The 144179-nt window shown below is 39.9% G+C and overlaps 3 protein-coding genes across 3 annotated transcripts in view; 2 read left to right on the top strand and 1 right to left on the bottom strand.

Annotated features, from left to right (window-relative positions):
• Positions 1–3732: 3732 nt before the first annotated feature.
• On the bottom strand, positions 3733–64289 carry bmp7b (bone morphogenetic protein 7b). Its single transcript, XM_079849578.1, has 7 exons — positions 63417–64289; positions 19743–19935; positions 14785–14933; positions 11693–11896; positions 10085–10161; positions 5323–5433; positions 3733–4302 (listed from the first exon to the last, which is right to left on the bottom strand). The coding sequence occupies exons 1-7, from the start codon at positions 63814–63816 to the stop codon at positions 4153–4155; spliced, it is 1284 nt and encodes a 427-aa protein (XP_079705704.1). The 5' UTR covers positions 63817–64289; the 3' UTR covers positions 3733–4152.
• Positions 64290–75712: 11423 nt separating this feature from the next.
• Positions 75713–98504, top strand: spo11 (SPO11 initiator of meiotic double stranded breaks). The gene is made up of 13 exons (XM_079849579.1): positions 75713–76159; positions 76257–76370; positions 77226–77314; positions 78266–78332; positions 78794–78902; positions 79064–79150; positions 79438–79474; positions 81592–81701; positions 81773–81872; positions 88659–88696; positions 89814–89890; positions 97848–97959; positions 98125–98504. Exons 1-13 carry the CDS (start codon positions 76068–76070, stop codon positions 98242–98244), a joined length of 1152 nt encoding a protein of 383 aa, XP_079705705.1. The 5' UTR covers positions 75713–76067; the 3' UTR covers positions 98245–98504.
• Positions 98505–123595: 25091 nt separating this feature from the next.
• Positions 123596–144179, top strand: part of rbm38 (RNA binding motif protein 38) — a 21963-nt gene continuing 1379 nt past the window's right edge. Inside the window, exons 1-4 of the mRNA XM_079849580.1 lie at positions 123596–124274; positions 130039–130162; positions 134491–134545; positions 142749–144179. The exon at positions 142749–144179 is cut by the window's right edge and continues 1379 nt beyond it. Of these exons, the coding sequence (XP_079705706.1) occupies positions 124065–124274; positions 130039–130162; positions 134491–134545; positions 142749–143064 (705 nt within the window). The 5' untranslated portion in view covers positions 123596–124064 and the 3' untranslated portion in view covers positions 143065–144179. The remainder of the gene's footprint in view (positions 124275–130038; positions 130163–134490; positions 134546–142748) is intronic.

Below are 144179 nucleotides of genomic sequence, written 5' to 3' on the forward strand. Positions count from 1 at the left end.
AATATTAAAAATATTTTATTCTAAATGTATAACATAGATTTTCACCACATATAAACCAATTAGCATGGTTTACCGTAGATTTACTTTTTTCAGTTAACATTACAAACTTTTTCCCCCTCACATGCTTATGAATAGTTATCTTTCACGCACAGCACACGTGTGCACAATCTGTTGTCGGCACGACAGCTAAAGCAACACTAAAGCACTGCTGGAGCAAGATTATGCTAATGCTTCACAAACAGACATTTGTGATTAGCACACAAAACATCCTGCATGCAAATGCCACACTTTAGCTCTCACTTCCCCCATATTTAATTCTGTTGTGTTCAAAACGTGTTTACAGATTAAGCATTACTATTAGGCCGGATTTATGCATAGGCATTTAGGCACGTGCCTATACTCGTTGTATACGTGCCCCCCGTTGTAACCAGGGGGACTAATTACAATGGCTGCGTCCGAAATCACATACTCTCTTGAGTAGGTACTCATTTTGAACAAATAATTACTTCAAGACCACTAAAAAAAGTATGTTCTATATAGTATGCATGTGTGTAGTATGAATGTAATCTGGATGTACTACATTCGCCATGTTGTCATGATCATGTGACCTACCAGCGTCAGTTGCCTCACTTCACGGCCATTCACAAATCCTCTCCCGTGGCCTCATGGGATAGTAAAGTATCCATCGTATACACACTTCAGGATCTCTCCGGAAGTAGTAGGACATCCGGGTACTTTTTGCCAATACTTTTATGAGTACTGTGAATTCGGACATACTTATTTTGTCACATACTATTTTTCACCTACTATATAGTAGGGAAGTATGCGATTTCGGATGCAGCCAATGTATTACAAAAAATAATTACTATTATTTTACAAATATTTATTATTATTATTATTAGTAGTATTTCACGCTAATGCTAAAACTCTGTAAGAAAATTACTTTATTAATTAATTAAAAAAAAAAAATTTCATAAATCATTATTGGTCAGCCTTCACATCTGTCTGTGGGTTTTGCAAAAACGTAACCAATGAAAAGTATTAAAATAAGCTTGTGACTAAACCTCGTGACTCCATTGGATCCTCAAACTGTCAGTCAAACCTCATAACTCCGCCCGCCTCATTTGTGAATGTAGTGCTGCACGCAATTTTGGACTGTTTTTGTCTTTGTATATACGTGAATATATAGGCTACTGTATATAAAGCTAATGTTTTATGTATTTGAGGAGTGGAGAGGTGTGCCTTAATCTTGAATTGCCTGTTGAGTCATAGCCAATCCTGTCATTTTATAACATGAGATTTTGGCCAAATAACCCTGAGCGCCCACATAGTTGCAGCTACAATAAACTTTATAACCTGTAATTTGATGAAAACATTATTTTGCCTGTCACAATATGAAGTAAACCCAGCCCTGTTAGTAATGATTGTTAGTGTTTCACTTTTCTTTAGCATTTGTACACCACCTGTTGACCAACTAGACTATAGAGAGTGAGAAGAAAATGTAAAAAAAAGATAATCCTGGATAAAACTGGATTTCCTAATTTCAGTTTATCCAACAGGATCTTATTTGATTCTAAAATATTTTTAAAGGATTCTTGTTTATCCTATAAGGGTCAGTGCAAATTATATATGGATAGAAATGCCATTAGCATTCCTTTGGGATTTTTTTGTCAGAGAAAGGAGAGTAAACTGAGAGATGTTGTGTGTGTGTGTGTCCTCGTGGGTCTCAGGGTCACTGCTGGGGTATGAGGTGCTCGCTGTACTCAGAGGACGGCCTGTGTTTATTCAAACTTATTTATTGGGCCAAGCCTGTAGTAAAACACTATCAGAGTCTGGAATGATATCCTCACCTCACATGCTCCTTATAAATGCCCATCTGTGGGGGAATGTTCTGTGCCTTCAACAACAGGCAAAATTAAATGACAGGAACCAGGTGAGCCTTGAAAGGCAGTGGAGGAGTCAACCAATAAAATGATTCCTCTTATTATAACTAAGTAATTATGGCCAGTACATTTTCTTATTTCACTTGTTGTTGGCCTGGCAAAAAGTTCATTTTGGACCTGTCTAACAAATGCCCCTAACAAACTGTTTATCGTTCAAAAAATTGTCCTTGTGAAAAAGAAGTAAAAAAAAAAAGAAGTAGCAGCATTATTTTAAAAAAAGTATTTATTACGGAAAAAATATATACTTACTTAGGTGAACTGAATGTTATGGAAGATTGTTTCCGCCACTGAATAATAAATAAATAATAATAATTGCGACTTTTTATCTCACAATTCTGACTTTTTCTCTCACAATTGCGATATATCAAGTCAGAATTGTGACTTTTTTTCTCAGAATTGAGAGATATAAAGTCAGAATTGCGAGATATGAAGTCAGAATTGGGAGATATAAAGTCGCAATTGCGAGATATAAAGTCAGAATTGCATGATATAAAGTCGCAATCGCGACTTTATTTCTCACAATTCTGACTTCATATCTCGCAATTCTGAGAAAAAAAGTCACAATTCTCACAATATCTCACATGTGAGTTTATATCTCACAATTCTGAGAAAAGATGTCAGAATTGCGAGATATAAACTCACAATTATGTGTTATAAAGTCAGAATTGCGTGATCTAAAGAATTCTGACTTTATAACACGCAATTCTGACTTTATAACACGCAATTGCGAGTTTATATCTCGCAATTCTGACTTTATAACACGCAATTGCGACTTTATTTCACGCAATTCTGACTTTATATCTCGCAATTCTGACTTTATATCTCGCAATTCTGACTTTATAACACGCAATTGCGACTTTATTTCACGCAATTCTGACTTTATATCTCACAATTCTGACTTTATATCTCGCAATTCTGACTTTATAACACGCAATTGCGACTTTATTTCACGCAATTCTGACTTTATATCTCGCAATTCTGACTTTATAACACGCAATTGCGACTTTATTTCACGCAATTCTGACTTTATATCTCGCAATTCTGAGAAATAAAGTCAGAATTGCGAGATGTAAACTCGCAATTGTGAGATAAAAAGTCGCAATTATCTTTTAAAATGTTTTATTTTGTGGCGGAAACAAGCTTCCATAGAATGTAATGATTTCGGGGCACTTAATTTAAGTTATATGAAATGCAGTTAGCAAATTTAGAGTTTCCACTTAAGTAGGACTTTATATGTAATTTCATAATTACTTCTATTTTCTTTGAAATATGGTTAAAGTTACCGCTGAATGTACTGACAAGCATTTATGGTAAACTAAAATATACTTAAATGTCACTTCTAACTTGAGTCATATATTTAAATAGATTTGTAATTTGGCAAAAAGTGTTGCTCAACGTAATTCATGATTAAGCTGCAATTTAATACATTTAAAATACATTAACTTTAAATGTAATATCTAACAACACACTATGGTTACTTTTTTTAGTCAACAAATAAGTGTACTTTATGTACACTTCAAGTGCACACTTCTTTTTCACAAGGGTGAAGAAACTACACTAGCATAGTTTGGCAAATCCATTAATAAAATCCTAAAAATCCTTAAAAAATGAAAATGAATGCTATTTGTTGTATACATTACACTGATGTATTATTGTATCAGTGGTATATAACTTTATATGGCAGCTGGTAATCCCATATGTTGGAATTTTATGACACGTCTGAATCAATCAACATTGTAAAAAAAAAAAAAAAAGTATGGTCAAAAACAATTCTTTTTAAAAAAAAAAAAAGTGTGGAGGACACATTAAAAACAGACCAGAAGACAAGGATGTTTAGACTCCATGTTGGAAGACCAGGAAAATAAATACACTTTTGTTTCTTTTGTTGAAAAACTATTTACACAGTAGAAAGCACAAGTATCATATAAAAGTGTGTACATGTGAGCATGTATATGTGTGCATACAAATGTTGGTGTTTGTGTCTGGTAATTTCCTTTCTATTTCCTTTTTTTATAGCATATTTAAAACATTAATTGTTGTACATATAAGAAAACTTTGCACATTGTCCATGGTAAAAGAAATCCTGGAATTGGCCTGAGATCTTCTTATGGTTGCTCCTTTTTTATAACAAATGAGGAGCAGTCAGTTGTGTGACTGTGTGTGTATTGTCTATACTGTGTGTGTGAGTGTGTGTGTGTATGATAGGACTCTAGTGGCAGCCACACGCTCTGACCACCATGTTGCGGTATTTCTTCAGGATGACATTGGAGCTGTCGTCAAAATACAGGACGGAGATGGCGTGGAGTTGTGTGGGGGCGCAACATGGTTTTGGAACCGTTTCGGGGTTGATGAAGTGAACCTGAGAAAAAAAAAAGTACAAAGGTCAAAACAAAAGTACTTGCACAGATAGAAGATAACGCATCTTACTATCTGTACTTTACAGAGTTATTGTATTGCTAGATGCAAGGTTAAAAATTGACACTTTTTTGTTTTTATTGAGTCGTTAATTGGTAGTTTTAGGAATGGCAACTTTAAGGGACGTTTATGCGTTTTGGCCGTTCATGTTCACAACAATGGCGTTTTGGGGGTCTAAAAACACAAACTTTTGAAAACGGGTTTCACAGTGCAAGGTCTTGAAAAAAAATACTGTTATCGTCTCTGTGTAATCTAAAAAAATGACACGTTTTGGCAACGTTTCATCTGTGCGCAAAAAACACAAAGGAAAAACCTTTCCGTTTTTAGTGCGTCATTGTCGTGTAAACGTACCTTTAACTTGAGCATCTTCTTGTTTGTCACTCATTTACAAGAACAAAATAGCTAAATAATCCAAATGCCATAAAGACAAACATACACTACTGTTCAATTGTTTGGGGTCGGTAAGATTTTATGTTTGTGAAGGAAGTCTCTTCTACTCACCAAGGCTGCATTTAATTGGTCAAAAATACAGTAAAAACAGTAATATTGTGAAATATTATCACAATTTAAAATAACTGTTTTCTATTTGAATACATTTTAAAATGTAATTTATTCAAATAATTCAGAATTTTCAGCATAATTTCTCCAGTCTTCATTGTCACACGATCCTTCAGAAATCATTCTAATATGCTGATCTGATGCTCAAAAAAAAAAAATGTATTACTATCAATGTTGAAAACAGTGATGCTGCATAATATTTTTGTGGGATTGTTTGATGAACATGAAGTTCAAAAGAACAGCATTTATTTTAAACAAATCTTTCATAACATAAATGTCTTTACTGTCACTTTTTATCAATCAATTTAATGCATTCTTGCTGAATAAAATGATTTATTTCTTAAAAAAATAGTATTTATCATTGGCAGCTGTGGCAAAACGTACATTTTGGACCTTAGAGGCTTACCAGTGTCTGTACGATGGCGTGGTTTGTGGCGTTCATGTAGGAATTGAGAGGAAAGGCACATTCTCCCATACAGTAATAAGCAGCGTAACCCTCAGGAGCAATAATCCAATCCTGAGAGATGGACAGAGAATAGATCTGTTAAGACAACATCCACCTTCAGTCATAAAGCCTGAGCTAGACCTTTCCCAACCAGATGCTCTTCATTTTCACCATGCACGTCAGATCGCTCCGATTGTGATCACAATAAAGTCTAATTGTGTTGAGGTATGTGTAAAATGTTATGGTTCAAAAGGGAATTTGGGGGGGGAATGTAAATCCACATAGTAGAGTTGGGGTCTCCGAGTCCTCGCCAGCTGTTCTGAGAGAGTGTTTATGTGCTGTGATCCAGTAGGAGAGACAGATACGCCACAGGTGGCAAGACTATCGTGTGTAAACAGAAACGAGGCTCTCCTATCTCTGCTTGACTGCTGTTGCTCGTACTCTTGAGCCTAATGGAGTGAACGGCCTGAGCTACACAGACTCGTAAAACCGTTTGAGCCATAAACACAGTTAGAGATAAAGTGGAATGTCGAGTGAGATGGAGAAGGAAACCTGCTGGAAAAAAATCAAGTTAAACCCGATTAAGCTGGTTTTTGGAATATTTTAGCTGGTTTGTTGCTGATTGTAAGCTTGTGGTCTATCAGCCCCAACCAGAGGGGCGTTTCACAAAAGCATTGCTAGACAACTATGTTCGCGTGTTCTGTCGTTATCAGCATAGTTCAATGAGTCTGTGTTTCCCAAAAACCACAGTTCCAATGAACATCTGCAAACAGCATCCAAAGTTGTGTGGTCTGACATTTCTGAATGACAGCTCTCGAGCTGTGGTTAGAAGCAGTTTCTTGTTTGCATGACATGTGGACTTAATAAATCCTTATCTTGAGCAAAATAAGCAAGCTGACATTCAGTACAATCTGTATCTTTTATTTCGAATACATACAAATGTAATTTATTTTGTCAAGAGATTTAATGCACTGTTTTTGAAGAGTGCGCATGTGTGTGCTCTAGTAGCCTACGTAAGCATGAGAAAAATGAGAATTAATCCTCAGATGCCAATAACTGACAAAAATCAGATGCTGATAATTTATAGCAAAAAAAAAATCGCAAACAGATTAATTAAAATAAGTCCACATTCGAGAACGGTCACTTCGTATTGCGTAGCTACGCAGTGGGGAAACTCCTTTCCTCGAGAATATTGAGGCCTATATTTAAAAGTACCATCAGAGCAACTAGCTCACCGATTGGCTGTGCTGCAGCAACTGCACATCGTGTGGCGAAGCGGCTCTATCGCGCGTTCCAAAGAGACCCGAGCGCGTCAGAGCCCGCCAGAAGGGGTGTGGCTTATAGCTATAAAAGCCCACCATTTCACCATAAAATCAGATTTAATTTCCTTCAGCGACCTTCACGTCTCTGCCTCTTCAAAGCCTCGCCGTCGAATCAAGCCCTTCAGCTGGAACGAGCATTCTCAGCAGACTAGCGCCTTCTTCTCTCCGGAAGCCGCTTCTCTTCTGTCGCTCTTCTGTTTCAAGCACAGAACACCCAGGTAACCAGTCCCCCTTCTCTAAGCGGCCCATCCCCAGTTCTCACTCTGCCTCTATCCAATCGGGCCGAGGCCTGGCAAGCCAGCCCTGATGTAAATATGTGCACAAAACACAACACACAGGTTTCAGGTCCCCCTATGTTAGGCGGCCCACAACCATTTGTCATTCAACCCCTAGCCACACGGCCCCAGGCCTGGCAGGCCATCCCCGAAGTGTCGAGTTGGGTTTTAAACACTATATTCGCTCGCAGACCCCCGCGCTTTCAGACGGTCATCGAGACTTCGGTGAGAAGCGACGTGGCTCACGTGCTTCACACCGAATTGATAAGCTTGCTAGCAAAAGGGGCCATAGAGAAAGTTCCCCCACCACTGAGCCAGTCAGGGTTTTACAGTCGCTATTTCCTTGTGCCAAAGAAGGACGGCGGCACCAGGCCCATTTTAGATCTCAGACATCTGAACAAAGCCCTCATAAGACGGCCATTCAGAATGCTAACTACCAAACAAATCCTCGCGCAAGTTCGCCCAAGGGATTGGTTTTTCACAGTGGATTGAAAGACGCATATTTTCATATACAAATTACACCTCGCCACAGGCCATTCTTGAGATTCGCCTTCGAGGGGCAGGCGTATCAATACATGGTCCTACCGTTCGGCCTGTCTCTAGCAACCCATACATTTACAAAGTGCATGGACGCATCTCTCTCTCCCCTGAGACAGCGGGAAGTAGCCGTACAGAACTATCTCGACGACTGGCTCATTCTAGCTCAGTCGAAGACCGAGTTCCTGACTCACAGGTCCTGGCTCCTGGGCCATTTGGAATGCCTAGGGCTCAGGATTCAGTGTCTCCAAAAGCAAACTGTCACCCAGCCAGAACGTCACCTTTCTGGGTACAGTTATTGACTCAACGCGGATGAGAGCCCAGCTCATGCCCGAGCGTGCTCTCTCTATCCAGCGGCTGGTAGCGTCTTTCAGGGCGGGTGCTCACTCACCCCTCAGAAAATTTCAGAGAGCTTTGTGCCTCATGGCTGCAGCATCGTCAGTACTCCAACTGGATTTACTACACATGCGCCCCTTACAACATTGGCTCAAATTGGCCATGCATGGCGCTCAGGGCGCCTGCTCATCAAAGTGAACCACGGCTGCATAAGAGCCCTGGCTCCTTGGAAGGCTCCGAACTGGTACCAGTCCGGCGTAACCATGGGTGTGGCCCCCAGGAGGAAGGTGATATTCACGGATGCCTCCAACCTAGATTGGGGGGCACTGTGCGAGAGCAAGCCCGTCTCCAGCCTCTGGTCGGGCCCGGAGAAGGAGTTACGCATCAACTGCCTCAAAATGAGATCGGTCTGTTTAGCTCTCAAAGCGTTTCTGTGAGACCTGAGAGGACACCATATCTTAGTCCAAATGGACAACATGTCGGTGGTGTCCTACATAAATCGCCAGGGCGGCCTCAGGTCAGGCAACCTGTATGGCATGGCCAGAAACCTCCTCCTTTGGGCACGAGCCAACCTGCTCTCTCTGAGGGCTGCCCATGTTCTGGGCATCCAAAATCTGGGTGCGGACATGTTATCCCGAGACAACACTGCCCCCGGGGAATGGTCTCTCAACCCTCAGACGGTCTGTCTGATCTGGAGTGTGTTCGGAAGCGCGGAGGTCGGCCTCTTTGCCTCAGAGAACAACACTCATTGCCCAATGTTCTTCTGGCCCAGGCGCCCGCTTTATGCATTTCCTCCTGTCTCGATGTTGCCGCAGGTCATCGAGCAGATTAGAATGAGCAGATGCTCGGTCCTTCTGGTAGCCCCCCTCTGGAAGACCCAGGTTTGGTTCCCAGAACTGGCACAAATGATGGACTCAGCCCCATGGCCTATACCGATGAGGAAGGATCTCATGCAAGCGAACGGGGCGATTTGGCGCCCTCGCCCAGACTTGTGGGCCCTCCATGTGTGGCCCCTCAACGGGTATCCTGGGACCTCCCAGAGAGAGTCCTAGATAATATTACTGAGGCTAGAGCGCCCTCTACGAGGTGCCTCTATGCCCTGAAATAGTCAGTGTTCTCAAGCCCCATTCATGTGAAGTACCAGTTGTACTCTCTTTCCTTCAAGAGCTGTTGGATGCGGGACGCTCCCCCTCCACGCTCAAAGTGTACATGGCGGCTATAACAGCCTACCACGCCCCTGTGGCTGGCCAATCGCTAGAGAAAAGCATCCTTGTTGTTCGCTTTCTCAAAGGGGCCATGACAATCCTCATCCTCTAAGGATGAACCCCCCTCGGCGCCCTTCTGTGCCAGCTTGGGACCTTACCTCTCTTACTAATTCGTTCACTCGTTTTAGTTAAATCGTGACTAAAAATGTATTAATAATCACCTTATTCCTTTTTTCCCTCATTTTAATATTCTGTGGCCACATTGAACTAATTTGTTCCCTTGTTTTGATTTAACTAAAACAAAGAACATTTATTTATTTATTTATTTATTTATTTATTTATTTATTTATTTATTTATTTATTTATTTATTTATTTATTTATTTATTTATCCCACAGGTCATGTGCAGAGCTCTGTAAGATACACTACCGCCTAAAAGTAGGGTCAGTAAGTTTTTTTGTTTTGTTTTTAAAGGAGTTAATACTTTTATTCACCAAGGATGCATTAAATTGATCAAAAGTGACAGTAAAGACATTTATAAAAGATTCCTATTTTCAAGTAAACGCTTTCTATTTGTCAAAGAATCCTGACAAAATGTATCCACAAAAATATTAACCAGCACAACTGCTTTCAACATTGATAATAATCAGAAATGTTTCTTGAGCATCAAATCATCATATTAGAATGATTTCTGAAGGATCATGTGACACTGAAGACTGGAGTAATGATGCTGGAAATTCAGCTTTGATCACAGGACTAAATTACATTTTAAAATATATTCACATAGAAACTATTAATTCACAATTTAACTGTGTTTACTGTATTATTGATCAAATAAATGCATAAGAGACTTATGCTATAAGAGACTTTCAAAATCCTTATAAATCTTACCAACCCCAAACTTCTGCACGGTAGTGTATATAATTCCCATTTTGAATCACTTTCTGACCCCATGTGTTCTTGAGTAGAGCCAAAAAGAGGATAGATAGAGAAAGCAAGGAAATAACACTAGGAGATGTGGCAAGAACAAAAAAAGAGGAATATCACACCTGCCATCCAAGGTCTCGAAAACTAACGTACAGCTCATGTTTCTTACAGGCCTGCTTCTGATCAGCACTGCTGTTCTCTGAAAAGAAAGAGAAAGACAGATTGCTGTAGAGCTATAGAAACCTTTTACAGAAATGATAATCACTTACGATAAGGGTTTGCACATTTAAGTCTATGTCTGTTATTTTTACAGTCAAATATATGCTAAAGCAGTGGTTTTGTCAGACTTCAAATGTGTGACGGGGTGTTGAAGCTAAGGCTAAACTGTGAGAGACATGGAGAAATATGAGGAATAGGTCTCTGGAGTTTGCCCGAATCCCTAACCCTCATACATATGCAGAACATCGACCCAGATTCATTTAATATCCATTTAACACTGTAATGCTATTACTGAGCAAAATAACCTGCAGAGAATTACACAGTAATAGGAACCATATGAACACTGACACACACTCTCACGCAAATTTTATCTCTGCTTCTCCTTTGCCTTAAGGGGATAGTTTACCTGAAAAAGAAAATGCTGAACAGAAAAGTTATTTATTTGACCCACTTAAGTAGGATTTAAGGATTTTACAATTTCATATTGTATTTATATGGTTAAAGTGTACTGTATTGATATAACACACTACAGTTAAAATTATAAGTTAGTCAACACATCAAAATAAGTGCACTTCTTTAAAGTAAAACTGACATTATTATGAAGTGCACTTGTTAAAAGTGCATAAGTGTGTAAAGACAAATATCATGAAAGTGTGCTCTCTTTAAGTACACTAAAGTGATCTTTTATTTCTTTATCATTATATTATGTGCAAGTACGTTTTTTTTAAATATACTTATACGATTTGAATACTATTAAGCGCACTTCTCTAGGCTGAGTCCGAAATCGCCCCTATACCCTTAAATAGGGCACTATTTGAGGGGACACCCATTTGTAGCGGTGTCCAAAACCATAGTGGACGTTATACAGTGCACTGCAATAACGAGACTACAAGTGATGTACACTCAACGGCTAGAGAATACCCATAATGCACTGTGAGAGTCTGACCAGTGTCTGACCAGAAGATGGCGAATCATCCATCCATCCATTTTCCAAAACCGCTGGTCCAATGTGGCGACAGCGTAATATCATACAGGTATAATTTCTTTTTACTTGATTATTAAATTGTTTAATAAGGTTTATACATGCTAGTTTCCATAACAGAGTTCCAGATAAATCTTTTCATTACTACTGGAGCTGCCAGTTTGCAGAGTTTCAAATGATTATTAAACAGCAAGCACAAAATATGCAAAAGCGGCAGCCCTTCCAGATCACTCAGTGTCCGAATTTACTCACTCGTTTTCATTCTCTCCTTCAATTGGACTATATTAGTGGAGTAATGTAGGGAATAGTGAACGAGGGTACGTTGGGCGATTTCGAACACAGCCCTAGTTTCATCACTAAGAAAAAATTAGCATGTTATTTCCACTTTCATTTGGAACCACAGAAAGTTTCCATAGAATTATTCTTTTAAATACCTTTCTTTCGGTTCTGTTATTGCCATCTTTACATTTGTTTTCCTTTTTCACTTGCCTTCACACTTCTGTATTCAATATTGAAAACACACACACACCTGCAATATTGGCTACACGCAGTGCCTCCTGGCCCTTGGCGGTTTTGGAGCGGTTGGGATTGCGCTGCTTGTTGCCGCCCTGTGCGGAGCGGATGCTTCGGATATGGACCTCCGTAGCTTTGAAGAAGGCCACCATGAAGGGCTGTTTGCTCTGGGGGCCGCTGCGACCCACCAGCCCGGCCACCCATGGGTTCACACTCTGGCCTGCAGGGGGAGACACATACAACACTCATTTACCACTATCGGAAATCAATTACTAATTTGTTTTCCCTCTGAGATCTGAGAGGAAAGAAATACATCTTGGAATTGTTAATAAAAATGTTGACAGGAACAAATCCCAAAAGAGAAGCAGTCACAGCTCTATGAAGTTATACGGGCCCCTTGAAAGATGTATTTGAATGTATTTCTGTGAATCGGTTCTTCAGAGAGACTGTTTAAACACCCCATATATCACTCAACGGCACAGTTTAGCAATCCTTTACTTTGTCAGAGCCATGTGGCCTAATAAATCGCATAAAATGCATTATATAATAATCAGTTTGTCGGTCACAGTCTTATAAATCATGAGACTTGTGTAAGAAAGTGTGTGTGTTCTCCAAGAATATGCAATTTCTGGTGTTTATTTTGTGTAATCTCTCCCGCTCTCAAGAGCGCTTTTAGTTCACTGTTTACTCAGAGAATTCCAGCACTTACATCTGTTTCTGTGCCATCCTGGACTCCTTTTACCTACACAGCGGCTTTAGTGTGTGTGTGTGTGTGTGTATGTGTGTGTGTGTATGTGTGTGTGTGTGTGTGTGTGTGTGTGTGTGTGTGTGTGTGTGTGTGTGTGTGTGTGTGTGTGTGTGTAAGTAAGAGGAAGGAATGCTCTCTCTGTCTGAGCGCCGAGGTAAAGTCGGGTTGCCGGTTGCCTACAGCGACAGGGCAGGCGTCCCGCAAGCATGTCTCGACAAGCTCGCTGATCTACACAAGCCCCATAATACACTGCACCTGTTTTCATGCTAACACTTAAAACCTGTAACATCCTGTACACACACACACACCTTCCTATCACGCAGCTACGGTACAAAACACACTCCCACTGCGGCTGGCTATAAAGCGAGTGAGTGAAAAGCATAGTAGATTCAATTCTGCATGGCTTAGAACTTACACTGTAAAAAATTATATGATTAATAAGTAATATCAAAATAATTTAAGCAATTTTCTAAGTTTTTTTATGTTATACAAGATTCAACAAAAAATTGTAAAGTCAGTTTAATGCAATTTAAGTTGAATTGACTTAAACATCCAACTTGATTGTACTTACAAATTTAAGGCAGCAACTTTTTTTTACAGTGGACATCCAAACCAAGCATTGATATTAGACTAAACTTCACCATTAATATAGCCTAGAAATCTAGACGCACCCTAGCGGCAGCAAAATTTATTTTGCAGCCAGGGTAGTCTAGAAACTCTCCGTTGACTTTTGGAGCTGTAAAAACCTAAATTGGGTCAGGCCAATCACGTCGTGTATAGAGTAGGCGGGGCGGGCTTAACATAATGACGACAGAGTTGCGACGGTTCCCTGCTACTTGAAAACAAAGAAGAGCTGCTGCTGGAGAACAGTCTTTCGAATCGGCTTTGGCCGCGACTCTGGAGGACTTGGAGTTAAGTTTTTCTTTGAGAAAAGAGCAAAGAACGGCACTTAAGTCATTCTTAAAAAAGGAAGATGTGTTCGTTGTTTTGCCGGCCAGATTCAAAAGTTGAATCTATCAACTAACGTAAGCTCCGCTGTTGGGAAAACGCTCTGGTTGGTTGAAGCGCTGTCCTATTGTGTGCAGAGGGAATTTGAAAGACAGCCGTTTATCCCGCCCCTCGGATTGAGCCGTGTCTATGGTGAGTTGCCAGACCCAACATCTTGATGTAGGTCTGGCTTGCCAGGCTACCATTAATAGTGATTTCTGCTGAAACTCTAGACTAAGCATTAGTGATCAACACAGCTACTTAAGAAACATAGTCTTGGAAGTGTACTCTCTTTATTAACACAATTAAGTACACCTTTAAAATGTATTAATGTCAAATTAAAAGTCATTATGAAAGTCATTATGTTTTAATAATCTTTTGTTGTGCTTTAAAGAAGTGCACTTATTTTGATGTGTTGACTAACATACTAAAGCACATGTAAAGTACGTGATCATAATTTTAACTACAATTAAAGTTTAAAAAAGTTAATGTACTAAACTGCAACTTCGTCATTACAATACAATTAAATATATTTAAATTAGTGCTTTTATATATATATATATATATATATATATATATATATATATATATATATATATATATATATATATATATATATATATATATACAGTATATATATATACACATACTTTATTATTATATTTTTTACAAACTTTTATGCTAGATGTGATTAAACGCAATTAATCGATTTGACGGCACTAATTTAAATACATGAAATACAAGTTACAATAGAAATTATATTAAAGTGTATTTTAGTTTACTTTAAATGCTTGTCAGTACATTCAGCAGTAACTTTAACCATATTTCAAAGACAATAATTATGAAATTGCAAGTAAATTCCTATTTAAGTGGGTCAAAAACACTAAAGGTCAACTAATTACATTTAATATGAATTTAAACTATAATACATTTTCATTTAATTGCAAATAATAGGCAATTAAGTGTCCAAAAACATTACATTCAGTTCCATAATAAGTACACTTTTTTAAAAGTCTTTTTAAAGTGTACTTCTTTTTCAAGTCATTCAAATTAGAACAATACAAAATATATAAAAAAAAAAAAAAAAGTGCATTTTTACTAGTGGTCTCAAACGTTTGAACCCCCACTGTAGATGTTTTTCTTTGAATGGCTTTTAAATGCAATGTAATAAATTGCCCTTCAGAGAGACTGTAAACATTTACTGAACTGAACTGCACTGAACCTAAACGGCGCACAAAAGCAAAGGCAAAACAAATCGAGTGCTGTGCAGTGTGGGCTCAGAAACGGTCTCATTTTTGCAATCTGTGATGCAACACAATGTTCATGTATCATATTTTAAACCAGTGAACTGTGGTGTTTGCACTTCCACTTACCATCTAAACTTTCCAGAGCCAGCTGCAGGCCCAGATTCCGGCCCGGGTTCAGCACCCAGTGGTTACTGGTAGCTGTGATGTCGAACACCAGCCAGCCCTCTTCTGCTGCCCAGATCACCCGTGAGTCCAGCAGGAACAAATCTGAATCCCTAATGGAGAGAGTGCATATGACAGCGTATCACACAAAACATAGCATGCACTGAGTGATTAAAGCAAGTAGGGAAATGTGGGGAAAGATGTGCCAGCCCCTTAATACTATGTGCAACTTATGTGTGTATATATATATATATATATATATATATATATATATATATATATATATATATATATATATACACACAAAAGCTTTTACTTCATTCCTGAATGAATCAGCCGTTTGTCATACATATTTGAAACGACATGAGGAAGAGTAAATGAATACAGAATTTTCATTTTTGGGTGAACTATCCCTTTAATACCTTTATAAAACCCATGTATCTCATGGCATTACTTAATGTGTAAATGTTTTCATACTACCTCTGAGCTGCAGTAAACGGTCTGTAAATATATCTAGATATCAATTCAGATGCAGCTTATAAAAAAAAATTATGGCCTAAAAGTTTGTGTAATAAAAGCTGTGTTTGTCACGGGCTGGTCTGCAAAAGATTACGAAAAGGGAGGTTTAGAGTAAATGGTAGCATTAGCTTATAACAGTATAACAGAAAAAAACAAAGCAATAGCGTGTACTAAAACACGTTCACCATTAGACAATGAGTGGAAAGAACTTAAAGACTTAAATACACAGGCAAACAAACTAAATACAAAACAGGTGTGCTCTAATTAGTAACATAATGAGTAACAATGATGGAAGGAACATAGGAACAAAGACAGGCAAACTAAACGTCCATTATGAAAATCACAAACAGGCAAACAAAGGCAAATTAATAAAATATTTCTTTCTAAAGCTACTTTTTGTAATGTCTACTTGATGCTTTCTCAATGACTTTATCTTTTGGGGGTAATTTCTCAGCCAAATTTGATGTGTGATTAATTTGCGATTAATTAGATGAAATATTTAATTGATTGGCAGCCCTATTCTTTTGACTTCACCAAATAGCTTTTTAAGAACATCCAATTCCGGAATACAGAACATACACTATTATACATGTAATGTATTACATTTATATTATTTAACTTAATTCATTCATTTTCATTTTTAATATTTAAATTAATTACATCAATACATTACATACACATTTAATATACAGTATTACATTATTTAACCACATCAAATAATCCTCATCCTCCAAGGGAACCCCCAAATATTTACATTCTCCATAGTAACAGATCCCTAGAATGATATTTGGATCCAATTAAAGATGCGAAGTCCATGTAAACCTCAGTAAGAGGTCCAGAGATGGAGGGCAACTGGAGTGAACCAAAAGAAAAATACGTTCAGTGGTATCCAACTGATTCAAATACTGGTTTATAAATCACCACAGACACGCTTTAAGTCTTGTGTCTACAGAAGAAAAGACCAGTAGACATGTACTGTTGTACACAGGCTGGCAGGACTGACACCCTATTTACTACAGGTGTGACTTTTGAATTTTGCTGTTCACACAACAGCTTGAATAGCAGCTTGAATAGGCTACTATCTGTATGAACAAATAATAAAGTCAAGCCCCATTTCTATTCTCATAATAGCTGTCAATAACATCTGGTAACTTCCATCCAGTAACACGACAAAGTCTTAACCTAACTGAAATTAGTTTTATGTCAAAGCAAATGTAATCAAGTCTAAAAACACATATCATGTATACTATATATATATATATATATATATATATATATATATATATATATATATATATATATATACAGTATACACACACACACACACTCACCAGCCACTTTATTAGGTACACCTGCCCTTTAAATCAAATATCTAATCACCCAATCACATGGCCACAAATCAATACTTTTAGGCATGTAGACGATCTGCTGAAGTTCAAACTGACCATCAGAATGGGGAAGAAAGGTGATTTAAGTGACTTTGAATGTGGCCTGGTTGTTGGTGCCAGACGGGCTTGTCTGAGTATTTCAGAAACTGTTGATCTCCTGGGATTTTCACACACAACCATCTCTAGGGTTTCCAGAGAATGGTCTGAAAAGAGAAAATATCCAGTGAGCGGCAGTTCTGTGGGTGAAAATGCCTAGTTGATGCCAGAGGTCAGAGGAGAATGACCATACAGGTTCAGCTGATGGAAAGACAACAGTAACTCAAATAAACACTCGTTACAACTGAGATCTGCAGAAGAGCATCTCTGAACACGTCAAAGCTTGAAGCAGAAGAGCTACAGCAGCAGAAGACACACCGGTGACACTCCTGTCAGATGAGAACAGCAAACTGAGGCTACAATTCACACAGGCTCACCAAAATCAGACCATAGAAGATTAGAAAAATGTTGCCTGGTCTGATGAGTCTCTATTTCTGCTGCAACATTCAGATAGCAAAGTCAAAATTTGGCGTAAACAACATGAACACGCATGGATCTGTCCTGCCTTGTATCAGTGGTTCAGGCTGGTGTAATGGTGAACGGTATATTTTCTTTGGGCCCCTTTGTACCAATTAAGCATTGTTTAAATGCCACAGCCAACCTGAGTATTGTTGCTGATCATGTCCATCCCTTTATGACCACAGTGCATCATCTTCTGATGGATACTTCCAGCAGGATAACACACACGTCACAAAGCTCAAATCATCTCAAACTGGTTTCTTGAACATGATAGTGAGTTTACTAAACTCAAACGGCCTCCACAGTCACCAGATCTCAATCCAATAGAGCAGCTTTGGGATGTGCTGGAACAGGAGATTCACATCATGGATGAGCAGCCAACAAATCTGCAGAAACTGCCTGATGCTTTCATGACAACATGGACCAAAATCTCTGAGGGATTTTCCAGCATCTTGTTGAATCTCTGCCTCGTAGAATGCAGGGAGTTCTGAAGGTTAAAAGGGTTCTAACGCGGTACTAGCGAGCTGTACCTAATAAAGTGGCCAGTGAGCTTTTAGTGGATAATAGTGTTATATTATAATTAACATAATATTTTAAATAAATATTGTATCCGCAGAATTAAAAACTTAAAACTAACCCGTATTATATTATATGTTATCAGTAGGGGATGTTCGTAACCTGTCAAATCTGTTACCATGATTGTGTACAGTAAACCATTGTTAATTGAAGACTGAATTGTTTTCAAAATGGAAAAGACACTGATTTGAATGACCCTTACAGTGAAAGATGGAGAAGGTGGTGGATAATGGGAAACAGAGGGGGGAAAGTGAAATAAGTGGAGAAATGGGAGAGTGATGAACAGCGCATTCGCTCCAGATGGTAAGGCCCTGGGGAGCACTTCATTTCCTTAATTGACAATAATGGCTTTATAAATGGCTGTTGATCTCACAGTGTTGCTGCCCTGCTCTAAATCAAACAGAGGAATTTAGAGCAAGTCAAGAAGACAGCGTAAGAAAGGGACTGAGAAGCATTATACAACAAAAGACAAGGGGAAACGCTGCAGGGAGAGAAAGACTGGAACTACATGAACACACTTCAGAAGTTTCAAAGCCCCAGAGTAGTTCAGGTGCTCAGTGTGTGTGATCCAAACACCTGTTCTGCTCAACATCTGCTGCCTAAGTCTAATTCAGTGTCCTTTATCACTCCATTTTTGTCTCTTTTCTCTCCCTGATGGGAGCACAATGAGGAGTGTTGTTCCCCACAGACCTGTCGAGGCAACTGAGGCCTTCAGGAGGGGTCGAGCAGCACGTAGGAGGAGCTAGACGTTCTTGAACCCAATTCACAGCGCGGGTCATGCCGATATTCTAGAAGGTCCCGAACGTGCGGTGAAGGGAAGCCCTGTGGCGCACAACTGATTCTTTGAGAGGGGAGCCGCTGAGTCGGAATAGGAAAGATGGTGTGGTCAACAGTAAAGTTTGCATTGGGATGGTTAGATAGACTGAGCACTATGTGTGCGGCAAAAAGAAATAGATGGAAAGGAAACACAAATCAAATGTGTCCAACATTTAATGCACCAGAGGGGTTGAGAGCGTTACAGCCCTCAAGAGGAATGGATTTTCCTTGGAACCAATTCCCAGGCAAGAAACACCCACCATAAAAAATTGTTAACTATATGCAGGCCCACATGGAATCTGCAGACATTTTTCATATTTCTGAGGCTGATTTAAAAATGCAAAATGCCAGAAAAGTTTTCTTGTGGATATGGAGATGCACAATGATCAACCGATTTCGGGGGCACTGTATGATTCAGAGGAAAGACTTTTTTTTCTTTTTTTTTCAGCACTAGAGTTATTAGCAAAAACATTAAAGACTTTCAGTTTTTATAACACGTACTAATTTTCACATGATCCATTTTTGTAGTCGTTATATATAGTCATAATAGAGGATCAGTTGGTATGTCCACCAGAGAAGATGCACACCAATTTTAAACTTCACCGATCATTCGGTAACGGCATTATTAAGGATTTTCAGCTGCAGCAGTTGAGTAATTTTTACATGACTTGGAGTGCGTCCTCAATGTCCTGTGGTTTATGTGTATAAAGTTTCAAAAAGTTGTGTTAAGTTTGCAACACTTCTTCAAATCAAAATTCTTTTTGCCAGCACAGTCCCTTGCTGCTGTGTGCAAAATTTGATGAAGATCAGATGAACGGCCTAAGAGGTGTTCGAATAAGTAGGGTTTTATATGTGGAAGAGAAATTTTATATGTGGAAACAAAACTGACAAGAACATTATTTTTAGATGTTGACCCAAGGATTCAGAGTAATAAAAAGTTAATTCTGGTGTTAGCAGAATGTGTGAAAGACCTTATTATAGCACCACCTAGTGTCCGACGACAGATGTGCGTTTGCTTCTTGCTTGGAGCCCTTAACATGAATGATACGGTATAGAATGTAGATGTACCTGTCTGAGTGTTCTTCCAGCACCTGGTAGACGCTGATGCGGAAGGTTTCGTTGTCAAAGCGTTCTGGAACAAAGTCCTTGTAGATCCGGAACTCAGCCGCAGTCACCGCCTCACCCTCGGGAATCTTGGACAGGTCAAATCGGAATTCTCTGTGATGGCGCCTCACAGGCAAAAACTCCTTATCATGTTCAACTGGACAAGATAAACAGTGAAAGAGATGCATCAGCGCTTCGAAACAGTGTCAAAACATTTCCACCACAGTGAAAGGTTAGCTTGACATTTACACTGTACTCATTTACACTTGAACTCGAATGTCACCTTCGTTTGCACTATTGCTGCCTGCAGGCAAGTCAAGCCACCCCATTCTGGTTTGTCATGCATAAACACAGAGCACATTTCTAGACAGATGTTTGAACTCTCCAGAGCCACTGATTGAGACATAGTCCTGCAGACAGCTTTGTGTGTCTCTTTTTCTCAAGCCCTTTCTCACTTTTTCCTTATTACTCTTTCCTCCATCATCTGGACTCTGTGAGGCAGAAGACATCTCTCCCATTTTGTGAGCATGGGACTTGATTCAAACTTGCTGATCAAATTGTGTTTACATTTTATCATTGTGAAAACTGAATGTTTTTCGTAAAGAGGGCAGAATCTGACACTGAGCCTGGAGTGTTTTGGTAGCCAAGGAACTTGAAATAAAGAGATCGTTCATCCCAAAATGAAAGTTCTGTCATTATTTACTCATGTGTACCTCATGTGTTTACAAACTGGTATGATCTTCCTTCTTTGGTTGAAGATAAAAGAAAATGTTTTGAGGAATGTTCAATCAGGCAATCATATTTTACAGCTCCTATCTAATTAAATGTGGAAATATGGATACATTTCAAATCAGCAATAAAGTCTGACATGAATAGTATCATAAACATTGTTTCTTCATATAGCTAAAACAACTGTAAAACTTAGGTTAGTCCAGCCAATGCAATGTGGAGCGTAGAGCTAAACGCAAGTTTCACCCATAGACTCTAGAAATAGAAATACAGTGAGGAAAATAAGTATTTGAACACCCTGCTATTTTGCAAGTTCTCCCACTTGGAAATCATGGAGGGGTCTGAAATTGTCATCGTAGGTGCATGTCCACTGTGAGAGACATAATCTAAAAAAAAAAATCAGAAATCCCAATATATGATTTTTTAACTATTTATTTGTATGATACAGCTGCAAATAAGTATTTGTAAAGTATTCTTTAAATAAGACTGTCTATCAGCTAGAATTCTGACCCTCAAAGACCTGTTAGTCTGCCTTTAAAATGTCCACCTCCACTCCATTTATTATCCTAAATTAGATGCACCTGTTTGAGGTCGTTAGCTGCATAAAGACACCTGTCCACCCCATACAATCAGTAAGAATCCAACTACTAACATGGCCAAGACCAAAGAGCTGTCCAAAGACACTAGAGACAAAATTGTACACCTTCACAAGGCTGGAAAGAGCTACGGGGAAATTGCCAAGCAGCTTGGTGAAAAAAGGTCCACTGTTGGAGCAATCATTAGAAAATGGAAGAAGCTAAACATGACTGTCAGTCTCCCTCGGACTGGGGCTCCATGCAAGATCTCACCTCGTGGGGTCTCAATGATCCTAAGAAAGGTGAGAAATCAGCCCAGAACTACACGGGAGGAGCTGGTCAATGATGTGAAAAGAGCTGGGACCACCGTTTCCAAGGTTACTGTTGGTAATACACTAAGACGTCATGGTTTGAAATCATGCATGGCACGGAAGGTTCCTCTGCTTAAACCAGCACATGTCAAGGCCCGTCTTAAGTTTGCCAATGACCATTTGGATGATCCAGAGGAGTCATGGGAGAAAGTCATGTGGTCAGATGAGACCAAAATAGAACTTTTTGGTCATAATTTCACTAAATGTGTTTGGAGGAAGAAGAATGATGAGTACCATCCCAAGAACACCATCCCTACTGTGAAGCATGGGGGTGGTAGCATCATGCTTTGGGGGTGTTTTTCTGCACATGGGACAGGGCGACTGCAGTGTATTAAGGAGAGGATGACCGGGGCCATGTATTGCGAGATTTTGGGGAACAACCTCCTTCCCTCAGTTAGAGCATTGAAGATGGGTCGAGGCTGGGTCTTCCAACATGACAATGACCCGAAACGTTTGACCTCTGTAATTGCAAACAAAGGCTACTGTACCAAATATTAACATTGATTTTCTCAGGTGTTCAAATACTTATTTGCAGCTGTATCATACAAATAAATAGTTAAAAAATCATATATTGTGATTTCTGGATTTTTTTTTTAGATTATGTCTCTCACAGTGGACATGCACCTACGATGACTATTTCAGACCCCTCCATGATTTCTAAGTGGGAGAACTTGCAAAATAGCAGGGTGTTCAAATACTTATGTTCCTCACTGTATATGGACGTAGTGTCCATGATGTCACCCGTAGGTTTCTGAAGAGCATTTTTGAAACCCAAAGTGGGCGGAGCCGGCCTTCGCCATCTTGGCAGCGCGTCACTTCCGGATAACCAAAAATGGGCAAAAAGGCGGGATTAGCTGAGGTGACATGATGGCTAACAGACAGCAGACAGACGGCTAGTAGTGACATCAGCGGCAATCCACATGTCACTCAAGTGGCCACGCCCTTAATTATGCAGAACTTTAAGGCTTTATATAATTTAAACGGATGAGTTATTAAAAAAAATCCCCCCCCTCACATTTGTCATTAAGGGCAAAATTAGCTATATTGACCAAAACCACTTTCAGCACCAGGCTGTAAACATATTTTTTTCTGCTGTACAGTTGGGCATATTAATATGTGGGGTCTATGGGATTGACTCTCCTTTGGAGCCTGTCTCTAGCGGCCAGTCGATGAATTGCAGTTTAATTCACTTCCATGTTGGATTCAAGAGAGAGACCGGAAGGTGGTGACTCTTTCATTTGGAAGGCACGGTACTTCTTTTACCAGCACTGCCATATTGGGCGATCCAATTTCTCCCATTCATTGTAAAACCCAGTGGCCCATCTCAGCTAAATACAGTCCCTGGCAGACCACAGACATGTTAAAGCTAACGCAAAACGCAAGCACTGGGGGTCAAAAGGTTAAAAAGATGCACTCTCAAAATAAATGTGCAAAAATGTTACCTTTAGTGGTACAACAGCTTGTCACTGGGGTAGTACCCTTAAAGGGACCTCTGTACATAAAGGTTCACAGTGGTGCCTTAAGGGTAACATTCTGATACTTATTACTACTATATGGCCCTGTCCCAAATGGCACACTTTATGTGCACTTGCAGTCTTGTGGAGTCCAAAAGGACTCATTGTCATTTTAGGTTTCAGAGTGCCTCATTTGCGGCCGATATGCACCCTGGATGCACACTTTTACCAGGCCCGCACTGAAGCGAACTCTACGGCAGAATTCTGCCCATCAGTCAAAGTGGCGTTACAGGGTTTAGGTCCTTTGAACACGCATTTCAACACGCACAGGTTTAGGACCTTTAGGAAGGTACAAAGGTGTACAATTTTTGCACCCTTTTCAGACAGTGTACAATAGGGGTGTAACGGTACGTGTATTCGTACCGAACCGTTTCGGTACAGGGCTTTCGGTTCGGTGCACGTGTGTACCGAATGACTGAATGCAATATTTTGTGTGCGGAACATAGGTACATTTTCGTGTTTCCACACGAACATATTAAGTGGCGGAAGTCTCCGCGTTCAGCGCAAATCCCGCCCTGCAGCTGATTCTAATGTTTTTTCCTATTAGACATTCTCTGGTTTTACCCGTCGTCACTGTAACAATGAAATAGACAGCAGGGCGAAAAAAAGCTTTTCCGCTTCGTGTGCGCCGCCGCACTCTCCGTTCCGTGGCGCGCGCGCGCGCGTGTGTGTGTGTGTGTGTGTCGACGACCCGCTGCGCTCTCTGCTCAATGTTCGAGTCCGTGTTTGCGCTGCGCGTTCTGCTCTGTCGTTAACGGCCCAAACACTCCAATCATGTACCGATCACGCACTGGAAAAGCAAAGTCCGCTCAAATAAGGTGAAATTTCTCAGTAGTAACTTAGATTTCTGTTTGCTGAGCTGGTATAGTCATGCTGGCAACAATGGTAAAATGACCTGCTCTGATCACATGCTCTGGTAATAATAGCTTTGTACTATAGCTTTGGACTATATTTTATTTTGATAATTATTAAAAAAGTGGAAAAAATAAATCTTAAATTGATTATGTTGATTGATTATTGAAATATAATAATAAATTAATATATTTGTTTAATATTATTTTAATATAGGGCTATTTTCTGTTCCTGCACTGTAATCATAGTTATTTATTTATATTTTTCATTATATTTTATTATGTGATATTGGTTTGAGACTGAGAGTGTTTTATTTAGTGGAGAACTTTGCAGCAGTATTTTATTTCTTATTCTTTTTTTATTTTATATCTATTTTATTATATTTTATTAAAAAGTGTTTAAAAAAGTGTAAACAACTTGTTAAAAAAAGTTTATAGTAATAAACAACCTGCAGTTTAATGTTTGCATTTCTTTCCCTTACTGTACCGAAAATAAACCGAACCGTGACTTTAAAACCGAGGTACGTACCGAACCGTGATTTTTGTGTACCGTTACACCCCTAGTGTACAATCATCGTGGCATCTTTGCCAATTATTGGCTTTTCAATAAGAAAAATGCTTTTAGTTGACATTTCTTTCCAAACATTACAATAATGGATATCTTCAAACTGACAATTTGAGCAAACTGTTGCAACTGAGCAAATTGTTTGATAGCTATAGTGTAAGATCTTTATAACTATATAGCAGATTACTTAAATAAAATTCATATAAATAATATCATTTGTCAATTTACAGTAGGCTATATCTCCCAATAGTATGTATGAGTAAGATAATAGTTCAATTATTTTCATAGTTATATGATCAAAACTCTGTAGTTTTTATTGTGGGGGCAAAACATATATTTCAATGCAAAACAATGATGATTGAGAGCTAAACAAAACCGTTCCTCAAAAGCCCGATGGATCATATTTGATTTTTACATTTTAATGTGATTTTTATAAAATACTATTTGTGGATAGTCAAATAAACCTAAGTTGTCTCAGTCCAGTAAGTGTTCATCTTGAAATATTATTCTTATGTTTACTTTATAAGAATTAGTAAATATTTCACAGCTCAAACACACGTGTATAACGACCTGAGGGGGGACATTTTTAGAATTATGTTAAAAGGCCTTTCACTTGTTAAAAAGTATAAACTTTTTTAATCAGACAAAAGAAGGCAGATTTGAGTGAATAGTACATTTGATATTTTGATCATTTAGAGGCCTTATAAAATTGTGTATCAAAAAAAAAAGAAACAGTAGGTTTAATAGTATTAATGATAGTGAAAAATTGCATGTCTGATTTATTTGTAAAGAAAATTAATCTGCTTGTTGCACGTAATGATCTTCACTGTCTGATACAGTAGGTGAGCTTACAGTATTTGGTGTGTAATGTGCTCACAGAAGTTGTCTAATGTGCCGGACTCTCACTTTTCAGTGATTGATAAGCGCTGTCAAGGACTGAAGATAGCTCTCTGTCTTTCTTTGGCTCATCTTCAGTCTTTTATCACTGTGTGAGAGTACTGCACACACACAGACAATAGCAGCCTTGTTGACTCTGCAGTCAGTGCATCAGAGCCAGTGAGAGCAGCTGTCATCCTCATAGCTCTACTGAGAGCAGTGAATCATGTGTCTGAAGAGACTGAACTGTGTGAAAATTAAGTTGTATTTCTCTCTTTACTGATTCCCGGAGTATGTGATCTATTCTGGTTCTCAATGGTTTTACACTGGACATCAAAGGCCAAGCCAACACAGTACAAAATTTATTTGGGTCAATGATATTTATTATGAAAGCTGTTCATAATAATAAAAAAAACCTCTTGTCTACAGTAGGTCTTGGAAATGTCCTTTTTGTGTTCATGTTTCTTGAAAACGTATAAAATTATCAAGAGAGTTCAAATTTAATGACTCCAAAAAATGTCATGTGGTATCCCCAAATAAAAAGTAATAGCAAGTACTAACAAGTTGAATATATGCAAGAAAATGTAAAATATAATAAATAAAAAATAGTAATAAAAATGTACTAAAGGTAAAGTTTTTTTTTTTTTGATATATGAATATATTATTAATTCATAAATATCATTTTATAATTTAAGTTTTTGTGGAGTCATACCACATGCCATTCTCCTTCCTAAAGTAACATTACCTCATTCAATAAAGGTAAAGTTACCTTGTATTTCAAGCATTTTTTTGACCATGACATAGTCATGAGGGTTTGCAGGGGTCCTCAAGATGATGATATATCCTGTTTGATGTTATTTCTTCCCTGTATTTCTCTGCATGTTGGCCAACTTTGAACATGAACATGTTGGCTGCACCACTTGGAAAGTTTTCCATTAATCATCAAATCTGTTAGAATAATACATTTAATAGATAATAAAAATAATAATAATAATAATGCCATTTTAAATAAAAGAAAGGAAAATGTTTTCAAGAAATTAAAGTTCCCTTTCGAGAAAAATGGATGCAGTGTCATAGTGTTGACGCTATGGGAATACATCCAGGCGTGACCAGTGTCCGAAGCATGTGTAAAACACACCAATCTTTATTGGCCGACTACAATACTATGACGTCATATGGAGCGCCCATGCGTATAAAAGGGCGCCTGCATTAAACGTCATCAGTTTTTTTATCGTCAGGAGCTGCTTTTTTTGTGTGCGTTAAAGATGAGAATCTGGAGTGTGTTGCACTCAAGGAGCTGGATGCACTCATTGTGATGCATTTGCAGTAAGAACTTTTATTCTTGCTTGATTCTCTAGGGATAAAATCCAGCGTGTGCATGCAGTGCGTTCAGCTCTCACTGGAGCTGGAGGCTCTTATGGCACTGCATCACTGGAGCGCATTTGCGTTTGCCATATGAATCTCTGTTCTAGCTTGATTCTCTTAGAGCGATGAGAATGAAGGAGTGAAGGAGTGGTCACATTGACATGATGCGACCCCTTCACTCTTCGGCTATCCTTCTTCCAGCACAGCTGGTAAAAAAAGCTGAGGGACAACTGTTTCATAGAAGGGCTGGTCACGGTAAAAAGATCCTCACTTTTCGGTTGCCCTTCCTTTATATATCTGGAGGTGTTAGCAGTAAAATGCTGAGGCAACAGTTTAGTGAAGGAGTGGTCGCGGTGAGATGATGCAACCCCTTCACTTTTGGGTTGCCCTCCCTCCAGTGTGACAGGGGGTGTTAAGCAGTTGACCTGGCTGCAACCATATCATAACAAAGTTCATCAGGGAAGGAGGTAGGAACTGGCGAACATTCAACATAACTTTAATAATAATATAAACAAGCAAAACAAAACGAAAGTAAGTCTGTTACAGACAACTGCCGCATATAAACATATTAAAACAACAACATAAATTTCCCAGGCCTGGTCCTCTCTCATCTTCCATCGTCGTCATTGTTCCTTTTATCCTTCCGGAGCTCTTCCGTGGGACTCGAGAACTCTCATTAACACTCCCGCCACACACCTCGCTCTGTTCCCACAGCTCTTGGCCCCGCCCTGCTCTGCACATATGGCAACCATTGCCGAGAGGACCGCTCTCTCTGTCGCCTGTGTAGTGCGTCTGTAAACGGTACTTGGACAGACGGAAATACATTTTCTGTGGCAGCACGGTCCTTCAAAATGGGTGCTGCTGAGAGCTGGAATATGTTGCATTTTGCTCTCCTCCAGTATTTGGAGTATGAGGCACGCTGGTACGCTTATATACAGAGTAATACAAATATTTTAGTTAAGATTGAGAATGGACAGATACACTTTTTTATCAGTGTCTTCCCTGATGGTCCATGGAGGGTCAATAGTAAGAGGTAGATCACTTCGTGAAAGTATCCCTCACTCTCCAGTCTGTCACCCGAGTCAGTGAATAGAAAAGAAAAACTATTCCTTACGGATCTTCTGAAAGTATCTTTACTCTATTTTTAGGGTATAGAGATGATGAATGAGAATTATTATGGGCTGGTCACATAGCGTCCCAATTTCTCATTCTGTCTCCCTCCCCAATTATTAGTTAAGGCTTAAGTATGGTGTTACACTCGTCTGTGGATGGGTTTGCCTTCTTTGGTGAACAGACGGTCGGTATGAACTTGGCAGGGCTGAGGATGGGCAGTACTGCATTACTAACCATCCTCTTGCATGCTTCCCTGTACAGCAGTTTAAGCTAGACATGCTGAGATGTGCCTTGTGTGCCGCTCCCTAAGGTGAAAGTAAGATGTAGAGCTGGAGGAATGAGAGATATCTGGGCAGGCATTCTAGTTCCCATTCTCTCATTTTGTCTCCCTTCCCAATTATTTATTTGGGTTTTAAGTAGAGTTGTATGCTCCCCTGTGTGAGGGTCACTTTCTGTGGTGAGAAAGTGACACTTGTCTATGGATTGAGCAAACTACTGGAACATAGTGGTGACTATGTTTATGGAATTCCCAGGAAAGCTCTGATCCTGAGCTCTAGGCAGGTGCCTGTGCTGCTTTCGGAAGTCAGGCTACCTGTGCTGGAGTTCCTTTGCTAAAATAGGGATAAGGTAAGTATTGGAGCATGGAGCTCTGGTATTTTTCCCTAGCACCTGTTGTCACTGGCTTTTAGGGAATGAGGCTGTTGTATAAGTCGCATAGGATGCGCCCAGTGAAGTGTTGATGCTCAACTGAGTTGTATGTCTAGCTCACCATGATTGTGCGCAGTTCACAGATTAGCTGCAGCATATATTCTCTCAGCATGGCGTAGTTGGTATTAACATTCCCATAGTGTCAACACCATGAAATGGCATTGAGTTCCCTCGAAATTATTTCTTTCCATGAAAAGGGAATGAGACGGCGCATCACGTTGCCATGCCTTGAGCACGCCTGCACATCTCCTTCAAACAATGAATGACACAAAAATCTAAAACAAACTGAGGAGAGAGAAGGGGAGAGAAGGTTATCCCAGTCCACAAAACTTGTGGCATCCACAACAAAAGATATGGCAAATGGTTTCTCCTTATTTTCAGAAGCTAATAAGTCTGTTTTGCTTTCCTACTTGTGCATTATTTTTATGGTTGCATGTTATTATTTGCATTTAGCATTACCTTACCCTGATGACTGTAACAGAACAGACCCCCATTTTCAGGTCGACACCTAGCAGTCGTGAAGCATTGGTTTATTACCTGCTCACCTCATTTATCCTCAGTTACTCTCTGTCCCTTCATCCCTTTCTCCCCTCATCTCCTCCTTCAGATCCTTTCATCATCTTTTCTACCCATCCTTTGCCCTCTTCATCCACTACCTTTCCTCATCCTCCTTTCATACCGCCTTTAGAATGGCAGCAAACAGCACAAAGGCCCTACTGTGTAGTAAGGTGAAAGCGAGAGAGGGAGAGCGCGCATGGATCCAGTTACCCAGCAGTGACGATTAGCAGGGGGCATTCCGTGTCTCATTGTCCCGCTCTTCTCAGAGGACTGGAATTGTTTACACACCGTTCTAATTCAGAGCTGCCCTTCCATTGAACCCCCAGGGTGCCCCCTCGCAGGGCAGACGTAACACCAGGGCCACCTGTGCCCGCTTGGCACAGAGCAACAGCTCTAACAGAGACACCTAGACCTCTACAGTAGTAAAGCCTCTTTGACAAAGATGGTTCTTTCTTATTATGTAATACTCTCATGGGTTCAAAGCAAGAAATCGAGTTCTTGCACATCTGACAGTTGCACTAACCTGTATCATTCAACACATGCTGATACGGATTCTAAAGGCTCGTTCACACCAAGAACGATAAATGTAAAGATAACTATAATGATAACTATATTAGCATCCACACGAGTGGACAATATCGTATGTAACAGAAATAAATGGATTCAATTTCAAAGATATATGTACATTTCAGCTGATGAATGTTAACGGCCAATCAAACTCCATCTGACATTAAAGCATAAAGTCTGGGCTTCAAGGTCCACTTTCAGGCAGAGTTCAAATGAGAGGGGAGAGGAAATGATGGTGAGAAGAGGGACAAATAACAACAGGAGCGGTTGCTTGCTAGATTCAAACTCACGTTGTCTGTATGAGCACCATGGCCTAATATGATGGGACATATGTTCTATCTCTGTATCTCGCTGACTCTTACACACATCTCTCTTTCTGAGTCTTTCTCTACTTCTGTCTGGGAAGATCAAAAAGTTTGGTCTAAGTGCTTTTCCATTTCTCTGTAGATTTTAATGGATGACGTGTACCAAGCTGTCATTGCTTCACCCTTACACCATTAAAACATACCTACAGGAATGTGCTTGAAAAAACAAACACGCACGCTCCTGATAATGTAGACCAGAGCACAGACACCCATAGAGACATGCTGCACAAATTATCTCTGAGTTTCCCAGTCATAAATATGACTTGAGAGGCTTTTCATATCCGATTTCTGACTAGACCAATACTGTTAAATACTGTTTGGATCCACTGTGTTCATGCATTTCTAGAGAAGATCCTATGAGAACAGGAATCTAGGTGACGGGTAATTTGGCAGTGTCTTCAAAATTACACAGTGTTCTGAATGCTTTCGACCAAACCAGAAACAAATGATTCAAATGGCCACCTGTTAATCAATGGCATCAGCAGAGCAAGACCAGAGGAGTGTCATAGTTGAGCTATTTAATAAGAGTCTCTTCACATTTTTTCCCTAGTTCATTTGGCGTCATTGTCTGAGCACATGTGCGGCCTCACAGTAAGTGAGATCACACACACACAAACAAACACACACACACACACACACACAATGATTTCCATGTTTTATGGGGACTATCCATTGATATCATTATTTTTGTACAAACTGTATATCCTATTCCCTTACACTAACCCTACCCCTAAACCTACCCATCACAGAAAACTTTCTGCATACAATTTTTTATATTTTCAAAACACTTCATTTAGTATGATTTATAAGATGTTTTCCTCATGAGGACAGAAAAAACTGTACTGGTATTACTATCCTTGTGGTGACATTTGGTCCCCATATTGTAGGGAATACCAAGTGCACACACACACCACACACACACACACACACACACACAACATACGGCTACAAACACAATGCACGTGGCTTCAGATACATCATTGCAAATCTACTCCAAGAAACATCTGCAAACGTGGACACACACACACACACACACACACACACAGAGAGAGAGAGAGAGAGAGAGAGTGAATGATTGCAGCAGTTGTTCTGTTCCACCCTGTAACCAATAAATAAGATCTCCAGGCTCAGAGCAGCCAGAAGTGATGACACAAGTAAGCGTGCGTCGCCCATCCATAAAGCCCTCAAAAGCTCTATACCCCAAACCCATGGCCCGCCGCAGGTGCGCTCCCACTGTGGACAGACACACCCGCTCTGAACTTGGTCCACAGCCGGCCCTCAATCTCTCTGTCAAGACTTCCATATTAAAGAGGACTTTATCGACTGTGTGGAGCAGATGTGAAGCAGCCTCCTCTCCAGCCTCCTGCAGTCTTCAGTTCTTTCACAAATGTCCTGTGATGCTCTTTTGTAGTGCATTATTTTCTAAAATACCCAGTAAAACAGTTCAACGGACACTATTTTCTATTGGAGCAGGACATATGTAGTAACATGATACAAATTAAGACTATAAATCAGAATCAAGACAAATGCTTCTCTGTCAACTGAAAAAGCCTTTGAAAACAATCACTTTGAAAGTGATTCCAGCTGATACCATTATTGTACTTTAAGAACTGTTCCTAATGTTTCTATAAAACATTCACAATGTATTTAATGTATTTATGGCAGGGCTTAGTGACAAGTCAATTGTTTGTTTTGATTTGCAGTTCTTTTCTGTGCCACTAGGGGTACATATATTATATGCAGCAAATATAACCGTTTTAAATGCACAGTATGTAAATTTTGCCACTAGAAATTGTTTATTCAAAACAATAACAATAGAGGTCGCTTATTCAAAACAATACCCAGACAGCAACATAGTGCCGATCTACGTGTTGAATCCACATGTACCAGATGTGGCCCGAATCTGGGCCGACACTATTTTGCTGTCTGGGTAACAAAGGCATATAGCTTGATGAGTGTGGAATCATGGGAGTTGTCGTCTTCATCTCCACAGCCGATGGAAAGCAATCCAACAGGACTCAGAAATAGTGTTCATGGATGAGCTAATGTAATAATGTTTTATAAATGATACTGTCAAGACCAGATTTACCTCATATTGTGACATATGCTGTTAGCCACTTGACAAAATAGTGTTGTCTCTGAGGCGTGGTACAAACATGTTACTCAAGGTAAATCAATAAAACAAGAGATTCAAACAAAAAGACTAACCGATAAAGGTGCCCAAACAGTTGCTCACATGTCTAATAAAACGCACAATATACTAAAGTGTCTTTGGTGTTTCCATGGTTTTTACGGAAGTAAAAGTGGAAATCGCGGGTAGCGCTGATATAACGCCATTGACAGGCGATGCAATGACACGGGCCGTTACACTGGATTTAAACATTGTTGGAAACATTAGGGATAATGTAAGTACAGAAGTCATTCTTCTAGTGCATTGTTCTAGTGGTTTTTACATATTTTAATCCAGAAATCTTACATATTGTGCCTTTAAAGTCCACATGCAAATCTGTAATGTATGTATTTCTAAATGCATGTAATAGATCTTATTGCGAATGATTCATGCATGTGTATGTTTAATTTATAAAAAAAAAATCTCAATCTTCCGATGAAAACGTCAGATTCTTGTGACGTATGCAGAACTTCTCCAATCATTTAGTCTGCTTAAAACTCCCCTCTGCAAGCTAAAGTTCATCTCCTTCCACTTTTGAATTCAACGGCCACATCTATAAATCCAACCAACAGCTGATGCACAGAACCAAGTCCCTGCCCTACATTTTTCTTTTTACATTCGAATGTACATCACAATCCGGAAGAAAGGATCTGCTGCTACTTTAGTTTCAGCACGACTGTGAGTGTCTTCCATAGACTGTGAAAAAATTTGGACGTAGTGTCCATGACGTCACCCGTAGGTTTCTGAAGAGCATTTTTAAAGCCCAAAGTGGGCGGAGCCGGCCGTCGCCATCTTGACAGCGCGTCACTCCCGGATAACCGAAAATGGGCAAAAAGGTGGGATTAGCTGAGGTGACGTGACGGCTAACAGAAAGCAGACAAACAGCTAGAAGTGATATCAGCGGCAATCCACCTGTCACTCAAGTGGCCACGCCCTTAATTATGCAGAACTTTCAAAGGCTTTATATAATTTAAACGGATGAGTTATAAAACAATTCTCCCCTTGGTGAAGTTGCCGCTTGGTGTCTTCTCATTTATCTAGCATGTTTCTTCTGCCTGAGCTAAACTGGAACTTTTTTGTGGGTTGTGCAAACTCCTCACATTCCTCTAGACAGGGTAAGAGGTCTGGATAAAAAACTAGTCTGAAACATCATGTTGTTTCTGGGTGGTGACCAGAACAAATCCATTGGAATAATCTCCTCAGCTTTCCGTGATGCCTGCAGCTTCTAAAGCATCACCTCTTTGCTTATCATCCCTTCATTTCCATCTCTTCCTCTATCTGTCTTCCTCCACATATGAATGGCAGTCATTAGCAGCAGGGCTGGGCGCAGTTAAACCCAAGCGGGCACATTTATGACTTCCTCTGGGAGGAAACAAGTGGCTAACGGCATGGTCGTCCTACCTGTGTAAAATAAACATTACTGAGAGAGAGAAAGAGAGAGAGAGAGCATTTATATGAGCAGCTAGGGAAACTCAATCCACAGGCATCTGAACAGCTGCCCGTTTCCACTGCTTTTCCTTTTCATCCCAATACACGCAAACACAAACAATCCCATTAGCACTTACTTGCATTACTCCTGCTTCTGCAGTCTCACACACGTGCACAGCATACGCTTGGTTTGTATGAGAGGTAATGATCGAGGCCCCAGAGGCTTGCTAAACCTTTTGCCCACCTGGAGCTCTGCAGATTGAGTGCATGTGCTCCACACTTATAACATTTATACCTTTCATACCTAAAGAGCACAGTAAAAGTCCTGTGTTGTTCTGTGGAAGTAATAGTTGCGGATACGGTTTTATTATTCTGTCACTGTAAATGTCAGCGATAGTCACAATAAAATGAAAAATGTATTGATATGTCTGTACTGTTTAGACTAGGCTATACTGTTTAGACCAGGGGTTAGAGATTTTTCTATATAGTTTATCTGTAAATAAATATATCCGTGCAGTGCAGGACTGCTTCAACACGATAGAACAGAAAGAAACATGGATGAATGAGAAGAAAGAGTAACAGATCATCGCAGCCGTGTTGATACAAACAGCAGGACTTCGAGTGTGAAATTGCTTTTATACAACAATTCAATAAACAATTCTAATAACTTAGGCACGCTATGTAAGATTTTTGGATCAAAATATCCAAAAACCACGAGAACAATGTTATATATTTTGTTGATGTATGTACTTACACTATCCCAAATGTTTCTAAGAATGTTTAAATCCAGAGAAATTAGCAATTTTAACCAGGATACGGATTGTGCGATTTTTTTTTTATTATTATTATTTTTATTCTGTAGAAACCATGGAACTACAAAAGACACTTTAAAATATTATGTGTTTTATTAGACAGGTGAGGAACTGTTTGGAGAAACTAATCATTGTTATACAGCTCAACATAGTCTTTTTGTTTAAATTTTGTTTTCTTGATTTACCGCGAGTACCATATTTACCATGCCTAATATTGATCTATCTCACTGCAGTGTGCAACAAGTGTCTCATATAGTAGCCACCGAGCTAACGCACAGAGTAGCATTATAACAATTTTCGTCACATTCAAACGTATCTAATTTGATAAAACAGCGCTGCGTTTCCCCACATACGCATGACCGGAAGAAGCGGAAGCATCTGCGGCATGATAAAAGCTCCATTGCTCTCGAGCCGTGTGTCGCGCTCGTCTCTCATTAGCAGTCGCTCCAGCGGCCTTGTTACGCTCAATCAGCTTTCGTAACATTAATAAATCTTTAATACATTTCTGGTCATCCCTGTATATGATTTCTGCCCGAGTCCTGTCGTATTCTCCCCCGGCTGTAGAGGTGAAGACAACAACTCCCATGATTTCGCGAAAAAAAAGGGCGTCATCAAGCTACGCCTTTGTTTTGAATAAACGACCTCTAGTGGCGAAAAATTACATAGTGTGCCTTTAATATTAAATAATGAAAATGTAAGTGGATTTTTTCATTTTTGCTCCGCCAATGAAAATAGACCCAAATGAAGTCAAAGAATAATCAAACGTTCCGTCTCTGAGTAAATGGTCGTAGTGTTTCGTTCCTGAATGAAATCAATAGGTGTGTTCGACTTGAAGTGGCGCTGCACAGACCGATCGGTGTATGACATCAAAATATGATGAGAGCGATTCGTCATGAAAGTCAGGCAACACAAACCTGTTTCATGACTTGAAACCCCTTAGAACATGCAGAAACTAAGAAATGTATTTTTCTATTAAGATATTTATTCTGTTAAGGAAAAATGACTGGAAAAGTGTAAAAGAATTCTACCTCAGATTTGTGAAATGTTCACTTGTTTGGTAAGTGTTTATTATGTTCTGACATTAAATAGTAGTTTAAAACCACAATTAATGGTCTGGTTTCTACAACTTTCACTTATGGAGCAAAAATCTGCATTTAAACTTTAAAGAAATAAAGATTTGACATTTATCATGACAATTATCAATATCGACTTATATGAAAATTTTGACGTGATAATTTTTTTGGGCCATATCATCCTTGAATCACTTCACAATAAGGTTTCATTTGCTAACATCGGTTAATTAGCTTACCAAACAAGTTAACTTGATCAAGCAATCAAGTTAACATGAACTGAAAATAAACATGAAAAATACTTTTAAAGCATTTATTTACATAATGCAATGACTTTAATTTTTTAGGTCAACTAAAGAGAATATCAGAAGTAACAGAAAAAACTGTTTTATGTTACAAATGTATTTTCCTGTGATGTGCTGCACTTAATTACTATAAAAATCAAGCTCTCCTTCCTTCACTGAACCACATCAATACAGCCAGACCAAAAACCCATTCATCCCACATGTGTATGTGTGTGTGTGTGTGTATGCGCTTGTGTGTATGCATGCGCATGTGTGTGTGTGCGCTCAAAGCCATTATGAGATGAATGTGACCTCTAATTGGAAACACACCGTCAAACATAGACAAATGAAAACACACATTATTTATCCCTCGTGTCTTTCTAATTCTCTTTCTCTCTTGCTCATATACAAACACTTACATTCCCCTCATTGTTATTATTAAATTACTGTCACTACATTGTTTTTGCTCTATAAAGTATGAGATACATTTCCTGTCTGCATTTTTTTCTGCCGTAATAAGCTGTTCTAAAGGGCACATGATCAAACTGCTCAATTTGGCAGCCGGTCTCAGTCTCTCACATGTGTTGGCCACAGGAAAGAAGCACTGGAGCTGTTGAGCATCTCACCAAGCACTTCCTCCACACACACACGCACACCCTGTTTAGTTGTGGGATTACGAGCTTTTAAACTGAGAGCAGCTGTTGTTACACACACACACAGAAGAACTGCAGAGATGATGTCACTCTTCATCGCTTACAACCTACACTAAACGGCTCACCAACATCCTCCTGACCGCCCGACAACACCCAGTGTTCAAATCCACCTCGCAACAAGCATTCTGGGGCATTCAGATCTGCTCTGTACGTATTCACTATACAACATGTACTGTATTTTTGACCAAATAAATGCAACCTTGGTAAGAATAAGAGACTTATGTGTAATTACTGTAGTGTAATTATTTGAAAAGAGCAGCATTTATACAGATTGGTAATGTGTAAATGCCCCGGATAAGCGGAAGAAGATGAGATGAGATGAGGTAATGTGTAAATAATTTCCCACATTTGATCTACTTAAAGGTGGGGTGAGCGATATTTCAAAAACGCTTTTGGATATTGTTGATATTTGAAATCAACCCAAACAAACACACCCCTCTCTTCATTGCTCCGCCTCCAAAACTCACACTCCAATCCTAACCGCCCCGCTCCGAGTCGGTCTCGAACCCCGATCCCCCTGCAAGGGAATCCCCTGCCGAAGAGCAACAGAATAATGCTTCAAGAAAAATAAAGTGCAGATGATAAAAGAATGACAAGAAAGCACACAATTTTTTTACATACAATAGTAATTACAAACAAGAGTTGGTTGTTAGTTGCCAACAGAACAGCAGCTCCAGACACACAATGACACTCAAACCCAGTGTTACTCACGTGTGGAGCAAATCAAAGCAACATCCGCGTCTGTTATCAGGCCTTCCCGCTTAGCTCTCTCTAGCGCTGGACAGATTTTCTAATATTAACAAGGTTCAGTCAACCAGTCATAACCCTTCAGTGATTTCTTCTGAGCTTTTCTCTTTTGTATTGTGTCTCATCTCTATTTCTGCAGTCTTTTTTCAGATCTCCCTCTTGCTCGTTCTCTCTTCTCCACCATCATACGTAATGCTGATTGGCTACACACAGTTGTTGTTGTTGTTGTTCATGTGTCGGTCAGACTAACTTTTCAAACAGCGTTTTTCAAATATCGCTTACCCCACCTTTAACCCTTAAAAGCATACCTCGGGTCTTTAGTGACCCGGGACGTCATTCACTACCCTCCTCATCATTCATTTTTTAAAGTTACACATCAACCTTCTTAAATACTAAGAAGTATTTATTATACAACCTTAATTCATTATAAACAATATAATTCATTATAAAACCTTAATTCATTATAAACAATATAACAAGAAAAAAAAAATCTAAAAGAATGCCTGTTTTCCTATTCATTGTTTTGTAAAAATTGTATAGGGTCGCTTACGACCCATGTGTAACAGTGTGTATGTTTTCTCTGCATGACCATAAACTAATTTTTGATGACTGAAGAAGTGCAATTCACCTTTATTCCTCAAGGTGGCAATGTCTGGAACACAATGATGAAGTGACATTTCACTCATAGTTACCGCAGGCAGAAAACAAAAGAATAGGAAGAATCATCAGCAAAACTTGAAATGGTTCAGTGATTTACTGCAGAACAAGTACTGAACTCAATCAAATATTAGTGTCTCTGTCACTTGATGCTGGATCTGGAGAAGAAGCTGTCAGTGATCAAAATATTGATTTTGAAGATGTTGAAAATTATAGTTTTAAGAATATGTTTGAGATGGCGAATTGAGCCAGAAGATGAATGTATTGGGAAATTAGCTCTAATGAAGACAGTGATGATGGTATTAAACATCTGCTCAAACTGAACCCTTCCAAGCAGTGCTTAATTTGTAAATAAATAAATACTGGATCAAAACCAGCAATTAAAAGCCACTGTGACCAACACTGTCCGGACAACTTGGGGCCATAGCAAAACATAACCTCTAAATAAATCTGCATTAACCCACGCTTTTCATTTAGTTCTTATGAATTGAAAACGCTCACTCAACTTCCATAGGAATGAACTGAAAACACCTGCTCTGCTCCGCTTGCTTCACACCAGTGTGCACACACTGTCACCATGCAATGCACTTTTTTATGCTGGATCGTTTAAAAACATTTAAAAAATCTATAATCTGACATTATCCGGAACATTATCCGGCTCATTATCCGGCACTGCTTTCAAAAGCTCCAAAAGGTAACAAATATTTATTCTTCTGTAATTGTTAGGAGAATTTTTTTGAGAAATATTTATTTTTCTCTAATATCAGGAGAATTAGGCAGAGATCCATCCGTGTTAGATATAGATTTGGGTCACTAAAGTCCCGGATATGTAATAATGATTGGAGAAACATTCAAGCATTTAAGGGTCAAATTAAAGTGTTTTAACTTTTCTGAACGAGTGCCCGCTGCTGGCAGAACCCTTACAATGTGTTTTTTGCACAAGAGTTTTTACAAATATTTACAAAATTATATATGATTAAATGATCAAAATTATATATATTACATAATTATAAATGATAACAATACAATAAACCATAACTTTAAAAAAACAGTCAGCTTAAGGTAGCTACAAGTATTATTTGGTTAAATGTCAAAATAACTATCATACACTAGGGTTGTGTGGGTAAATTAAGCGCGATATGATTTGACGTCAAAATCACGTTGCATTGTGGTCTATGAATCTGCCTGAAGTTGAGTAGACTCAAAATCGAAGGGTCAAGAGTCTATCCAAATAAACCTCCCTCGCCAACCTGACGAAGTTGAACGCTTCAAAATAGCGGCAAGGATTCCCCCGAGGGGAAGTATGTGTGTATGATTTAAACGCAGGTCTTGTGGTTAATTTGTAGCAAAGCATTGAGGGATCACGGGGAGCAGGTGGGGCAAAAAAAGGGCCTTGTCAAAGTGTGACAGGTTTCAGTAGGTTGACACCTCTGAGGCAGGATGAGAGGAGAGGCCGCGGTGACACAACAGATTAAAGCACATGCCCGTCAGAAGCCTTCACACCCGCCGCCCCGACCTGTGTTCTTCCTCTTCTCAGCAGGACACCTAAAAACTCCTCCTTCATCCCTCACTCTTTCTTTCTTTCTCAGCTTCTCTCCATTCTGTCCTTCACGGTCCTTGACACTAATGTTACATTCCTCTTCTCTTGTTTGTCCCTCTCGCAGAGCTGTATGTTAGACTCTGCCGCTGAATTGAACTGAAAGAAGTACACTTATTTTGATGTGTTGACTAACATATTAAAGCACATTTTATATGATAACACTTTATTTTACATTGTCCTTACCTAACCCTAACCCTATACTTACAGTAGTAGTAACAGTATAATAATGCATATTTGCACGCAACTAACCCTAAAACCCTATAGTAAGTTAATTAATATTAATTAACATGGTGTTAATAAATATTACTCAGACTTAAAGGCCCCCTGAAATCAAAAATTATGTTTTTCAGCGCAAATACCTGTATTTACATCCTGTTTTCGGTCGAAGTCCATAGTAGTCGATTGTCGAGTTCAAGCGCATAGGTTTAGTTACCTATGATCACGCGCGTGAACTCAACAATCGACTACTTTGGACTTCAACCGAAAACAGGATGTAAATACAGGTATTTGCGCTGGCTTAAATAACATCATTTTTATCCATTTCTTTCACATCTACTGCAGTCAGATTCACTCGTGTTCACTCTGAAGGAATCACTCACATGACCTGTGCACTTGTAATGACACATCAAGGATGTTAAGAGGCTAAAAGCAGGTTTAAATATTGCCCCATTGAAGTCAACAGGGTGCAAATTTTAAAAAGAGGATAACACGGTGTAGGCAACACCGATTTTTGTCGTTGTTCTCTGTATTGACAGCACTCCAAATTTACAAAAAAATGAGCTCAATGTTAAAATTGACCGGAGTTCTCCTTTAAGGTTATGAATAAGCTGGTGTGTTCCAAAACAATGACAAAATTCGTATTTAGGAGACATAAGCATTCAAAACTCACAGTCTCTCACTTCCGGTAAAATGGATCACGGATGTTTATGACATCACCGCGGACTTCAGCTTCTCATCACATCTTCTGTCCAATCAAATGCTCTCTAGTATCTAAAGCATTCCACGACTACCGCCCCCTATGCTATAAATACCACCTGACCAAAGCGACGGTTGACACGTCACGGAGCAATATGGGTTGGATATGTGTGTTCGGTTGCTCAAGCGCTCAAGTTTTTTTCCATTTTCCAACTGAACAGCTAGAATTTATTCACACCTCTATTATTGAATCCAAGATATCGTCAGCGCTCGGATTCGCTTCCATGGTGCTGTCAAATACAACTTGCAGTCTGTGAGGTAAACTAAACGCTATTGGCTATTTGAAAAGGGGGAGGAGCCATTCATGTCCCGCCTTAGCCTCCTGTTTCAGTGGATATTACGTCAACGCATCATTCAAAGCTGCGCCTTCCAAGGTACTTCAGTGGGCCTTTAAATGTATAATTACACAGTAAGAAGGACACATTAAAATAAATTGTAACCGTACTTGTTTATAATTAAGTGTAGTGTGTTATTCGAAATTACATTTAAAGTTAATATATTTTAAATGTACAAAATTGCAACTTCATTACTAATGTGTAATTACAAAACATGTACATAATAATTTTTCTACCTATACCAAATCTCATTGCTCTGCTTTTAATCTCAATACTGCCTAGGAGAAATAATTGAGATATTAAAGAAATATCATCTGTGATCATTACTGATTCCATTTGCTTTGTGACAGCTGTTTAGTGGCAGAGATATGCTCAGTATGCGTAATATTAGCAGAGAAGATTAATATGATAAATGACGTCCTGGCCACAGATACTGAAATCACTTCAGTCAAACACCTTGCAGATCTTTCAAGCTCTGAATGGCAAGGCAAGGCAAGGCAAGGCAAGTTTATTTATATAGCACATTTCATACACAATGGCAATTCAGAAAATGAATGAGTAATTAAATGCTATTAAACAGCAGGTGTTTTTCTAAAACCAATCCATCGCCCAGAAACCACCCATATGCATCTTTCTCATCTTGTTTTTTAATATGCATACAAATACAATCAATAACGTATGCTAACACAGAAACGGAAAATAAACAACGATCCGCATTAGCAAAGGCCCCATCACACAAATCACAGTGTGTTTGGATTGTACTGTTGCTCCACTGTTTATTTAGTTTAATTAGATCCAGAAACTTCTTTGTCACAGTTCGAAAAGGACCCAAAAGCGAAAGCTGGTTAACAGAGGTTTATTGGAAATCAGAATAAATGTCAACACAGGCTGTCTGCCAGTCACCAGCCATTTAGGCGGACGCAGAAAAGGATAAAAAATAGTGTGAGTGCAAATGCAGATTGAGCTCAGCTGTGCAAGAGCGCACGTGTAGGAGAGGGAGAAGAGAAACAAGCAGAGGAATCAAACTTGAATCCTGACAGTACACCCTCCCTAACGGGCGCCCCCTGGCGCCCCCAAGGGGGACTGACGAGAGAGGAGGAAATCCTCGATAAGCGAGCGGTCCAGCACATCCCTTCCCGGGACCCTTCTCTCCTCCAGGTCGTATCCCTCCCAATCGACAAGATACTGATGGCCCCGTCCCCGGGGTCGGATGTCCAGCAGACTCTTAACCTTAAAGACAGGGAAGTTAGCCACAAGGGCAGGAGGGGGAGAGGGAGGGGAGCGGAGGCGGACCACAGGTTTAATACCCGAGACATGAAAAACAGGATGGATGCGCTCGAGACAATGTGTTAACCTGAGCCGTACAGCCGCCGGACTGATAACCTTAGTGATGACATAAGGCCCAATGAAATGGGTAGCCAGTTTCCGAGCGGGAACCTGAAGGGATAAATTGCGTGTGGAGACCTCTGGTTCCTGAGAGGGAAACAGAGGTGGCAGGTAGCCCAGACAACAAGAAAATGGGGACAGGCCAGTGGATGACGACGGCAGAGAATTATGAGCGTACTCCGCCCATGTCAATTGCTTGCACCAGGAGGTGGGGTTATGAGCCGACAAACACAGAGCATCCGACCGAGGTCCTGATTAGCGCGCTCAGCTTGACCATTACTCTGTGGGTGAAATCCTGATGACAGACTGGCAGTGGCACCGATCTGTCTGCAGAATTCCCTCCAAAAGTTAGAGACAAACTGGGGTCCCCTGTCCGAAACCACATCAGATGGAAGCCCGTGAACCTAAAGACGTGGTCCACAACCGCCCGCGCAGTCTCTTTAGCCGACTTAAGCTTGGGGAGAGGGCCTTGAACTGCCTTAGAAAACCAGTCAACGACAGTGAGAATCACCGTATTGCTGCAGGAAGTTCCTGGACTTCTGCCGGGCACAGACAGAACATGACACAACAAATCGACGTACCTCATGTTCCAAGGCAGGCCACCAGAATCGCTGCCATAGTATGCCCCACCCCCGAATGAGCGACCAATTTAGAGGAGTGACCCCAACGAAGGACAGTCGACACTCGGGGAACAACGGTGTGAGAAAGAGCCTTTCTCACCAGCTGTTCCACCCCCCACGTGACGGACCCAACCACACATCCCTCCGGTAGGATGGTCTCCATGGTGGGGCGGACCTCGGAAGAGGAGAAATGGCGAGAAAGGGCGTCAGGCTTAATGTTTTTTGACCCGGGCCGATAAGAGATATTGAAATTGAAACGCCTGAAAAAAGGGCCCAACGAGCCTGTCTAGAGTTAAGCCTCTTGGCGGAGCGGATATACTCTAGAATACGATGATCAGTCCAGATGATAAACAGACTGGAGGTTCCCTCCAGCCAATGGTGCCACTCCTCCAGGGCCAAACGAATGGCTAGAAGTTCCCGGTTCCCCACGTTATAGTTACATTCGGCAGACGAGAGCTGATGCGAGTAAAACGTGCACGGGTGAACTTTCTGATCAAGCACCACTCCCACCCCAACGTCAGACGCGTCCACCTCAACGATAAACTGACTCTCCGGATCAGGCAAAATTAGAATGGGAGTGGATGCGAACAATCTCTTAAGACTCTTAAATGCATAAAACGCACTTAAGACACATTGAGCAGCCTCGGACCAGACAAAACGGGACTTTGCGGACGTGAGCCCAGTCAGAGGTGTGGCAACCTGACTGAAATTTCGAAAAAAGCGGCGATAAAAGTTTGTAAACCCCAAAAACCGCTGAAGCGCCGAGCGAGAATCAGGAACAGGCCAGTCAGTGACAGCCTGAACCTTGGTGGGGTCCATGCTTATGCCCTCCGCAGACACGACCGAACCAAGGAAGGTAACTGACTGAAATACGCGCATTTCTCAGCTTTAACATAGAAATTATATATTAAACGCCGTCTTACACTCATCCCCCTCCTTGATGCGCACCAAGTGGTGCGCGTTACGGAGATCTAACTTCGTGAAAATCCTTGCCCCCTGCAGGATCTCGAAGGCTGATGACATCAGTGGTAAAGAATATCAGTTCTTAATGGTGATGTCAAGGAACGATGGTACCAGCCATCATACGGGTGATGGGGAGGGAGAGAAGCGGCACGGGAATGACTGAACACCGCTCGCAGATTGTGGTACTCCTCCGGAACGCCAGATAAATCAGTCGATTCCTCCTGAAAAACAGACACAGAGGAAACAGAGGGAACAGCAGAGACAAGACAACTGGTATGACAAGACAAGCTCCAAGACACAATAGAACTATCAGACCTGTTAATCAGTGGATTGTGCTGTGTTAACCATGGGTGTCCTAGGACAATGGGGGCCATAGGTGACTGAAACACAAGAAAATAAATTCTCTCTTGGTGATTGCCAGACGTGGTGAGACTCACATTCACTGGTGGCCAGGTGAATATTAGAAAGTACATGGCCATCCAGGGCGTGGGTGTCTCTCTTAAAGGGTACATAACATGCACAGTTTCACCTAATCTCATGTTAATCTTGAGTACCTATAGAGTAGTAGTGCATCCTTAATATCTCAAAAAAGTGTTTAGTTTTATTATATTTAGAAAAGAAAAATACAGCTTTCCGATTCTCTCCGGAAAAAGCCGAGGTCCTGGAGGCGGAGCTATAGAGTCAAGCGGTAGTGCTTGTTTTCCAGCAAAAGACAGAAATCTGATCCAGTTGTACTTACATGAATGGGGTCTTTTATCACTGGGACCGCTCCACGTTTTAATAGCAAACGATTTTCAAATCCAGCGTCGACCTGGGCCTTGTTAATAAAACATTCGTCACTGAAACGACCAGAACACACAACCGCACTTCCTACACTCCGTTGCTGCCCCGGAAAAACAAACTGCATCCACTGTTCCTGTAACACTGGGTTCTTTGGAAAACTGAACACGGTAAGCTTTCCCTCACATCCAAATACACACTTTTTTGGAGACATTCTTGAACAAATCCTATGCAGCGCTGCCGATGATTTCCTGTTGAAGCGCGTTGATGTGCGCGGTCTCGACTCGCTATCCTCTAGTCGACGTGCGCGCGGGCGCGCTTTTCCGAGAGAAATGCTCATATAAGGAGTTGCACTCTGGTCTACGTCATTAGATCCACGATCTAAAAAAAACCAGCCGAAACTTGTACCAACCCGGAAGTAAGATTTTCAGCATAGAAATTCTCCGTTATTCGTCCAAAATATTTTTTTAAAACTTTGCCCATGTTTAGCATGAGCATCTATCTCTTTAACACTGTAAACAACTCTGAATACATGAAACACCATTGTACCCCCCCTTTAATTCATGAAGGAGAAAATCGTGTTCAATAGCCCACGTCTCATCGAGAAAATTTCCCTCAGCCCCGGAGTCAATTAGAGCAGAGTAGGCGACAGAAGTGGTACCCAAGCGAAGAATGGGCGAAATCATGGCTCGGGACTTGAAGGACGGGGATAGTGGAGTCGCGTTAGCCAATATTCCCCGAACTACTGGCGAGCTCTCTCTTTTACTGAACATGTGGCAGCGAAATGTCCAGTACCATCGCAGTAAAGGCACAACCTCTCTCAAATACGCAGTTGGCGCTCGGCGGAGGAGAGGTGTATTCTCCCTAGCTGCATCGGCTCAGGCTATGGGTGTGGTTCAGGTGACACTGTTTGAGTGAATGGGGGAAAAATCTCATCCTTCAGTTTCTCATTCAAGCCTTCCCAAAAGCGTGCTGTGAGTGCTGCTTCATTCCATTCACAGGTGGCAGATAAAGTCAACGGCATAATCAGCTGCGGAGCGTCTTACTTGTCGAAGTGCTGCCAGCTGGCGAGAAGCCTCGCGACCGAAGACAGAACGGTCAAAAACTTTCAACATCTAAATTACATCTAATTTAAACTGTTCACAGCAATCAGCTCCCGCCTCCCAGAATGCCACTCCCCAATTCCGGTCCTTGGCTAGTAAGAAGGGACACCACATACGGAACTTTGGCACGGTCGGAGGCATACATGACAGGCTGAAGAGAAAACACCACCTCCCAAGAAATGCACGGCACTCAGTAGGCTCACCAGAGTAGCAGGGAGGATTGTTGATACGAGGCTCGGAGGTGTGTCGTGACCCAGATGAGGACTGGTCTTGGCGCAGGTGGTGTAGGTGACCAGTCAGATCCGACAACTGGGCAACGAGTGAATCCACAGCATGCTTGGCAGCAGCTAATTCGTTGGCATGTCTGCCCAGCATTGCTCCCTGCAGTTCAACAGCTGAGCGGATGGTTGTATCGTTCGCTGGGTCCATAATGGTCGGTTTATTCTGTCACAGTTCGAAAAGGACCCAAACAAGCGAAAGCTGGTTAACAGAGGTTTATTGGAAATCAGAATAAATGTCAACACAGGCTGTCTGCCGTTCACCGGCCGTCTAGGCAAACGCAGAAGAGGATAACGAAACCCAAAGACCAGGCTGCAACCAGGCAGGATGAAAGGCACAGGTAGTTGCGGTCAGGAAGTGCACGCTGGTAACGACGAGCACAGACTCCACTAGGCAGAAACTGCAGCACAGACTATCAGGCTTGACACAGGATAGCAGGTGAAATCTCTCGTCTGACATACACACAAAGGACAAGAATAAGCAGCAGTAATTCACTATGATGATGTGTCTGTAATGGGCATGAACAAACAAACAATAAACCTACAAAGAGGGGAAAAGAACACGAGATCTTAATAGCCAAGAAATCAGGGCAAAGGGGAAACAGGTGTGAGAAGAGTGTGAGCGCGAACGCTGATTGAGAATGAGCTCAGAGCGCACGTGTAGAAGAGGGAGAAGAGAAACAAGCAGAGGAATCAAACTTGACTCCTGACACTCTTAGTGAATTAATGAAAGATTCCTGTTTAGCTCCAAGCTGCCTGCGGTTTAAGCATTTCCTTGATAAACTATAAAATATTTGCCGTATTCATTTTTTCAGACTAATTTGACACACATTTCAGGCTCTCATAAATGATGCCTCGCAGTTATTGCTCGGCAGTACAGTAATGGGCTTTTATTTGGCTCATAGCATGTGCTAACATCCTGTGATGCATTATGGGGTTCTGTGTACAAGATGATCCTGTTTATACACACACATGCAGGAATACACGCAAATATACGGACGCTCTGTCACAACATGTCACTCTGGAACAAATTATATTTTTTTCGAGGATATTCTCATGTTTTTTGAGGTGATAGTATGGCAAAATGTCTCTTTGTAGAAGCCTTTGATTTTAAAAAGCTTTATTCTTCCAAAGGATGTGTGGATCTCAGGGTTTGGTTTGGCATCAGTTCAAGGACAAAACAGAGCTACTAATACATCCTTTATCTCTGGCTCTCTGCCTCTCAGCTGTGAAAAGTTAATGAGTTTGAGAGAGAGAGAGAGAGAGAGAGAGAGAGAGAGAGAGAGAGAGAGTGAGTGTGTGTGTGTGTGTGTGTGTGTGTGTGTGTGTGTGTGTGTGTGTGTGTGTGTGTGTGTGTGTGTGTGTGTGTGTGTGTGTGTGTGTGTGTGTGTTATAAAAATCATTACGTTTATGGAGAGTCCCCACAAAGATAGCAAACCAGACCAGTGTGTGTGTGTTTGTGTGTGTGTGTGTGTGTGTGCATGCGTATGCGCATGTGCATGCGTCTACGTCTGTGTTTATTTTTTTAAATGCCTGTGATCAGTTATCGGGTCACTGGCTGGGTTTTAGGACTCTCTCCAGTGTTGAGTGAGTCTTCAAGTGCCCATTTTACATTTTTTCCAATATTACCTTTCATGTAGTGTGTAATGTAGCTGTTTGTGAATGCAAAAGGTCTGAAAAGTTTTAAAGATCAAAGTGCACAACAAACTATGTTATTGTCTCCTAAAAAAAAAAAATTTGATTCTGAACTGCCGAAACAAGTCATCAGCAATTCCAGTCTCACTTCCTTATGTTACATACCTACGTAACAATGTAACAAATTTGGGTTACACTTTATTTTGAAGTGTCTTTGTTACACTGTAATTATACATTGAAATACTGAGTATTTAAGAAACTACATAGGGGTTAGGATCAGGGTTTGGTTTTGGTTTAGTTGCATATAATTATGCATATTTATAGTTATTACTATAGTAACTACATGTAACATATGTAACAATGACACTGAACCAAATTTGCATAATGCCAGCCTGTGGTCTTCATTGGCTGCCCGTGAACAACATCTACTTTGACCCTCAGATAAAGCTGAGAATCGAAGAGTTTGGTTTGTGTTGTTGGCATGTCGAGAAGACGCTGTTTTCAGTGCTGCAATTCCACTTTGCACTTCCAAAGGAAGAGGACTCATGCTGGAATTGATACGGAAAAATCTATGGCATCATTCGTCTTCGTATCACTGTGAATCAGGCGTGTTCTAATATCCTGTTATATTTTATTATTTGAAAGTCCCCCTGTATTCAATTATTTTAGCCCTTAAAACTCATCTTTCATCACCAAAATGACATATTTAAACGTTTTCTCCTTGAAAAAAATGTGTCATGCCTTAAAATAACTTAAAAAGATGTAACTCTACGCCCTTGCCTCATTTAGTATATGAGGTTCTATGAATATGCAAATTAGCCCTGCCTTCACTCACTCCCACCAGCTCAGATATCCACTCGTTGACCTGATTGGTTACAAGGTAGTTTGTGACGTCAGAAAAAAACTTTTCACTGCAGTTTTAAGGAGAAAATACTCAGCAATGGTGTTGACTTATGAATTAGCACATGGTTTGTCTTAAAGCATATTAAAAACACCACATGGACATATAAACAACTTTAAAAGCTGGATTTTCACCACAGGGGGACTTTGCACAGACATGATGGTAAGTAATCAATGACATGGATTTTTGGGTGAACTATTCCTTTAAACAATCTGTCAAGCTTTTAAAACAACTGAAAACTGACATCAATGCACTGATATTCCTCATTTGTTCTTCACATTCTTCTCTTGTAGTTTTTGTATTGTGTTGAATGGACTAAAGAAAACAGCTGAGGAATCTTTTGTTGCACTTTGTCTGATATTTCCTAGCACAGCAAGATCTGTGGCCTGCTTCTCTGTAACAATGTTACACAATGTTGATGCTCTGGATCTGTGTGCAGACGGGACAGGCGGGGAACTGCACTCGCACCAAGAACAAATGGGCAGGTTAAGCTTTTTTCCTCTCACAAAGAGAAAAGGACAGAGAAACTCCAAAAAAAAAAAGTGATTAAAACAAATGCAAACATGAAGACATTAAAGTTGCACTATGTAACTTTTAACCCTCTAGCAGTTAAAAAACAAACAAGCATTCATTTTACAGAAGAACATTGTTTTGGTTGTGCTTTGGCTCTGTGTGTTTGTGCGGATTAATATGGTTATCTTACTGCTCATAAAACATTCACTACTCGGCTTAAAAGATAAAACAAGTTTAGATGGAAAGGATCTCAAGCTGACTAGCTGATGATGTTACTGTTATCCATTAATAGAATTGATAATAAATTCCAGAACAACAACAACCATAATGAAATAAGCCTTCACAATAGATAATGCTTTACAATGAACACTGTTAGAGAGCTACATATGGTAATTTATCTATTGAATAAAATACCTTACTCGCCTGCTGAGTAATAAAACGAAATATGATATGACGAAACAAGCACTGGCGAGTGACGTATGAACGCAATTTCCCGCAAAAATCATCCCAACAGGTCTCAAATATAAACACTTATACCATATTTACCATAGTGAATCAGGGTAAGACAAAAAAATTAAAACTTATTGGAAGAAAGACTGAGGGTGTATTGACTCATTATTTAAATGTTGTTAATTTTGAACAACAAAAAAAGCTACATAGTGCACATTTAAATATAGAAAGCAGCAATCGTGATCTCCAAGCGCCAGAAAAGTAACACTTCAGTTACACAAGACAACATGTCAAGGCAAGAGTCCTAATCAAACTCAACAAGAGGAAACAAATTCTGTCAAAATCTTCCCTTTTATTTGGTGCCAAGGCAGGCCAGTGGCTCTCACTCACTCTCTATCGTTTGTTATAACTCCCAAGACTTGTCCATCTGCACCAGTCACATCAACAATCAGCAAACACAAGTCCTTCACAGAAGGAACTGACATGTCTAGACCTACAGTTTGTACGCTTGGAAAAGAGTGTTGGAAAAGAAGTGCTGCAATAGTGTGTGCGTGTGTGTGTGTGTGTGTGTGTGTGGACCTTGAGCAGATAAAGTTCCCTGTACAGCTGCTTTGGCCAGCAGATGCACAGAAACATCTGTATTAACCTCTGGCAGTGTCCCAAGGGCAGCCCGCTGAGAGCAGGAATGCTAGGAAGGCCCTTCCACAGAGCAAGAGACAGAGAAAGAACAGAAAGACATGGAAAACGGGCACAAAAAAGAAAGGAATAAGACAGCTGCTGAAAGGAAGGCCCTTTGCTTAGGAACTCTGCATAATGTTTTAGCACAAACAGCTATCTCGTAACTGACCGTCTCACAATTGCACTGAACATTTATTAGTGAAATGAGATCACATATAAATCGTCCCACATTTTAGTGTCAGTGATTTGTCCTGCTACAGAGTCGTCATGTCATAACTATAATTATGAGATGGCAACCCGTGACGTTCTGCCCGGAGCTGTTCACGTCCTCAGACTCGGATTTATGCATTTCTATGTCAGCACTATCAAGAAGTGAATCTGCAGCAAACTAAAATATACTTCAATATCATATTGAAAGTTGTATGACATGAGTTTAAATATATTTTAATTATACATTTGTAATGATGAAGATGCAACTTTGTACTTTTAAAATATGTGACCCTGGACCACAAAACCAGTCACAAGGGTCAATGTTTTGAAATAGAGATTTATACATAATCTGAAAGCTATAAATAAATAAACTTTCCATTAATGTATGGTTTGTTAGGATAGGACAATATTTGGCCGAGATACAACTATTTGAAAATCTGGAATCTGAGGGTGCAAAAAAAATCAAAACATTGAGAAAATCGCCTTTAAAGTTGTCCATTTATGTTCGCGGTTGTGCTGCATTCACTCACAAAAATAAATGTTTTATATATTTACGGTAGGAAATTTACTAAATACCTTCATGGAACATGATCTTTATCTAATATCCTAATGATTTTTGGCACAAAAAAAAAAAAAATCGATAATTTTGACCCATACAATGTATTGTTGGCTATTGCCACAAATATACCAGTGCGACTGGTTTTATGATCCAGGGTCACATATATGAACTTTATTTGTAAAATAAGTAAATCAGTTCAGCCTTCTCTCAGAAATATGTCTTCAATCTTTTGAAGCTCAACAGTGTGAATCAACTATACTGTGCGAAAAGAGCAGCTTTTCTGCAACACCTTTTGTGGCCCATGTAAGAAAGTCAAATGGGTTTAAAACAACATGAGGATGAGTAAATAATGACTGCTGCAAACTACTACAACATGCAAAAACAAATGCTGTAATTTGTTTATTTAAAAACAACTGTCATTAAAGTGAGATTCAAACTTGTGAAATATTATACTCCGTGCCACATCAGCTCATGTTCACTGAGGAACTAAGGCTCCTTTTGTCCTGAAATCCTAGAATCCCCCCTGAATATTTTCCATGACAGAAATTGTTAATAGTCCGGGGAAAATGATAAATACAAGTTTATTCTTCCAAGACGCAAGCATGCCACATAAAACACAGCAAAACAATGGTATGATGTGTCCACTTGTGAATGTGCATTGAGTAAGACACATTAACAGATTTGCCTATCACGTCATACTTCCCCAACAAGGCTTCTGATTATCATCACTATAAAACATTATAAACCAGCCAAGAGCCTGAGTGTCCCCGGAGATCTGTGTGCATGTGTGTGAGTGAGGCAGAAAGCAACCTCCATGAGTATTAACCATTGTTGTAGTGAGACATTAGAGAGTTAGTGTGTTAACGAGAGGCTCACTGATACACACACACACACACACACACACACACACACACACACACACACACACACACAAATACACAGGTATCTACATTCACCAAAACTCAGGAGATTCACAACACAAGGTTAAAGGGACAGTTCACTCAAAAAAAGGAAGATTGTCATATAGCAGAATGTTAAGGCGGCTAAAAATACATGCAATTAATTTATACAATGTCTGGAATAGGCCCACATATCTACGTTAAAGGAATAACGTTAAAAATGTCAGAGTGATACAACAGTCCTAATATCATAACGAGGAAAAAAAGCTCATTTAAAGAAAAAAAAAACCTTATCTAGCAGTTTGGCATTATTTATATTGTTGTGATATAATATTTCAGCAAACCTGCTTCGCTGATTCTTAATCTTTTAAAAGTCATGCAGAACCATGGGGGGGGGGGGGGGGGGGTCATTTCATAGCTTGTAAAATGTCATGTGGTGCAACTCCCCAAAAACTTAAACTTTTTAAAAAATATTTATTATTATTATTATTAAAGTCCCCCTGTAGTCAATAATTGTATCCTATAAAACTCATCTTTGATCATCAAAATGGCATATTGAAATGTTTTTTCCTTTGAAAGATGTTTTTGTCATGCATTAAAGGGGTGATATAATGCCCTTTTCACAAGATGTAAAATAAGTCTCTGATGTCCCCAGAGTGTGTTTGTGAAGTTTTAGCTCAAAATACCCCAGATATTTTTATACAGCATGTTAAAACTGTCACTTTTTGAGGGTGGGCCAAAAAGCACCGTTTTGTGTCTGTTCCTTGAAAAGCAAATGAGCTTCTGCTCCCGGCACAGAGGGCGGAGCTTCAACAGCTCGCACAGACATGCACTGAAAATGTCAAAAACTTTTAGCCTTTTATATTCAAATCGGATTCAGACAAACAGCAACATTACACACTAACTAAAGTTAAAAAAGTGAAATCCTAATCAACCACCCCTTTAACTTGAATGTAACTTGAATAACTTGAATGTAACTCTACACCCTTGCCTCATTTAGTATATGCGGTTCTATGGATATGCAAATTAGCCCCGCCTCCACTCACTCACACCAGCTCAGAGATCCACTCGTTGACGACACATTGACGTCAGAAACAACAGCGATTTCAAACCGAGTTTTTGAGATCACTGAGATCACTTTGGTTCACTACAGAAAATGCTCAGCAAAGGTGTTGACTTTTGAATTCATAAAGTATATTAAAAACACCACATAGACATATAAACAACATTAAAAACTTGATTTTCACCACAGGGGGACTTTAAGATTTTATAACTCAAATGTATTCAAGGTGTAAGGAAAATATGTTATTACCCTTTACATGATGGTAACACAACATGACTTGTAAAGAGTCGTTTTCTTGAAAATGGTATTTTAAAAAATAGTAACCTGTACCTTTTGGTGTTTCGTGACATGAGGGTGAATCAGAGTCGGTGAATCATCAGAGTTTCTTAATCATCTCTAAACATCTGCTAAGTATTAATGCTAAAACACACATTCATTCACCTTTATTCGCTATGTTTCGAAGTGTGGCTCATGATGCCCGGAGCTGTGTTTTATTTTACGAATCTTCCCGAGACTGTGATGTAAATGTGACCTATTAAAAGAAGAGGAATCTATTAGAGGCTTAATAGCTACCAACCCCCCCACACAAGTGTGGTATTAAGTCTTTCTTCCTTCCTCTCTCTCATCCATCCATCCATCTATCTGAGATTCCACTTGCACGCTAGCCAGAGGACTGCATGAGAGCGAGCGATGACTAACGCTCTAAATAACGCATTAGTGCGGCTGAGAGACGGAAAACAGACCCATAAAAAAACTGATGGGGTAATGACGTCTCTTTCTCGTGGCAGGTAGCAGACGGGCCTTTCCCAGCCGACGGGACTCTCAGCACGGGGTCGGCCGATGTGTGGAAAGTGTCGGGGTGCGTTGTGGTAACGGCGGGGGTCAGGTCAGGTCAAACTCATTTCACCCCACTCCATCTTACTCTCAGACTGCTGGAAGTTGATTTTGACTAAACTGGTGAAATGCACCTGGCTTTTGAGACACTGTTGGTCAAAGCTAAATTCTTGGTCTGTTCCAAAACATAAGCCGCTTTCCGACCAAGTAGTTATAGGAACTTAGTTCTAGGAACTGTCCACTTCTAAACAGTTCTATGAACTTCTCTCCCCCAAACTCGGTTTTGCTGTTTGCGTTCGCACTGGCCAAGTGGCCATAGGAACTGGTAGGAGGGGTAAGGGAGTGACACAAGCACGGCGACTTTTATTTTGACGGCGCGACGGACCTTTATTTTGGCAGCGCTGAGAACGCCAGAGCAAACAATGCTCGCATTCTCTGTGTTTATTAGTTAGCGATCTGTCTAACAGTACTGTTTAATATCTTATCAGATAGAACTGTTATAGAAAGTAGACACTAGACAGTATATGAAAAAAGGTTATTAGCCTATGCCGTGTGGTTGATGTCCAGTGTTGCTAGCTGGGCAGATAAACATAATCATGTTTGGCTTGGTCCCCTCAAAGTTGCGTTGGATTTTCTCTTCAGCATAAAGGTTTAGAGACCCATCTATCACTGTTTTCCATGTCTGTATAGTTAGTTTATGGAGTAAATATATAGGCTATAATCTGTGTGTTTACATTCTAGCTGTTTTAAAAATGGCGGGTGCTGGTGTTTTGCGTGCGTTCGGTCATCAGCGTACACTAACGTCACGGGTAGAGTAGGACCCAAATTAGTTCCTACAAATGTTCCTAGTTCCTGCGGTGCGAACACGCCGACATCCGGGTACTTTAGCCAATAGTTCTAGGAACTGTGAAAAGGTTCCTCCGGTCGGAAAGCAGCTATAGATGCACATCCGAATTGAGGAATGTTTCAACAGGTAGGCAACATCATTGTGATTGCCTTATAAGATACTGTAGGCTACATTAGTATGGCTAAGATCTGATTCTCATCATTCATTATAGTTAATTGTGTTTGACGAAATATAGCCTACTTATACAACAGGGCTGTTGGATGCTTGAATCTGATTGGTTGACGAACGTTCTAAGGTGTGAAATTATTTTCAGGGAAACGCACGGCTAAAGTAGTTCACTTAATATCACTTCGCCAAATGATTTCAGTTATTTCAAAGGTCAATGCAAGCCAGAATTACAGGTCTGGCTGTGGACATGCCTGTATGTGTCCTGACGCGCCAGGATAGGGACACCTCATCTAAAAATGTAACTTCGACTTTAAAAGAATGAACTACAAAGTGGTCTGACAGACTCAATTAAAGACAACGTTGATATCCGCCGTGCTCATGAATATGGGAACCTTGGTGAAAAAGAAGTGCACTTAATTGTTCGAAATGTACACTTTCTTCAAATATTTAAAGATATATATTTTTTAAAAGCTGTACTTGCAGCTAATATTCTGTTATATTTCTGAAATAAAAGGATCCTTAAGTGTCCTTAAAGAGAGTACACTTTCACGACACTGTGCACTTTAAAAAATGCACTTTGTAATAATTTCAAAAAGAAAAAAATGTTATAGTAAATTTTAAATCATTGTGTTTTAATAGGCTAATCTTTTGTTGTGCTTTAAATAAGTTTATTTTGATGTGTTGATTAACATAGTAAAACAAATGTTATATTTGCATTTCATATTTTTTTATATATATTTTTAATGTAATAAATTGCAACTTCATAATTTCAAATGTGTAAATAAAAGTATATATAAAATATATGACATACAAGTTTCAATAAAAATGACATTAAATTATATTTTAGTTTACCATAAATGCTTATCAGTACATTTTGGCAATACACTTTAATTGTATTTCAATAGACAATACAAGTAATTATGTAATTACAAATAAAGATGTACTTAAGTCCTACTTTAAAAAAAGCACTCTCAAGTTCAACTAATTGCATAATTGCATACATTTTCATTTAATTGCTATTAACATGAAATTAAGTGTCTGAAAACATTACATTCAGTCCTTAAGTATATCTATTATTTCTGTAATAAGTGAATTTTAAAAGTTGTTTTTCACAAGGGACACTGAAGACACTATACCTTCTAATGTAGGTCTATCTTCTTTTTTTTTTTCTTTTTTTTTTTACCAGTACATCATTAATCACACAAAAGGCAAAAGACGTAAAGAATGCATCATCAAAGATGTTTAGACCATTTTTCTAAAAGTATTTTGAGATACTTGATGGTCACCATCTACTTAAAGTCCTTGGAAAAGAGCAGCCTGAACATTCTGCTAGGCATCAACATTGAGTTGAGCTATCATGTGCTTTTATTTAATTAGTATCCGAGTGCCTGTAAATCACACACTGAATGTTCTAGATCCCTGAGCGTTCACACGCCCTTCGCAGTGTTGACTGTTCACTATTGCGTGCGGCGTGTTGCATTTACATTTTACATACATGCCGTAAGCCATTTACACAGCTGGGATTTTTACTAAGTTGACTCAGAGATAAAATGTCCCGTGCCCTGGGGTCCAAACTAATCAGAGACCCACCCACTTACACACTACACACGGCGCATAGTAACATCTCTGTTATCACTAAACCTAACAAGACGCAGGCCCTTTAAGGGGAACTCAAATGACACAACATATCTGACTTACACAACTAGAGCTGGGAGATATACTCAGTATTATGATGAATATTAAAATAGTCTGATTAAAACTTAAATTGTAAAATTCGCACACTTAAAGTGATAGATACCAAAATTGTTCCAAATTTGGATGAATTTCTTTCTTCTGCTGAACACAAAGAAGATATTTTTAAGAATAGACAACCAAACAGGCCCAAGGTCCCATTGACTTCCATATATGGAAAAAATACTATGGAAGTCAATGGGGTCCAACAACCGTTTGGATGCCGACATTCTTCAAAATATCTTCTTTTGTGTTCAGCAGAAGAAAGAAACTCATACAGGTTTGGAACAACATAAGGGTGAGTAAATGACAAAAATGTTACACTTAAGTGTCCTTTTATTTTATTAATATTATATTATCTGCAAGTACAGTTGTTAAAAATTCAATAATATTAAGCACACTTCTTTTTCACAAGGGTAGACATATTGAATATCATCAAAAGGCAACAAAACTATATCTTAAACATTACTCAAGTCACAAACATGTAACTCAGAAATGGCTGGCTCTATAAAACTCTGAAAGCCAAGTACAAAGCCTTTGCCTCCAGTGTTACTACAAACAGTTTAAGCGAGTCACACCTGCGCTGAATTGAAATCCACTTTATTTGACAGACGAAAAAAGATTCATTCTCTTGGAGCAGCGAGACACCCACATGTCTGTCGTAAACTGTGCCCCAGACTTATGAAACATTTGTAGGTATAAAGAGGGTCTGGCCATGTCAAACAAAGCTTCTTTAGAGCCTGTCGTTCAGCAGACCTCCCCACCGTGCTTCAGAGGAGTATCTGTGAAATCAGATCCACAACTGTTGTCATAATATTTTAGAAGGGGCGAATGCCACCCAGCGTCATTCAGAAGGCAAGAGTACGAATAATCAAGATGGAGGGCAAAAGGTGTACACTTTCTTTCAGTCATTTATGAGAAACAATTAGGTTGCTTCATCTGAAGAAGTAGTCTAACAAGTTGAAATGTATATGTAGGTAAGAAGACAAAGGCAGTTTAACAGAGTAAATCTGTTTTAAAATGTCCATTCACTTACTGTATGTTTTCACTGTATCCCAGCTAATGTCCAAAGAACATTTAGCAAACGTTTATATTAAGTTATGAAAATGTTATTTCTGAATGTTGAAAATGAACGTTTTATGCGAACGTTAAGAGAACATTCCATTTTATCATTTTGCACGTTCATTTTGAATGTAACATTTAAAAAGCGTTAATGAATATCCAACCTTCCGTGAATGATGTATAAGTTACGTTTTTGTGGTACTGTTTTGAGAGCATTATTAAACAACAGATAACCTTCAACGAATGTTCTATAGAGCGCAACAGTCGGGTTTCCGGAAGTAAAAACTCCATTCATTTTCTGCACAGAGAAATTGATTTTTTATGATAACTTACAGTATACACCTTTAAAGACTGCCCTACTGTGAGCTATGAGATTGATAATCGATAATATTTGCTTTTGTTGAAGCCATTAACCAGCATTATTTCAACTTAGTTTTAATTTCATGTTTAACAGCGGAATTTGTGGTGAAAAACTACATTACCCATGATGCTATTGAAAATTACACCAATCAGAAAGTCGAAACAAGCAAAACAAGGCAAAAGAGCTGTTTAGCTCCGCCCACTCCCATGAAGCATTGAAAAGTACATGATCGGGTCGGTCTCTCTACGTTCTCAAAATACTTAAATATTTGAATATAAAATTTAAAACATAGACATTTTTACTTAACATATATTGTTTTTATATATATAATCAACATTTGTAAATGAGTAGTTTTATATTTCTCCATTATTTTTAGTATGATTATGCTGTTCGCAATGCATCATGGGATTGTAGTTCTTTCCAACTCTAAAACCGTCACACAGTCTTGAACCTTCGTATTTTTGTTCGATTTTCAAATACTTTTTTGCTTCAAATCAAAGTTTGTAGTGTTATGATTCACCTTGTAGCTGGTTGGCTTGGTTCATGGCTTATAACGCTTTAACGAAGACTATTTTGAAATTCGAGACATGAATGGAAAAAAATACTTCCGGAACCAGCACTGCTGAAAAAGTGGACTAGCACTAATTCACTCTATAACCATTACTGTAATAATCATAACTTTGAGAGAACCTTGCCAGAACATTAGCCAAAGTTCTGAGAGTGTTTCCTGTTAGCTGAGATGAATCCATTTATTCAGAGAGAGAGAGAAAAGAATATTAAACATTAAATATGCGTTCGGTTATGTAAAGAGTTGGAATTTGTTCTAGATCATAAGCATGATGGCATTCATACACAATAAATGCTGTCAAGTCACTGACTGGCTTGGCACTAAGGAAGCCAAGACACAGATACTGACACTTCTGTTGCTTCTGAAACATGGCATGTGTTCATAAAATTGTAAAACGCTCGCCAGTTCTCAAATTGGCTCCGAAAAGATTCAATAAGTCTGATCAAATCACGAGGTTCAGGCACTGAACTCACAAAGCAGCTTTTCTTTCACAGAGAACATGCTGCGAATGCATCGTGAAGACATGCATTTGTTTTAGCAAAGCCATGACACAGAAAATCAGATCCTGTAAAAGTGTGCTCTATTTTTCTTTCTTTCTTTTAATAAAATGCATGAATAAGGTTTCTGATTGAAGAATAAAACTTTGCAAGTTACAAGAGAGAGCGATGTTTTCTTTACTGAGAGGATCTCTAACAAAAAAAATACCCCAAAAAAATCTAAATATGGAATTTCATAATTTTATCGGATTTGGGGAAAACCCCATTCCAGTAAACATTAAAAAAAATCTTTAGATGTTATTGGATCGCATATGGTTTTTCTGTGAACTCTTTTGTTTTCCTTGTGTTCGCTTTGCTTATGTGAAACATCTTTGTTATGATCGACTGTCAGGTTTATGTATCACAGATTCAGCGAAAGAAGCAAAACCCTTATATCGTATGGCATTCATGCAGTGTTCTGTGGGCCTAATACAATATAGGAACTATGTAACCACCATTGTGAAAATTAAGTAAATATATACATGTCTGCACATTCTTTCTGCAAAATGCCCAAGGGTGAAGTCTCTGTTGACATTGTAGCTTATTTAATATAAAAGGTGTGCTGTGGCAGTTTGGTTTGGTTGAACGGAGTGACTACAGCAGGTTGTTTGATTAAAAGCTGATGTCTCTCCTCGGGAAGAGAGAAAGCAGAGCAGAAAGAAAGAGAGGCAAGCCTCTGTGGTCAAATCCATCTGTGTCAGTGCTTGTCCAAAATAGGCACAATACAGCAGTCCTCTGGATAATTACACATTTCAGAATAGGAAACACTGTCACCTCCCTCTTTGTAGACATATACTCACATTCACACACACACTAGTCATTTTCAGATTAATCATTTCTTTTAACCCTTAAATGCATGAATGTTTCGCCAATCATTATTACATATCCGGGACTTTAGCGAACCGGATCTATATCTAACACGGATGGATCTCCACCTGTTGTGATAATATAAAACTCTCCTGATATTAGAGTAATAATTACAGAAGAATAAAATAAAGCACATTTTGTTAACTTTTGGAGCTTGGAAGGGTTCAGTTTGAGCAGATGTTTAATACCATCATCACTGTCTTCATCAGAGCTCATTTTCCAGTACATTCAGCATCTGCTCATATTCGCCATCTCAAACATATTCTCAAAACTATCATTTTTAAAATCTTCCAAATCAATATTTTGATCACTGACAGCTTCTTCTCCAGATCCACCATCAAGTGACAGAGACACTAATATTTGATTGAGTTCAGTACTTGCTCTGCAGTAAATCACTGAGCCATTTCAAGTTTTGCTGATGATTCTTCCTATTCTTTTGTTTTCTGCCTGCGGTAACTATGAGTGAAATATCACTTCATCATTGTGTATCAGACATTGCCACCTTGAGGAATAAAGGTGAATTACACTTCTTCAGTCACTAAAAAAGGTATACTTACACTGTTCACACCTTGGGTCGTTAGCGACCCTATACAATTTTTACAAAAGCGTAAACAGGCATTCTTTTATAATTTTATTTATTTTTTATTATTATATTGCTTATAATGAATTGATTGAGGAATACTAAGAAGGTTGATACTTAATCCCAAAATTAGAATTCTGTCCTCATTTCCGCATCCTCATGTCATTCCAAACCTGTATGATTTTTTTTTTTTAAATCTCTCTTTTTTTAATATTGTATTTGTATATGCAAAATATCTTTTGTGTTCCATGAATAAAGAAAGTCATACAGGTTTGGAACAACAGGAGGGTAAGATGGCTTTATAGTGTCAGCATGAAATGGAAGTTGCGATATTCTTTTCTTCCCTATTGTGACGTATATCAGTGTGAAACAGCTTCTGGAACAAGAACAAATGTAGGGCGGGCTTGATTTTGTCCATGGGGAATTGATTGGATGGTTGTGGTTTGCTATTGGTGGGTCTCCTGTGAGTGACAGGTTGCCCCGCCCTCACTCCATCACTAAACACATCATCAGAGAAGAGATGAGATGTTGCTGCAAGAGGTTATTTTGATTAAAGATTACGAGGGCACATGAATTTAAATATTATATATATATATATATATATGATGTGCATGAATAAATCATTTATAATAAATACTGCCGTATCCCATGGTGACTTTAAGAAGAATTCAGATCACCACTAAACTATTACATCCAACCCATTTTGCCAATAAACAGCGTTACAAATCACACCCTTAACAACATAACTGCTCTTATCAGACAATAAATCACACTTCGCATGGCAGTGTTGTGCTAGTGTGCAGATGATGACGCTTTAATGAGGAAACTAACAGGCTTGTTGATAAGACAAGCCAGGTACTTATGAAACATTCAGCCAAGCCAAGTTAGGCAGTGTCAAAGATTACACTTTACGTGGAGGTAAAGGTGGATGACTAAAAACTACTTTAATGGTGACCTGGGACCGTTCGTGTGTTGCCAAAAAATACAAGAGTCATTATTACAGTTATTGTTTTTATAATAAAACATTGGAACTACTGTAGCTACCATGGTGGTAAAAACAGACATTAATCAAAGTGAAAATATTCTTAACACTATGTAGGCCTATATATTATGTGTCATAGTTTTATAGTAGCAACAATAAATGTTATTGGCAGAAACTATGGCTACCATGATCATTTTGCTTTTTTGTAAGGGTTATTCCATTGTCGCTTTTGTATGCAAGAATATGTGTGAGCGGCCCCATAGGCTTCCTCACTGCTGAACAAACGAGTCATGAGACGTACTTTGCACTTAGCAAAACACTTGTGCCTCTGTCAGCTGATATCATTACTGCAGAGAAAAAAAACTGAAGATAAAGAGACTGTTGAGCTCCCAGACAGCCAACCCTGAACACCTGAATATTAGCGAAGGACACAGCTGGCGCTGAGACAGCAGACGCTTGGGAATGCGACAGCGCCATATTATCACTGCCCAAAACACACAATGCAAATATAGGTTTGCGTTCACCAGCATCAGAGGCTTGGAAATCATGCCAAGGTTAAGACGTTCCGCAGATAAGTGGCCTAATAAAATCAAACAAACAATGGAGGAGAGAACTATGCATGCTATTTTGGCCTAGTAACAAATAAAATATCTAAGACTCTCAGGGGGGAAAATCCCCATTCTTTGGCCTGTTATTATTCACTCAGCCCTGTTATTATCTGATTTCTGAGGCAGGTCTTTCCTGTCAATGCCAAAAACATGAAGAGACAGAGGATCAATCGGAGTAAATGTTTTAATGCAAGTTTTGACTTAAAAAGTGCTATTGTTTGACCGGACTATCAGATGTAATCTGATTTCACATTTAAGCTCTGCAATTTCATTAGATGCTCTTTGTCTTGCAAAATCAGTTGCGCTATTGGAACCACACTTTGTGACAAGTTCTTTGTCAAAAACATTTTTCAACAAACATTTTTAAGAATTATGCAGCTTTATTTTGTTTCTTGTAAAACTATCAAGTTTGATCCCAAAATATGTGGTGCCTCAATAATAGGGTGCAAAGGGACTAAAGGCCCCTGGATGTGATTTTCTCCTAAAACACTTTCATTTTTATTTCCATCATAAGTCCTTAGCGTGTTCTTAAAGGGATAGTTCACACAAGAATGAAAATTATCCCATAATTTACTCACCCTCAAGCCATCCTAGGTGTATATGACTAAAAGACTTTTCAGCCAGAACGCGACTCGCATACAGCCGTTACCGGAAGCCAGTGATTATAGTTTATAGTTATAAATATGGATATTTTTCTTACAAAAACCCATCACTTCAGAAGCTCTTTATTTACCCACTGGAGCCGTATGGAGCCCTTTTATGGTGGGCTTTTTTTTGGGCTTTAAAATCTAAGGTACCATAAAGCTTGGAAGAACCAGGATTATATATATATATATATCCAATTGTTTTTGACTGAAAGAATAAAGTCATATACACCTAGGATGGCTTGAGGGTGAGTAAATTATGAGATAATTTTAAAAGCCTTAAAGTGCTTTATGGATTTTAATCAAACGATTACTACATAAATATTGTGGCCTGACAGTTTTAGTAAGCAAACTCATGAAGGGGCCTCCATCCGCTAGAAGATATAGTCCCTGCCTGACATAACAGAATGCTGTGATTGGTGAACAGGTGTTTCGCGTCATAGCTGTTCCATATTGTAGAAAATAACACAGCTGCAAGGCCACGCCGACCAATCAGAAGACTAGAACGATCCGGTTTATAAACAAAAATATTCGACCAATCAGTTCACCAATCAGAATCAAGTATCACAGAGCTCCTTAATAAAGTTCATTAAATTGACCCTTTTTTGTCAAAGTCCAATAGTGTTTCTTTTTACTCAAATAATGAAACTCCATCAGTAATGAATTAGCCTATTATCATTACACATTATGACCCAATAAGAGTCTGTACACCATTTGCACTGTAGCCTAAACAAGTATTGATGCATCTTAAATGGTTTCAGTGGGAGAATCACTGGTGGGTGCAGTTTCCTAGGACAATCTAAAGAAGGTTAAAATATGGCATTTGACATCCCAGGACTGTCAGTGCGCGCGTGCCAATCTTACCTAGATTAACAAAACTCATGACCATGTCCGCGTCGTTCAGAAAGTTGTTGTCCTGAAGTGTCGCGATTGGCGGTCCCTGAGTGGTGAAAACGGGCTTGTATGGGTACGAGAAGCCCTCCTCGTCTCCCTCAGTGGACATGGCATTGTACAGATCCAGCATGAACATCGGCGCGGCGTTGTGCTTGCCGTGGAGGTGCGGCCGCGGCCGGTGCGGCAACCCGAGGATTGACAGGATCTCCCGCTGCATCTCCCGGCGCTCCTGGCTCTTCAAGCGCCGGTGGATGAAACTAGAGTGCACCTCGTTGTCCAGAGTAAAGTTTGTAAAGACCGTGTCCGCCAGGACGCAATATCCCCACACGAGCAACAGAACAAGAGCGCTTAAATCCAGCAATGAAACCATGATGAACTTTCGCGCAGAGTTTCACACAAATAAACGAGCCAATCCAAATAGGTGATGAGTGAAACGCTATCGTTGGTATAATCAGTTATTTTGTTCCCACATCTCGCCCTCTCGAGAACGCTCTCAGATTCATTAACGCGCGTATAACCTGTTGCGTTTCTTCAACCTGCGGACGCACAGAGCGCGATGCGGATTCAGTGCAGATGGCCAACTGGAGGAGGAGCGAAGCGGAGATGCGTAAACTCCGCTAGCAAAACGGAGAGTGGGAGGTATGAGGACGCAGGCGACTGATAACGGCCGGGTTATCTCCGTAGATGCTTGTCTAATGATGCGTGGAGGCCGCTTACGCGCTTCATGGATGCCCGTTTTCAGAAATGCACCTGCGGCGACACCATGTTGCCCTGACGCGCGTCTCGCTGCGTAAAGATATTGCAACATGTCAAGGAGAGTGAATTATAATGCTGTTATTAGCTGAAGATCTTGCCTTAGGGTACAGATTACAATCAGAACATCTCAAAAGCAAGGAGTGAACATTGATAAAACACTGGCTGTGAACTACGGGAGGTTTGGTAACCTATGTTTCGAACGACTATAAACTAAATGTGAAGTTTTTTGCTTGAGGAGGTAACCATGGCGATTTTGGTTAGGATCAGTAGGCATTGTTCAGTGCATCGACAAAACACTGGCGAAGAACATTATAGAAGTAGTCGTTTTATTAGTAACCCCCTTCTTGCTGATTTATAAAGCTCATATGTCACAAAAACCCTTTAAACAGTTTTTAAGATGAACTTCAACAGACTGAAATTCCTTGTTACTGAATAATTTGCACGCCTATTACACAACTGCAAGTATACACATGCCTTTGATAGTTTGATCTGAGATGGGAACACCTTTATTCATAAGACACTGGATTTGTGGAGATTAAGATTTTAATTTGAATGACGTCAACTCTTAAAGTCCCACTGTAGTCAATAATTTTATCCCTTAAAACTGATCTTTGATCACAGACGTAGATTAAAGTTTTTTCCTTGAAAAAAAAAACTTCATACCTTAAAATAGCTTGAATGTATACATGTACACCCTTGCCTCATTTAGTATAAGCGGTTATATGAATATGCAAATTAGCCCCGCCTCCACTCACTCACACCAGCTCAGAGATCACACATTGACCTGATTGGTTACAAGGTAGTTTGTGACTTCAGAAAAAGCATTTTAAACATTAAACGCTTGATTTTCAACACAGGGGGATTTGAAGCAAAACTTTTGCTTCAAATATTGCCTCTTTGTGACTTTATAATCAGTGTGAAATGGAAATGCATTGTCTATTTTTTAAATGCACGTTAGACCTTATTGTGGATAATTCATCAGTGCATAATTTTTTCTTTTCTGGGCCTTCTGGTAAAAATGGCAGGCTTTTCTGGTGGCATGTGTAAAGGACTTTTCCAATCATTTAGTCTGCTTAAACCCGTGCCTGCAAGCTCGCGTTCACCTGCAAAGCTCGTATCTCAACATCAAATCAACAACCAATGCAAAGAACCAACATTTTTTTTCTTTATCGATAATTCATTACACTTGGATGTGTGTCACATATGGAAGAAAATATCTGTTGCTTCTCTTTCATTACATCTTTAAACTATAACTCTTCATGCAGTGCTTTATAAAAACAAACATGAAAATATGTATGTATGGAATAATATATAGTTGTTTTTAAACAGGTAGGCTACAGATCCCAGGTTACATCCTTAACTAATTAACTCAAATAATAAATCAAAACATTACCCACGTTAATTGTCAAATTACTTTTTTTTTTTTTTATTTCCTAAAACATACACTTCACCAATGGTCTTTGAAGGGCCTTTCGAAAGAGATTCAGATGCTGCTCACCTTTGTTTGACAAATCTGAGCACATTTGAGACATTGTTGAGATCGCTTCTAAGGGTGTGTTCACACTTGAAGTTCGGTTCTCTTGGTTCTTTTGTTCTGGACCAAAAAAAAGAAAATAATACATTTAGTCCTGGTTCGCTTAGCGTTCAACGCTGTCTTTTTTAGCGGCAACCTAAAGGCCTGTTCACACCGGGACGAATTTCACGCGCGATATTCGCCGACGTTTAACGCCTCGTGACTAAACAAAGGGCGCAATGTAAGTGTGCACGTCGGCGCGAAAAACGTCACGCGTAAAAGCGTCATTTTTTTAAAAAACGCCTCGGGTTCGTTTTTTTGGTTTGACGCGCCGCGTCAAAAACTATCCGACCAATGAGATTGCCGCTTTTGTTCACGTGTCTGGAGCTTCTGAAGTTACAGTAAAACACAACTTGGGGGCGCTCAAACACAAAACGGTCTTGCCGAGCACACATACGTAAAGGCGAAGAAGATATACACCAAGTAGCGTCTACACTGCCGGGAAGAAATAAGACGAGGAAGATGCAAGGCAAGATGATTGTAGAGCTGCTGGTCTCGTTGGTGTCGGAACATAAAGAACTATATGACAAACGCGACAGCGACTACAAAAATCTTGATAAAAGAGAACTGTTATGGAGTGGTTTCTGTTTTACATTAAAGGGGGGGTGAAATGCTATTTCATGCATACTGAGTTTTTTACACTGGTAAAGAGTTGGATTCCCATGCTAAACATGGACAAAGTTTCAAAAACTAAGTTGTACGTTTGAAGGAGTATTTTTGTTCCAAAAATACTCCTTCCGGTTTGTCACAAGTTTCGGAAAGTTTTTTTCGAGTATGGCTCTGTCTTACGTAAGATAGGGCGGAATTTCCTTATATGGGTCCTAAGGGCACTTCTCCGGTAAGATCGCGCCCACGCGCGCACTCGTAGACTAGAGCAAGAGAGTGAAAGCAGTTCGCCATCAAAGCGCCCTGCCCGGCTTTTGGGAAGTCAATGTCACCAAAGAAGTGTGTTTTTGGTTGCCAGGGCAAGACAACCCTGCACAGATTCCCAAAGAACCCAGCGTTAAGGAACCCGTGGATGGAGTTTGTTTTCCTGAGCATAAACGGAGTTGTGTAACTGTTAGACTGTTTGTTCCCTGCATTTCGACGATGATTGTTTTATAAACAAAGCCCATATCGACGGATTTGCAGATCATCTAATGCTTAAGGATCGAGCAGTCACAATGATAAAGATTTGCGGTCGTGCGTTGGAACCGGACGGTGAGTAAAACTGTTTGTTGAACAAATGTCTCTGTGTGTTGTCACTAGCTCGGCGCGTTAGCACAGCTAAGCTTCGCCCACAGGGCCCGCCCCCAGCCGCTCGTTTTTCGCCGGAAAGACTCGGTACAGTCTATCTTTCTGTTAAAAATTTAATAAAACAAAAGACTTTTTGGAGATATGAAGGATGCAAGATTACTCTATAGGTACTCAAGATTAACAGGAGATTGAGTGAAAATGAGCATTTCACCCCCCCTTTAAGCGCCATCTAATGTCAGGGAATGAATTTGCATGTTCACTCGGCTCATCGTCAGCGAAAATCGCTTGGGTGTGAACACAAAAAACGCATTGAAAAACGCTGGCGAATAACGCGCGCCGATATCCGTCCCGGTGTGTAGGGCCCTTAAAGATACAAAACAAAAAACAGCATTTATGATGTGTATTTTGTGACGGAACTTGCCGAACATCCAAAACAATGCTGTGTGCTGGGATAAATGTGTGTAGATATGATGGGAAATTATGGAGCTGACAACGCGTGAAGAGCCTATAAATTGTGTAAAGGAGTAAAATCCCTCCATCACACACACAAACATAATTTCTGATGCCTGTACCAAACTGTGATGGGAAATATTGCGACAATGAAGAGAAAAATCAGGTATGGTTGAGCATTCTGTCCTTTTTAAGGTCGCGTTTTGTGACATCGTGTCCTGTTTTTGGTTTGTCTTTGGTCCATGTTGCTTTCATATTTCATTCGAACCACACCAGAATTCGTTTGGAAGCGGACCGAGACCCATCTTTTCAGATCGGTCCGCATGTTTGGTGCGCACCAGGGTTCAGATGGCAGCGTTCACACTTTTTCAAATGAACCGCACTAACAGAGCAATCGCACCAGAGCCTGAACCTGCCAAGTATGAACACACCCTAACTCTAGAGGAATCACTTGTGACATTTGGGTCTTTTTCTCAAGGGGGAAAAATATGAGACACAGACGGCTAAGCAAAAGTTTCCTTTTAATCTCATTGCTGTTAAAGAGAAACAATGAAGGTGCTGCTACAGAGAACTCCTCCTTGATTTATATAAATGCTCATAATGACTGATGTATGGACTCAGATGGTGGACAGCTGTAGTGTAAGGGCCAATCCCACATGCTCCTTATGGCTCACCACCTCTTAAACACTCATTTTAATGTGATGCTTCTGAAGCTCACCTACACTGTTTATTCTGTCACCCAGCCACAGTAACCTCTCCAGTTAAGAGCCATGTGTACAAGTGTACAGTTGAAGAGATAGGCCTGTTGTTTTCATAACCAGCTTTGCCTTGAGCACAGGTGTCAGGTACACTCATTAAAGTGGATTCAGCGCCAGGGGAACAGGGCGGTCCCAGATGTGAAACAACAGCTGCTTCGATTTAGCTTTCGGGAAGATGGATGGAGAGGAAGTCGCTCTTTGCTTTACGCCCCTTATTGTGTTCATTTCTTATTTAGGAATACTTTCAGTCCTTTGATTTGCAATGAAAATAAATGTGGCTCATCCATCTGCATTGTGTTTTCTTGCGCTCAATATCCGTTTGTACCTCGATCAGTGTTAAATACCTATTAGGAGTAGCCTGAACCATGTCAACAGCGCTTTCCGGTTCCATTAGATGGAATCAGTGAATGGCTGCAGGTGTTTACATTGAGGCAGCGTCTGATTGCGGACTTAAAAGGAAGGGACATGATTTCAGTTAAAACTGTCCTCCATCCCTATATGTGGGAGCCAGGGCCCCCCGGTCCCCCTCTCGGCCCAACAGAGAGCTGTCATTCTGGGGAAGGACAATAGGAACAGACCCCCCTTTGTTCCAGCTCCGGTGGCCCTTGTGACCGGCACAGTAAACAGCGGGCACAGACTGATTTGCCGGCCTGGATAGCCACACTGAGGAGCTTTTGACCGGGGGAAGTTAAGCAGAACAGCACCCTGATATCTCTCTCTTTCAAGCACAGTCTCTCTCTCACCCTCACTCACCCTCTTGAAAACAGACTTTTATTAGCAGGGAATGTACACAAAAGCCAGCCATTTACGCAAAGGAGATGAGGAAAGATGAAAACAATGCATGAGTGTTTACGCTCATGTTAAAAAGGGCACTGTCACTCATGTTCTGAATAATACTTAAAGGGATAATACACCCAAAAGTGAAAATGATCTCATCATTTACTCACCCTCATGTCGATACATAGGCCTATGACTTTCTTTCTTCAGATGAACTCAAAGTTAACACACATAGCAATCGCAATGGTAATCCATACAAGCCAAGTAGAAGGATCAATGTCTTTTTAAACAAAAGTTGATGTGTGTGAGAAAAACATGTTTTGCTATAAATTATGGACATGGCATCTGAGGTCTAGGCCTATTTCTCGTTTTTCTCAGTTATTTTGCTTTGTTTCCATATTCAATCATAGGCTCGTTCTTATGTACTAGAGCACATTCGCACATGCACACTCTTCAGAAATGACGCTTTAAATGTCTTGACCAACTAAAAGACATAAATGACATTTGTGTATGTATTCTAAATAAAAGATACAGGTTGTACTGAATGTCAGCTTGCTTATTTTGCTCAAGATAAGGATTTATTAAGTCAACATGTCATGCAAACAAGAAACTGCTTCTAACCACAGGTCGAGAGCTGTCGTTCAGACCACACAACTTTGCGATGCTGTTTGCGAATGTTCGTTAGAACAATGGTTTCAGGGAACACCAACTCGTTGAACTATCCTGATAATGACGGAATTTGCAACCATAGTTGGCTAACGATGCTTTTGGGAAATGCTCCCCAGTCCGTCGAGGTCAGACGCAAAGAAGTATTGGCACTTGGTTAAAAAGGTATTAGATCTTGCATGTCACTTGCCCAAATGCGACACGACAAGTTTGAAAAACATGGCCACAAATGAGATATAAGAGCTACAACAAAGGGCATGATTATAATTGAATGATGACTTAAATTAGCTTACTGTACATTTCAGTTTATACTTCATAAAAAGCTTTCGTAGGGCTTCAGGCCTATATGTTGTTACCATCCACTTTCCTTGTATTGAAAACAGATGCTTAGACAGCTGGAAATACATGGGGGTGATTAAATGATGACAATATTTTCATACATTAGACATTCTGTGATTACTTGTCATGTTGTTACACAGCATTTTCCTGACAATACAGGCTTAGCCAATACCCTGATCACATGAAGCAAAAATAATGAAGCTTTCCTGGTTGTTTACACAGTATGGATGACTCACATTGCAACATGTTTTAAAAGCAAGATAAAAAAAGGTCACAGTTCTTCTCAGTCTAAACAAGCTCAAACTGTTGAGTGATGTAAATTTGAGTAATCAAGTGAAGAAAGAAGGACACTTTTTTTCCCACAGTCTTTGCAGTCAAATCTACACTTCCGTTCAAAGGTTTGAGGTTGGTAAGATTTTGTAATGTTTTTGAAATAAGTATCTTATATGCTCACCAAGGCTGCTTTTATTTGTTAACAATACATTAAAATAGTATTACAATTTAAAATGACTCTATTTCTGTTTTTTAAAATACCATTTATAGTCTACAAAAAATCTTTCGTAAATGCTGATTTGCTGCTTAAGAAACATTTGCTTGTAATTATCCAAGTTTAAAAAGGTTTTGCCGCTAAATACATTTTACATAATACAGTATTTTTTTGCAGGACTCTTTGAAGAATACAAAGTTCGAAAGAACGGCATTTATTTGAAATGGGAATCTTTTGTAACATTGTAAACGACGTTACTGAAGTGGTAATTTCTTTCAAAAAAGCAATTTATTTCAAAACTCTGTCCGCTACTTTCACATGAATCTGTCTGCCTAAGTCATAATCATTTTAGCTCTTGCAGTTTGGAGAACGACGCTGAAATCAAAAGATTCCAATTGAAAAGGAAAGAGATTAGAAGATTCTAATTCCAGCCTGAAATAACTGAAACATACTGACACTCTCCCACCTCAAAAGCCTTCTAAAGCTTCTCTCCTTTTTTTCCTTTTCGCTCGCTCTGTTTGACTCTGGCACCAAAAGTTGGAGACATGGGTCAGAGTAATATTTATTTCGCATGTTGTCTGGTTCAAGGCGGGGGGCGGCCTTTTGAAGGCAGCGGGATGGCAAACAGTGGGGCGGCCCTGTGAAGCATACAGTAAAACTCTTTCAGGGTAAACGGACCTTCAAATGAAGAAGTGAAGATCTGAGGAGGGTCCAGTAGGGCGAGGCACGTTCCTTCACCCGTTATGTCCTGTCTAGATTTTCGGGACACCCTGTGTGTGAGTACCCGGCATCACGGCAGGCTGTTAAAACACTGGCGGCCAGGTGGGACTGAGCAATAGCAAAGAGGCCGCGCGAACATATGAGACACAGCTGTGAAAAGGGGAAGCAAGAAAAAAGAAAACGCGGCTTCAGATCTCTGTCCTTTCTCACATGCAACAAATGTAGCACTGCATTTCTGCCGTGTGTTTTACATATTTGTGCAAGATGGCCACTCAGGCAGCTGTTGAAAAGCTTGGGAAGATTCTTGTTTCCGCTCATGTGTTTGTATGTTATGGCATTAGATCTCTGATCTTTAGTTTTGACAGTTTTCACAAAACGATTTGAACTTTGTATACTTGTTCTTGTTCCTGCACTTTTATGGCTTTCTGGCCTACATTCTTTAAACATTGCTGACTCCTTATATGACCGTTTTTTGCTTACTATATGTTCCTCGTTTACGATGGTTTTTGAAAGCATTTGCCAAATTAATGAGAGAATGTAAGAGTAATTAATCAATAAGCCAATTAATTGTCCTTGTTACTCCCAACACAATCTCATGGCCATTGCATTTTGTCGAATTGGTGGCTAATTCGTACAATCTCATTCGTACATTTTCATACGATCTTATGCCTTTGTGACGGGTGTGTTTTGGGGCGGACCTTCATGCTTTCTTTTTTTCTAATAATCACATGATTTTGTACGATTCACATCATGCGAATTCATACCAAATCTCCACCACGTTTTCCCCTGAGATCAGGTTGTTACTCCCTAAAGACTGAAACTATGCTAAAACTATGTTCATGTTTGGAAAGGCACACTATAGCCCAGTGACAAACCTAGAACAAAAGGTGCTCAAGAAGGCAACGCGATACATTAAGAGCCAGTGGGTGAAACATTTTGAAGACACTAAATTATACCTCTGTCTTCTGGGAAGCTTCTAATAGTCAGTACTAAACAAGAAAAAATCCTCATCCTTTTCAGGAATTTATCCTTTTCTTTTGTTAAGTGAATTGATTTAATAAATAAAACATTTTTTATATATTCAGAAAAAGTATTGGTTAACTGTAAGTTGATTTAGTGTAAATAGCATTGCATTGTATGTAATATATACAATTTTACTGTCAAATTCATGCTTTTTGAAAGTTAAAACTATGAATTACCATAGAATTCAGTGAAAAACAGTAAAAAGTTATTCCTGTAATCACGTGATTACATTTAATTTAAATAGTTTTGTTCCCTCTTATTTTGTTATCAGTAATGTAGAGTACATTAGGGTGTTTTGAGTTAAATTTTCTGGTATTTAGTTTTTTAGTGCCGTGTGTTACCCTGATGTTGTTTGGACTTGGTGTGAGTGACCCTGTTCACCATCTATGAGTATTGGTCATGTTTTTTTGGACAGGCCACTTACGATGAGCTCTGATTCATCATGTGTCTTTCTATTGTACCACCTTATTTTTTATTTTTTATTTTTTTTGTGGTTATCAGTAAGCTTTAAGGTAAAATGCAGATTTTAGTATAGTTCAAGAGGACATATTAACATTATATAACTTAATGAAATATAAAGTTAAAAGTTTATAAGTAATATGTTCAGGCATCCCATAGTAGCGGAAACATTGTCACAGTATTTGTATGGTGAATTTCTGGCAACCACAGCTGCTAGTTCTTACCATAAATGTAAGGGGATTTTTTTTTTTTACAGTGAACAGTATGAACAGTATTTATAATCCCTCTTATTTTGCTAAAATCAACGTTTTGCTAATTCTGTAAGGTGCATGTAAACTTGACCGCAACCACTGTTAGGGGTAACTACTTTTTCAAGTAACAATTAAAAATTTAAAACAAAATATCTGAATTACTTTTCCAAATAACCTAAGAAACTGTTTCCCCATGTATTGACTGACAGCTCTCCTGTCCTCATGTTGAGTGAAATCAGGAGTAAGTGCAGAGGTGCTGTGCGTGAACATGACGGTTATTGTCATTCTAGGCGAAAAACGTGTGACAAAAGAAGTATGACCAATTTCACAGTACTCATAAAAGAGTAGGCAAAAATTACCTGGATTACCTACTACTTCTAGTGAGATTCTGAAGTGTGCATACGATGAACACTATCCCATGAGGCCACAGGAGAAGATTTGTGGATGGCAGTGAAGCGACGCAACTGACGCTGGCAGATCATATGATAATGACAACACGTCTGGATTACATTTAGTCTATACTGCACACACTCATATAGAACATACATTTTTAGTGGTCGTGAAGTAATTACTTGTTCAAAGTAAGTACCTACTTAAGAGAGTATGTGATTTCGGATGCAGCCAGACTGTTGAACCTTCTTTTCCTGCGTCCTATTCTTCTGCAATCCAGAATGGCAGCACAGTTGAAAGTTTGAGTGGCGCCCTCTACTGTACAGGCATAAAAAAAAAAAAAATGGCTATTAAAAAACAAGCATTCCCAGGTAACGCGATAGTTACTTTTTTAAGGTTGTAAAGCAATATTGTAACGCATTAGACTACTTTTAAAAATAACTTCCCCCTACACTGACTGCAACTATACATACTATATACAGTCAGTGTAAACAGAAGATTAGTAAGCTACTCAGCCAAGGACCGTATGAGCTGCACAGCCTTCATCACTAAAGACAAAGCCCTCCTACATTCTTCATCTCATCGCCCTGTGAGGTTATGCAGAGCTGTCCATTACTGCCAGGGCCAATCAGTCACTTCCTCCTTTGGGATGCTTCTCTGGGTCCCATTAACAGGCAAAGGGCAGATGTGAAAGAGATGAAGCAGTGGAGGGGTATGTGCCAAATGAGAAGGAGAGAGGCAGAGCCGAGGCAGCTCTGTTTTCTATTTGTGGGGATTAGACTGACAGATCTGTATTTGGTTTCGGAGGGGCCTCTGGTTTCAGCTAATCCTCATCACCTGCACCCCCCTCCCTTCAAGAAGTCTCCAACTCCCCCTTCTGCGGCCTTATAACCCTGCACTTCGGCCCAATAAAGCAAACACTCACCCCGAGACACAAGCCTCACACTACGTGAGGTTGACTACAACCTCAGCCCAAAGGAAGAGAGATAGTCTGCCTCTTTGTACCTTTTCACAATCTATTAGAGCAGGCTGTGAGGTGTTGCTGTGTTGGTTTTGGAGAGATAGCAATTATCTGCAGATTAAACTCAAGTGTTACGGAAACTGCTTGTCAATGTCACTCAAGAAAAGAGGGAAAGATGTCCAGATGGAGTATGGAGGTTTTCAGGTCAGGTCAGGGGCAAGGACCTTCTGTCTCCCTTAGTCTCACAATTTTTTCACACATTGTCAACAAGATCAGATCCCTCTCTTGACGACCTGATTAACATTTAAATTCTGATACTCATTTCAGACTAGCTTTATACATCGCTCAGCTTCAGCATAACTAGCAGCCATATTCAAAGAATAGATCAAAATATATATTTAGATGAAATATTGCTAACATAAACATAACATACATTTTTTTTACTTGCAGATAAGTGTATTTAAAGAGAGTACACTTACATGACTCTTTAACACACCTAAGTACTTTTTTAAAACTTTGTGATAATTTCAAATCAAACATTTCACTTTAGAGTACATTTTACATAATGTTGTTTTTGTTAGTTTTTTATTGCATCTTTTTATCAATATTTCAACCATAAACAACCTAAGCAAAAATCAACCAAACAAAGCCTTGCAATTACAGTGCAAATAAATAATAATTTTTTTTTTTTTAAAGAAACAAGAGCATTATAATATACCAAATCTCAAATTATTACTAATAAAGAAAACTTTTGCAAATATTCAGTTGACAAGAGAGTAACACTTAGAAATTACATCAACATGTTTTAATGTCTGTTGTCCTGCTTTAAAAAAGTACACTTATTTTGTGTTGACTAACATAAAGTACAAGTAGGCCTACTTGATTATAAGTTATAGGCTTAAATATATTTAGTTAGGCCAACTTCGTCATTACAAATAGACTATGCAATCACAAATATATGTAAATTACATGACATACAAGTTTCAACATGACAGAAAATTTCGCCAGTACACTTAAATCATATTTTTAAACACAATGGAAGAAATTATTAATAAATAGGCCCTATAGCCTATTCTGTATAATAATGTAAATTAGGCCTACTACTCTACTTTAAGTCCTATATGAGTCAGAAACACTTTAGTTCAGATAATTGCATTTAATATTAACTATAATACATTTTAAATTAATTGCAATTAACACCGAAAACATTAGATGTACTGTAGCCTAGTACACACTTAAGTATGCTATGTAGGCAGGCCAATTGTTTACGTAATAAGCAGTGTACTTTTTCACACTTCATGATGTTCTTGCCTGCACTGTTTCCTCCATATGACTTTCTTTCCTCTGTGGCACACAAAAGGTGAAATTTTAAAGAATAAAAGTTTGTTTGTTTTTTTTCAGTCGCTGTGCGTGAGAGAATCCTACAAGCGCGCGGCAGATATACGCAGGCGCGCGCACAGCCGTTATCTGCTCAAAGCTGACGTGCTGATTAGAAGATTGTTTTAACAAAATACATACTAAAAACCCGACTAGCATATTCAGTGGTTTTATCTTCGATTATTTGATCACTTAACCGTTAATATCCATAAAAGTGACACCTATTCCGACGACTTACTGAGAGCTTCATCACTTGTTCTGACGCTAATCCGCTAACGTTAACTCGCTCCAAACGCTAAACTGTTTTCCACTTACAAACAAACAAAAGCTACAACTGCAGCGAACGCAAAACATTTGTAACTATTTCGACTGCATTAGAGATAACTTACTTCCTATAGATGGCTGAGCAGTTTACTGAGGTAGATCGTTTACGAGAGACGCTGCTCGAGAGTCTGGAAATGGCTGACAAGCGCCAGGAGGACATCAGCAGGTGAGGTGACTCCACGAGCAGACATATTATGTTTTAATACTGATTTTAAAGTTTGTCAGCGTTATAATTGAATATAAATCCCCCTCTCCATTCACAGAGAGGATGTTTTGTCGCGCATTGAGAATGTCATTCAGACGATAGTCATCAGTGTGTCTAAAGGTGAAGCTCCTGTGCTGAAAGTGATGAACAGATTCAGCTGGACCAATGTCAGGTGTGTGTGTGTGTGTGCCTAAGTTAATGTTTATTTACACAGCCTTATTAAGATATGCAGGACTTTATTTAAATAGGTTTGATATCATATCATTCTGTTGTTCGTTCTATCTATATATCTATCTATCTATCTATCTATCTATCTATCTATCTCATATCTGACTGTCTGGCTGGTTGTAGTACTTAATCTGAACCATCAACTTTTCAAATAAAGTAACTTCCCGACTCTAAATAGCTGTAATTTAATGATAGGATGAACTCTCTCTCTCTCTCTCTCTCTCTCTCTCTCTCTCTCTCTCTCTCTCTGATACACACTTGCAATCCTCTGAAGAGGTTTTCACTGTGCACAGTGTAATAGCTCTTGTGCAGAACAAAGAAAACTGTCTGGTCAGATCTACATCAAACCTCCCTAAAGCTTAAAGCCCGTTTCATCTGGGCCCCTCTAAGGCCAGGGTCCTGACAACTTGGAGAACGACTAGGCTTTTGGCTTACTGCTGTTATAAAGGTATCCTTCATGCTAGCAAAATGACTGATAGTTTTAATAGCACAGATATGAGAATGAAAAATTTAAGTGAATAATTTCATCCCCCACAACAATAAAACCTCTCAGTGCTTAGATTTCCCAGAGCAACATTTGGTTATGATCATCATAAGATTTCTCAGATGAGACATGGAGATGTTTTTCCCCAAAACATTTCACCCGCACACCCATACATGAAGTATCTCCTGAAGTCATCTTCGTTTCTTGTGCATATTTCAGGGCATGTTATGACTTTCTGCATATTAGTCAACAAAAAAACGAATAAAGACAAAAGAAAAAGGAAATGAGCAAAAGCGATGTTGGTTTTATTCTCAGATTTCAGAAGTCTGTTGGTTTGGTACTGAAGGCAGATGTCTCTCTTAAGCCTCTCCGATGTGACTGCCCTTCATCAGCCACCAAGTTTGGTGAGATCACCCTTGCTTTTGCATATTACAGATGATAAAATAGTAATTACCATCCAAATATACAAATCTATTTTTGACATTGACAAGGACATATCCAAACTTTCAATTATTAAACTGAGGAGTGTAATTCATCCCACAAAAAAAGGTAATTTGACACACATTTTCTGCCTGTGGGACAATAAAAATCCCCATAGACTTGCAGATATGTAGGGAACCAAGCCATATAGAGACCAGAATATCATAGAGACTCTCTTGACTTGGGCTAGTAATAACAACCCACAACATCCTAGCAGCTGCATACACTGTAAAAAAGTTTTTAAAAAAATAATTATATGATCAATAAGTTATGACAACATATTTTTTTACATTGCTTTAACTCATCAAAAAAGTTAGAATATATGTGAGACATATATGTTATAAAGTCAGAATTGCGAGATATAAACTCACATTTGCGTGTTATAAAGTCAGAATGGCAAGATATAAACTCACAATTGTGAGAAATAAACTCGCAATTTACTTTTTTCTCGCAATTGTGAATTTATATCTCGCAATTCTGACATCTTTCCTCAGAATTGTGAGGTTATATCTCACAATTCTGACTTTAACACACAATTGTGACTTTATATCATGCAATTCTAACTTTATATCTCCCAATTTCGTATTATAAATTTAGAATTGCGAGACATAAACATGCAGTTATGAAGAAAAAAAAATCAGAATTGCGAGTTTATAGCTCACAATTCTGACTTTATAACACGCAAATGCGACTTTATATCACGCAATTCTGAGATAAAAAGTCAGAATTGTGAGATAAAAAGTCGCAATTACCTTTTGAATTTTTTATTCTGTGGTAGAAACAAGCTTTCATAGCATATAGCACATTGAATTGTGGAAAAATTCTATACTATTTTAACAAGAAATGACTGTTTCTGGCATGTTCCTGTTTTACAGCCCTGATTCTGAAGGTCTTGTCTATTATTTACAAACTTGTACAAAGTGACTCCTATGCTACTAAAAGGTAAGTGATAGCCACAAAGTGACATGTCCACAAACTCTACAGGTTAAAATATGGTTAAAACTTTTCACCTTCACAAGATCATTTTATATGCTCTTGTGTTGAGACAAATACATTTGGAAAAGTAAAAAAAAAATTCCATGTTCCATGCTTGTATGCATACAAATGCTAAAAGTAAAATGGTGTTTCAGCATGTCATACTGCAGGACTATATTTTGGCAAGTTTTTCTCCAGCGCCTTTAAGATATGACCTGTTTCATGTCTAAATATTTAACATTTTTATCAGCTTTTGCAGACCGTTTCATTCAAACCACCTGTGGATATAAGTGATGATGTGATTATAAATCAGCAAACAGCGTCATAAATCATCTGATATAGGGAGCAGGTGGAACCTTTGATTTTTTTTATGACGTGATTTGTCAAGTGCACCTGTGCACTGAAATGTTTTCTCTTCGATCGGTCAGGGACATATACTATAATGACGTGCAGCTGTTTGGCTCACAGAGGACCTTGGATTTCATCGTGGATGACATTTCGTGCTTGCTGAAGGTTCCTCGTAGGAGTCTACATGTTGTATGTGCATATGGCTCTAGTGTGTAGACTTTTATACACTCACACAAAAGCAAAATTAATAAAGTGATTGTCATGTATTATTTAAGGCCTCATTTGCATAGGTTGACCTTTGCATATCCACTAAAGAGAATGTAAATAATTTATTTTAATAATCCTCGCAGCTTGCAACATCCAAAGGCTTCATCTCAGGTGATCTGTGTTATCTGGAGGAAGATGGCACAAAGGTGGACTGCAATTCCAGCTCCGCAGTGAGTCCAGATCGCCAGCCAACCTTTCTGTAAAGCTCACTTAATGTGCACTGTATGCCAGAGCATGATTTATATAATCTCCTTCTGCCCAAAGCCATTTATCTGTAAATCGACTGGCAACATTTTTAGAGCGTATCTGTCAAACATTCACATCTGTATAACTCGTCTGACACACCATTCTCAATCTGCTCAGTCATTTTGTCTCTCTGAAGTTTTGTCCATACTATTTTTGCTGTGAAATGATTTGAAATGTTTTCATAATTCTGCCCCCCCCCCCCCCCCCCCAGGCTACCCCTGTGTCTTCCAATGTTAACGGCATCAGAAGTATCCTTCCTGTTCTCTTAAACCATGTAAAAGTAAAACACCACCATAATCCCTTGTCAAGTCAAGTCACCTTTATTTATATAGCACTTCATGCAATACAGATCGTTTCAAAATAGCTTCACAACATGGCATCAGACGCGAAGTTACCTTTCGATGCAGCCTTAGATAGTGTTCTAAGTAGTTTAGAACGCAAATTTATTTCGTCTTCTTCCTCGTCGAATTTCTGTCGCTCTACATACGTCATCTGGTATAATTGAAACGATTGGCTATGGGCTACGTACAGGCGCATTTGATAGACATTCGTAGCACCCAATAAACGGCTCTGGGCATTCGTAAACCACACCTCAAATACGAGAAAATGAACATGTGGTTCCCAGACCACGTCTCAATGAGAAAGAGGTCTGACGTTAGCCAGGCTAGTACTTTAGTACAACTAAAAATAATTTCAGTAAGATGCAACTTTTCTCCCACCACCCACAACAAAACTCCTGGCCTACTGTTATCAGACAAACACCAGAGTCACGTGATAATTAAGTTTAGTTTAGTTTAGTTTAGTTTTTTATAAAGCACATTTCTACTGCCTCAAGTGCAGCCCAAAGTGCTGTACAAAGCCATCGATAAAACCGAAAACAGAGAATACAAAACACAACAACATAAAATTAATATTTAGTTCTCTCCTGGGTTAGAGTCAAACGGCAAGCTATAAAAGTGCTTCTTCAAAGCCGTTTTAAAAGAGGGCAAAGTGGGGACAGAGCGGATGGCAAGCGGCAAGTTATTCCATAACCTAGGACCGGCTATCGAAAAGGCACGATCATCTTTTCGCTTGAGTCGGGAGCGCAGTACCTGGAGCAGTAATTCATCTGCTGATCTCAGATTCTTTACTGGCTGGTGCGGAATAATAAGATCTGACAGATAGGAGGGCGCAAGATAATTTAAAATTAAAATTAAAATATTAATAAGGCCTTGAAGTCAATCCGAATCCAGCTGCAATCGATTCACCAATGACTGAGAGAGTCGTAAATACACCACATTACAATAGTCCAGTCTGGATGATATAAAAGCATGGATGATCGTCTCCAAATCTCTAAATGAGAGCATAGGTTTCATTTTAGCTATTAATCTTAAGTAGTAGAAACTAGTTTTCACCACAGCACTAACTTGTTTTGCAAAATTCAATTCAGAGTCAAAAAATACACCCAGATTTTTTGTGCATGGGTGAACATTTCTGGAGAGTGGCCCCAAGTATCTAGAGATAAGTGGCGAAGCGCTAAGAGGGCCAAAAACAACAACATCAGTTTTGCTCTCATTTAAGTGGAGAAAATTCTTAGCCATCCAGCACTTTACATCATCGAGACACTTAAAAAGGTTGGAACAGGACTTATCAAGTGGATGTAGTGGGACATACAATTGAGTTTCGTCAGCATAACAGTGGTATGTGATCTCATATTTCCTGAAAATAGATTATTAATAATTAATAATTAAATTAAATTAAGGCGGAATTAAATCATAAGACTTTTGGAGATCCTTTCTGACCTATGCTAAGTGCCTCATGGTTGTGCTGCCCAGTGATGTGTGGAATTTTTGGCACAATGGAGTCTTTTAAATCACAGAAATTATTCACATTGATATAGTTATGTCACTGCTCTACCAAAGTTAATTGTAGCTTTTAAAGGGATATTTCACCCAAAAAATAAAATGATGTTGGAAGTTGTTCCAAACCTGTATGAGTTCCTTTCTTCATGTTGAACACAAAATAATATATTTTGAAGAATGTCATTAACCAAACAGTTGATAGACCCCATTGACTTCCATAGTATTTGTATTATATATACTATGGAAGTCAATGGGGCCCATCAACTGCTTGATTACCCATATTCTTCAAAATATTTTCTTTTGTGTTCAGCAGAAGAAAGAAATTCATACAGGTTTGAAACAACTTGAGGGTGAGTAAATGACGACATGATTTTATATTTTGGGTGAAATATCCCTTTAAGAAAACAGAGCCAAATACATTAAAATATAAAAATATTATTATTTATATTTTATTTGAAGGACTGTGTGAATGAACTTCATACTCTCTGTTGTATTATGTATTACATTCCTTAGCAACATATAAGACATTGTATCATCTGCAAAATTCATTCTGATCGTGGAGAAAGATGCAACACTCCAGAGACTACTGGACGATGATTTTTGTACCAGACTTTCGCCCTGTATCATCATAACAGTAAGCGTCTGTTAGATCTGTGCTGGTGTGTATTTTCAAGGCCTGAATGTTTGGTCTTGTGTGTTCATCAGGGTAAAGGGATGCCTGATGTCAACAGCAGACTGATGGTGAGGAAACTGTGGGACGCGCTACACGTCCCAGTTTTTGCTCTGGTGGATGCAGATCCTCATGGTACAAACACACACACACACATTTATTAATCATGCTTACATCATGTTGCTCATTCAAGAATGAGGGATTTTAGGGTGGCAACTACCCAAAGCCATTGCTGGTGAAAGTTACTTTTAGAGTAATGCGTTACAATATCGTCTTACTCCCTGAAAAAGTAACTAATTGTGTTACTTAGTTTTTATGGAAAGTAATACGTTACGTTAAGATTTTTGGCAAATGTGGAGGTTTATCTAAAGTCATTTTAGCTTATTAGTATGGTTGAATATAATCATACAAGGTCAGCAGCAAACGCATTGGTTAATAAAGTGAGATTAAATACATAAAGTATATTTGTGTAATTTAAGATATTTTATTATTGCAGGTTTGTGTAATATTCTGAGTTTGCATTTCACCGTTTTTATTCATTTTGAGGAATACTGAACCTATTTTTGTGCAAGTCAGATGAGTAAATGCTCACATTTAGTCCAGAACTACAATAACCATCATGTTTACACACAGCACACACAACACCTCTTCACTTACTCATGATTTCTCTCAACATGAGGACAGGAGATGTGTTTCTTATTTGAAAAGTAATCTGATTTAGTAACTCGCATTGTAATACCCCCAACACTTCCCACAACACCCCTAGCATCTTTGTGAAAAAGTGTGCTTAATTGTATTTAATGTGCACTTGTGTAGTCTTTGAAGTATATTTTGTTACTTGCATATAATATAATATTAATGAAATAAAACGCCAGCTAAGTGTACTTAAAAAGAGTACACTGTCATGACTTTTAAATGCAATTTTTTTTAAAGTGTAATTAATAAAAAATGTCAAAAAAGTTTTAAAGAAGTGCACTTATTTTAATGTCTTGACTATGGAAGTAAAATTATGTCAAATGTTTTTGAAATAAAAAAGCCTGTTGAATTGCACTACTTGAAAAAAAGAGGCATTGCATTAACCATGCTTGCATTTTAATGCATTGTATTTTTAGGGCTTGCATTTTTATGGGCTGAAATTCAACATGGTTGAATATTTAAGCTATGAATATTTCAATTAAAAACATTTCAAACACATTTTCATTATTAAAAATTCAATAATCCATATTCACCTTTCATATTTCACTTCCAAAATATTCAAACTGTTTAAAAATACAACCTATAATATTCAACAGGCAATTTTCGGTCCATTTTATTTCGCTTTGCAAATTCGCTTCCACAAATTCAGTGGTTCAAATTCGACAGTAAATTCAACATTGATGTCCAGGAACTGCAGGAAAAGCAGTAGATTGCAGAGCATACTCTCCATCTGCTGTTAGTCGATCTCACCAGCAGGAGGTGCAAAATTGTGTGTTGTTGACTAAGACCAGCAACAGTTAGAACAAGCCATTCATTCATAAAATGAAAATGATTATCTGTGTCAGTATATATGCGGAAAAGATGATAAACACACAAAAGCTGTGTTTGTTTCATTCAATAACTTCATTGTTACTTTCCCTGTGTAGCCTACGTGTTATCAGCTTTCTCTATGATCGGTTTCCCTCAATAGCCTACCTCATACTCAAGGATTCCCCTTCCGTTGGGACAAAACGCTTAATGTAGCACAATGGACTAATACAGTGATATAAAAGACCAAACTCGCAACTTATTTGGGAAGTAGGCTGTAGGCTACTTTATAGGCTACAGGCAAGCAGATGGACTCAGAATATGAACTTAATGCACATAGTTTCATGCTGAGCGTTTTGTGATATACTGGCATAAAATCAACACTTGATCAATTAATACCAACTCTCTCTCTCTATATATATATATATATATACTGTCAGGGTTTTTCCTGGGTCAAAATGAGGCTGAGGTGGTAAAATCCTAATAATGTATTTTAATAATAAGGTATTTTTTGTTGGGCATCATATAGCCTAATGTGTTTCCCACATTTATTTTTGTGGGTGGAGCTCGGTACCTGTAGGGGGGTCCGGGGGCATGCCCCCCCGTAAGAAAATTTTGTACATTTTAAAGATAAATTCATTAATCTGGTGCACTTTGAGTCACCCGAATCCACTGTTAAAAAGAAATAATCCACCCGCAAACCGCCCATATTCTTTGATTTAGATATCTGCATCTGATCACCACATTACAATTATTCAAATTCTCAGTGTTGTTAAGCATGATGGTAACATATCACACTGAAGTAGGCTGATTTAATTAACATTTATTTAAAATAAAAGGTCTTCCTTTGGCAAAATTACATTTCCTGTTTTTACATTTTTTAAATATTTTGTACCTTTTATAAAGGGCATTTTCCCCCTAATTTTATTAAATGCATGCTCCATTTTTCATTTCAAATTCTTAAATTTGATCAATATATTCAATTAAAATAATAAGACACAGGCTGTTACCAATCAAATTAAATAATTTACATTGAAAAATTATAACTGTATTAAATTAGATTATTTTAAATATTTTTGAATATACAAATAAGGAATGTTGAAAAGAATGATACTTTATGAAACTAAACCGCCAGTAGGAGGCGGCAGGCGACCGTCTTAATGAGCGAGTCATTGAGTCATTCATTCAAACGATTCGTTCAAACGGCTGATTTATTCAGAATGAGGCAGTTTATGAATGGGTCATTGAATTTTTGACTCGATTCGTTCAAAACGCTGAATCATTCAGTAATGCTACAAGTGTTCGTTGCTGTGAGATGCGCGATGGTTCTGCTGTGATCTTTGTTTGGAACTATTTTCACTGCAGAAACAGAACAAAAACAGTCATTGCATCTAAAATGTAAGTGACTTAATTTGAACTGTTTAATGAACTGTTATGAAATCAGTCTCGGTTTCAGTCTTGGTGGCATTCAGGAAAACACATTCAGGAAAACAGCTCTCTGGTCGTGTGTAGCCTAGGCTATATATTGTTTCTTAACAACATTCTTAACAACATTGTTGCAACATTGTTACCGTCAGTACATTAGGTAGGCCTATTATTATCAACTATAGGCTATCAATCGCCACTTACATTAAATGAAATAAAACAGAATCATCCTCACGTTTTCGGTGATTGCCTAGAAATGTTTTATTTTTAAATAAAAAAATGTTTTAATCAGGGTAGGGCCTATTTGTGCGGTTGGACAAGTAGTACAATTCTCTCTCACTTTTCCCTTCAAAAAAAAGAAAAAAAAACACACGTGTCCCAGACAAGCGTTATTGTCAAGCCTTGATGTTTTCCTTAATGGGTTTTCCCTGAAGAGAATTAACGTTACGTTGTTGAAAACGAAAGTAAAAGTGACGCACGTTCATTTCGTTTTACCGTGATGACAGTTCCGTGTCTTTATTAAACTAAAAACATCATCATTTATCGGTCATCCACCCTCGATTAATTGGAATGGAATGTTTGTATTACTTGGCCCGCCCGACCTGCGGATTATCCGCGATCCGCGCAGCACTATAGGCCTACGGGTTGAGAATGGACACAAGCCGGTAAACGCAACAGAACCATCACGGTGGAAAAAGTCTATCTGACCATGTGACTGTCCGAATTTTGTCGAGAGCCGGAGGCGGCACGAAATTTGACGGAGACGGCCGCCTCATAATTCTCTATGCAGGAAAAACCCTGTACTGTATATATATAGCATGCCTACGTGTATTGCATTAGCTTAAACTGGAAAGAGTCATAGCACTTGCATATTCTTGTTAGTTTAACTGTAAATCGCTTTGGATAAAAGCGTCTGCTAAATGACTAAATGTAAAATTGGCTTGACATTGGACATTCACATATTTAGGCAATATTAGGGACTGTCTGTACATTTGCATAAAACATTGGCATACACGTTTCTAACTTCAATAGCAAACTTAAATTTATTTGAATAAATATCAAAAATCCAAAGGGTGCGCATTATGCCTGACACTACATGAACACTTTACAGTTGGTTTTATGACTTGTAAGTCGTTCTATTCAAATGCTATCGAAGTTAGAAACGTGTATACCAAAGTCGTATTTTAGAGACGGCCCCTAAATGTGCAAATGTCCAACGTCAACTTGAGCAACTTTGAGCCAGTCTATCACTGGGAAAGGCTCAGCATTAAACTTTGCGCGATATTCTGAGTCCATCTGCTTGCCTGTGAGTTCGGTGTTTTATATATCACTGTAATTAGTCCATTAAGCTACGTTAAGCGTTTTATATGTCCAGCAGGGGAATCCTTAAAGGGTCATTTCACCCGTGGAGACATGAATGTGTATTGAAAGTGGGTCATTTATGTAGAAGAAATGTGAAATTATTTTTGAATTTGGAGCTTTCTAGACTGAGAAAAGCCAGAAAATGTATTTTTGGCTTATGTGGATGAAAGACAACAACTCCCAGAATGCACTTGCTTCGCTGCCCTACAAGGCCACTCCCAAGCCACGCCTACCGGTAAGACAGCGAGCGCAGTTGAAAACAACAAGGCAAGGCTAGGCTACGAGTGAGTCTCCGTGACGAGTTTGCCCAAAATGTCCGGGATTCGGCTTTTGCGTTCTACAGTCGCCATTCATCATGTTTACTGTGACGAGCAGGACGAGGCTGAGGGGCGCGGGAGAACGGCGCGAGGCCGGTGGCGTGATTACTGACGACCGACACCTGTGAGGCACTGTTCTCGTATCTCGCACGGAGGAGCAGGTATTTTCTTAGCAATGGTAAAACACACATCAACCGATCACGCCACCGGCCTCGCGTCTTTCAACCGATCACGCCACCGGCCTCGCGTCTTTCTCCCGCGGCGCTAGCCTCGTCCTGCTCCCTGTATTACTGTGATTACTGATGAGCGCACCTGTGAGATGCACCGGTCTCATGGGCTATCTCTCACGGAGGTGCGGGTATTTTCTTAGCAATGTTAAAACGCAAATCAACCGATCACTTGTTTAGCATTCATGTAAACATTACATTCAGATTCACCAATCGGGGTGAATTCAGTTAGATTGAAACAAAAGGTGAGCATGTAAACAATGGATGGCGACCGCAGAAAGCAAAAGCTGAATCCCGGACATTTTTGTCGATCTCGACGGCCGGACATGTCCGGGAAATAGAGTATGGTAACCCCTACTACTCAGCTTTCTTCGTCCCTGTTTTCTGCAGGTTTCTGCCGTTGAAATCAAACGCACTCGCACTGATCTGTGATAGGTCTGTTAGCGCATTAGGTCCAACCCCCTATGGGCGGGTTTGAAAGGGTGGATCTAGTGCTTGTAGTCTTAACAGAAATCCCCCCCTCTTACACTTCCTCCTACAATGACGCAAAATGACGATTTTTGCGTCATTGTAGGAGGAAGTGTAAAGAGGTAAATACAGATTTCTCTCGTGAAAAAATGTTGCATGACCATTCAATAGTATGACTGGGTTTCTAACAATGCAAAGCTTAATGCAAATGGGTGAAGTGTCCCTTTAAGTATTGAGGGAAACCCTAATAGCTTGCATGCAGCACATCGCCACAATATAAAGTTAAGGCAACTAAACAACCAAGAGAAATATATGTCAACCTCAAAAATGTAACATTGGATCTGTACATCCGCATCGGGGAATAACATTATAATCTCGTTCATGGTAGAGAAAGATGCATGTAGGCAACACAGGAAAAGTAACTGTGAAGACACTGAATTTAACATAAAACCGCCGTCATAATAATCACAAATACACTTACATTGCTATAAATGAGTTTTATGAATGAATGGCTTGCTCTAACTGTTGCTGGTCTTCGTCACAACACGCGCTTTTGCACCCCCTGCTGGTTAGGTTGACTAACAGCAGATGGAGAGTATGCTCGGCAATCTACTGCTTTTCCTGCAGTTTCTGGACATCAATGTTGAATTTACTGTCGAATTTGAACCACTGAATTTATGGAAGCGAATTTGCAAAGCGAAATAAAATGGACCGAAAATTTCCTGTTGAATATTATAGGTTGTATTTTTAAACAGTTTGAATATTTTGGAAGTGAAATATGAAAGGTGAATATGGATTATTGAATTTTTAATAATGAAAATGTGTTTGAAATGTTTTTAATTGAAATATTCATAGCTTAAATATTCAACCATGTTGAATTTCAGCCCATAAAAATGCAAGCCCTAAAAATACAATGCATTAAAATGCAAGCATGGTTAATGCAATGCCTCTTTTTTTCAAGTAGTGCAATTCAACAGGCTTTTTTATTTCAAAAACATTTGACATTATTTTACTTCCATACTTGACTAACATACTAAAGCACATGTAAAGTACTTGATTATAATTTTAACTAGTGTATTATTTTATATTAGAATTAAAGTGAATATATTTTCTATGTTCTAAATTGCTTCCTCGTTACAAATGTGTAATTACAAATATATTTAAATACATGACATATTAGTTTTAATAGAAATTACATTAAAGTATATCTTTCAAGGTGTCAATGAAAAGGGTCAAATTATTTAGTGTTAAGGTCACTTAAAAAATGTCATGTTCCCTGCAATATGTAATTTATACTCAGTAAAGTTATTGAACTACAAACACACATGTACGCAAAGATCACAAACACACACATGCTCCATCGTTCGCATGAGTTCATCGTTCCCTGAGAACAACCAATCCTCCAGTGATTTTTTTATTTGTGGCAGGTCTAGTGCAGTTTAGCATGAACATGAAGGCCCTGCTATTTCTGTCACTGTCATTATCAATGACTCCAGCGCTCTCTGTGCATGTGTAATGCTTTACTTTGTTCTCGGGCAAATTAAGTTGTCCCAAAGGATAATTGCAAGGGTATGGTGGTGATTGCAGAATCAGCCTCTCTCCCTTTTTTTTTTTCCCAGGCATCGAGATCATGTGCATCTACAAGTATGGCTCACTGGTAAGTCCTGTTTCCTACTATTTCTGTGCAATTTCCAGTGAGGCCTGCACAGTTTTGCATTGCGGTGACATGTAATTATTCTTCTCTCTTTGTGGCAAGACAAAAAAGAGGAAGCACTCATTCATGAACTTCAAATTTACCCTTGTGGAAAAAGTAAAGCGTTTCTACATGTGTATGTGTGACACATCTGCAGAGTGTGTGGCTACATTTTGGCTGTTTAACTCGCTTTCACATACAGAATCCTGCAGTACAAAAATCTTTTTCTTAATGAGTTTTTTTTGTCATTTTCCATTATAAAATATCTAAACTAATATGAATGAAGAAATAATATAATAAATGTATACAAATTTTATTATATACTTTTAAATACTTGCATATTGTAACATAATATTACATATTTACTAGAGAAGCAAAATTGTGTTAAATAATAAGACAATATACACGACCATTCAAAAGTTTGGGGTTGAAAGATTTTTTTATGTTTTTGAAAGAAGTCTCTTCTGCTCACCAAGGTAAAGTAAAAACAGTAAATACTGTTAAAACAGTAACATTATGAACTATTGTTAAATATTATTACAATTTAAAATAACTGTTTTCATTTTAAAATGTAATGATATGCTGCTCAAGAAACATTTCTTATTATTATCATTTTTGAAAACAGTCATGCTGCTTAACATTTTTGTGGAAACCATGATACACTTTTTTCAGGATTCTTTAATGAATCGAAAGTTCATAAGAACGGCATTTATTTGAAATCTTTTGTAACATAAATGTCTTTACTGTCACTTTTGATCAATTTAATGTGTCTTTACCAAATTAAGTGTTCTGTTCATTAAAAAAATTAAATCTATTCTACACCAAACTTAAACAGTTTTGCTTCTCAGTTACAATTTTATTATTAAATTTGATTAAATTCTATATTGAAAAAAGACACAAATTCTGGTAAATTATTTTTTTTGCAGGCCTTTCAAAGCATCCAGCACATTAAAACGATACATGCAGTGACTGTAACATTTCATATACTTAAACCTGAACATATACTTAATAAATCATGTTGGCTTGTTCAATGTCTGTCGGCCGTCCAGCTTTAGGAACTCAAACTGTCATTTGTCCACAGTCAATGGCCTTCGAGGCCCACAGTCTGACTGTCCCCAGTGTGCTGTGGTTGGGCCTCCTGCCTTCAGACATCCAGAGGTTTGGGAAAGTCAACTCATTACTCTGCTCTGTGGTTTGTGATTGAGGCTGGGCTTGCTCTGGTTTCCGTTTTCTGGGTTTTTTTTGTTTTGGTTTTTGTTGCTGTTGCTGTTTTTTATTTCCTTCCCCTTGAAAGCTATTTTTAAGTGGATGTGTCAACTGTCATGGACTTCAGAAATCAGAACATCTTTTTAGGAAAATAGAATAAACTACAGAAGAAAGAAATGTTAACTGCCGTTGTTAGCACCATGTAGCCTACATGATATGTTAAACACTTGCCACTTTGCAAGGTACATTATCTAGTATCGCTTACATTTCTTTTGTGCTTTTAGAAGGGGAATTAATGCCACACTACCAAAAATTGTCAGTTTCCCATCTTTCAGCCCAGTTCTGAGTGATAGCTTGTACAGAATGAAGCAGACCACCATGATCTGGCATACTTTATCTGTACAATATCACCCTAGAAAACTGAAACGGCTTTTTCAAATGCCGAAAGTGCACTTGATTATGCTGCGTGTATGGATATAGACCCAGTTAAGACTTAATTTTTATTACTTTAATTTGATTAAAGTCATTATTTGATTAAAAAAAAACTAGGGGTGTGACGAGATCTTGTGATATTAAAATGATAAAATGATATTTCTCGTTGAGGTGAAAAGCTTTCTCACTATATTAGCATGAAGGAGTTGAGTTTGTTGCAAAACCTTTTACAGTGCTTGCATTATGTCGTTCTGTCTCAAACTCAGAAAGTAGAACTGAAATGACATTCGTTACAAGATAGGGCTGTCACGATTCCTCGATTAAATTTGAGTGCTCAATAAAAAAAAAACCTGCTCTTAACCCCTGGTTATTGTCCTTCTAAATGCCGTTTTTAACCCCGGATAATTACAGGGTTTCCGCGGGGTCTTAAAAAGTCTAAAATTCTGAACTTTAAATTTAAGGCCTTAAAAAGTCTTAAAAACGGCCAGATTTTCATCCTAGGTCTTAAATTTCATTTAGTCAGGTCTTAAAAAGTGTTTACCCTCGTTCATTTCCAGAAACGCTGGCCGCAGAAAGTTATTACAAAGTAGCAAAAAAGTATCAAGTTGTAGCCTACAAAATAGTAGGGGTCTCCAACGCGTCGCTCGCGTGCTACCAATAGCTTGTGGCTTGATATAAGCTAGCTCGCCAGAGGCCGTTCACATATCGCGTCTTTTGCGCGCTCAAGTTTGTTCAAATCTAGGCGCGCGGCAAGCGCGCTCATAATTGAAGCGACGCGCTAATTTTTTTACCAGGCGCAACGAGATGAAAAAAATCTAAACTTTTCAGAAATGCAGCAGGTCATGTGACAGGAACCAACCAATCACCCCTTTCCATAACAACATTGAAAGCTCAGTCAACATGAAGGATGGGGGTGCACCCAAACACTACTAATAAATATAAGCTAATGTGTAAATGTCAGTAATTTATCTTTTTTGACTCATTATTTTTATAAAAAATTATTGAAAGGCTGAAATATGAGGTTTACCTTTGTATAAAACCTTTTTTGTCAAAACTTTATTTGAACTTGTACATGTTAGTAGATAACATGTTGCAAGACACTCTTTTAAAATCTGGCCATCATTTTTAATGGTATTTTAATGTTCAAGGCTTAAGCCTCGTCCGAGACTAAAATGCATGTTTGAGCTGTTTTAACTGAAAGGAACTTACAATGATATAACTAACAATATGTCAGTGCTACGTAAACAAAAAGTGCATATTGATGCTAATCAATTTGTTTTTTGCTGTTTTTCAACATAAAACTTGTTGGATTGACTTCATTCTGTAGTAGCCTATTAGTACTTTTTGAACAGGATTCTGTGATAACCGTGATAATTTTGGTCACTTTAATCATCTCATCATTTCCTCTCTAGTTATGATCAACTAAAATCAACAATAATTGTGTTTTTACAGTATAATATGCAAAAGTAGAATTTTCTATTAAAAAAAATATCTACCTCTCCCTCTCTCTCACACACACACACACATCAGATAATCCTAGATAGATAGAAAGATAGATACATAGAAACTCTAATGATCCCGAGGTAACTTACTATCTAACTTGGATAATGCGTTGTGTAGGTCTTAAATTTCAATCTTTATGGTCTTAAAATGTCTTAAAAAGGTCTTAAATTTGACTTACTGAAACCTGCCCTGAATTAAGATGCAGTGTTAACCCCGCATTGCGGTGCCAACATTGTACTTTGTGAAACGGAACGGTGTTAGAATGTTACCGCTGAATGCTTAGCAACAGACAACCAATCGCGTACTCATTTGGACACGGAAACTCTGCTCATTGTAACTGTAAATTCAGCATTTGAGAGGAAAAATATCAAATGCTGACAGAAAACGTAACAATTTTAGTGAAGAAGAGACTTCTTTCTTACCTTTATAGTCCGTAATGTCCATTCAAAAGGTCACCCCATAAGGGACTTTATTTTTTAGTTACATTGAACAGTTCTGTCGTCTCCCCGTCAGCACACCCTTCGACGATGAGACCCTGAAATCATTGTTTTGGATTGAGGCCAACTACCTCCAGCCAGTAGACCTCCTAGACACCCAGGGACTAGACTGGAGCGAGCGTCTACCCCTGATCCAGACTACAGCCAAACCCAGAGCCCAGCCCACCACCACCCTCGACCACGGAGACTTTGCGAGTGAGGGAAAGGGAAAGCCCCAACCATCGCCCCGTAGCTGGTGCCTCAGAGTGAGTCTGACCAGGCGTGTGAGCCCGCGACACCAGCGGCTGAGGGGACACTGGTAGAAGAGGACACTGAGGACTGGCTGATTAACCTGGATATGGAGGTACTGCCTCCCACCTTATCCCATCCGATATTATCTGTTTATTCTTCATCATCGCTATTTCAAGACAGTAGTAAGACTGTATTATCAAACTGTTGGGAATTGGAATTACTGTTACTGAATACGTCAATTTTACCTCTGTCGCATTCACCGCAAAGCTCAGCCAGTCCTCCAGCCCTGCCTCTGCTGGATGCCTGCAGCCCTTCTTCTTCCCCGGGAACACCTTGCTGTGACGTGAAGCCTCAGGTTGTGCAGCCACCAGCCTTGCCCGAGCAAGAGGATCCTGTGGCTGCGCCTCTGGCCTCTGATCCCTTCGTTCCACCTCGTCCCGTCGACCAGCCGGCTCCGCCTTGGCTTCTCCCACCTTGGGCTCTACCAGAGACCCTCGACCTTGTGGGTTCCCTCGTCCCACCAGGGACTGTCGTCACTCTACTTCCGCCACAGACTTGCGAGCCTTCAGCTGTGCTCAGTCCCTCCACCCCTACAGCTACAGAGGGTTCCTCCTTCCCTCCGGCTCCACCTCTGTCCTTTATTACACCGGCTGCGCCTCAGTCCTCTGGCCCTCTAGCTGCGCATCAGCTGCTCGTTGCAGCAGCTTCGCCTAGCTTTCCGGTGCCAGTGATGTCTCTCTGTACCATCGGCTCTCCGTCTGCACCCAGGGATCCATCGGCTCCTTCTCCGTCGGTCGTCGCACGGTTGTCATTGGCCCCATCAACACCAACTCGGCTGTCTACCCTGCTGAGCTCTGGGTCTGTGGCATCGCTGGACATCTACCATTATCACCGCCGGGGTCACCGCAATCTCCTGTCATCATCCCTCCTGCCATCTTCTGTCGCCATCCCTTCATCATCTCCTGTAATCATCCCGTCGCCATCTGTCACCATCCCTTCACCATCTTCTGTCATTATCCCTTCCCCATTTTCTTCTGTCGCCATTCTTTCGTCATCTCCTGTCACCATCCCTTCGCCATTTCCTGTCATTATCCCTTCCCCATTTTCTTCTGTCGCCATCCCTTCGTCATCTCCTGTCATCATCCCTTCACCATCTTGTCGCCATCCCTTCACCATCTGTCATTTCCCCTTTGCCATCTCCTGTCATCATCCCTTCGCCATCCTTTCGCCAGCTTCTGTCACCATCCCTTCGCCAACTCCTGTCATCATCACTTCGCCATCTTCTGTCACCATGGAGTTACTAAGGGGTAGAGTTCAGCATGGAAACAACTGTGGGAAAAAAGCTTTTCCTAAACCTGCTAGTCCTGGTCCGGAGACTCCTATAGCATCTCCCAGAAGGTAGGAGGTCAAACAGTCCATGAGCCGGGTGAGAGAAATCTTTTATGATGATGTGTGCTTTCCTGTAACAACGTTTCCTGTAGATATCTTCCAAGGTTGGGAGTGCAGTTCCCATAATGCGCTGGGCAGTTTTCACCACCCTCTGCAGTGCTTTCTGGTCTGACACAGAGCATCTTCCATACCAAACTGTAATACAGTTGGTTGGGAAACTCTCGACGGCACATCGGTAGAAGTTCAGCAGGATTTCTGAGGAGAGATCGTTCTTTTTCAGAATCCGCAGGAAAAATAGGTGCTGGTTTGCCTTCTTGACCATTGTGGAGCTGTTGATTGTCCATGTAAGGTAACTGGATGTGTGAATCCCTAGGAATTTAAAACTAGTGACACAGTCCACTACCTCATCATGGATATTGATGGGTGTGTATGCTCCACGTTTCTCCTTCCTAAAGTCTACTATGAGTTCTTTGGTTTTCTTAGTGTTAAGCAACAAGTTTTTATCATTGCATCATGCAGCTATGCGGTCCACCTCCTTCCTGTTGGCTGACTCGTTGTTCTTGATTAGTACGATCACTGTGGTGTCGTCTGCAAACTTGACAATGATGTTAGAACCACGTACAGGATCGCAGTCATAGGTGAAAAGCGAATAGAGGAAAGGACAAACAGCCCGGTGGTACACCAGTGCTAAGAATGAGGGTAGAAGAGCAATGGTGGTCTAACCAAACATACTGGGGTCTGTTGGTCAGAAGGTTCAAAAGCCAGTTGCAGAGTAAAGTACTGATACCCTAGTCTCTAAATTTGATGATTAACCTGGATGGGATGACAGTGTTGAACTCTGTAATAAAATCAAGGAACATAATTCTAGCATAAGTGTCTTTATTGTCAAAATGAGAGAGAACTGAGTGCAGCCTTATGGAAATTGCATCTTCTGTGCTCCTATTTTTGCAATAGGTGAATTGACAAGTATCCAGTGTGGGTGGGAGACAGGTTTTGAGATGTGCCAAGACCAACCGCTCAAAGCACTTGGTGATGATGGGGGTAAGCGCTACTGGGCGGTAAGCATTAAGGCACGTTGCGGAGGAGTTTTTTGGTATTGGTACAGTAGAAGTGGTCTTGAACCAGGTAGGCACAGCAGCTTGTGCAAGAGACAGGTTGAATAAGTCTGTCAAAACCCCTGCCAGTTCTGCAGCACATGTCCTAAGAACTCGTCCAGGAATGCCATCAAGCCCTGCCGCTTTCCGTGCATTAATCCTGCTCAATGCTGCACTGACTTCACTGGTTGTGATTGTAAATGGCTGGTGGTTTGCAGAAAGCTCAATTTTTGTTTGTCAGTTCCTGGTTATCCCTTTCAAAGCGAGCATAAAAGTTATTTAGCTCATTAGTCTGTTGAAACCAGTCCTGCAGTTCAGAGTCTGCTCCCTCTGGCCACACTTTGATTGTCTTTACTGTAGGTTCCACACGTTGAATAAGTGATAAATACGTGGGAAAAAGGAACAGTGTTCCTACTGACTAATGCCTATTGCACTTTATTTTTTTGCAAAAAGAAAGCATGAATAAAATAACAAGTCATTCACATTATAGGCTAATTAACTCTACGCACTGTCATGTCAGGGTGACGACTAGGTCGAGCCTTTTCTGAAGACTCCCGTTAATTTTGACTGCATGGGAAGAGAGCATGTCTTTTTCAGGCAGACAGCAGGCCTAACAATCATTTGATTGGTTCAACCATCACCTGCCTGAATTTAATTAAAATATTATTTTTCGTCACGTCATCCGCCCGATCCGTGGTTTATCCACGGAGTCCGCGGCTGTAACCGCCAACCGCGCATCTCTACAGGAGACAGACAGGATTTTTTTGACCAGTGACCAGACATTAGCAAGAAAAATGCTGGGTAAAGAGAGCCGATGTGGTGTTAACTTTAACTTAGCTCTTAAGCCTCCGTGCTTTCCTCGTCTTTGTTAACGGTCCTGTCGCCGTCTGCAAGCACTTCCACCCGGCCAGGCAAAGTGAGGAGCCTCCGATGTTCTAGAGATCTCTGGGATGAGTCAAAATCGCCGATAAAAGTAACAGAATGTTGTAATCCAATACCCAGAAGTTCCTGTCTGCTGTAAGACGTTAAAGCAAAGCTGTTCTGAATGAACAAAGTAGCCAGGAATAAAACTGGGGAGACGTTGAGCCTCGCGTTGTGCACGTGCCGCCATTTTTTACATAGCTACTGACTTTGAATCTGGATTTTAGGTTTTTGTATTGAAATGCACAAACTGCATGTAAAAGTGGTCAGCTGTTTAGTGAATTCACCCATCTGTATGACAGCATGCATTCAAAAAAGCACTGGAAACATCCTCAGGTATTTTTGCTCTGATTCCGACAGCATCAGCACATTCATGCTGCCAGTTTCCTGCTCCACCTCATCCCAAAAACACTACTGGACTGAGATCCTGCATGTTTGTAATGCACTAATGTCATGTTTGTAAAGGCTGGATTTGTAGAACAACACTCTCCTCAAAGTCTACATGAAATTAAGAAGACTGCTCACAATTCTCAGCACAGATGTATTGAATTAAAGTAATGTGTTTCAGTTTTCTGATTTAATCTGCTACACCATAGTATGATAGCTGGACAGAATTGATTCTGGCCTGGTCTTATAATTTTATAAAAACACATTCTGTTCTGTTAAAATATTTGTTATTTGAGCAGTGAAGTTCTCATCAGTTTTACAGTGGCTTTTGGATTTATACATTCTTTTTGTCATGGCAGCAAGGTTGTAAAATTAGATACAACTTTACACAGAAATGTTTAGTAAGCAATTTTTTACACTACAGTTATTTGAACATGCATATTGTTTACGTCTTGTAGCTTTACTATTGAAATGTACTATTTCCATTTCCATTGTAAGTGCCTCACTATAACCCAGAATTTTACTTTTTTCTTTTTTAAAAGAAAAGGAGGGACAGCCCTTGTGAAAAATGAACTGAACTGAATGTGCAATTGTAGTGTACTTCAAATCTTATTTTTTTTAAACTGTAGTTACAGTTAATATAATATATTACCACTTAAGTGTACTTAAAGAGTTTCTGGCACTTTAAAAGTGCACTTTGTTGTAATGTCAGATTAAAAGTTTTACTTTAAAGTACATTTTAAATAATCTTTTGTCGTGATTTAAGTAAATACACTTATTTTAAAGTGTTGACTAACATACTAAAGCACATGTAAAGTACATGATTATAATTTTTAACTGTTGTGTGTTATTTCATATTATATTTAAAGTTAATAAACTGCAGCTTCAGCATTATAAATGTGTAATTACAAATATATTTAAATGGCATTAGAGTATATTTTAGTCTACCGTAAATGCCTGTCAGTACATTCAGCAGTAACTTCAACCATATTAAAGTTTAAAGACAATAGAATTGTGAAAATACATATAAAGATGTACTCAAGTCCTAGTGAAGAAAGTATAAAAGCACTTTAAAGTTCAGCTAATTGCGATTAATATAAATTTAAACTAATAGCATTTTCATTTTCAATTGCAGTTAACATGCAGTTAAGTGTCTGAAAACACTACACTTCACACTTATTATTTTAAAGTATATTATTTCTGTAATGAGCACTCTTTTTAAAGCATTGCTAAAGGAGTAATTTTTGTGCTAATCATTATGTGCTGTTTTATTGAATCCAGATTAGTTCCTGTCACTTGATTTTCTATTTGTGTCTATCTGCATCAACTAACACTAGTGCCAATTTAAGTGGCCAGCGACTATATGTAAGAGTAAATTGCTGAGATTATGTTTGTGTGTACATTGTTATAAATGCACAAGGCCTCATGGTGTCTGCATTTGAATGGCTGTCACAGGTACAGAGTGCCGGAGGAAAGTATTATTCCATTTTCTCAAGCAGATGAGAGTAAAATCAACAGCTTGAGGAACAGAGCCTACATCACCTGCCAGCCTGCATGGGAGAGAGAGGTGCCTCATTCCATGCTTCTGTACATTTAAGACATGACAAAGGCAATATGCAAAGAACAGACGATATGGTCAAAGATGCGTCTGTGACAAGTGTTTTGACAGGTGTTTGCAGAGGACAAGAATATGAATGATGTCGCCTAATCTATGTGTGTGATTTTTTTTCAGGTAGAAACGATGCAGAGACTGAAGCAGAAAGCTGAGATCCAGTCCCTGGCATCTATCGCCCCTCATTTCCTCACTCGAGTCTACCTGCCAAATAAACTGCGCTATGGAGGCTGGATATGAGCATCTGCTGCCCTCTACTGGAATATGTATGCCACACACGTAGCGTGTTTTCGCATGAAGTGCATGATTGAATCCTGTACAGATGTTACAGCGTGTTCTTACTAAATGTTAGATGAGCAGTTATGTTGGATTACTGTCACCGTAGTAGACTGAGTTATGAGATTGAATATGCCATACATCATCTGAGCTGTTTTGTTAAAGCTGCTCTGGACTGTCACGTTTGCATTGGCGGTGAATATTATGGAATAAATGAACGAAACGAACCCTTCTCTTTCACCATGAACTTTGTTATTTTATATTTTAAAATACTTAGGTAAATTAAGTCATCAGTTTCTTTAAAAATAAAGGTAGATTGAAATATTTAAATCATGGTTACGGTGATTTAGCCCAGAAAGTGTAAGTTAATGGTAGGGTAGGCAATTTCAGATTTGCAATTTTTATTGCAAATAAACAATAAAATATGACTTAAATCATAACTTTAAATGGTAGCGTAAAAAAAACTTCCGCTTCAGTCTGTATGGCCGTGCCCATGGAACGGATTGTTGTGATTTATTTATGTAAAATTCAGCACAAATTCTTCTTCTAAAGACACCAACCTCAGTTACAAAGAAAAATGGTGTCATGATATTCCGACGCATATTTCATGATTTAAAGAGGAGTGTGCAAGCCACACTGTATGTGTATGTGCAGTTCTTCAGTCTAATCACCTTAATTTATTACAGATCTGCAAGAATACAATACAAACAACAAATCATATAGAAGAATTGAATTTCTTGTTGATTTAAGCAAATTGCATTTGTTTCAAGTTCAAGTTTAAGGTCAATTATACTGTACAGGACATACAGAGGATTGAAATTCCGTTTCCCTCAGACCCATGGTGTAAAATACCAACATAACACAGACAAGTCTTAAAAATATATGTAAAATACAATACAAACAATAAAAAACATCAGGCACATGAGAATTTAAATATGTTCACATTATAAAGTGCCAGCAGTGTGCAAAAAGAGAGAGCAGCAATTGTAAAAGTGTCTGGTGCATTGTGTGTGTGTGTGTGTGTGTGTGTGTCCATTTGTTATGGGGGCGAAGAGTCGCAGTTCAGTGCATCTAAGGGAAGGGCTAAGAGGGAGGAGAGTTCAGGAGAGCCTGGTGGATGAAGCTGTTCTTCAGTCTGGAGGCTCTGAAACCTCCTCCCAGATGGCAGAAGACTAAAGAAGCCTTGTGAGGGGTGGGTGGGTGGGATCACCCACTATGCAGAGTGCTTTTCGGGTTAATCGGGTATTGTAAATGTCATTGAGGGAAGGTAGTGTGGCATTGACGATCTTTCCTGCTGAATTCACTATGTGCTGCAGCACTTTCTGGTTGTGAGTGGTGCAGTTACCAAACCACACAGTGATGCAGCTGGTCCGGATGCTTTCAATGGTGCCACGATAGAATCAGCACATAATGGGTGCCGGGGCTCTAACTCTCCTCAGTTTGCGGAGGAAATAGAGGCGCTGTTGGGCTTTCTTAGCCAGTGATGCAGTGTTGGTAGACCAGGAGAGAGGTCCTCTGTTATGAGCACACCCAGGAACTTGGTGCTGCTGCTTGCCCTCTCCACAGCAGCACTGTTGATGGTCAGAGAAGGGTGCTGGCTGTGAGCTGTGTTGTGAGAAAGTCCACAACAATCTCATTTGTTTTCTCTCTGTTTAGAGAGAGATTGTTGTCGCTGCACCACCTGGCCAGTTGGCACACTTCATTTCTGTATTTTGTCCCATCATTATTGATGAGACCCACCACAGTTGTGTCGTCCGCAAACTTTATGAAGTGATTTGTGCTGTACATTGGTGAGCAGTCATGGGTTAGCAGAGTGAAAAGCAGGGGGCTAAGAACACATCCTTGGGGGGGGGGCCTGTGTTCGATGTGATGGTGATGGATGTGTTGTTGCCGACCCGAACTTCCTATGGTATTCCAGTAAGAAAGTCCAGCAACCGGTTGCAGAAAGAGATGTTTAGGCCAAGCCGGTTCAGTTTCTGTATTAACTGTTGTGGAATGATGGTATTAAATGGCAAACTGAAATCTATGAAAAGCATTCTCACATAAGAATTTTTTGTTTCCAAGTGAGAGAGGGCTGAATGAAGAGCAGTAGAAACTGCATCATCAGTGGACCGGTTGGCCCGATATGCAAACTGGAAGGGATCCAGGGAGAGGGGTAGAATGGTTTTGATGTGTTGCATGACTATGCATTCAAAGCACTTCATGACAATAGAAGTCTGTGCAACAGGACGATAGTCATTAAAAACGTATGGGGATGGTTTCTTGGGAACTGGTATAATTGTGGTAGCTTTAAAGTATGTGGGGACAACAGCCTGGCTCAGAGAAATGTTAAAGATGTCTGTGAAGACATCTTTGAGCTCTTCTGCACAATCCTTTAGCACCCGACCAGGTATATTGTCTGGACCAGCTGCTTTGCGGATGTTGATCTTAGAGAAGGATCTCATCATGCTGGCTGGAGAGAGATCATTCAGCAAAGAGATGTCACTGTCACAGGTCTGTAGTGGGGGCTTGTAATCCGTGATTGTCTGGATTCCCTGCCACAGTCTCCTTGTGTCTCTGCTGTCTCTGCTGAAGTTAAAGGGATAGTTCACTTTGAAATTAAATTTTGATATGTTTTAGCTTACCTCAAGGGCATCCAAGATGTAAGTGTCTTTTTTTCCGCAGTAGTTTCAATTTTGATATTTTTAGGTCAAACCGTTCTTGTCTGTCAGTCATTTAATGCAGGTCTGTGGTCACTGTCTCAAAGAGCATACACAGAGTCCAAATTAAAACAATTCCCCATCGTCCAAATTAAACAATTCCCCATCGTAAGTACACATTGATGGCCTAAGACACGAAACGAACGGTTTGTGTGAGAAAACGAACAGTATTTATATCGTTTTTACCTCTTATACACAGCCACGTCCAAGTGATCTGAGGGCGCGCGCGCATCCTGGTGTGTGACGTGTACGCAGACTGGTGCATAAATATATACACTAGATGTCGCCTTGTCTACGGCAGTTCATTGGAACGAATGTCTTTAAGGCGACATCTAGTGTATATATCTATGCACCAGTCTGCGTACACGTCACACACCAGGATGTGCGCGCACCCTCAGATCACTTGGACCATTAGGCCATCAATGTGTACTTACGATGGGGAATTGTTTAATTTGGACGATGGGGAATTGTTTTAATTTGGACTCTGTGCATGCTCTTTGAGACAGTGACCACAGACCTGCATTAAATGACTGACAGACAAGAACGGTTTGACCTAAAAATATCAAAATTGAAACTACTGCGGAAAAAAAGACACTTACATCTTGGATGCCCTTGAGGTAAGCTAAAACATACCAAAATTGAATTTCAAAGTGAACTATCCCTTTAAGGGCTGTCCTCTTGGTGTACTGTTTTTTTGGCCTTTCTGATGCCCTGGGACAGTTTGGCCCTTGCTGTTCTCAGGTTTCAATTATCAAAATCATGTAAAATGTGTTCTATTCCAGGAAATATCCTGCCAACACAAGGTTCTGACCAGCAGATGTCAGTATGACCTCCTTCGACTGATGTGCAAATTAGACACTGTTACCCTGATGACCGGCATCAGGATGACAGAAGTTGATGGATATTGACATGCTCCAAAAAAGTTATTTAAAGATATATGTGTGAACTGATTCGTTAAGGATCTGACATCTTTTCAATGTTTTATACACTTTTGAAGGATATAATTTGTCAAAAGGCCTACAGAACTCTTGATTAATTCAAATTATTAAATTAGTTTAATTGAAAACACGTACATGCATTTATAATGCATCTGTTTACATTGTATTAGAAACATATTTCCTTATATATATTTTCACATTTAGCCTACATATATTGTATATATGGGTTTTTTAAGTTCTATATTTGTTGTACAAACATTTATACAAACAGATAATTTTATACCTGAAATTTAATGCACAAATGCCGAGATGTTTGTACTTCCTCACCGAATCCGAATTTCAGACCTTTACCGTGACAACAGCCACCACATAAACAAAATAAAATGAAAGACACAACAGTATCATGCTTTTTCCTGTTTTACTCTTAAAATGAACCAAGTGAATCAACAGGTTTTCTTCCATCAGCACATCTCAGATCTCTCTGCTACTCGCCTGTGCTGTTTAAAAGACACGACTCTCATCAACCTATCAGCATCGTGAGAGGGAGGCAGACCATTTTTGAATATTAAATGAGCGTTCTTCACGCGTCAAACTCCTTTATAAGCTGTGTTATATATTTAATCCGTGTCCTTTAAAATCGCTCTTGCCGTGAGTTTCTCCTCTACTACACACTCCACGGTCGTAAGTTATGAATATAACTATGGGTCTGTGAGATCCCAAGGCGATTTAAACTTCCGGCTCGTTCTCTTACCTTGAACGCCCTAGTGTTCCGAGCGACGAGGATAGTGACGGTCATCCTTCAGTCTCACAGATCCATAGTTATATTCATAACTTAGGATCTGTTTCGACCTCACTCTGACCGTCACTACAGTCTAATAGGATGACTCATGTCAGCAGGGTCACGAGGAACTACAGACTCCAAACTATTCAAACCTCGCTGGGCAGCAGACATCAAAACTGCAGTGCTGACAGACGTTGTGCCAGTTACGTCAAATTTTGCAAATGTACATGTGTAGACCATGATGCTGCAGCACAAATCTCCCCCACCGGAACTCCTTTTAGTGCGGCCCATGAAGCAGCTACACTTCTGGTTGAGTGGGCCCGTATTCCCATAGGAACTGGTAATCCTCTCCGTATAAGCCTGGGAAATAACTTCAACCAACCAATGTGATAAACGTTGCTTAGAAAGTGGCACCCCAGTCTGGCATTTCCATAGCAAACAAAAAGCTGAGAATGAGACTTCCTCAAGGTCTGAGTAAAATTTATATAGGTGCGTAATGCCTTAACTGGACATAGGGTGAGCAAACTCTGCTGATCTGCCTGTGAAGAAGGGGGTTGAAATTAAACTACCTCCAGAACTTTGTTTTTGTAATTTCTGAAATGAAAGCTTTAGCGTAAGTTTTGCCGGGAAGACTCAATTGTTATGTCACTTATTACCTTCTCATCTATCCAATCGTGTTCTAATACTTGTAGTAGGGCTGTCACGATGTTACGGGGGGGGGGGGGGTTGGGGGGGGGGGGGTTGGGGGTTATATAGTTTTTCTTTTTTACCCAACAAACATAAGGATACTGATAAACACAAGGCACATGCATTTTTACTTCTTGCGTACTCAATCTATGGCAAATTTTTGTGAAGGAAGACAAGCATGTGAAGTTTATCTGGTTTCAAACTGAAGCCAAACACTGTCTGAAGGTTTCCTGAAGAACTGAAAAGCTCTTAAACCTGTTGTTGCACCAGCGCCAATAAAGTCATGCAGATAGCAGATTTGAATAAAAAAATCAAGTGCAAATACAAATACAAAAATAAGATGAGTAAAGAAAACGGGGTTCTTAATTTTAATAATCACCCTTTATTAAATATATGAACACAGAAACCCCCTGTTAACAGTTAATGTCACGTTTCCCATTCCATGATGACTAATAGCCGCGTCGCGTCTATGACAACTCGAGGTGTTGCACACCGGACACGCACTTTCTCAGTTTATGGCCAGCAATATCATTATGTTTAAGGACATTATGGAATTGAGATAATGTCTGTACTATGTTATGATTATACTGTACAATTAAATACAATAGTTGTTAAGTCTGTGATCTGAACACTTTTTTCTGCGCTCTGTCGCGGCAGGATTTTGAACAAGGTCCTGAGCCATTGCTGGGCGCCGCGGACAGACGCCGAATAGAACCGCGCTGTGCTTCTCGTCCGGTGTGTGTACACTCATACAGAATGTGTTAGAATTTTTAAAGACGTGGCGCTGCGCTTCTCGTCCGGTGTGCGACCACCTCTAAGGTGCTGTTTTCTTTGAAGCCAAAGAACTCTGTTGTTAATACTGGCGAGCTCAGCTTACTTTTTTCGGGTGTGGACCTTTACAGTCTATGGTGTGGACAGAGTGTTTCACTCTAGCTGCGCTGCGCTGCGCTGCGTCTAGAAAACGCCAATATCGCCAATACCGGTATATTGTATTGCTCTAAATTAACACGATGTCGATATTTCATGCTTTGAATATCACGATTATCATCAATACCGGTATATTGCGACACCCCTAACTTGTAGTATAAAAGATCAGTACTTACACATGTCTGAGTTCGCAGATGCTGATGCTTTCATTCACCTCCATCCTTCCCACCACCACCAGGATGGTCCCTTCCCCTCCATCCTCCCCACCACCACCAGGATGGTCCCTTCCCATACCTCCCAGGGGGTCGGCTGTGCCCCTGCCTTCGTCTTCAGGCAGGAAATGCAGATTCCGTACCCTCGGATTACGAGCTATGGACTCGCCAAAGAACTTTATATCATAATATTTGCTTGCTGGGCTGTTAATAAATTAATACTTGTTACGGTATTTTGCCTCCCGAGTCTTTCTGGTACAACTGAGGATTAAGTACTTTTGGTAAAAAGGCAGGGTTGGGCCAGAGCATCACCCCTGTGCCATCCGGCCTCCAACACAAACAATCCTCACTAATGGATAGTGCACACAATTCTCCTACCCTTTTAGCAGAGCATATAGCCAAAAAAAAAGATGTCTTGAGAGACAAAGCTTTTAAATCTGCATAAGCCATAGGCTCGTACAGGGGCTTAGTGAGAGAGTCTAATGCAAAAGGCAAAAAATGCAAATGTGCGATTCCCTTCAGGAACTGACATACAAAGGGATGTAGGCCTAATGGCTGGCCATCCACTCCCCCATCAGATGCTGAAATAGCTGAAGCATAATTCCCTGATTGTACTGGCTGCTTTGCCCTGACCCAGTTGAGCCTGCAGGAATCCCAGGACAATTGGCACCAAACAGGTTACTGGATCAACATTCATGCTTAAACACCAATCTGAAAAAAATTCTCCACTTTATGAAGTAATTAACACGAGGGGGCCATACCCACAATCGCAGTGCCATCAGGTTTGGATGCCAAATCTGCCCGTCTATTTGGGATAGGAGATCTGCTCGTGATGGAAGTTGCCATGGAGGACCCTGAATCAGCTGAACTAGGTCCTGGAACCATGGTCTTCCCGGCCAGCGTGGAGCAACTAGTAGAACTGTGTAATGACCCTCCCTGATCCTCTGAAGGACCTGGGAAATCAGAAGAAAGGGGGGAAAAACATCTAATAAGCCTGTTGGCAACTCTTGTGACAAGGCATCCAGGCCTAAACTGCCTTCTTTTACCATGAGGGAGTACCATCCCAGGCAATGGGTCGTCTCCCTGGAAGCAAAGGGATCTACATGAGCTGTCCTGTATCAGGTCCAAATTTGGGGTATTGCCTCCATGTGCAACCGCCACTCTCCTGGAAGAGGCCCTGTTCTGGACAAAATGCCAGCTGCTCTCACACCCGGGATGTGGATTGCTCTCAGTGAGGACAGCCGTGGCCATGTCCATGTCAGCAGGTTCGTTGCCACCTGGAGACAGCATAGCGACTTTGTCTCTCCTTGGTGATTTATGTGGTAAACTGCTGAGGTACTGTCCGTTCTCACTAGCACATGCTTGTGGCGAAAAAAATGGTAACAGACCCTTGAGAGCGAGATGAACAGCCCTCAATTCGAGCACATTTATGTGTTCTGATGACCAAGGGGGATCCCATTTGCCCCATACTGACCTGCCTTCCCAAACGGCTGATGTTATCACTGATCTTCTGTGAGAAAGATTGCCCAGTGGGGTTCCCCTGCAGAGAAAGTCCTGGGGGGGTGCACCGTCGAAACTGTAGCTGATACCCTTGAGTTATTGTGGATAAAACCCACTGGTCTGAGACCACTCTCTCCCAACTGGCCAGTGAAAGTTAAGAGGAACAGTCGACGGCCAGCACCTGACCCCTATGCAGGTCCACCATCACGTCCTGCACCCCTCCGTGAACTTCTCTGTTGGCCTCCCCCACGGGACTGAAATCTCCTCTGGGGATGTGTGGCAGGATTTTGTCTTTGGGCACGAAAGCTCTGCCCTTGAACACTAAAAGGATTGCCACTCGTGTGTCTAGACCAAGCAGGTTGCTGCGGCCTTTGTGTTTCTCGAGACCTCTGTCTGAAGACTGGAGTTGGTTGATGACAAGCCCGCTGGACAGCTTCTCTCGTTGTAATGGAGCGCTCAGTCCTATCCAGCACCTCCTGAGAATCTGAATTAAAAATGTGACCGGGAATTACTGGCAAACTCAATAGTTTGCTTATTATGGTCTCTGGCAAAGAGGTTTGTGCCAGCCATACCTGTCTACGACATAACACAGCTGAAGTCATAGCCTCCCCCACATCACGTGTCAATTGTGAGTGGGCTGCCAGAGCAGAATCAACAAGGTTCCTAGAATCCTGGTCTTCCGCACTTACTGTTTTCCATAAGGCTGCTAAGAGGATGGCCAAAGCATTGCCTGTACGAGCTGCATGTGCAGTGGCATTAAAGGATTGTGAGATCAGACCATAGACTGTAAAAAAAGATGGACGACGCCCCTTCGCTCTCTTCCATTGATGAGAACTGAAGCCGCCAGAGTCCCGATATGGCGCTGACATATTGGATCTTGAGTCTGCGCAGTAGCGATCTCGGGACCAGACCTGCGCAGTAGTGAGCAGGAAGTAAAGCCGCGAAATCAACGCTCTGCCCTCACTCGCTTCAGGGAAAGTGCATTCTGCACACTTTTTTAAAAATTGATTGCAGTACGACAAGAGGCTTGTTAAAATAAAGTAAATACAATCTCCTCAGTCCTCCGAAGATCCCGAAAAAATGTCCGTTGGTGCTTCAGTGACTACTTCGCTCGGAGAACCTGTCAATCACAGCTGTCAATCATGACGTTACACCACCGCATCACGTAACTAACTAAAAACCAACTTATTTTTGAAACAGACACTTGAACTTACATCAGCGTGATAAAAACGACAGCAAATGAAAGAAACCACCTTTGGAAAAAGATATTTGAAGTGTAATTTAATTGTTTAGTTGGTCTCACATCCCGTTGAATAACACGGGGAGGCGGGGCTTATGACCTATACTAGGACCAGTCACCGGGGGGCGATCGAGACGTTTTGGCTTCACTTTTCAGGGCTTGTGCGGCACGCTTGGATCAGACGGTCAGTTTTCACACACTCCTTCTTGGGACAGCGAGGGTTAGCAGATGCATGGGCTGGTCCCAGAGTTGTCCATGATGCTAATTTTTGTTCTAACGGTGGCATGTCCCCCAGTCCAGTTTCTTTTGGGTAATGGGCATTGGCCAACCGTCTGCAGCCTGCATTGAATTGAGGCCTCTGTGATGGTTTCTTCCATGCTGTCCTCAACATTGAGGTATAACCATCTGCCACTGGAATGCAAGATGGAGAATTAGTCTGAGGTATGCCTTCCCAGACACCCCCGACAGGAGCTGGGTCAGGCACAGAAGGCTGCAAACAAAGAATTTTTGCTGCACTAAATGCTCAAGCAACAAGAGTATTTGCTGGAAAATCATCCCTCTCTGTTGATTCGCCATCCACTTCGGCAGAATCTGAATGGGGTCCCTCTCCTTGGCTCCCTCCTTCTGCCTGCTGTGCATTATCAACCAGCGAGTGGGGAGCAAGAAGAGATTATACATCAACATCTTCTGCGTCAGTGTCAGGATTACCCTGCTGCGCAGGTGGAGGAACGCATTCCTGACCAGGAGGTAGTGATGGTGAAAATGAGTGACGAGCTTCAACTCTGTCCATCCTCTGTGCTAAACTCTCAATAGCAGCCAGGATCTGTAGTTGAGTGTCTGTTTTGCCACCCTCCGCTGGTGGAGCAGGAGTTGGGTGTTTAACCACTTCCACCACCCTCTCATGGCTTGATCTGTGTGGTTCATGGCGATCACATGAGTGCTTGCGAGAACGCTTACGACTATGCCTGTCCGATGAGCATTCAGAATCAGAATCAGAATCAGAATCAGAAAGAGCTTTATTGCCAAGTGTGCTTGCACCCACAAGGAATTTTTCTTGGTACTGAAGCTTCCAGTGCACATATACAAATACAAATACAACAAGAAACATAGTAATACAATTCTAAGAATAAAATATATTTAAAAGAATAAAAATAAAAATAGTATAAATAGTAAAAAGTAGGGTCACAGTTGGGTTTAATCCGAATAAACATTTACATATAATGAACATATTTACAGTATTTGAGTAGTATGAATAATATAAATATAAATATCACCTGAATTAGAGAATATTACACTAGACAGTGGGAGTCTAGTGCATGTTACAGATTATGAACATATTTACAGTATTTTTTGTAGTATGAATAATATAGATATAAATATCACCTGAGTTTATTGCACTAGACAGTGGGAGTATTGCACTTACAGGCATATGCTTTGGGGGGCATGTTAAGTGTTCAGGAGGGAAATGGCCTGTGGAAAGAAACTGTTCCTGTGCCTGGATGTTCTTGTGGCCAGTGATCTGTGTCGCCGTCCTGACGGTAACAGTTCAAACAGGTGGTGTCCAGGGTGAGTGGAGTCTGTGATGATTTTACCTGCTCTCTTCCTCACTCTGGAAGAGTACAGGTCCTGGAGGGTTGGCAGGGGGGCACCAATAATCCTCTCTGCAGTCCGGACTGTCCGTTGTAGTCTCCTGATGTCCGATTTGGAAGCTGAACCAAACCAGACAGTGATGGAAGTGCTTAAAACAGACTCAATGATGGCTGAGTAGAACTGGATCAGCAGCTCCTGTGGCAGATTGAACTTCTTCAGCTGGCGAAGGAAGTACAGTCTCTGCTGGGCCTTTTTCACAATGGAGTCAATGTGATTTGCCCACTTCAGGTCCTGAGAGATGGTAGAGCCCAGGAACCTGAATGACTCCACTGCTTCCACAGTGCTGTTCATGATGGTGAGAGGGGCGAGTGCTGGGGATTTTCTCCTGAAGTCCACGATCATCTCCACTGTTTTGAGCGTGTTCAGCTCAAGGTTGTTATAGCTGCACCAGACAGCCAACTGTTCAACCCCCAGTCTGTAAGCAGACTCGTCACCATTTTGGATGAGACCGATGACAGTGGTGTCGTCTGCAAATTTCAGGAGCTTGACAGAGGGGTCTTTAGAAGTGCAGTCATTAGTGTACAGGGAGAAGAGCAGTGGGGAGAGAACGCACCCTTGGGGGGCGCCAGTGCTGATGGTGAGGGTCCTGGATGTGAGTTTCCCCAGTCTCACTAGCTGCTGCCGGTCCGTCAGGAAGCTGGAGATCCACTGACAGATTGAGGATGGCATGGAGAGCTGAGTCAGTTTGGCTGTGAGAAGATCAGGGATGATGGTATTGAAGGCCGAACTGAAGTCCACGAATAAGATCCGTGCATAAGTCCCAGGTCTGTCAAGATGTTGCAGGATATAGTGCAGTCCCATGTTGACTGCATCATCCACAGACCTGTTTTCTCTGTAAGCAAACTGAAAGGGATCCAGCAGGGGTCCAGTGATGTCCTTCAGATAGGCCAACACCAGTCTTTCAAACGACTTCATGACCACAGATGTGAGAGCGACAGGTCTATAGTCATTAAGTCCAGTGATTTTAGTTTTTTTGGGAACCGGAATGATAGTGGAGCGTTTGAAGCAGCAGGGAACTTCACACTGCTCCAATGATCTGTTGAAGATCTGTGTGAAGACTGGGGCCAGTTGGTCAGCGCAAGCTTTTAGACAAGCAGATGAGATGCCGTCTGGGCCTGAAGCTTTCCTAGTCTTCTGTTTTTTGAAGACTCGGCTCACGTCCTCCACGCAGACCTTAAGCTCAGGTTGGATGGCAGAAGGGGGGAGGACCTGTTTCCTCTCCCTACCATGCTCAGGTACAGAACTGCTTACTCTATTAGTGCGGTGAAGTCGTTCCCCTCTGGGCAGGTCACAAGCCGCACTGCAGGGATTATCCACATCCTCTCTTAAATGAGCCATCTCCAGGCATGAAGGGCATTCCCTATGCCCATCACAAGGGTCCATTGCTGATAGCGGCAATAGCGCAATAGCGGCAGCAATGAGAGGCCATGATACCCTCACACCAGGTAAGGCCACACACAATCCCACTGACTGCGAACAGCAGTGAAGGGTATATCAAGCCCACAAAAAGCAAAAAAGGCCTGCACTAGTACGCGAACGTACTTAGCAGGCCTATATCAAATCCCAACAACTCCGAACAGTAATATAGGGCTCCAAAAGGCAACCATACTCACCAAAATTTTGTAATGAAGTATATTCACTAGGTTACTGATGGATACTCCATAATATATACTCCAGAAAACAGAAATAATCCATAATATTGAATGGCTAGTATGTTTAGAAACTAGCCTCAGAATATCTGAATAATACAATAAAACTTATCTCAATTAATAAGCACATATAGCATGAATTGAGTGTCCATCCATCCATCTTCTACCGCTTATCCGGGGCCGGGTCACGGGGGCAGCAGTCTAAGCAGGGATGCCCAGACTTCCCTCTCCCTAGACACTTCCTCCAGCTCTTCCGGGGGGACACCGAGGCGTTCCCAGGCCAGCCGGGAGACATAGTCTCTCCAGCGTGTCCTAGGTCTTCCCCGGGGTCTCCTCCCGGTGGGACATGCCCGGAACGCCTTCCCGGGAAGGCGTCCAGGAGGCATCCGGAAAAGATGCCCGAGCCACCTCAACTGACCCCTCTCGATGTGGAGGAGCAGCGGCTCTACTCTGAGCTCCTCCCGAGTGACCGAGCTTCTCACCCTATCTCTAAGGGATCGCCCAACCACCCGGCGTAGAAAGCTCATTTCGGCCGCTTGCATCCGGGATCTTGTCCTTTCGGTCATGACCCACAGCTCATGACCATAGGTGAGAGTAGGAACGTAGATTGACTGGTGAATCGAGAGCTTCGCCTTGCGGCTCAGCTCCTTCTTCACCACGACAGACCGGTACAGGGACCGCATTACTGCAGAAGCTGCACCGATCCGCCTGTCAATCTCCCGTTCCATCCTTCCCTCACTCGTGAACAAGACCCCAAGATACTTGAACTCCTCCACTTGAGGCAGGAGCTCTCCACCAACCTGAAGCGGGCAAACCACCCTTTTCCGACTGAGAACCATGGCCTCGGATTTGGAGGTGCTGATCTTCATCCCAGCCGCTTCACACTCGGCTGCAAACCGTCCCAGTGCATGCTGGAGGTCCTGGCCTGATGAGGCCAACACGACAACATCATCCGCAAAGAGCAGAGATGAAATCGTGTGGTCCCCAAACCTGACCCCCTCCGGCCCCTGGCTGCGCCTAGAAATTCTGTCCATAAAAATTATGAACAGAACCGGCGACAAAGGGCAGCCCTGCCGGAGTCCAACACACACCGGGAACAAGTCTGACTTACTGCTGGCAATACGAACCAAGCTCCTGCTCCGGTCGTACAGGGACCGGATAGCCCTTAGCAAAGGGCCCCGGACCCCATACTCCCGGAGCACCCTCCACAGGCCGCCGCGAGGGACACAGTCGAATGCCTTCTCCAAATCCACAAAGCACATGTGAATTGGTTGGGCAAACTCCCATGAGCCCTCCAGCACCCTGTAGAGGGTATAGAGCTGGTCCAGTGTTCCACGACCGGGACGAAAACCACACTGTTCCTCCTGAATCCGAGGTTCTACTATCGGCTGGATTCTCCTCTCCAGTACCCTGGCATAGACTTTCCCAGGGAGGCTGAGAAGTGTGATCCCCCTATAGTTGGAGCACACCCTCCGATCCCCCTTCTTGAAAAGAGGGACCACCACCCCGGTCTGCCAGTCCAAAGGTACTGTCCCCGACCGCCACGCGATGCTGCAGAGGCGTGTCAGCCAAGACAGCCCCACAACATCCAGAGACTTGAGGTACTCAGGGCGGATCTCATCCACCCCCGGTGCCTTGCCACCGAGGAGTTTCTTGACTACCTCGGTGACTTCAGCTTGGGTGATGGACGAGTCCGCCTCCGAGCCCTCAGCCTCTGCTTCCTCAATGGAAGACGTGACGGCGGGATTGAGGAGATCCTCGAAGTATTCCTTCCACCGTCCGGTGATATCCCCAGTCGAGGTCAACAGCTCCCCACCTCCACTGTAAACAGCGTTGGTAGGGCACTGCTTCCCCCTCCTGAGGCGCCGGACGGTTTGCCAGAATCTCTTCGAGGCCGACCGATAGTCCTTCTCCATGGCCTCACCGAACTCCTCCCAGGCCCGAGTTTTTGCCTCCACAACCACCCGGGCTGCAGTCCGCTTGGCCCGTCGGTACCCATCAGCTGCCTCAGGAGTCCCACAAGCCAGCCAGGCCCGATAGGACTCCTTCTTCAGCTTGACGGCATCCCTTACTTCCGGTGTCCACCACCGGGTTCGGGGATTGCCGCCTCGACAGGCACCGGAGACCTTACGGCCACAGCTCCGAGTGGCCGCGTTGACAATGGAGGTGGAGAACATGGTCCACTCGGACTCAATATCTCCAGACTCCCTCGGGATCTGGTCGAAGCTCTGCCGGAGGTGGGAGTTGAAGATCTCTCTGACAGGAGATTCGGCCAAACGTTCCCAACAGACCCTCACAGTACGTTTGGGTCTGCCGAGTCTGTCCAGCTTCCTCCCCCGCCATCGGATCCAACTCACCACCAGGTGGTGATCAGTTGACAGCTCCGCCCCTCTCTTCACCCGAGTGTACGGCCGGAGGTCGGATGAAACGACCACAAAGTCGATCATCGACCTCCGGCCTAGGGTGTCCTGGTGCCATGTGCACTGATGGACACCCTTATGCTTGAACATGGTGTTCGTTATGGACAAGCTGTAACTAGCACAGAAGTCCAATAACAGAACACCGCTCGGGTTCAGATCAGGGGGGCCGTTCCTCCCAATTACGCCCCTCCAGGTGTCACTGTCGCTGCCCACGTGGGCGTTGAAGTCCCCCAGTAGAACGACGGAGTCCCCAGTCGGAGCACTTTCCAGCACCCCTCCCAGAGACTCCAAGAAGGCCGGGTACTCTGCACTGCCGTTCGGCCCGTAAGCACAAACGACAGTGAGATATCCCCGACCTATCCCCGACCCGAAGGCGCAGGGAAACGACCCTCTCGTTCACCGGGGTGAACTCCAACACATGGCGGCTGAGCTGGGGGGCTATAAGCAAACCCACACCAGCCCGCCGCCTCTCACCATGGGCAACTCCAGAGGGGTGAAGAGTCCATCCTCTCTCGAGGAGTGTGGTTCCAGAGCCCAAGCCGTGCGTAGAGGTGATCCCAACTATCTCTAGTCGGAATCTCTGAACCTCACGCACAAGTCATGGGCCTGGCTCCAGGGTGGGGCCCCGGCTGCGCCATACTGGGCGACGTCACGGTCCTCTGTTTTTTTGGCATCATAAGGGGTTTCTGAATTGAGTGTTTGTATTGAAATATTGAATGGCTAGTATGTAGAAACTAGCCTCAAATATCAAATAATAAACTTATCACAATTCAAGCACATACAGCATGAATTAAGTGATTGGTACAGATAATACAAAAATAAAACACCACAATTCACAGGGGCACAAAGCACCTGCACCACTTGGGTGATGAATTGAATGGTGAATAACAATATTAATTTGGTTCCTACCTGTACCAGGTCTCTAATACCCCTTTTCTACCAAGGCAGTGCAGGTGCTGGTGCTGATTCAGAGCCAGAGCCTAGTTTCAAATCAGTTCTTTGTCTTTCGACACCCAAAGCACCAGCTCTGAACCAGTAAATGTGGTTCTTAAGTAGCACCAAAACATTGCTGGTCTAGAAGTAAGAACCGCTTGCGTCAGGGGCTGGTAAGGCTACCGGGTTACCGTGACCAACAAGACGAACAGAAACTTGTGACCGCCATTTTTTAAATAGCAGCTAATCGAACTAATAGCAGCTCGATTATAATCTCCATCTATGCAAGTTACGGCGAGCTGCAGAACGCGTTGGATTTGCCGTGTTTGGATGCCGATGTAGGTTCACAAAGCCATGAGCATCAATAGTAACGCAACGACTGCCATTGTTGATGGAAGGCTTGTTGGAGATGCATCAGAGCGGCGTGGACCGGTCGGAGCAGCGGGAGTGTTTGGAGAACATAAGACTCTGTGTGTCTTTGGATCGCTTTCGTAGTGCTTTGATGTTATGCGCGGATCGGTCTGCGAGAAGCCGAACCATCCTGAACAAGCCTGGTGTGTTTGTGTTTGGCGTTGCTGCGCTTGCGTTGCTGGGCAACACGAGATGTAAAAAGTGACATAACATCTGGCACTGGTCACTTTCTGGCCTGTGGAAAAGCAAACCGGTTCTTAGAAGGCTCGTCAGTCGAACCAACTCCGAACTGGCAATAGCTCTGGCTCTGAAATAGCACCCGGTTCATACTGGTGGAAAAGGGGTATAAGGCGAGAAAGGTAAAGAGAACGAGCCGGAAGTTTAATTCGCCTTTTATAGCGCGTGACGTTCCACTTCTGGGGTCATGGGCATGACTTTCTTTACATAAGGTCTCAAGAGAAGGCAGAACGAAGGTTATCATCCTATTAGACCGTAGTGACAGTCAGAGTGAGGTCGAAACAGATCGGCCACTATCGATGAGAGCACAGAAAGGGATCCCATGTGCTAGTACGACCGACTACTAAAAACAACAACTTAGCCTAAGGTATTCAGGGGTCTTCGGTGATTTAATCACTGTCAAAGCCATGGTGACTGGTGACTGAAAAAAAAAAAAGTATTTAATTTCATGTTGTTACTATGGTTATCATTGACTTCTATTATAATAAACAAACTGAACCAAATACAAAATAAGAATTGTTTATTACATATTTTAGATCCATTTTAATACATACACTTCCATGCATTTGGGAAAAAAGCTAGTAATAGATTAATATCAATGAATACACAAAAAAATAGTATAATACATAAGCAACATGAATAATCAACCATGTATATACAATAGGCTACACAAGAAAAGACATCTCAACAAAATGCATGGAAACACATGTTCCATGTAATAAATCAATGTAAATTTTTAAATAAAAAATGTCCATCTTCACTTAACTTTAAAACATTTGTGTTTCAGTCCGCTTGTTAAGTCTGACGTCACTGTTTCCAAGTCCAAAAGCTCTATCAGATGCCAAAAACAAACAACAAACATACACTCACTGTGCTGTAATAATATTCCTGAAAATTATTTCACGAAATTCACAAATGTGACAGCACCTTTACTCACTGCAACATAACATCTCTACCAGCAGTGAAGATCAACAGTGAAGGCTTCGCTCAGTATTTATATATCTCTAGACAGTGAGGGTCATCAGTGAAGGCTTCGCTCTGTGTTTATATGTCTGTCAATCACTGAGTTTATTTGGTTTTCTCAATATCACACAGTGCAACTTGTTGTGTTCTGTAACACTTTTACACTGACTGGGAGAAAAGGATTGAAAAAGTAAATACGGTTGCATGTCGAAGAGAACACTAATTATCATAATGCAAAGAAGTTTCGTAACATTCGTAATTGTAACATTTCGTTAAATCCTGGAAATATTTTACAGTGCACTTTTAGAAAATAAACGTTCTTAATCTTACAACATACTTCTCACTAGTTTATTTAACTTGTTTACTAACAATGTCCAACACTAGACATACATGAATCACTGGAAAATTCTTGTCTTGAAGTCATGAACATTTTCTGTGGTGGAAATAGGGTTACTCTTTATTTTTAGTTGTTACCATGTAATTATACATTTAAGTACTGAGTAATAATAGTTAACGACATGTACTTACTATAGCGTTAGGATTATGGTTTGGTTTAGGGTTAGTTGTATCAAATTGTGCACAATTTATAGTAGTTACTATAGTAACTACATGTAACGTGTAACAAGGACACTGTAAAATAAAGTGTTACCAATACTAGCAGTGCTAAATTAAAGAGTTTAAGCAGTAGTACAGAACAGCACTGATGGACTGATTTACTGTCTTGTGGGATAAATGTGACCAGATTTCTGAAATAAAAATTCAGTGGTCAAAATTGGAGATGACGTGCCTGGCAACCTTTAGCCTTGGATCAGTGGAATCTTTTAGGAGGATTTACAAAATCTGTCTCAGAGGGCCAAATTGTGGCCAAATTAGTACAGTGTGAACCCGACTTCATAAAAAGAAAAAGAAAAACATACTGGTGTGCACCCTGAGACAAAGTTGCTTTCAGTTAAGACAACTCAAACATGCATTTTAGTCTGGGACTAGGCTTAAGCCTTGTCTGTCTAGCTACGAAACATTTTGACCCGTGATAAAAACACTTTATTTTGGTGTTCAGTTTACTGACACAATAATAGGTTTTAAAGCATGAATTAAATAGTTTCTTGTATTTATCTGTATTATAATTTTAACCGCGTTATTACAGTATTTAATTATTTGTATTTATTTTACTGTGGAGGCTCCATGCGATTTTATTTTAAAGGTAAATAAATGAGTCGCTACAGCGCTTGTTTGTTGACAATCCTGTGGACCATAAGCTCATGAGTCATGAAGGTAATGACGCTTATTTAGCGCGAGGGGGCGCGGTTTACTCATTTTTGTTCTCTTCAGAAAACATGAAATGACACGCTTCGGACCACCGTCTCTTAGGTTGTGAGGTTTAACCTGTATCATATTTGATTTCAAGGTCTCTAAATTAGGGCCCAAAAAATCTGTTGTACACAATCTACTGCATGCCTTCTGTCATCTGATTGTGATAGTTTATACCTACTAAAACGCAAGGCGCCTGCCTGGGGCGCATAAACAGCGCGCAGAACGCTCACTACCATAGGAAAACAATTGAAAAAAGGCTGCAAAAAACGCGTCAGGTGTGATCGGGGCCTTAGCAAGTAAAACGCCTAACGAGTCTATTATCTATATAGACTCATCTTTTTTATATACAGTAGTCAACATTTGAAGTGGATCATCAAAGTTGTCCTAAGACAAGAACGGGTATTGATCAAAATTCATGTATAACTTTGATGAAAGGTTCTACTGAAAGGACTACTGTAGCTATATCAAATAGGATCCATCAGGCTTTTGAGGATTTTTATTATTATTATTATTATTATTATTATTATTGTGTCTCAATCATAATGCATATATGTTTTGCCTCCACAATAAAAACTACAGCTTTGATAAAAATGTAAAAAACTAAGCATTTAAATATTATCTTAATAAGACATTATTATTGTGAGATATAGTGACAACTGATATTTACTGTATGCACTGTAAGTACTCTGCTATACTATTATAAATATCTCATTGATTTACATTACTAAGCTATCTGAATTTCATCTTACTTTTGACCATATAAATATCAGCAACTGCAGCAAATTGCGTATTTCTGCTCAGTTTGGGCCTCTGAATAATATTAAGGTGTTTCTTTTTTCTTTTCTTACAACAAAACAAAAAACATGCAATTTTTGAAAAAGATTTTTTTAGATTTTGTCTGAAGGTTCAATAAACTGTTCCATTAAATAATTCTGACTACTGTATTATTTCATATTCCATGTCAGGCTTTAGAGACTATCCACAGGAGATGTGGAGTTTCTTTTTGCATCATTATTTGCATTATGCAATGGAAAGTAAACCGTTGATCACGTGATCACATAAAGCATTTTTTTTTATATATATATTGCAAAACTATTTTTAAAGACCTTCTATTTACTAATTACATATTACAGAGAGTTGTGTAGGCCTATGATGCACATCACTTCTGATAATGCATGCCTGTACATTTTTACAAGCATGTAAAGACATGCATCGTCTTTGTCTTTAAAGGTGCATTAAGCAACTTTTCATGTTAAAAATACCTGTTTTTCTAACCCATACATGCTTAAACAATTGCCTGATGGGCTGAATGAGCCCTTCTCTGATCACTGCGATTGCCTCTATAATCCTGTACAGTAAAATAAATAAGAGGGATTCGGGCCGAATCTGAGACTGGGCGTGACGTCATGCGCGTTCAGTTGCAGTGTTGCAGTTTCATTTGTCGCCAGAGGGGGGCATAGTTCTGCAAAAACTCAGAGACTTGCTCTTTGCACCTTTAATACAATACATGTTATTTGATTAATTTTCAGACGATGAGGTCTCGTGCCCCTCAGATGACGTCAGCTGTCTGACCTCAGTCCTGCTACAGTGCCTGGAACTTCCTCATTGTGGGGATGTTGGCCAAGAAGGCCGTCTCTGAACTCTCTGCCTATCCCGTTACGGCGGTCTCAGCACATCCATGTCCGGTGGTTCAGAGTCCGGTGGTCCTGAGTCCGGTGGTTCAGAGTCCGGTGGTCCTGAGTCCATTGGTTCAGAGTCCGGTGGTCTCAGCGCATCCATGTCCGGTGGTCCTGAGTCCGGTGGTTCAGAGTCCGGTGGTCTCAGCGCATCCATGTCCGGTGGTCCTGAGTCCGGTGGTTCAGAGTCCGGTGGTCTCAGCGCATCCATGTCCTGTGGTCCAGAGTCCGGTGGTCCAGAGTCCGGTGGTTCAGAGTCCGGTGGTTCAGAGTCCGGTGGTCCAGAGTCCAGTGGTTCAGAGTCCGGTGGTCTCAGCGCATCCCGACCGCCTCGTGCTTTCGTGGAATCCGATATAGTGGCCATGACGGCTGAGGGATCTGACATGGCAACCACGACGGCTGTGACCCGTGGTAGCCCAAACTCCATGACCACTGTATCTAGAGACCACAGTTAAGGGGGAACCACATCTCTGAAGGGTGTAATATTCCTATATTCACTCAGCGATCCTCGAGGACCATCACGGATAAGTGTAGATTGTAACGGGTTATTTAGTCCATGACATAAGAAGTCGATTGTCCAGAAAGTGTCTGATGTGGTCCCGGATTAGGGTGACTGCTGGATCCATCTTTACAGGGTCTGGTGTTCTGTTATGAGGCAGTTCAGAAATGACAGAGAGGAGGATCCAGATTCAGTGACTGATTTATTAAAACAAAACAACAAAAGTAAATCCAGGTAACAAACAGGAGATTCCAAACACGAGATAAACAGAACTAAACAGAGCGCACATAACATCCACGTAGGACAACAGCAGACACAAAACAGAAGAAACACTGGGGATTTAGGGGCTATTTACACGCCACCGTTTTCAACTAAAAACGTAAAACTTTTTATGCGTTTTGGCCGTTCGTTTACACAACAGCGTTTTGGGAGCCGGAAAACGCAAACTTTTGAAAAAGTACAAGTACAAAGTACAAGGTTTTGAAAATGGTCTCTATGTAAACAACAAAAACACGAATCTCTGAAGACGATGACGTCATGCACATGCGTATTATGAGTTCAGTCTATAGTGTTTCATCTCCATCTAATTGGCCTGGCAGCAGAATACAGCATTTTTAGTCGTTTTCGTGGATCCGTGTGAATGGGGATCGTTTTGACGGTGTCGTCTATACACGGAAAACTCAAAGGAAAAACTTCTCCGTTTTAAGCGTATCGGTGTCGTGTAAACATACCCTAAATGTAAGTGTAAGTGGATAACAGATTTGGCTTGCTGTCTGCTATAGAGGGGCTCAGAGAGGATATTCTACTCGAGCTCCAATTGCCCCCTAGCCTGACTACGTCAGACTTCCTACTTCCGCTAATTTCATTTCGCTCCTGTAGTCAGTCTGAGATAGCAGCGTATCTTTCAGTTTTCCACCGGCCTGAAAACAGCCGGGCCAATCAACGAACAGAGGGCGGGCTGAGAGCCGTGACGTAGACGCTGATTGTACCGTGGTGGATGCGTACTTGCGTAGATTTACTTCACATAATCTGCAAAAGTCGTTCACAGCCATGTTCACTCCGGTATTTCGCTCGATGGTTTAGTTTTTGCATCATACATGTGTTTACAGTGGAAGTTAGATGCGGCTGAGCATGCGCATAACACACGCCATAACCAAACGTTATGTGATTGGCTTACGGGTAACCAATGATTTTAAACTTCAGACAAGCGCCCCCCGCGAGAGAGAAAACACTTCTCTATTATGCTATTCCAGACTCTCTCTACGAAGCAAAGTGAAGTAGCAGAGTCTGGTATTACCAGGCTAATTGCCCCCCCAATACACAGGCAAAATATGGTACAAAATGAGGAGAACGGGAGGAGGAGGGATGCCGAAAGAACTAACGACGAGAAGTGGAAGAGGCTGGTTTTTATAGATTAGATAGTTGTAATCCTCCCAAAATTACGCTAATAACTTCACAAGGTAACAAGCGACAGGCGAAGGCAAAGAGTAGCCATGGCAACAGACGAAGTAAACTATGGAAACTAGCAAGCAGAAACTAAACAGGAACTGAGAACACAGGAACAATGGGAACAAAACTACACATCCATCCACATAAGAGTCCACAACACAAGACAGGAATGTTACTGTGTTCTCCTCTCCACATCTCACCCACTGTCTGACTTACTGTAGCTCAATTTCGTTTTAGATCTTGTAAATGTTACTTTACCTTTGTACTCCAAGATTGATGCTAAAACTTTGAGTCATCATAACACTTACTAACCACTATATCAAAATCTACAGTCCTGTAAATATGAAGGTCTCCGGAGTATTATTGAGTTGAGGGTTAAAGTCATCGGAGAGAGGCATTTGTCTGCAGACAAAGGGTCTTTCAATTCCTTTCAGGTTTCAGAGGTGTGAACATCTGCACGTTACAGTCTTTGAGGCTGAGAGGGTGTGAGATCTCGATCAGTGTTCTAACACCAAACTCTTAATACTCTGCAAAGATGTGCCAATAAAGTCACTCCTACGTCTCGCTATTCTCAGCATATTTGTCAGAAGCCTTACTGTAAACTGGGCATAGAACCTCTCAAGATGTTTACTTGCCATCCTGTCTGTCTTCAAAACAACTGGATTGTAAGACACAGTTGCTTAGTCAAGAGAGAGGAGCTGAATTCAGCACAATACTGCGGAGCCTGTCTGCGCCTCGCTGTGACTTGCACCATTGTTGCTGTGGTATATTAGAATGGTAGATGTGTTGGACACTGGCACTTGGCATTGTGCGTGAAGTTTAATCTGATGTATAGTGGGCAGGCGAGGCAAAAGTACACAAAAAGTACATTAAATGCTGCATATCAAAGGGATAGTTCACCCAAAAATTAAAATTCTGTCATCATTTACTCACTCTAAACCTGATTGGTTTCTTTCTTCTGTGAAACACAGAGGGAGATATTATGAAGGTTGGTTTGACTGTTTGCCCTAAAAATGGGGACCAAAACAATTTTTTTCAAATATTGAGCTTGATAAAGAAACAAAAGTCACACAGATTTAAAACGACATGAGGGTGAGTAAATGATGACACAAGTATCCTTTTTGGCTGAACTGTCCCTTTAAGGCTTACAAGTTTTAAAAAAAAAAGTTGATTAAATCTGTGAATCTCAGCTGGTTTTGATAAAAAAAAAACCAGATTGGACATTGGACATGAAGTTGTGAAAGAAACCCAAATTGTTTGCAGTGTGGCTATTGTTAATACTATTTAAAAAGCATGTTGATTGAAATAAAGCTGAAATAAAATTAAATATAAATATTAGATGAAAAACAGAAAACATAAATTTTGTGTTTCAGCAAAAGTGACAAAACTAAAACTGCAAAAACTAGCCAAATATTTTTAGAAAACAAATAAAAATGGCAAAAGCTAAATTACTAAAACTTCACTTAATTAAACCATTACATTTCATAAAACTGAAGATTAAAAATATTTATATAATTCAAAACATTAAGAAATACTATAATATAATATAAATAATACAAAAATAACAGTTTTGTCTAAAAGAAAAAAGGAATCCAAATTGCAAATACGCCCCCCAAAAAACCGCAACACATTTAGCACTTTTTTTTTTAGTCACTAAGAAAAATGTCTTCCTGATATCACAAGAACGTTTGCATATACAGATGCTGAATGCAAAAATGTGACTGGTTAGTCAAAAAGGATTCTTCTAAAGCCTCATATCTGTCCTTCCTGCAACTGTCTTCAAACGTTTGTTCCTTTTTCTTTCATCACTCTCCCCTTCAGACTTGCTGGCTGCAGGCGTGAGAAACGTTTCCTCCACTAGCCTTCAGGCCAGAGCTGTAGTTCCTGTGGTTCCTGTGACCAGCGTCAGGGGTGTCAATGTTCCCACATAAGGCTGCACTGTAAATGTAAATGACAGTATGTGAGTGACTGGCAGATTGGTGTTGATTTCTTTGATGCTGAGCGACCCCTTCATCAAGCATCATATGAAATTGAGATTAAGGAACAGCACATACATCCCTGGGACAAACAAAAGTGCACGAAAACCCCTTTGACCCTGGTCTATACACATTTATATATGTTCTGTTGTAAGCCTATGTGTGTATAAAACATTTATGGTAAGTGGTTGCACACAATTGATTTTAGCTACATTTAAACAAATGCAATAAGTTGAACTTAATCAATTTTAGTTCAACTTAATGCATTTGTTTAAATGTAGCTAAAATCAATTGTGTGCAACCACTTACCATAAAAAAAGTTATTAAATTCAATGAATTTTTTTTTTCAGTCTACTAATAATCTAATGAGAGTTAGTTGACATGTAGTTGACAAGTTAGTAGAATGTCTAAAGTGGACCATCAAAAAATGTAAAACAAAAAAAGTGTAAGCCATGTTTTTGTTTTAAGTCTGTGGATGAGGCATCAATCATGTTGGCTCTTTTCATACTTTATAACTGAATACATGTAAGTGTTTTCACTATGAACAGATTTATGCTGATTCAAAGCAATTTGAAAAAATGGATTTTGAAAAGATTATTATTTAAATAAAATCAAATTGACAAATAGTTAATAAAAAACTATGCCATTACTTTTTTGAGTGCAGAAATCTTAACTATTTTACTGATAAATATGCATCACATTAGGTTTAGTAGTTTGTTTATGATATGTTTTGTATGCAATCCAAATGCATAAACCGTAAATTTAGGCCTAAATGTTTTTTGAGAGCAGACAGCCTTTTTAATAAATGATGCAAAAAAATGTTTTGCTTTTGTTGTTTTTAGTACATTTTATATTTAAATATTATTTTAATTATTTTTAATTATTAATTATTATTAGATTTTCAATTGCAGATTTTCTGGTCTCAGACTTTTGGACCCCATGCACTGCCATCCATGTACCCAGATAATAACATCAACCATTTCAAACACATATGGAGACTCGGAAACAATACATTGACTTTCAGTGGTCATTACATGGGTATCTCAATGGATAAATATGTTGTGTTGGCAATTGCATAAAGAAATACTAATGCACCAGGTTGTAAAAAAACAACAAAAACCTTCATTGCAAACTCAAGTATAGAGAATACAGTAGTCAGTCATCAAAACCACACGGAAGACTCAAAGCCACAGTTTCTGCAGAGGCTCAGAACAAAGGCAGGTGCAGTTTGGAAACAAGGTGAGGCAGAGGAAGGGTCTGTGAGCGTCAGGAATAGGAGGGGTGCTTGACTAGCATCGCATTGGATGTGGAGGCAGGAAGGTGTGTGTGAGTGTGTTACTGTAGTTGAGCGGCGCGAACGAGCGAGCGAGCGAGCGTCAGTCCGTCAGTCACCTGCCGCCCGCCAGTCCTCATTGTTTCTCCGCTCATGGACTAGTGAAGTAGTTTGGCACATGACGGAGAGCAACGGGAGCCACAGTTGTTTTTTCCAAGCCAAAGGACTATCTACCTCGCTGCCTTCGCGAACATTGTTAGAGTAGCAGAAGAAGCGCTCGTTATTTATGTTTATTTATATTTATTTATAACCCGCGCGTTTCGTATCTACACTGCACTGAATTTCGCGCCCCGATGCTTTTACATCAGTTCGTGAATGGGACGTTGGAAACGATGTATCCTAGTATTCAGAAAGACACGACTTTCACCAAGATCTTCGTCGGCGGTCTGCCGTACCACACCACGGACGCGTCGCTCCGCAAATACTTCGAGACTTTCGGCGACATCGATGAAGCCGTGGTAATAACGGACCGACAAACGGGGAAATCCAGAGGATATGGCTTTGTAAGTACAAATATCTTATATCAGTTGTTGTTGCTGTATAGTCTATAGCTAACTCTCAACAGCTTGTCAAATTAACGCGAAGAACAACACTTTGCCTTTGTTGGGTTTTACTCAGTCCGTTCAAATTTTACTCTGCGCAACCTTTAACTAATAGGCTATGTGCACTATATTGGCAGTGTTATGTATTGTCGTGGAAATTTATAAAACACATTTGATAGGAATAAACGCGACTTTGAGCTGTTGTGGACCGCAGTTGTGCTTGAGCGGTTGTTGGGGACCGATTATTGAATCAATTGTTCTTTAGAGTCGGATTGTTCAACGTAGACAACCGAGAAGTGAGCTTTTTATCAACACACTACAAAATAGAGTTGCTTTCAATTGCTAAATTTCATTTTTTTTTAAATAACGGACCATGTTATAACATTAAAGAATCGCTGAATGCGTTCTTTTAACCGGCTCTTTGAAACGGACTGTCCAAAAGAACCGATTCACCGTACTGTATTAACTTCACTAGAACGTGTCGCTCGTGCGCGTGCGGTCTCTAGGTGACAATGAATCCGTCGCGTGCCGTTGGCGCATGTCTTTTGTTACAGTTCTGAGGAAACAAAAGCCAATGTAGACCTACAGTTTAAACTCCATCAGCAGCTCAATGAACTGCTCTAAATTGCCGTGAAGCATATCCTAGTAACAAATGATGATTTGTAGGCTTAGAATGAGCCCTTTTTAATAGGCCTAAATGTTTTTCCACCTAGTCCGATTTGGTGCTGAAGGATCTTAAATGTAATCCTTAGATATTGAGAGCTTTTCGGGGGCACAATATGTTCTTACATTGCATTGCTCCACAAGTGTGTGTGTGGGTGTGATGTTGAGAGTCACATGTGGGACCATAAGTGGATTATTTCTAAAAAAGCATGTCATCAATTATCTTCTTAGCCTCCTGGATGAAGTTTGAGAGCAGGGTCTCAGATTTCTGTCAAGTGGCCCCTTTCAAATACTTCTTTTAAGCTTTGTAAGTGGAAAGCAGAGTCCGGTCCAAGGGTTTATCTGCTGTGATATGCTGCAAAGCCAACCTCTGCTCACTTAATATGGAGGTTATTATGAGGGGCCCAGAGGAACGGCCCTAATGACCGTTTGTTCAGCCAAGCACATCTGACTGCATTTATAACATCAAATGAGTGGCTTTCCCTGTCATTGCTTTATTTTCTTTCACTGTATCTCTTTGCATATATGCAAGCCTTAAAGTCCCCATGAAACCAACATTTAAGGTTTTTGGCTTTTAGTGTGAATATGTTAGTTATCTATAAGCTAGTGTGCTCCAAAACAATCACAAAATTCACATTTAGAAGATATAGGCTAAGCATCCTTACAGTCTCACTTCCTCCAATATGGGTCAATGATTTTGATGCCATCACTCTGCACTTGAGCTTCTCATCAGATTTACTGTCCAATCAAATGCTTTCGAGAATCTAAAGCTCCGCCCCCTACATTATAAATAGACGCTGAAGCTGGGCTGAAATCTATCACTTGTTCACACATTTACTAAAGTGAATGGCATCTAGTGCACTGTATAGGGGAAACGATTTAGATAGTGTAAAGTGCTTTCCATTGAGGCGAATGAAGTCTGGTTTCACCACGCAAACCGCCGCAGCTCCGGTCCAGAGACACGATTTCACAGAGCGGATCGGTTAGAGATTAGGAGGAAACTGCGGCTTTACCGAGCTCAACGGCTCTGCCCGAGCTGTGATATTTAAACGAAACGCTATTGGCTATTTTTAAAAAGGGGAGGAGCTGTTCGATATGCCCCGCCCTGTCTTCCTGTTTCAGTGGAAATTACATCAACACATTGAATAAGGGACTTCAATGGACCTTAAAAAATGTATTACGGCAGTAACATGGTAAATTGATGTTATTGGGTGTAATATAATACCATGATGGTATAACATACCATGCAATGTAATATAATAAAGTAATGCAATACATGGTTTGATATGGAATATCTTAAAAGAACACCTTGGTACATTATCAAATCACATTACTTTTACATACTTTTACATCAACATTAAAATCAGCACAACAAACTACTAGGATGCAAATTTTATTATTTTATTTAAAAATATAATTATCTGTTAAAGTGATTAGAACAAGTTCTTTTTCTTTACAATTTTTTGTATTATATATATATATATATTTAATGCAGAAACCTTTTTGGACCTGTCTTCAGCATTTGATAAAAGTAAAATGTAATTTCTTATTTTTTTTTCTTTTGTTTTTGGGGGTGAAATATGATCTGCACGGGTTTCGTGAGTTTCACTTATATAGATCTCTTTCTCTGTTTCTCTATTAGCGTCTGTGTTCACTGGCACAGAACTGTATCGTGGTTTGCCTTCAAAAGCAGTTGGAAAGCACAGATAAGGCCGCACAGTTTCACTTCGTGCTTTTTTTTTTTTTTTTTTTTTTTTTTTGGCACGTCATCTGCGAAGGTGTAAACATGCACATTAGATAAACCAAGGGTGTGAGAAAGGGAAGGAAATAAAGAGACTATATGAGAGTGAGAGCGACAAATATCTGGTGGCTTTGTCGTGAATGATAGTCTTTAATATGCTGGCTGATACACTCCCTGTGTGGGAGGCCTCGTCTTAAAAGCTGTATTCTGGAATAAGAAAAAACAAGGGAGGGTTACCAGAAGAGTTCCCAGAAGATTACAACACAACCCTAATGTTTTCCCAACACGCTCACTGAGGCTTGTCGCCTCATTTTGTGACTACTGAGATAATAACATGGTGGCAGCTATGAGTGTGTGTGTGCTTGTTTTGTTCGTGTTCAGTCTGAGACGCTCTCCACACAAGGGCACTACAGAAATGAAGCATACACTCTGGTGTTTACCTGACAGAAACCAGATCCCACGAATTCTCTCCCTAACCGCTCCGCTACTGCTCTGGCTGTATTTCTAGTTCCACCAGCCCTGGGGAACACAGCTGCCACTGGGTCTCCACAGGGTGGGGCATGTGTGTGTGTGTGTGTGTGTGTGTGTGTAGCAGCTCAAACCTAATATTGCAGCCTGCTGGAAGAGCATTTGTCACCGAGACCTGAGCTGTGAAAACAAGTCAGCAGTTGAGGCTTCTCAACCGCCTCACTAAAACACCCATAGGCATTTTCTACTTGGTATTAATAACATGCTTGTACTTTTAAGATGAATTCTGCAAAGAGTTAAATGTGGTTTTTGAAGAGCGTTTTAAAAAAATAGACCGCAATAGACAGTAGAAGAATAAACAGCATTTTAGATCAGCTGATAAGATGAACTGCACTGGACTCAATATTGGTAAATCATGTCAGTGTATTTTTGCATATAGTTCTATGAAATCGTGTGAAAAGAGGTTATTCTTTCTTTAATTCAGTTAAAGTTTATGTGTATAGCTCTTTTCACAACACAAATCAGCTTAACAGACAATGCATGTTTCACTGTTACAATAAGTATTCCTTTATCACAATACTTATAGCTTAAAGATACTTATTAAAGTTTAAGGATGACATAAGATGTTATTAAGGCTATTTGGGCAGGAGGGTTTATAAGTGGGTTTAAAATGTAGGAAGAAATAACATAGTGAGACAATGGAAAATAAAAATCAATTTTTTTCATTTAAAAAAACAATTAGGCTATATGTGTATATATATATACTTTTTTGATCCACTTCAAATATATATTAAAATGCTGTCAATTGATTAAAAATTATTAAATAATTAATCAAATTTTTCTGTAATTAATTAGCCTACAATTAATTGCACCTAACATTAAAATTTGCAATGTATTTTTATATTGTAACTAGGGGTGTCAAACGATTAATCGCGATTAATCGCATCCAAAATAAAAGTTTGTTTTTACATAATATATGTGTGTGTACGGTGTATAATTATTTTCTATATATAAATACACACACATGCATATTTAAGAAATATTTGCATGTATATACTGTGTATATATATTTATATTATATATAATTTATATTATATATAAATATTTTATATATAAATAACACATTTTTCTTAAATATATATGCATGTGTGTGTATTTATATATAGAAAATAATTATACTCCATACACACACATATATTATGTAAACACAAACTTTTATTTTGGATGCGATTAATCACGATTAATCGTTTGACAGCCCTAATTGTAACACATAATACACACATTGAATGTCCAAATTAATATAGAAACAACATAAAGTTGGTAAATTCTAAAAATAAATTTTTTGTTTTCATTGTTTTTAACCCATGTAACCTTTACATAAGTATCTTTCCTTTATGTATTTTAATAAATAAGATAGTTGATGAAGCCAACATTTTACATACCAGTGAAATCAATACACTAGAACAAAGATACAAATGAAGTAAACATTTCTTTAAGATTTTCAGGTATGTCTGACAGTATTCATGTAGAAATACTACAGAAACTGACTAAAGTGATCAAATGTAAAATAACACTACATAGTCTTCACTGTATTAAATATATATTAATCATTATTAAAGCTGCAAAGGTTATTCAGTAAAGAGCAGTGAGTGATTTTCTACTTTTCTTTTGTTCTTTGATGAACTTTAATGGCATGGACTGCAGCAGGTTTATTAGGCTGCTGTCACTTTAAGAGCTAATGCACATGACCTGGATCTGACACCCATCCGATGATCTCCTCAGGTGCGCTGCGCAGACATCAAAGTAAAAAAACTTGCCAAAAACAGGCATTTCGACATAATTTTGAGTGTTTTTTGTCCATTCAAGTGCAAGAACACTCAAAAGAGGACTCGAATAGGCCTTGATCTTTTGAAATAAAAGAGTTTAATCTTTTAAAACATTTAAGACCTCAACATTTCCTCTCTAGTTCAAAAACGGATTTATGGAGATTAAACTGCAAAATCAAATAGTTCAGAATTTAAAACGAAACGAATATATTGAACATAACAGACATGATAATTGCTTGCTGCTGTTACTGATTTCCCATGTTGTGAAGGATGTGTTTCTTAAAGGCACAGTGACCAAAAGTGGATTGTGTAATTCTAAGGCTCAGAAAACGGTCAAAGAATGATTCAATATTAGGAAAAAAGAACGTTAATTACAAAAAAAAAAAAAAAGAGGAAAAATGTATGATATGACTCCTTTAAATATCAAATCAAATAGCACGGCCAATAAATTGCACTCAGTCATAAACTCGCAATACAAAAATGCAACAATATATAGTGACAATATATATTGTGTGTAGTTCACCCAAAATAAAAATTACTGTGTGAGAAAAGTTTTCAGAGTTTTCGTGTCAGTACTACATTAATCTACTATATATAATGTTGAAAATAATGTATAATAATGCAGTGGGGGAATATTTGTGGGTCCTGATAATGCCAAATATCTTCTTTTACTTGTTAAAAGTGGCCTACATTTTAAATATATCTAGTCAGTGAAAGAGTGCAAACATGTTAGCCTAAAATAATTCTATATTTTCAGCTTCAGAATCATGAATATTCTGGTGTCACCACTCACCACTCTCCTGTGCATTGGGTTACCAGCCCCAAGTCCAAGCCTATTCATTTACACCCACAATGTAATACCAAATTTAGCATTTTAATCAACAGTGCATTTTTTGTTAACATTTTCCCATATGTCTTAGAGTATCGCAATAATATCATATCGTGAGTTCAGTATCGTGACATGAGGGTATCGTTACACCCCTAATAAACTTGTGTCTGTATTTTAAATCTCTCTTTTCTTTTTCAGGTCACGATGATAGATAAAAGTGCAGCCGAGAGAGCCTGTAAAGATCCCAACCCTATTATTGATGGCCGCAAAGCTAATGTCAACCTGGCGTACATCGGGGCCAAACCACGCAGCCCGCTGACAGGTAAATACCAGACATAAGCCTTAAACTTCTTCAAATTACGGTACTTATCTTTTAAATACTCTAGTTAACTATAATTGTTCTGTCACTTTTAAAGGTGAGCGGTGTTATTTATGCATCACAACAATGCAAAAATAATGTCTGTTTTCAAACTGGTTTTCCGAACCCTCCCCCTCTCTGCCATTGGTCTGCCCCAAACTCACACCATTGGCTGAGGGATATTTAAATGAACATTTCACTGTTTTGAAAGTGATTTATTCTATTCTGCTGTATAAGAAATGATACACTACCCCTTTAAGAAATGAATTCTGAAGTTGTTTGAAGTTCTTCTTCCCTTATACGGTAGAGAAATTGTTGCAGCTTTTTCCTGTTGACTCTGATGTATGTTTTCATCATAACATGCCCTCAGAATCATGATGGTGTTTTTACTCTGCACAAATATACTACACACACACACAAGCAGATTCACACAAACTCAAACTCGCACTTATTTTAACAGTTTGCTTGACGGGTTAAGCCTGTCAAGAATTTACTGCCATCCTACATTTGCATCTATGTGTGTGAACGTGTTGGCAGAAAGTGATATGTTTAACTCAGCATGTCTATCTGTACGTTTAACCTCCAACTTTGCATTTCTCTGGCTAATATGTCTGAAAAGAGGAAGGGTATTGTCAAGAGAACTTAAAGCACATACACCTGTCCTAACACACTGTATTCACACAGGAACAGGGGATATTTGGGCCTCTGCTCTTGTTCTCATCCCAACATGTCTGAAACGGCAGTCCTGTATCGCTCGGTCTCGCGCTTTCCTTTTCTTTTCAGACTAATATGTTATTCTGGGAAACACTGTTCATGCACTTTTTGTGTATAAAGGTCAATGATAATACTTATATTATTAAACATTTTGGTTACGTTCTTTAAGTTAAATTTTTTCATCTAATGTTTATATTTTATTTTATTTCAGCTTTGCTTCTATTTAAAGGTGCAGTCTGTAAGAATGACAACTAGTGGTCGAAATAGGTACTGCAGTCTTTTCTCCCGCCGCATGACTGGACGCTCACACGGGTTGCCAGTTTGAGCAAACGCAACATGAACAAGCGCTATGGACAATAAAAATTAGCAAATTGGAAACGAACCAAAACAAAAACAAACATTCCAGCCTGGAAACGCACATTTCAAAGTAAAATAACTGGCTGTAGAAGTGTTTTTCAGAGAAACGAGTATGTGAACTCAGCATGTTTCCTCAATATGTGCAAACATATTATGATATTTTTATGCTTTAGTAGAGTGACAAAGTTGCATACAGCACCTTTAAAGGAAACGCTTTTTAATTGTTTACGTTTTATTCAACTCTTATGTTGAGTATACTTTGTTTTGACCGATTTTTTTTTTTAATTATAAAAATTATAAAAAAAAAAATCTGCTTTACCAATTATTTTCAAAACTTATGCCAAGCTACTGGTGCCAAAACCTTTTACACCACCTAGACAATTCTGACTTTAAGCTCCGCAAAAATTGTCGAAATAAAATTAAATTCCTAAACTTTCCCCGGCCATTGATAGAATTTTTCGGCAATCCATGTTTTCACTGTTGTAAGATAGGGGGCGCTATTAAGATAGGTGGCGCTACTTTTTTGATAGACATAGAGAAACACAAGTTGAATTATGTTCACCATAAGGTTTCTGTAAATGCTAAAGTATGTTTATGCAAGTGCTGCAGTGCTGTGTGAAGAGGCTGTTGAGCCGTGTGTGTGTGTGTGTGTGTGTGTGTGTGTGTGTGTGTGTGTGTGTGTGTGTGTGTGTGTGTGTGTGTTGAATGGGCATCCAGGCGAGAGATGTTTCTGATCTGTGTCCGGGCAGATACACTGTTACGCTGGAGAACAGACAGCCTGGAGTTTTTCACATGAGCGACTTCATGAGAGCGTGCAGACAGGAAGAGAGGAAAAACAGAAAGAAAAAAAACAAAAGTGCATATTGGGTGAATGGAGAGAATGAGTGCCAATTAAAGCCTAAGCAGTGTGTGTTTGTGGAGGACGCAGAATTACAAACATGCATCATGAATGTCAAATACATGGCAAATAAAAAATTGGACAACGAATGACTCTAAGGACAAATGTCCAGAGAGGATAGTGAATTAATTCCATTCAATTTCTTCTATTTAACAAACATTAACCTTAATTCACTGCCGAGATGTCTTTAGTGTTCTGGGTTCAAGATGTGGAGCTCTATCGACACAGTGACTTAAACAAAAAAAGCACGTGTACAGTAATGGACTTACAATGCGAGTCTATGGGGCAAGACATTTCAGAGGGGTTTAAAGCAGCTTGTATTTTTGTTATAGTACTTATTAATGGTCAAACAATGTTGTTGTTTTTTATGGCCAATGCTGATATCTTAGAGAGCAGGGTGGCCGATGGCTGATATGATATCATGTAGTTTACAGTAACACATGCTGCACTGAAATTTATTTAATGACATAATATTTAATGAATTAGAAATAAAAAAAAAGGAATAAATATATAAAAAAGTCTTATAATTTATAAGACATAAGTATTAAAGAAAATAAACAAATAAAGATGCAGAAAGTGAGCTCTTGTATGTCTGTGCTCTGGCGCTGTCAAAATAAAAGTCCTGTTTCTGACACTTATCGGCCAAACAGTAAAACTAATCTGCCGGTGCGGAGAAAAAATGTCAGTCTCATTATATTCAGGTGAGTTATTTCAGCTGCAAAGTTGACTAAATCTTCTTTTTAGTGGTGGATACTGTTGTAGGCAGATGAATCTCTGGTTATGTTTTTCATAACAACCCCTTTCTGGTGTCTTTGGGTTTTTATGTGGTCATGACATATTTTGAGATTAACTTCAATATTATTAACTTCATGTTAACACAGACAATGATTAGGTCTTATGGAAATGTTTTTTTGTTTTTTTTTAAGTGTGCATTTTAACATGCCTTGCAATGTCCTGTCCCATAAACCTCCATTATAAGTGTTTTACTCTACAAACCATGTTTGTTCATTTTTACAAACTGAAGAATGAGGTGGAAGTATTTTCTGTAATCGACAGTATGCCATGAAAGAGCTTAGTTTCAAATCTGGAACATTCCTGTAAAGGCCGTAACACACCAAAACTAGGACTGCAGAAATACAAACCGTTAAGAAAGAGCCATTTTGAATATCAGTCATGCTGATTTTCTTCATTCCAGACGGCTCATGTTGTTATGCTAAATATTGAAATGCTCAGATGATATGTGACCCTGGATCACAAAACCAGTCACATGTCGCACGGGTATATTTGTGGCAATAGCCAACAATACATTCTATAGATCAAAATGATCGATTTTTCTTTTATGCCAAAGATCATTAGGATATTAAGTAAAGATCATGTTCCATGAGGATATTTTGTAAATTTCCTACCGTAAATATGTAAAACATTTATTTTTGTGAGTGAATGCAGCACAATCGTGAACATAAATGAACAACTTTAAAGATGATTTTCTCAATGTTTTGATTTTTTAGATTTAGATTTTCAAATAGTTGTATCTCGGCCAAATATTGTCTTGTCCTAACAAACCAATCAATGGAAAGCTTATTTATTCAGCTTTCAGATGATGTATAAGTCTCAATTTAAAAAAAAAATTACCCATGTGACTGGTTTTGTGGTCCAGGGTCACATGATGTAAAATTATAACAGCCTTGGATCTGTACCGTCTCGACTTCTTTACTCGCTTTCATCACTTTCGCTTTTATTCTCGTGCACTGACTCGTTCGCTAAACTGAACAGCCAATCAGAGTTTTCTCTCTCACCGACGTCGCCAACGCAGATTTAACGTGCTCAATCGGCCCAAAAATACCCTCGACGATGACAAACTGGGCCGACCGACACTCAACAGCTGCCCGACTTTGGCCGTCTGTCGGCTTGGTGTGTCAGGGCCTTAAAGGAATAGTTATCCTAAAAAAAGTGAATTATTTACTCATCTTTCCAAACCTTGTGTGCTGTTTATCAGTGAAACACAAAAAGGGGATTTTGAAGAATTTTCTGTCCAACAAGGACCCAAAAAAACCCACTAAATCTGATTAAAATGGCATATTTGATTAAAAATCTGCAGTTTAAGGAAAGATGGATCTTGACTGACTATAAACCATTGATAACCCAGTGATATTTTGCAAATAAATGGGGTCCAAAACAACTTTTTTTTCACTAGACTCACTAGACTAGTTCCACCAAATAAAGAAAGTCCTACGGTTTGGAGTGACATTGATTTTTTGATGAATTGTCGCTTTAACTGTCAAGACACTGGTCGTTGAATGTTGTTTTTCTGTTGTTGTCACAGGATACTCTTCTGGAGTACAGCAGGTTCATCCAGCCCTGATCCAGAGGCAGTATGGGTAAGCATTTCTTCTCATTCTGCAAATGTCAGGCTTGAGGGAGGACCGTTTCTGCATAAATAACATGAAATCCTAGCCTGACCCCTTAGAAATAGTCCTGTCAAAACCGCAGTTTGATTTAGCCCAAAACTGTCAGTTACTCCTAATCTGGCTTCTTCTGCTCATATATCCCGTTTCAGCTCGCCTGACTCCCTGTAAACCTCAGATCTCAGGACATGAGCTGTGAACGTCAGTGCACCATTTGTCATGTGTTTACAGTGCCGGCTGCTTTTCTCTCTGCGGTTTATTTTCATCTCTCTCTCTCTCTCTCTTCCAAATTCTCTCTCACACTGTCAGTGACACTGTCTGGGTTTCTCACTTTTTAAGCTGTTCCCGTTTCTGTGTTTCCCTCTTGGTTTCTTTCTGTCAGTGTTTCTCTTTCTTTTGCTCTCTCAGCTTTCGGTCTCTCTTCCCTATCCTGTTTGACCTGTTTGTCTGTCAGTTAGGTCACCACCTGCCTCAAGTCTGCTAACCAGCCAGGTGTTATGCAAAACAAACCTTCATCTCTCTCTTTCTTTGTCTTTCTCTCTAGCTATACACATCTTTCTTGTTCCCTATCCCACCCACACTTCTCACAAACATCTGAATCATATTTTTACCTTTAAGTACATTTTAAAATAATGTCATTATTTACTCATGTCATTCCAAACCTGCAAGATTTAGGTTTTTCTACTCAAAAATGACCTGCTCCTAGTGACACTTTTTTGACTTTTATGTTTTTTTACTTTTTTCTCTGGATAGAAAGAGCTGCATAATATTCTTAACTTCTATAGAAAATATAGCATAAAAATAATAACAATAACACTAGTAATGATAATAATGATCTATATCGTGTAAATGTTTGGGGTTAGTAGGATTTAAAGCAATTAATACTTTTATTCAGCAAGGACACATTGAACTGATCAAAAGTGACAGTAAAGGCGTTTATAATGTTACAAAAGATTTGTATTTCAGATCAATGCTCTTCTTTTTATTCATTAAAGTATAAAATCCTGAAAAAAATGTATCGCTGTTTCATCAAAAATATGAAGCAGCACAACTGTTTTCAACATTGATAATGATTTCTGAAAGATCATGTGACGCTGAAGACTGGAGTAATGATGCTGAAAATTCAGCTTTGATCACAGGAATAAATTACATATTAAATTATTTATTCACATAAAAAAAACAGTTATTTTAAATTGAAATAATTCACAATATTTGTACCTTATTTTTGATCAAATAAATGCAGCCTCGGTGAGCATAAGAGACTTCGTTCAACAACATTTAAAAAATCGTACCAACCACAAACTTTTGAACGATAGTGTATGTTTCTTATTGTTACAGTGTAAGATGTATTTGGTCACTGTGTCAAAAAACACATGGACTATTGGTGTGTAAACAGACAGTCAATCTTTCTTGTATCAGTCGTAAAATTAAATGCAAATCCAATTCAATCACTACCTAAATTTTTCAGTTGTAACTCTTGTAAATAACCAACCTCTGTGTGACTGTGTACAGAGCGAGATTTAGCACTCAGAAGAGGAGTGTGTGCCGTATTTAAACAGTGTGTGTACATAGTGTAGCCTATTTGTCTTTTTTATGCTAAAGTCGAGGGCCTTGTCCATATCTGCGGGGGTCTCTCTTTAAACTCACTGTCTAAGGGTTAGCCTTTGGTTTGAACAGGTGTCTTGTACCCGTTGTGGGTCTGTTTGCATTGTGAGTTAAAGGGACAGACAGTTCACCCCAAAAATGAAAATACTGTCATCATTTATTTACCCTCAAGTTGTTCCATGGCTTATAACGCTTAAAGGAAAACTTTTTTTTTAATCCCATTTGTCCCATTCATTTCTATGGGAGAAATGAATGGAAAAATACAACATAAAAAACGAGTAAAGGTTGAGTAAATGATGAATTTAAGGTAACTAAGGAGATGTTCTGATGATGTTTGATGAGTATTCGCTCTGAACAAAGCATCCACTGTCAGGTTTGAGACGTGCTCTGGGTTATCATCACTACTCAGTTAGCTTAGTTAGTGAGTTGTACATGGCTGGGTTGGCACTCTCGCCATCTGTTGGCTGGCATTAGAGGGAGTTTTTGGTCTGGGGAATAGGGTGTCGGTGTTGGGGTTGTCCTGAGGTTGCAGGCTTTGGCAGGGTGCTAGAGATGGGGATTACGGAAGTGGAGGGTGCTGCTAACAAACCCCCTGTGGTTGGGGGTTGGGTGTTGGCAAACACACAGCATTGTGGGAGGTCTGCAGGTTTAGGGAGCTCTGCTGAACTAGCACAATGAGGATCAAACTACTTGAGCATCTGAGATACACATACACACACGTCTCTCTTACACCTTTGGCTTGTCATGTGCTCCAAGTCCATACTATCCAAGCTAAATAGTATGTGAGATTAAAATAAGTATTTCCAAAAACATAGTATGTTGAAAAGAGTATGCCAGAAGACCCCGGATTGTCTACTATTTCTGGTAGATTTTTGATTTGTGGATCCGTGGACAGTCTAATGGATAATATTGCCCACAACCCATTGCGCTTTGGAGGAGGATTCGGTTCAGAACTACAAACTACAAACATGGCGGATGTGCGTGGTCGCTGGTTAAGTAGAGAGGTTAAAGGGGTTTGAGGGACTAATAATCAACATTTAACCTGTTAGATCAACGTGCTGCGTCTTTTCTCTCCAATATGGAAGGAAATTAAGTGAAATGAAATGTGGAAGACGTTAAATGTGATTGACAGGCCAGTTTACGTGACAGGATACGCATAACGACAGAGCGTCCGTTAAAGATGCAATTTTATGACGAAGTAGTATGTCCCAAAGCTTGTCTACTCTTGTGATACACACTCAAAACTCTTTCTTCACAAAAAGAGTTCACACTTTTAGGGTGTAATAAAAGTAGCCGAACTGGCACAGAGCCTGATACATTCACTGACATTTGACCTTTAGCATTTTTTTTGCCAACATTCACACTACTGTACTAGCAAGCAGTCATGTGACTGTTGATAATCTTGTATTTATGGTTTAATTTTCAGATTAATCGCGATTAATCGCATTCCAAAATAAAAGTTTGTGTTTACATAATATATGTTTTTGTACTTGGTATAATTATTTTGTGTATATAAATACACACACATGCATGTATATATTTAAGAAATATTTGCATACATATACTGTATATATTTATATATAATTTATATTATATATAAATATATTTTTTTATATATATATAAATAACACAGTTTTTCTTAAATATATAAATGCATGTGTGTGTATTTATATATACAAATTTAATTATACACAGTACACACACATATATTATTTAAACACAAACTTTTATTTTGGATGCGATTAATCGCGATTAATCTTTTCACAGCCCTAATTTAATCATACACAACCATTCAAAAGTTTGTGGTCTGTAAGATGTTTTTAAAATGTTTGTGAAAGAAGTCTAGGCTCACCAAGGCTGCATTTATTTGATTAAATATAGTAAAAATAATAATAATAATACTGTGAAATATTATCACAATTTAAAATAGCTGTTTTCTATTGTATTATTTTAATACAGTATTTTAAAATGTAATTTATTCCTGTGATCAAAGCTGAATTTTCAGCATTATTACTCCAGTCTTCAGTGTCACATGATCCTTCAGAAATCATTCTAATATGATGATTTGATGCTCAAGAAACAAGTATTACTATTATCAATGTTCAGTTGTGCTGCTTAATATTTTTATGTAGAAACCAACATACATTTTCTGGTTTCTATGATGAATAGTGTTCAAAAGAACAGCATTTATTTGAAATATAAATCTTTTGTTACATTATAAATGTCTTTTCTGACACTTTTAATCAATTTAATGCCTCTCTGATGAATAAAAGTATTAATTTCTTTCCAAAAAAAAAAAATTTTCTAGATAGAAAGATATAAATAGTATTTATTTTGCAAATTATGCATATTAATGCCAGAAATGTCACACAAGCACTCATTTTAGCAGCGCTGCATTAGTAAGAGTGACAGGACACGGGTGGCCCTCGCCCAAATTGCCCCCTTCACTAATTTGTCAGTAATTTAGTGATTCCACAGTTTGTTTCTGTGTTTGCCTGGTAAGACATGACCTTTAAAAGCCCCTGTGTCTCTCCGTCTCTCCTTGTCTTGCCCCCACCCAACAGCTGCGGCTGCTAAAAGTGATATTCTGCTCTGGGCAAACAAGATCATTCGTCCTTCCTCTTTGTCGTCATAATTTGCTCTCCCTTCCATGTTGCTTCTTTTCATTTCTCTTTGTGCTTCTGTTCTTTGTCGCTTTCATGCACAGGCATTTTTAAAAAGGCTTCCTGCATCCCCATATCAACAGAACCACCAAAATAAATTACAGATAAATACTCAAACCTACTAAAATGTACTGAATTAGCTATATCACAGCGTTTTCAAAAAAATGTAGAATGGGGTCTACATGGGGTCTTGTTTCATTGTTTGATTGGATGGAGGCAGATCTGAACATGAGCTTGTGGTCGATTTTAAGACTGAGCAGGTTTAAAGGGTTAGTTCACCCAAAAATGTAAATTCTGTCTTTAATTTCTCACCCTCATGTCGTTCCAAATCCGTAAGATCTTCGTTCATCTTCTGAACACAAATGAAGATATTTTTGATGAAATCTGAGAGTTTTCTGTCCCTCTATTGACAGCTACACAACTACCACTTTCAAGCCCCAGAAAGGTAGTAAAGACATCGTTAAAGTAATCCACGTGACTTTTTTTACCACTTCATTTACAAAATATTAATCTCCAACTCGTGTTCACGCAACAAGGTCTGCTCTCGTGTCAACACATGTATGTGGCGTGGTGCTCTCGTGAACTCGTGGTGGAGATTATTTTTTTGTAAATAAAGCTGTAAATTGTTTTTGTTTTTTTTGCGCAAGCAAAGCACTTGCTTCGCTTCATAAATTTGAAGTTAAACTACTGGAGTCACGTGGATTACTTCATGATGTCTTTACTACCTTTCTGGGGCTTGAAAGTGGTAGTCGTGAAGGCTGTCAATGGAGGGACAGAAAACTCTCAGATTTCATCAAAAAGATCTTCATTTGTGTTCAGAAGATGAACCAATGTCTTACGGGTTTGGAATGACTTGAGTGTGAGAAATTAATGACAGAATTTTCTTTTTTGGGTGAACTAACCCTTTAAGGTCATAATACACTTCAAGCAAAATCGGGAAACAAACTGATCGTTCCTATACAAAGTTTGATCACAGATGAAGAAAGTTTAACACTCTTACTTCAGCAATAAAAACAAAGAAAGTGAAAAACTGCCGAAGAACAAAATATCAGGGTCTTTAAGCAGGATGAGTGATTGGAGAAGTCTGGCATACGTCACCAGAGATAAGTCTGCCATTTCAACAGAACATGGAGTTATTATATTTTAAATGAAAATTACAAGGTCAAAAAAAAAAAAAAAATTGAACATGCATGGTTGAATCTTTCACAATAAGATAAAAAAATGGAACATTTAAAAAATAGATTGAGTACATTTCACACCTCTTTTAATCAGCTCATTTATAAAGGCTCCAAGACCTAATAAGGTCAAATAAAGATTAGGCAGCTGTCTATGCTAGTAGCACGATAGTTTGGAAGAGCTAAAGACACTCATTTTCAGTTAATTTGCAGCAATGGGTTTGCCCTACTTCGTCAGTCCTCACACCCTTGTCAACTTTGGTCTTCTTTATTTTGCCTTGTCTCTCTCTCTCTGTTTCTCTCTCTCCTCTTCCTTGTCTCTCTCAATCCCTCTATTTCCATGTCTGAATTAGCATTTGCTAGGATGAATAGGGTCAGTAAGGACGGCAGACTCAGTTGATTTGCCTACTCCACAAAGCCACTGTCAGTCCCTATAAATCATCCTTCAGCCCAGGACGGCAACGAATGACACTGCAGATGTGTGTATGCGCGTGTACGAAAGGAAGTGTATGCTGCTGCAGATGTGTGAGTGTGTATGATGATGTTGCCGGTTTTGTGTTTTCTATATTTCGAGCTGTCTCTGCGACCCCTCTGGGTTCCTCTTTGTTTTTGAGGGTGTTTCATGGGTATGGTGTTAGCATTGCATGCGCTGTGGGTAGCAGCCTCTGGTCTCTCTCTCTCTCTCTCTCTCTCTCTCTCTCTCTCTCTCTCTCTCTCTCTCTCTCTCTCTCTCTCTCTCTCTCTCTCTATCTCTCTCTCTCTGTTTGGCCATGATATCATCAGGCAGAAACTTATAAGAAACATTAATGAGGTCAGTGAGCAGGTCAGTTGGCACAACGGAGTATCTACTCTCAGAATACACTGTGATTATTCAAGTTACAGCTACATTACACTATTCAAAAGTTTGGGGACAGGAATATATTTTTAAAGAAATTAAATTGATCAAATGTGATGGTAAATACAATTATAATGTTACAAAAATTTATTTTTCAAATAAATGCTGTTCTTTTGAACATCATATTCTTAAAATAATCATTAAAAGAAATGCATCACGGTGTCCACAAAAAATATTAAGCTGCACTACTGTTTTCTAGCCTGGGTTTCCCCATGTTGCCTTGAGCGCAGCGCGATTTTATTCACACTGCTAGGCAGCCTGGACACCATGGACCAGATTTTCCCCTCAAAAAGGGAACCAATCACAGAACGGGGAGGGAGCAGCAAGACGATGACGACGTCTATGCGACACACCGAAGCAGTTTGTTTATATCTATGGATCCAACATGGCAGCAGACGCGAAGTTACCTTTCGATGCAGCCTTAGATAGTGTTCTAAGTAGTTTAGAAAGCAAGTTTATTTCGTCTTCTTCCTCGTCGAATTTCTGTCGCTCTACATACGTCATCTGGTATAATTGAAACGATTGGCTATGAGCTACGTGCAGGCGCATTTGATAGACATTCGTAGCGCCCAATAAACGGCTCTGGGCATTCGTAAACCACGCCTCAAATACGAGAAAATGAACATGTGGTTCCCAGACCACGTCTCAATGAGAAGAGGTCTGACATTAGCCAGGCTAACTGTTTTCAACATTGATAAGAAATGTTAGCAACTGCACAGAAAAACGTTTTATTCTAGCCTCATGCATTCATTTTTTTATCAACACTTGAATGTGGGTTATTTTCATTAAAAAAGCAAAAAAAATCACGTTTTTGTTGAAGGCTACGACTGGATGGGATTCAGAACGATGATCAAAACACAGATGGAGTAGATCGAGTCCATCAACATCCCCAAAGCTTCACAGTCCTGTAGCTCGTCCTGGGTCGACGTTTCATTCAGTAAAGTCTGTCAGTTTTGAACTTATATGCTGTTTGGAGATTCTGTACTCTTTCAGAAGATGTGTACTAGCGCCCCTTACCGTATAACAGTGAAAACATGGACTGGGGAAAGAGTTAAAAACAACTTACTCATGGGCAAGCACCACGCACATTAAAATAAAAATGTTTTAAAAGTGCTAACTAAAAGATAAAACAAAACAAAAAAGTGTTGGTTTTTTTGTAAGATTTTACCTTCACTATATGGAAGTCCATATTTTATTTGTCATTGAGTAACTATATACTATTTATTACATGGCTTGGTTGAATTCCAATGTAGAATGCGGTCTGTTATTTCTTGATAACATACAGACCGCTGCGAAGTATAACACACCGTTGCCATGAAAAACAGAGCGTTGCTATGGACGCAGGATTCTAACCGTTGAGACGGAACGGACTATTTTCTTTAGCGGAAGCAATACAATCGTTTTTAAATCAATAAACTCCTTTTTAAATCAATATTTTGTGTCAAATTATTTATTTATTTTGTAGGTAGCCATGTAATAAGCGGGATAATGTATAGCGAGGCGGTTGTTATAGCGAATACAACCCCTTCAGGCGGATTCAAGACAATGATTCAGGTCCCGATCAGCCTGTCGGGGTTGTATTCGCTATAACAACCGCCTCGCTCTACATTATCCCTTACATAGTATATCGCCAAGAGTCTGAGCAGATGCAGATGGAGTTCGTGATGAGCAGCATTTACTGTGAATCGATCCACTCTGAGACACTGGCGGATCATGAGCTGCTCCGTGTAAATGAACACGCTCTGAAACACACAGCGCATATCACAGCCTTCGCGATTTCGATAAGTCACGCAGCCCTAGTTAAATAGTTAACACTCTCTCTGTGTTTCTGTTTGCAGACTCAGCCAGCCATATGTTTACCCTCAGGCCTTCCTGCAACCCAGTCTGGTTCTGCCGGCACAGGTCACCTCCTCCTCCTCCTCCTCCTCCACCACGACTCCTTACCTTGACTTCAGCACTGCCTACAGCCAGTACGCCTCCTCAGTCTTCGAGCAGTACCCCTACGCCCCCTCGCCCGGCTTCCTGAGCTACATGTACCCGCCGGGCACCCCCGGGCCATCCTCTGCCTCCTCCACCCCGCTGTCCGTCGGAGGCGCCCCGACCGCAGCCTTCATCCAGATCCCTCCTCATCAGCTCCACACCGACCGCCTTTAGGACAGGCCACAAGGACCGACCGGGTAATGCTGAAATTGCACTAGAACATCATCATTATGGGACAGGGAACTGAGACATCATCAGCCTGTGACTGGGGTCGCATACAAAGGGCTTCATGTTTTTCAGCTTTTCATTATCCTTCAGTTTATGGACTTTTTCTTATGATTAATTATTATGTCATTATTGGTAGAAGATTGTTGCAGAACCAATATTAGATCGCGACTCAGATGGATTCAGGGAATGATAGGAAACGACAGGTTATACACACACTACCGTTCAAAAGTTTGGGAGCGGAAGGCTTTTTTCGACGTCTTTGAAAGAAGTCTCTTATGCTCACCAAGGCTGCATTTATTTACATTTTTGCATTATTAAGTGTATTGTCAAAAATTTTAATATATTGTAAAATGTCATTTATTCCTGTGATCAAAGCTGAATTTCCAGCATCTTTACTCCAGTCTTTAGAGTCACATGATCCTTCAGAAATAATTCTATTATGAGGATTTGATGCTCAAGAAACATTTATTACTATTATCAATGTTGTAAACAGTTGTGCTTGATATTTGTGTGGAAATGTGATACTTTGATGAATAGAAATTTCAAAAGAACAGCATTCATTTGAACTTTTCTGACATTATAAATGTTTTTACTATCTCTTTTGGTCAATTTAATGCATCCTTGCTGAATAAAAGTATTAATTTCTTTAAAAACAAGAAACATACTTAATCCAAACTTCTGAATGGTAGTGTGTATATTCAGTATACTGCGTAAACGAATGATTTTTAAGGTTGTATGTTGTGCATATATGCAGGAAGATCTATTAAGCACAAAGCCTTAGAGACTTATCCATTTTTCTTTTATAGAGCTGTTCTTATGACACAAATGTGCTTCCCTCTCCCTGAGCAAAAACATGTGAATTTTTTAACCAGACTTTTTCCAAGAATAGATAACTTTTCTAGAAATGTAGCACTGCATAGGATTTGTAAACCTGCTTATCGCCGTCTATCGCCTCTGTCAAAGGTCTCTTCACCACCTGTAGTTCCTCTTTCAATCTTTCAAGATTCATCGCAATCTTAAATAGCTCCACTTAGATTGTTAACATTAATCCAGCATTCAGT

This window comes from Squalius cephalus (assembly GCF_949319135.1).
Source record: "Squalius cephalus genome assembly, chromosome: 18".
Taxonomy (NCBI): domain Eukaryota; kingdom Metazoa; phylum Chordata; class Actinopteri; order Cypriniformes; family Leuciscidae; genus Squalius; species Squalius cephalus.

Coding starts and splice junctions, on each gene's coding strand:
- bmp7b (XM_079849578.1), bottom strand. CDS start 63,816: ATGGTTTCATTGCTGGATTTAAGCGCTCTTGTTCTGTTGCTCGTGTGG. Junction 14,934..19,742: donor CTGGAAGAACACTCAGACAG/GTACATCTACAT, acceptor TCTCTCCATTAG/GGATTCAGATTTGTTCCTGC. Junction 10,162..11,692: donor GCGTGTAGCCAATATTGCAG/GTGTGTGTGTGT, acceptor CTTTCTTTTCAG/AGAACAGCAGTGCTGATCAG.
- spo11 (XM_079849579.1), top strand. CDS start 76,068: ATGGCTGAGCAGTTTACTGAGGTAGATCGTTTACGAGAGACGCTGCTC. Junction 81,873..88,658: donor GGTGGATGCAGATCCTCATG/GTACAAACACAC, acceptor TTTTTTTCCCAG/GCATCGAGATCATGTGCATC. Junction 88,697..89,813: donor TCTACAAGTATGGCTCACTG/GTAAGTCCTGTT, acceptor ATTTGTCCACAG/TCAATGGCCTTCGAGGCCCA.